This window comes from Cyprinus carpio, chromosome B8, assembly GCF_018340385.1.
Source record: "Cyprinus carpio isolate SPL01 chromosome B8, ASM1834038v1, whole genome shotgun sequence".
NCBI classification, from domain to species: domain Eukaryota; kingdom Metazoa; phylum Chordata; class Actinopteri; order Cypriniformes; family Cyprinidae; genus Cyprinus; species Cyprinus carpio.
The window spans coordinates 12,612,823-12,739,008 of NC_056604.1; the positions used below are offsets into that span (position 1 = coordinate 12,612,823).

General features: G+C 36.8%; 9 protein-coding genes and 2 pseudogenes across 25 annotated transcripts in view; 5 read left to right on the plus strand and 6 right to left on the minus strand.

The window, feature by feature from the left end:
- The window catches only part of LOC109086860 (sodium-coupled neutral amino acid transporter 3-like), a 14,830-nt gene extending 11,584 nt beyond the window's left edge, over positions 1 to 3,246 (plus strand). For all 6 annotated transcript variants that reach the window (XM_042729779.1, XM_042729780.1, XM_042729782.1 and 3 more), the window contains 6 exons: positions 295 to 374; positions 476 to 576; positions 734 to 849; positions 959 to 1,103; positions 1,190 to 1,293; positions 1,376 to 3,246. In XM_042729779.1, coding sequence (XP_042585713.1) covers positions 295 to 374; positions 476 to 576; positions 734 to 849; positions 959 to 1,103; positions 1,190 to 1,293; positions 1,376 to 1,477 — 648 coding nt within the window. In that variant the 3' untranslated portion in view covers positions 1,478 to 3,246. The remainder of the gene's footprint in view (positions 1 to 294; positions 375 to 475; positions 577 to 733; positions 850 to 958; positions 1,104 to 1,189; positions 1,294 to 1,375) is intronic.
- A 2,610-nt stretch (positions 3,247 to 5,856) lies between these two features.
- Positions 5,857 to 12,698, plus strand: LOC109086923 (wiskott-Aldrich syndrome protein-like). 2 transcript variants are annotated; one of them, XM_042729787.1, is made up of 11 exons: positions 5,857 to 6,123; positions 7,795 to 7,935; positions 8,057 to 8,143; positions 8,745 to 8,844; positions 8,974 to 9,006; positions 9,131 to 9,166; positions 9,444 to 9,612; positions 9,703 to 9,881; positions 10,438 to 11,363; positions 11,835 to 11,943; positions 12,140 to 12,698. In XM_042729787.1, the coding sequence occupies exons 1-11, from the start codon at positions 6,019 to 6,021 to the stop codon at positions 12,190 to 12,192; spliced, it is 1,938 nt and encodes a 645-aa protein (XP_042585721.1). In that variant the 5' UTR covers positions 5,857 to 6,018; the 3' UTR covers positions 12,193 to 12,698. The 2 variants fall into 2 exon arrangements, with proteins under 2 accessions (XP_042585721.1, XP_042585722.1); XM_042729788.1 differs by lacking the exon at positions 8,974 to 9,006.
- Positions 12,699 to 12,709: 11 nt separating this feature from the next.
- On the minus strand, positions 12,710 to 30,069 carry LOC109086915 (annotated as a pseudogene).
- Positions 30,070 to 38,386: 8,317 nt separating this feature from the next.
- Positions 38,387 to 43,093, minus strand: tspy (testis specific protein Y-linked). 2 transcript variants are annotated; one of them, XM_042729790.1, is made up of 7 exons: positions 41,881 to 43,093; positions 41,148 to 41,225; positions 40,952 to 41,063; positions 40,665 to 40,819; positions 40,479 to 40,555; positions 40,255 to 40,382; positions 38,387 to 40,125 (listed from the first exon to the last, which is right to left on the minus strand). In XM_042729790.1, exons 1-7 carry the CDS (start codon positions 42,733 to 42,735, stop codon positions 39,959 to 39,961), a joined length of 1,572 nt encoding a protein of 523 aa, XP_042585724.1. In that variant the 5' UTR covers positions 42,736 to 43,093; the 3' UTR covers positions 38,387 to 39,958. The 2 variants fall into 2 exon arrangements, with proteins under 2 accessions (XP_042585724.1, XP_042585723.1); XM_042729789.1 differs by having other exon boundaries at positions 40,255 to 40,385; positions 41,881 to 43,092.
- A 179-nt stretch (positions 43,094 to 43,272) lies between these two features.
- Positions 43,273 to 53,750, minus strand: foxp3a (forkhead box P3a). 4 transcript variants are annotated; one of them, XM_042729792.1, is made up of 14 exons: positions 52,881 to 53,750; positions 50,296 to 50,389; positions 47,015 to 47,175; positions 46,732 to 46,806; positions 46,553 to 46,634; positions 46,347 to 46,479; positions 46,140 to 46,247; positions 45,972 to 46,059; positions 45,709 to 45,777; positions 44,844 to 44,997; positions 44,608 to 44,684; positions 44,424 to 44,525; positions 44,061 to 44,182; positions 43,273 to 43,820 (listed from the first exon to the last, which is right to left on the minus strand). In XM_042729792.1, the coding sequence occupies exons 3-14, from the start codon at positions 47,171 to 47,173 to the stop codon at positions 43,724 to 43,726; spliced, it is 1,266 nt and encodes a 421-aa protein (XP_042585726.1). In that variant the 5' UTR covers positions 47,174 to 47,175; positions 50,296 to 50,389; positions 52,881 to 53,750; the 3' UTR covers positions 43,273 to 43,723. The 4 variants fall into 4 exon arrangements, with proteins under 4 accessions (XP_042585726.1, XP_018940620.1, XP_018940613.1 ...); XM_019085075.2 differs by lacking the exon at positions 52,881 to 53,750 and adding an exon at positions 51,016 to 51,640 and having other exon boundaries at positions 50,305 to 50,389; XM_019085068.2 differs by lacking the exon at positions 52,881 to 53,750 and adding an exon at positions 51,016 to 51,640.
- Positions 53,751 to 56,290: 2,540 nt separating this feature from the next.
- On the plus strand, positions 56,291 to 70,815 carry LOC109068186. 6 transcript variants are annotated; one of them, XM_042729796.1, is made up of 4 exons: positions 56,291 to 57,401; positions 65,659 to 65,699; positions 65,789 to 65,898; positions 68,392 to 70,815. In XM_042729796.1, the coding sequence occupies exons 1-4, from the start codon at positions 56,569 to 56,571 to the stop codon at positions 69,733 to 69,735; spliced, it is 2,328 nt and encodes a 775-aa protein (XP_042585730.1). In that variant the 5' UTR covers positions 56,291 to 56,568; the 3' UTR covers positions 69,736 to 70,815. The 6 variants fall into 6 exon arrangements, with proteins under 6 accessions (XP_042585730.1, XP_042585729.1, XP_018940595.1 ...); XM_042729795.1 differs by having other exon boundaries at positions 56,292 to 57,407; XM_019085050.2 differs by having other exon boundaries at positions 56,292 to 57,401; positions 65,810 to 65,898.
- LOC109068236 (histone-lysine N-methyltransferase SUV39H1-like) lies at positions 70,810 to 76,880 on the minus strand. Its single transcript, XM_042729798.1, has 6 exons — positions 76,766 to 76,880; positions 75,281 to 75,462; positions 73,413 to 74,066; positions 72,957 to 73,103; positions 72,707 to 72,836; positions 70,810 to 72,280 (listed from the first exon to the last, which is right to left on the minus strand). The coding sequence occupies exons 1-6, from the start codon at positions 76,782 to 76,784 to the stop codon at positions 72,147 to 72,149; spliced, it is 1,266 nt and encodes a 421-aa protein (XP_042585732.1). The 5' UTR covers positions 76,785 to 76,880; the 3' UTR covers positions 70,810 to 72,146.
- A 119-nt stretch (positions 76,881 to 76,999) lies between these two features.
- Positions 77,000 to 80,564, plus strand: LOC109068286 (annotated as a pseudogene).
- Positions 80,565 to 80,906: 342 nt separating this feature from the next.
- LOC109068276 (dihydropyridine-sensitive L-type skeletal muscle calcium channel subunit alpha-1) lies at positions 80,907 to 100,667 on the plus strand. Of its 2 annotated transcripts, none has more exons than XM_042729793.1 (45): positions 80,907 to 81,357; positions 82,731 to 82,836; positions 84,358 to 84,497; positions 84,704 to 84,837; positions 85,105 to 85,257; positions 85,386 to 85,591; positions 86,196 to 86,299; positions 86,574 to 86,713; positions 86,842 to 86,926; positions 87,006 to 87,166; positions 87,399 to 87,624; positions 87,950 to 88,157; positions 88,235 to 88,355; positions 88,590 to 88,704; positions 90,424 to 90,520; positions 90,736 to 90,805; positions 91,175 to 91,307; positions 91,419 to 91,548; positions 91,632 to 91,691; positions 91,775 to 91,881; positions 92,311 to 92,398; positions 92,586 to 92,693; positions 92,781 to 92,833; positions 92,930 to 93,076; positions 93,162 to 93,363; positions 93,610 to 93,768; positions 94,401 to 94,511; positions 94,603 to 94,686; positions 95,198 to 95,248; positions 95,671 to 95,694; positions 95,805 to 95,930; positions 96,117 to 96,182; positions 96,282 to 96,373; positions 96,522 to 96,681; positions 96,796 to 96,923; positions 97,033 to 97,129; positions 97,599 to 97,701; positions 97,775 to 97,876; positions 97,971 to 98,098; positions 98,189 to 98,311; positions 98,403 to 98,626; positions 98,995 to 99,071; positions 99,643 to 99,728; positions 99,823 to 99,906; positions 99,987 to 100,667. In XM_042729793.1, the coding sequence occupies exons 1-45, from the start codon at positions 81,149 to 81,151 to the stop codon at positions 100,215 to 100,217; spliced, it is 5,559 nt and encodes a 1,852-aa protein (XP_042585727.1). In that variant the 5' UTR covers positions 80,907 to 81,148; the 3' UTR covers positions 100,218 to 100,667. The 2 variants fall into 2 exon arrangements, with proteins under 2 accessions (XP_042585727.1, XP_042585728.1); XM_042729794.1 differs by having other exon boundaries at positions 99,007 to 99,071.
- A 1,561-nt stretch (positions 100,668 to 102,228) lies between these two features.
- Positions 102,229 to 104,693, minus strand: LOC109068264 (transcription initiation factor TFIID subunit 10-like). Its single transcript, XM_019085120.2, has 5 exons — positions 104,338 to 104,693; positions 104,046 to 104,203; positions 103,889 to 103,953; positions 102,675 to 102,789; positions 102,229 to 102,535 (listed from the first exon to the last, which is right to left on the minus strand). Exons 1-5 carry the CDS (start codon positions 104,477 to 104,479, stop codon positions 102,446 to 102,448), a joined length of 570 nt encoding a protein of 189 aa, XP_018940665.1. The 5' UTR covers positions 104,480 to 104,693; the 3' UTR covers positions 102,229 to 102,445.
- A 1,032-nt stretch (positions 104,694 to 105,725) lies between these two features.
- LOC109068245 (EF-hand domain-containing protein D2-like) lies at positions 105,726 to 120,321 on the minus strand. The gene is made up of 4 exons (XM_019085097.2): positions 119,748 to 120,321; positions 108,625 to 108,772; positions 108,346 to 108,480; positions 105,726 to 108,143 (listed from the first exon to the last, which is right to left on the minus strand). The coding sequence occupies exons 1-4, from the start codon at positions 120,029 to 120,031 to the stop codon at positions 108,012 to 108,014; spliced, it is 699 nt and encodes a 232-aa protein (XP_018940642.1). The 5' UTR covers positions 120,032 to 120,321; the 3' UTR covers positions 105,726 to 108,011.
- Positions 120,322 to 126,186: the final 5,865 nt, after the last annotated feature.

The window sequence follows — 126,186 nt, forward strand, 5'->3', positions numbered from 1 at the left end:
GGTGGCTAATTCGTAAGAATCCGTACAACCTCACTCGTACGATTTGTCTAGACCCCAGTGACGGGTAGGTTTAGGGGCAGGATTAAGTGTAGGTCATTCGTACAAATTCATACGAATTGTGCAACTCGTAAAATACGTACAATTTAGCACAAATCGTATGAATTTGTACTAATGAGGTCATACAAATTCATACGAATTAGCCACCTCGTAAAATATGTACGAATTGCCGTGAGATCGGGCTGCATTAAACGCAGTGAATTAATCAGTTAATTTCATGTTTTTTATTAATCACAGACTGCTTTTACCATTCCCATTATGGCATTTGCTTTTGTGTGTCACCCTGAAGTGTTGCCCATTTACACAGAACTCAAAAAGTAAGACTGGAATTGCACTTTTGTTCAATCACATTGGCTTTAAAAATCATTTTATCATGTACTGATATATTAGCTTTTTTTTTGTCTCCTTGCTATTTCAGTCCAAGCAAGAAACGCATGCAAAATGTTGCTAATATCTCCATTTTGGTTATGTCTGTCATGTACCTGCTGACTGCCATCTTTGGCTACCTCACCTTCTATGGTAAGAGAAAGTTTACAAACAAACAAAAAAAATAACTATATCTGGAACTATGGCATTTACAGTGTACCATGGTAAATAAAAATCAAAGTACCAGAATTTCAAGGTTTATGATATTTGAAAAAGTTTCAACAATCACTGTGTGTCTACATATGTACAGGAAACGTGGAGTCAGAGCTTCTGGAGATGTACAGTAAAAAAGACATCCTGATCCTGTGTGTTCGGCTGGCTGTGCTGATAGCAGTGACACTGACTGTTCCAGTGGTCCTCTTCCCGGTACTTAAATTTTTTCTAGTTTTCCTGGCTGATAAGTTATTGCTTGCATAAAATTCCTCATAATCGTGCGTGTGTTGAGGGTTGACAGTGCTTCATTGTTTTTCTCTAGATTCGTCGTGCCATCTTGCAGCTTCTTTTCCCTGATAAGCCTTTCCACTGGGTGCGTCACATCTCCATTGCTGTATGCCTCCTCTTCTTAGTCAACCTGCTTGTCATCTTTGTGGCCAAAATTCGCGACATCTTCGGCTTCATCGGTAAGTCAGATCTGCCATATAGAGGATTTAATGCTAACATGAACATAATACAAATACAGAACTGAGCTGAATGATTTTTATTTTAGGTGCCACATCTGCTCCCAGCCTCATTTTCATTCTTCCGGGAATATTTTACATTTGCATCGTCCCTAAAGATAAGGAGCCATTGAAATCTCGGCCAAAGATCCAGGTGAGAATCAGACAGAATGTAAGTAGTACATTCTCACAGATCTATGGCTTCTTTTTTTCTCACTTTGTTTTATGTTTTCTAGGCGATTTTATTTGTGACACTGGGTTTCATCTTAATGATTATGAGCATTACGTTCATCATAATAGAGTGGGTCACCGGAAAGAAGATATCGGGTGGCCACTGAGAGAGCACAACCGGATTCCGAACCTTAAAGACCAAATCTAATACAGAACACAAAACTCTTGAACCTGCAACCTCTGCACCACGTTCAGTTTCATTTAGTTTGATAGATATCAAACAAGTTGGCTAGTTAGCTAAATTCAAGAAGAATGCAAAGAAGAGTGGTAACATATGATCTTGAATAATTAAAGCTAAGGTGCTCTAAGAACATTTTGAAAATATTTATGGAATTTTTAATGAAAGCCAGTTTTACACACAAAGGTATTGCTGTTATGACTGGCAGATGGAACTTCCTAAACTACACAATACTGATGGAAAACAGTGAAAATGAGATGAGAATTCACTCATCTATATGACCAAAGTTGTAAACATGCAGTTTGAAGTCTACCTCCTGCTTCACAGAGCAATTTTACCGTTACAGAGTCCATTTTTACAGCTCATTGTGCAAATTATAGGGTCCAAAAATCTTTTATTAGTGAAAATTCTAGTTTAATACACAATTTTAATTCTAAAAACAGTATTATCAGCATAACAATAATATTCGAATCTGATTATCCTAAACAATTGATTTTGAATCCCACAAATTAAATTTGGTCCCAAACCTTTGTACCCCACTGTATGTGAATTTCAGTTAATTAAAAGTCATTTTAATGAATAATAGGCAGTTCTATTATTCAACATTCCTAAAAAACAGCTTGTAACATTATTTAATTAGGAAGAGTGTACAGGTTTGTGATGAATTCCAGCATTGTTTAAGCACAATGCTTCAATGCCAGAGGAAGAACTTGAAGTTAATTTATTGTATTTACAGTTTTTTTTAATTTGTTGTTGTTTTTTTGTCTTGTTACATTAACAAAGAAATGAAAACTACAGTACAAGATGTCTTACAGTACACAGTCCGTGTTTAGTACAGTTCTCTTCACTGTCATATGACAATATTTCTTTACTCTGTTTTAGAGAGGAGAAAGAATATAAATGTCTGAATACTAATTATCTAGTAGTATTCCAGAAATGCACGACACTGCTGGGGATTTTTCATCTTGTATGTAATTTTGTTAATTGTATAATTGGAAATACTTTTTGAACGTCTTGAAAATTAGCATACTTTTAACAAACTTGACAAATGTTGTTGGAATTATTTATTTGTGATTTACATGGTGACGCTACACAATAATGCTCAAACTATTGTTGTTGTTGTTAGTGTTGTTTTGTGAAAGGTCACTACAGCATAACACAGCATTTAAGGGCCTGCAGAATTTATTATCAACAATAAGCTCACTGAAATGTTTCTGTGGTCATACTATGCCCATCTGTGTTACTCCTCATCAGTATCTGTGAGTTTACATGGACCAGGACTAAAATTGTTTCCTGCTGGACATTACTACTTATCATGAATGTCAACATGTATGATTGTTTTGTATAGATTTTTATGTACATATTGTGTGTGAAATGGAAGAAACCTTCAATTAATTGTTGTACATGAGTGTACATATTCTGTGTACATATTCTACAGTCTTTTCCTGCACAGACTGGGCTTGAATGGTGATCGAAAATGAAACGTAATACTGAACGGATCAATAATTAGTGGGAAGCTTATTCAAAGATTTGCATTTAATTTAATTCACATTTCCTCATGATTGTTTTTATAAAGTGCCTTAAATAATATAAAAGGGAACCACGGTAGCATTCAGCAGTGGTTAATTCTTAGAAATACATGTATTTATTGTTTAACACATTGATCCTGAATAATAAAGTTGAAAGATTATGTAAAAACGACTGGTTTTATTATATAAAACTATTTTGTACAAAAAAAAAAAAAAAAAAAATCCGACCAAAATACATATATGTTATGTATTTGCAACATCACGAACACAGACTAGTGTAATTTCATTCCCAAATGAGTCTGAATCGTTTGACTAAATGATTCTGATTCATTAAATGATTCATTGACTCGCTCACAGACAGTTATTTGTCGCCACCTATTGTCGTATCGATATAATCGAATATTTACGGAAAAGCCAGACTGCCCTGGCAAGGTTTTTGTTGTTGTTGTTGTTGTTGTTGTTGTTTAAAAGCACCTTTTTTTTTTTTTACTAATTTGGCGACTTTTAGCAACTTTTGAAAAGTGAATCTAAATAAAAAAAAAAAAAAAAAAAAAAAAAAAATTACACTAAAAAAAAAAAAAAAAAAAAAGCAGCAGTGGGCAGCTATATATCCAGCACCCAGGGAGCAACTGGGGGTTCAGTGCCTTGCTCAAGGGCACTTCAGCCATGGGTATTGAGGGTGGAAGAGAGCGCTGTTCATTCACTCCCTCCCACCTACAACTCCTGCCAGCACCAAGACTCGAACCTGCAACCTTCGAGTAACAAGTCCCACTCTCTAACCATTAGGCCACAGCTGCCAACAGCTAGTTTGTTCCTATTATTGTTGATCAGTTAGGTACTCTGTAGAAACAGCAGGACATTATGTGTTAAGTTTACAGATATTTTCTTTAAACACAAAATACAATGCGTAATTTAAAACACAGGTAAAACACCTGTGAAAAATTAATAAGGAAAAATCCTTCATATTACTGTAACACACTGTGCCCTATTCTTGGACTTTTCTTCAACTGTAGCATACTACCTAACTACCAATACACCACTTAAAATTAGGCCTATAATTGTTCAGAATGTGCAAATTTATAGTTTATAAGAAAATAGCTACATAAAAAGTGATTGTTCAAAAATGTGCAACTATTTAATAATTCAGTGTAGTATTTCAATATGAAAATATCTGATCATAAACACTTGTTTATATTACTTTTACAAACAATATACATTAAATTTATATAATTTTTATGAACAAATCAAAATAAACACATTTTGAATCATATATTGTGTGTTCTATGCAATAATGCGGTTTATGATGTAACGTCACAACGTCATGTTGCAACTTTTAACAACAACTCCCTATACGCAAAGTACGCAAGCTGCGTAGGGCCCCGATAAACCAGGGGCCACCCTTGATCTCAAAGATTATTGAATTTAAGTTTCGTTTTTGAATTTGGCCAGCGGTTATGAAAACATTCATGCATTCATTTCTTTTAATGTGGTGCGCTGTCGCCCTTTCTAAGTAAAAATCAGTCAAATCATGTAACGTGAATGTCATACAGTCTCTTGCTCGAGAAAAATAAGTTGGCAACATTGATTCACAGTGACAGTCTGTAGGTCGCACAAACGCGGATTATTAGATGTCTACCGAAGACACATTGAAATTGTAGCTATCACTGAATTGTCTACATGAGCCAGTGGTTCATGGACCCCAATAAGGCTATGTTTATGAAATTTGTGCTGTTTATAATTTATAATTGTGCATGTGTTTTGGTTGTTATCACACAGATGTTACTCATATGGGGTTTAAGGATTCGATGATTAACACCTAAAAATGTACATTTTAACGCAATAAACGTATAATTAGATGCGCCGTATGCAAGGTAGGTTTGTAGACAGCAGGGGGCGCCCTAGATCATAACTACAGTTTATTATTATTATTATTATTATTATTATTATTATTATTATTATTATTATTATTGGCCTACCATGTTTCCAAAGATAGACTCTACTATATACATACAGTCTTTACACTTAATATTCAAATCTATATGTCGCATTCAAACAAAGTACCATGATGTTTTGGACATAAATATCAAGGTAGGCCTACATGAATTCCTGTATCATGCAGTCAATTTTTTAAAGGGGTATTAAACTAAATTTTGTCAACTAAAAAGTTGCATATATTATTGCATATATTAGTAGTAGTAGTATAGTAGTAATATTTTATGCTTATTAAAATCTTTCTGTTTGTAAAAAATCTAAACAAAGGATCTGTATTTGCTGTGACAAGAGTTGGAAAGACATTTAGCATTTACTGGACAAACAAATTTAATTGACTAAAGTGAATTATTACCTATTTTTAACAGTTTGGATGTGTGAGGTACTTTTTGGTGAAAAGTTGTGAAAAGCCAAAAATCCCTTACATGACACTGCCATGATATGTTTCATTTTCATTTCACCACCACTTTTTTCTTGTTTGTTTTTTTGGACTCTGTTAGTAATTCCTCAACCCATCTGTTTTTTGCTCTTCATCATAAGTACAGATAGCTATTAAAGTCACCAGACAGGAACCAACCAACAGAAGGTTATCTTGGTATAGTTGTACATTCAGTAATGGCTGTTCTGATGATCTGACTGCAGTGACAGGGCCGCTCTAAGAGGACTTCCGCTCTCATCTGAAAGCAACATGAACATACAGCAGTGAGTCACGCTGACAGCAAGACGAGAGAATGAAAATAGAAAAAAAAAAAAAAAAAGTGTGGTTGTCCATTTCCTGTCAAAACCTTTTGTCTGCTGATGCTGAGAGTAAGAACTAGGAAGAGAAACTCAGTGCTTGCTGTTCAGTCTAGTCACCGGTAGTGCAGAGGAGATCGCTCGTTTTCTTCCAGGGTCTCTTTCTTTCTCTTCAAGTTTCATTTTTTAACGGTTTGTTCCATGAGCATATGAGGCCATGAAGCGAGCATTGAAGGGGAAAGGTCAGGAGAATGTGGGCAGCTCTCTGCTCAGTCCACAGGAGAATGAGAGGCTGGAGGATCTGCTGGGCAGGAGGTGTGTGGTAAGTGAGTTCAAGGGCCTTCAGTACAAGCCTAAGGGAAATGTACACTTTGCAGAGGGAAGATGGGTAAAAGTGTTATCTTGATAAAATGAAGTGACATCTGTGCAATCGTGGGCAAAAATTTGACTGTATGCTTTAAAAGCATTTGAAAACACACACAGTGTCTAATGTGTCTACTTATTGGTCTTTATCATTGTTGAAAATTGTTTTATGGATTACAAGATAGTATTAAAAGTTTTACACAACAAAATAATAGTTTAATTTTAATTAGAAAATTACATTTTACCATATAAAAATATCAAAATATTTTGCAACATCTGAAGAAAAGAACTATTGACCATAAAGTTTTACTTCTCTTTTTGAAAAGCTGTCATTTATTGATCTCATTTTTTCAGTGTTTTTCCCCTCATTTATTTCATGTTACCACATTCACGCTTTTTCACAATTTTAAATGGAAAAAGGGGTTGCTACACAAAAGTGACCTTACTGTATATGGTGAAAATTTGTAGATTTAACAGCAGTAAAATGTTAAAAAGCACATTAAATGTAAAACAGTTTAACAGTTTATTAAAATCAGGATTATTAAGATGATTTGAAGTTATGCTTTTCAAAGTATAAAATATCAGTACAATGATCTACCTATCTGTTTATCTGTTTATCTGTCTGTCTGTCTGTATCTCTGTCTGTCTGTCTGTCTATCTATCTATCTATCTATCTATCTATCTATCTATCTATCTATCTATCTATCTATCTATCTATCTATCTATCTATCTATCTATCTATCTATCTATCTATCTGTCTGTCTGTCTGTCTGTCTGTCTGTCTGTCTGTCTGCCCACCCTGTCCGTTCCACATCCATCCATCCATCCATCCATCCATCCATCCATCCATCCATCCATCCATCCATCCTGTGTAACTACTTAAACTGTCTAATAATCTGTCATCTAATAAATCTGTTGGTAAACCAGCCAATCCAAAAATGCTTCTCACTTCTGTACTGGGTGTTTATTTCTGCTTCTGTACTTGCTTGTTTATTTCATCTTTCCATTATGACACATTCAGGACCAGATCCTGTTGTTGCCGACTATATTCTTTACTTTAACATTCGCATTGATGCAGCAGAAGTGTTTAACTAAACCGACAACTAAGGTCATACACCACACACGTACAAATATGCGCTGATTATGAAATTGTATGGCGTAATCCGCACACACCACAAAATGAAGTTGTACATGCTTATCAGAACTATTTTATTTGATGCAAAATAACACTGATTAAATTTTTCAACATGGTAGCCTTCCTCTAACACATCAAGACCTCTGCTGCAGACCCAACAGTGATGTAACTGCCATTCTGTGGGAAATTTTGGTGCTTCTTGAATGCGTTTGTGATTAAAGGAAAAGAGAAGGTGTGAAATTAGCCTTCACTGCAGATTGAACTGTGATCACTGACGGGGGTTTGGCAAGGGAAGTTGCTTAAAAACATTTCCTGCCACAGAATGAGGCTTGTAAACAGCTACTGTGTATCTGCCATCTTATGTTTTGGACACCGAGTGTGATTTGCTTGGTGTGTTCATTAGTGAACATAAATCACATGCAATCATGCATGTGAGAAAAACAGATCAATCAAGTGTGAAACTAACTATGACCTCTTTTCTGGTTTCATCTGCAGTCTCTGTCCTCAGCGGTCGTGCAGTTACTCATGGCTCTTCCGAGCGAGCCGAACCGCTGGACACCACAGCAGTCTGGAGTAGTTTGTTTCGTCAAAGACAGTCCTCAGCGCTCCTTTTTCATCCGTCTCTATGACATGAAGGTTCTTAACATGAATTAAAATTAAATTAAATACATACAATTGTCACCCTCGAGTAGTTCCTCAAACCTGTGTTTGTCTGGCAGAAAACTGAGATGATCTCAGACCTGTTTCTTCCCTTCAGGCAGGGAAGCTGGTGTGGGAACAGGAAATCTATAACCAACTGATGTACCAAAGGACCAGGCCTTTTTTTCACACTTTCCCAGGAGATGTGAGTATTTAGCTGTTGTATTTACAGCACTTCATAGCAACCTTGTGAGTCATATGCTCACTGTCTTATTTACAGTTGATTTTAAACATATACACACAGAATGACATAGCAATAATATTTTGTGTGTGTGCGTGTGTGTGTGTGTGTGTGTGTGTGTGTGTGTGTGTGTGCGTGTGTGTGTGTGTTGGGGAAGTTTGTTATTTCTCTTTCCTGTAAGGTTAATTTAGCGCATCACTGGTACTTCCTCATAACTCTGTCTACAACAGTATGGTCTGCTGTTGCATATATTCAGGCAAAAGAAGCTAAAGTTACCCGCAGTATTTGCATGTATGATAAAACATGTCAGACACACTGTAAAAATACTTCCATTTTGTCAGATAAACTCTATTTTAAAGACTGGTTGAACTGTCAAATGTAGAAAACAAAAATACAGGACATCAATAGATTTTAGGTTAAACTTAAAAGCTTAAATAGTGAATCTATCTATCTATCTATCTATCTATCTATCTATCTATAGTTGACTGTATGATTTCTTCAGTTATCTTACTTTAATTATATATCTTTATAGTTAAAAAAAATTCAACTTTGCATCTCTCCTCAGGACTGTCAGGTGGGGTTGAACTTTGCAGATGTAGGAGAGGCTGAAAATTTCTTTGCTGTAGTGGAGGACAAGATCAACCAGAGAAATAGTCGTTTTTTAGGTATTCAATTATTTTGTTTTAACCATTTCTGTCAATTCAAACTACTTCAGAAATCTGTTTATGAAGATGATCTAAAAAGGCATCTTACTTAAAATGACTGTTTTATGTTTTAATAATAATAACATAAAGAGAAACAGCAGAAAAAAGGACAAGAATATAGAGGTAACAACGTGATTTCTCAAAATCACTGCATTCATTATTTTTATTTTTCTATTTATATATTATTTTAAGTGTAGGTTATTTGAACAAGGTGCAAATCAAATATATATTTCTTTTCTATTCTTAGATCATGGAGCTTTGCCACCACTTCCTCGGCCAAATGGTAAGTAAATCACTTTTCCAACTAATATTGTGCTTGTCTTTTGAGAAACTAAAAGAATTTGACTGTATTTAAAATATTTATAATTTACTTTTCGATTTTTAATAGACATTTTCATTAAGCTTTACTTTGTATTAGAAAACAAGGCAGTCCAATCTATTTCTGCTGCTATTGCTGTTATTCTTTCTTAAAAAATGTATTTTTTATATATGATTATTGTAAAACATTACCTGGCCTGTCATTCATATATATATATATATTATTGTATCTTCAATCACAGGTTCTGGCGTTCCTCCTTCTTCTCCCATGCCTCCACTGGTACCAAGTAATATCCAGAACCAAATGACCCCTTCCAAATCAAAGAAAGACAAGAAAGACAAAGACAAGAAAAATAAAAAGAAAGGATCCAAACTGCTGAAGGGGGATATTGGAGCACCCAGTGGATTCACGTGAGTGAATAAGCAGGCTCACTTTAACCAAGATAAATGATTCTGAAGATGTTTTTGGTTAGCTTACGTCTCTTTGTGTCATGACTTTAGGCATGTCACTCACCTTGGCATGGGTTCCAACAATTTGGACCCAGACCTGATGAAACTTCTGTCCCGTGCTGGGATCAGTGAAGCAGATATGAATGACTCAGAGACCTCTCAGCTCATTTATGATGTCATTGAGCGTTCAGGTGGAATAGAGGCTGTTAAAAAGAAAGTGAACGAGCAGGGTAAGTTAAAATGTTAGATTTGCATCATGTTAAAGGGATAGTTCACCCAAAAGTGAAAATTCTGTCATTAATTACTCACCATAATGTTGTTTCAAATCCGTAAGACCTTTGTTCATCTTCAGAACACAAATTAAGATATTTTTGATGAAATCCAAGAGCTTTCTGAACCTGCATAGACAGTCGCCAAAATAGTACGTGTTGTGTTAATGTTGTGAACTTGCGAAGAAGAGTGAGACAGAAGAGAAGAAATTGAATAAATTCATTATTTTTGTTTTCTTTGTGTACAAAAAGTATTCTTGTAGCTTCCTAAAATTAAGGTTGAACCACTGATGTCACATGGACTATTTTTATCGATGTCACTACCTTTCTGGGCCTTGAACGTATCAGTTGCATTGCTGTCTATGCAGGGTCAGGACACTTTGAGATTTCATAAAAAATATCTCAATTTATGTTCCAAAGATGAACGTCTTTTGGCATGTCATGAGGGTACGTTATTAATAACAGAATTTAATTTTGAGTGAACTATCCCTCTTAACGTATCCCTCTTAATGTTTAGAGTCTGCACGCCCTCCTGTTCCCAGTGGACATCGGGGTTCTCTTCCCCAAGTGCCATCTGGGTTCTCCTCAGCACCTCCACCACTACCTCAAGGACGAATGGGGCCTCTACCGCCTGTCCCGGGTCAATCCTCTGGTCCACCTTCTCATCGAGGTTCCCTTCCACCTACACCACCAAGAGCAGTTGGATCACCACAAATCCCTGAGGGCCGTGGCAGTCCTCTGCCAGCCCGATCCACATCATTAGGCCCCCTGCCACCGGTTCCTGCCGGAGGCCGTACCGGACCCTTGCCTCAACCTCCAGGACACCGCAGCGCACCCTTACCTCCTCCACCTGGAGGTCGGAGTGGAGGTTTACCCCCACCACCACTTCCAGGAGAACGTAAGGAGTCTTTAGCCCCCGTTCCAGGAAAGAGACCTGGACCACAAATGACCGAAAGACGAGGTAGCTTTCAGCCGCCCCAACCTCCTGGGGCAGCTCCACCACCACTACGACCGGGTGTGAGGAGCACACCCTTACCCCCACCTCCGAGAGACAGTAGTGAATGTTTGCCACCTCTGCCTCAATCTAATATGCCATTACCTCCTCCCCCATCTGATTTCTTCCCTCCTCCACCTTGTGAATCATTTCCTCCACCTGAAGACTTTGCTAATTCTGTGCCTCGACCTCGTCCCTTTGAATCCAACTTTCCTCCCAGAAGCAATTCCTCGGGCTTCGCCCCTCCACTCCCTCCTATCTCATCCAAACCCAGTGCAGGCGGTCCGGCTCCACCACCTCCTCCTCCACCTCCCGCTGCTCCTCCTCCAATGAACTTTGGAAACAATCCCTCATCTCCAAGTGGTCCGCCACCTCCAGCATCCAGTGGTGGTGAAGGGGGTAGAGGAGCACTACTTTCCCAGATACAGTCAGGGATGAAACTCAAAAAGGTGAGTATCTACACTACCATTTTAATTTATAGTTAAGAATTAATGATTTAATTGATAAAAAAATGACTGTAATGACTAAAAATTTATATTTCAGTGAAAAAATGCTGCGCAAAAATATCAAGCAGCACAACTATTTTCCACATTTATAATAATTAAAAAAAATCTTGAGACTTGAGTAGTGCATGCTGAAAATTCAGCTTTTCCATTATATAAATAAATTACATTTTTTAAATATATTATAAAAGAAACATTGTATGAATTTGTAATAATATTTCACAATATTGCTGATTTTACTGTAGTTTTGATCTTGTGAACAGCAGTGTAAATATTATATTTCCTTTAAAAGATAAGGTCAAAGCAAGATCCAAGCACAAATAAGGTTCCCATAATGTTAGCTTCTCATTATTGATAATGTTATGCTTAAAGCATAACACTCTATACAAGCTATATACAGTAATGTCTTTTGCCCAGGTGGCCACCAACCCAGATCCACCTTCACCTGCCCTGGATACAGGAGAGGGAATAGTTGGAGCTCTAATGATGGTGATGCAGAAGAGGAGTAAAGTCATCCATTCATCTGGTAACCACTCAATCACTAGTTTTTTTTTTTTTTTTTTGTTATTTATTAAAGTAATTATGAAAGGAAAGAAGTAGTACCTTTATATTATTTTATACACAATATATTTTGTAGTTAATTCTCAGACAGTAAGTTGGTCTGCTGGACCCTTCATAACTATTAACCCTTTACCTTATGCCATATCTACCATATCTTGTAGAAGAGGACGATGAATTTGATGATGACGAGGACGATGATGAAGAGTGGGATTAATCCTGGTGTAACTGAAATACTTTCAGTACATGTACCTAGGCAGTTTTATATGTTTTGAAAGTTAAACAACACTGATCCAAAGCATTCTCTCTAGGGATGCACTGATATTCTGGCCAATTCTGAAAAATGCTGATAAATGGCTGGTATTAAAATTGTTATTCCTAAACAAATGAAATCAATTTCATTATACTTTATGAAAAATGGATGTTCATTTTGAGATTTGCTAAATATTAAATTTAAAAGAGATGTTTAAATTATAGGGGTTTTTTTGTGTTACTTACCTTAAGTGAGCATTGGATTATGGCAAAGGTAATTAAAAGGTAATCTAATTTTTAAAAAAGTAAAATATTGTACCAACATATCATGCATAGGTTCTCTTTCTAGTCCCAAGGGTTCTCGGTTTCTGTGTTTCAGTTGATGTAGATATCTATAATATCATATATGTGAATCAGTACTGAATGTTTTTACAATATGTAAATATACTAAAATGTGAATTGAAAAGTAAATCTATGACTCACAAATTATTCCTCATTTATTATTTTTTTCCCCGTACAAGACAACATCTAAGAGCAAGACAGAGTATTGTTATTTACAACCAGACTATTCTACCATTCAACTAAAAAAGGACACAAGTATTGTGAAATATTTCCAGTGTTAGATATTATCTGAGTGAACTGTGACATTGGTATTTACTTGAAAGATGATTGCTCAACCAGACGCAAAGCACAAAATGCACAGCATAAAAGTGCTATTTCCTAAACAGTGTCAGTCATTTTGAATGCATTTAAATAAATATGACAACATATCTAATTTCTCGATCATGCAAAAATGCCCTCCACCCTTATTAAGTATCCTCAAACACCATCCCATAAAAAATATACAACTTCAAATAAATATATATTACAAATGGTGAGAAACAGCCACAGTCACATAGACATAAAGGCAAGTGAGTTCTTGCAAATGTTTGGTGCCATTATTAACCCAGTTATTAGAATCCATATATATATTACTATTTAACATACATACAAAAATTATTTTGACAATTTCATGATCCAGGTGGAACATTAGAAATTGCACTGGCCCAATGACAAAGGGTTTAACAAAGGGGCTTTCTGACGACAGGATAGTGGAACGTTTTCAAAGCTTATGAGGTAATATCCTCTTTAAAGGTGCTTTATTGGTTGATTTTTTTATGTTAATTAAACAAAGTATGTAATTACTGAATCCTGAAGGTCATTTACAGCTTAATTTGTGAGCTGTTTATAATACTGAAATGCAATCAAATCACTGGGGCGAGTGGAAACGGTAAGTCCTAAATCAACACCGACTATGATCCCAGTACAATATACGAATGGTCATGTACTTAAAACTTTGGATCAGTGAATGAACGACGAATGTATGATTACATACAACGATCCCAAAAAGGACTTGGAGATTTTATTTTTGGGCCAAATTCCAAAACAACTGTGTTCAAACTGTGAAATTATTTTTGGGGGCAGTGTTTAAGAAAATCATTTTGAACTAAAATGTATTCATGTTCAAAATAAATTTCAATTGCACTGTTCATGAATGTATTAATTCAGTTAATTTGGTTCATTTTGAAAAATGCATCTATTTTTAAGTGTCCAAAAATGTTTCATTTTGAATAATGTAATAATTATTTTTTAATTGTCCAAAAGTATCCAAATAAGTTTTTGGGCCACTGTTTCATTTTAGGTCTCATTTTAAGTGCATCTTGAACAGTGTAAAAATATCCAAATACTTTTTGGTGCCGCTGCACAAGAACTAACCTATGCAAGTCCACGAACTGCACGGAGCAAGGTGACAGACAGGTAACTCTCTTATCTTGTGCTCCTCACTCCCCACTAGCCTTCAGTGCTTCTGTGTGTCTGCGATTTGCACGTTTGGGGAGGTCAGCCTGTGAGTTTCCCCCGGCTGTCAGCTGCTCCCAGTAGGACTGGCAGTACTGCTGAAACAGACGCATTTCTGGCTCCAGCAGGAGTGCTGGGGTAGGAGCTGCAGGGTCCTGGTGATGGTTTTTGTGATGGCTCCTCGATGCCTCTTCCTCCTCATCAGGGGTGGTGAGGGCTACAGCGATGTCCCGATCCAGGATACGCAAGGAAACACGAGCCAGCGTGTGTTTGAAGTTATTTTCTGTGGCCAGGCAATGGTAGAGACCTGCGTCTGCTTTGGTGAGTGTTTTCAGAAGAACCCCCTGAGGAGTCTTAAGAACCTCTCCCTCTCGATTCAGCTGTCAACAAAGAGATGTGTTAATGTTTTTGAAAGACCTCTCAAGCCCAACAAAGTTGCATATATCTTATTAAAATGAAACAAAAAAAAATGTTACAAAATAACTTAAAAAATAACTTTTCCTTCAGAAATCATTCTAATATGATGATCTGATGCTCAAGACATATTTATTATTTTTGGCTGGTTGGTAGGTTTGAATTAAAGTAAAAGAATGCAAGTATACCAGTTTTCGTCTTCCCTCTCTCTGGTAAAGCCATTTGATAGTGGCCTGAGGAGAGCGCGGCACACACTCCAGAAATGTGCTGCTACCCTCCACGCCGAACTGAACTTTCTCCTGCAGTCTCCTCTCCACTAGTAAATACAGAAGATATTACAGTCATATGCTGTGTCCTATTATACAGATACATCAGAATGAACTCATTATAATCCTACAGACTATTTTTGGATGACTGTTTTTGTTACCTTTAGCGATATAGCCCCGGCACTGACGCAAAGGGTCACCGTGTTTAACATCCTGCCTTCTGCTCCTCTTAATGAAGTAATACAAGACATAATTAAACTCCATGTAATTTTACTGTTCTATTTATTGGGACTTACAAAAGCCATTTAAGTTCAGTTTTAAAGAATTCAGGTTCTCTGACCTTTTGGTGGCTTGTGTAAAGGCAGAGCAGTTTTCTCCATCCCAGGCGCAGTAGGGGTCTCTGGCCAGACAGCAGTCTGAACAGGCCTTTCCATATACTCCACAACGGTGCAAGGACATTTGGGTAAGACCTTCTTCTGAAGATGCATACAGTTGTTGCTGCAAAAAAAAAAAAAAAAAAAAAAAAATGTAATGCCATATTGCTAAATGAAATCATAAATGTATGATTCCTGTAATACATCTTTAAAAATGACACTCTTAAAAGGTATTAAGATGTGTTTTATTATGTCTTACCCTTTTGGCTGATATGTACATAGTTTTGACAGGAGCAGGTGTCTATAAATAGGAAATAGAAAAGCATATAATATATTTTTAGATTTCTTTCACACACCCAGACCTACATATATACTTAAATGTCATGATTTTTTTTATTATTACATTAAAATGCTGAGGTCTGAAAAATATTTTTTAAAAATGTGTTTACCCTGAAAACTTCCACTTCCTCTAAAGTGAGCTCTTCCATTGTGGTGGGATCCTTGGGCAGAACTATAACTTTTTGGACTGTACCACGATCTGTGGGATGACAGAAAAGTGATACACTGTCAACACAATACGTTTAGTGACATTTTGATAAAAAATAATTTTAAAATGAAACATATTCATGGATGAGTTGTTCACAACAAGATCTATAACATGCATTTAGAGCAGAAAAGTACATTTTTATTTCATGCCGATTTTAACAACTGGGCTACATCACCACAAGTTTAACAGATTCACTAAGAAACTTAACTAATGTCAGCATTCAGAAGAAGCCAGACTCACCTGTTCCCAGGAAGAGGACCTCGTATCGGCCATCCACAGCATCCACCTGATCCACAGCAATTGTAGTAAAGCGATAGTCTACACCAGAGCGCACCACCAGAGGGCGCTTGTGAATGGGATACACGGGGTGGTACATGAGAGGATGAGAGCGAATGAAGTTAACCGCTTCATCTGAGAACTCTTTTGTGGATTTAAGACCTGGTGTGAATGTGCCTCCTGGACACTGATATGGAAAACAGAGGGGAAGTCAGTCAGACAAATGTACATGCTTCTGGGCTTGCTTGTCTTTTAAAGAAAACACCCTTACAGCCATAAAAGATATCATAGATCCTGTAAGATGATAAGAAACACACAAGCTTATGCAATAACAAATAGTGTGAGTGAAATTTCCAAATTTTAATAAAACTAAGAGAGAAACTGAATGAATCTCACTGTTCCCGGACGAGGATAGGGAATCTTCCCTGTGTATGTAGTCCACTGGTAGTTGTGTCCGTGTTTATGTGCGAAAGGGCCATTAAAGACATTTCGGATGTCAGCCATTGAGTAGACACACACGGCTGAGCCTTTAAACACAGACTTAGAGAAAAAAACAAGACAGATGAGTAAAATATGACATCCAGAAACAATCATTTCTGAAAAGAAGAATATGAAAAGTCAAAAATTACTATAATTTGACATTATGTGTCGATCTGAAGGAAATATGTACCCAGAAGTTGAGAAGACGGCATACACCACAGGGTTTCGTTCATCCTGGGTGGGTTGGATAAACACGTCCCCTGGAGAGGATGAGAAAAGCATTTCAAAAGTGTGTCAATACTGAGATATTAAGTATGCATTACTGGAAATTCAACAGTATTTGCTATATCTGAAATACTTGGCAGATTTGACACAAAAAGGCTAGGAAATAAACTCACTCAGTTCATCAAAGAAGGTTTCCACCCCATCATCGCCCATCACAGAGCACACCAGCCTGGCCTTCAGAAAAGTCGTCCATTTGTTCACAAGTGACTTCTGTCCGCCCTCATCATTCTGTGAATAAACAAAAACAGCTTTTTTATTGACTGACAGAACTGTGAACTGCTTTCTGTGCACCTGCACTTTCTGGTTGCGAGGCTCACCAGGCACACGCGGCCCACTCTGGCCAGCACACTTGGACTCGCTCCTGCCCCTGAGTCCAGACTCTTTTCACGGAAGAAGAAATAGAGTTTGTCGTCGTTCTTCTCGGCGCTGTCAGGAATCTGTTTCATGTGAACAAATACAGGTTCTAGGAAATAGACAAGAGTGTGCATGTAATTTCCATCCAAATATTTAAAGCAAACTAAAACAGCAGAGCAAATATTTATTGTCACACTAATTAAAATGACATCTTCCAATCCAAATATGAACAGTCAAGCTATTTACCATTCAGCCACTTAGAGTCATACTGCTCTGATCTCACAGCTGGCCGGCTGCCCATGGTCCTGAAGATGCCTGGATCAGTGCTCATGAAGTCCACCGGCACTCCAGCGTACAGGTTTCCATCTGGATGGAGGAGAGGTGAGGAAAAGAAAAATAAATTCATAAGTACAAGTGAAGCCTATGCTTCAGATGAATTGTGAAATTTGGTGAACTGTTGTGTGATGACACATTAGACAGGATATTGACCTTTCGATAAAATCTGCCCTATTGCTGTTGATACTTTGTGCTTTATAAATTGTACATTTCATAAACAGAATGGTTTCCAGTGAATTATGCCCATGTTAAAGTGGTAAAATTGATTTTAATTATTTTATTCTGCATATTATGTATTTATATATGGGCTAGAATGAGTTGGTGTTTGAAGTTATTATTAAATTATGTAAAAACATGATTAGAAACTGCAACTCAAAAGCTTATCACAGTCAGCTATATACCTAAATGAATATGCAAACAAATCAGCAATGATTTACTCTGCAGCAAATGTAGCTGTCCTTACCAATATTATCATTCTGTTATGATTTTGCTCTGTTATGATTCTGTTAAGTTATGATTACATGCTATGTTATTTTGTTATGGTTCTGTAATGTAATGATATGTTATGATACTGTTATGTTATGAATCGCTTACATAATGAAATGTTATGATTCTTTTGTTATATGTTAGGATTTTGATACTTAATGATATGTTATGATTTTATGACATATTATGAATCTATGGTATGTTATGATTCTGTTATTTTATTATATGTCATTTTTCTGTTATCTTAATATATGTTAGCTTGTGTTATGATTCTGTTATGGTCTGCTGTTTTGGAGATTGTTTGATAATATGGTGATCTGCAACCATTGCTACAGTAGGCTTAGTTAGTGATGTGTAAAGGATCAATTACATAAAAAACTTTATGAATCGTTTCTTACTAATCAGGGCTGCAACATTCTCCTGGTTTGGATCATAAGAGCATTTTCCCTTTCCAGAGTCCACATATCCAGAAACCAGTCTGAATAGATAGTCCTGTGGAAATCAGAGCAGGGAAAGCATTGGTTGGGTTAAAGCTGGTTGTGTCTACATATGAGTATAAACAGTATGTTTATGTGTGTGTGTGTGTGTGTACTGTACCTCAGCTCTCCATCCTCTGTTGATGAAGGTACAGATGGGTTTATAAGCTCCTGTGCCACAGGTGTACAGGTGAGTCCTGTTCCACGGCTCAATCAGACGCACAAAGTTAGCACACTCTCCCTGAAAACACACACACAAACCACTGTTAAAACTGATATAGGTCATATTGATACAGTATACATGAGATCAGGAGTCTCACATCTTACTTAGCGAGTCATTTAGTACTAATTAGAGTAGTTAGATGACAAGAACTGATGTAAACTTACATGCCTGCCTTTTCCAGTCATCTGACATTCTCCCTTTCTCTGAGCTGGAGCCGGCCAGTGGATCTACAGACATAAAACACCCACTGCATTATGAGAACAATCCACTGACACTACAATTCTTCTGGGGTCAGCGTTTGGGTGCCAATTGTTATTTTGTTGTGAATGGAATTGATTCATTTGAATCATCACTTACAATGAGAGGCTCTTTGTTGATGTTTTGCATGTCCAGAGAGACCAGATATTCACGACTGCCCAGGTACAACCGCCCCTGGTCTGGGTCAACGTGCAAGATCCGGTAGTCACTGGTGTTGAAGGACATATATATATTAAAATATTATTTAAAAATCAAATTGACACCAAACTTATATGCAGATTTAATTAACAAATTTTAATTTACTCCCAAATTGTCAGCAGCCTTAATTTCGGTTGTTAGTGTCACATGATCCTTCAGAAATCATTCTAATATGATGATTTAGTGAATAAGAAATATTTCTTATTATTGTTATCACAGTTAAAAATGTTTGTGCTGCTTAATATATTTGTGGAAACTGTCACACACTTTTTTTTTTTTTTTTTGAACATTCAGGAACAGGAAGGCATCTATCTGAAACATATTTTTTTTGCAATAATGTAAATATAAATGTATTTATGTTTGATCTATAGGGGGTGCTCTTAACTTCCTAAAAAAATACGTCAATTAAAGTACCTAATAGACAGAAAACACTGATCAATCTAATTGTAAAACAGTGTTTGATCTATAGGGGGTGCTCTTAACTTTCTCCACACGCATCTGCTTTTTAACTAAACCCACACACTCTCAGTGTTATGGGGTAAACATTCTGTGGGTATTTTCTTTACCAGATGAAATCATTAAAATAAAAATCTTGTAGTATATTGTTCTGGGCCACCCCTTCTCAGCAAACTCTTCTTCAAGGTGGAAAGAAGAGCCGAGAAGCGTAAGTTGGTGGCTCTTGGGAGCAAACTGCACTTAACACAGTTCCAGAAACATTTCCTGAGTGCTGGCAAATAGAAAAACACTTCCACATGTGGGCCAAGTATTCAGTCTCGAAGGCAAAGATTAAAATGAAGAAATTGAGGGGAGTTAAAATAAACCATTTCTTCAGACATTCTTGCAGGCTGTCAACGGACTTCAAAAGAGCACCAGGCCCTGATGCAAGAATTGCAGTTAATGTTGTGTGAATGTTTAACAGCGTAGACTTGTGTCGGTTATGAATTATGATCAGATGATTTCAGGCCTGAGAGAGAGACGTCAGAATCTAATAATAGAAATGATTTTAAAGGAATAGTTCACCGAAAATATAAATTCTGTCATTATATCCTTACTCAGGATTCTTTGATAATTTTAAAGTTCAAATGCACAGCATTTATTTGAAATCAAAATCTTTTGAAACATTAAAAATTACTGTTATTTGTGTTTTGATAAATGCAATACATTCTTGCTAAATTAAAGTGTTAATTTCTTTCAGAAAAGAAAGTAATAGGAAGTAGTGATAGTTGCCACACCCACATGAGAACTTTTTAAAGGAAGTCTTGTGTCTAAATATATATAGTTTTCTCTCCCTACACTCTACTCCTTTAATCTGATTCAAAAGCTGTTCTTTTATATTTCTTCCCCAGTTCCGGATCAGTCTGACACACTCAATCCCATGATCTGCTTTGAGGATGAAGTCCTGAAACTCTTTCATAAGCTACATTCATAGATGACTAATTACACACTAATCTTTCCTTCCGCATCTGATCCTCTGGACTAGATTCATCCACATCATGTCCAGTAACATCCTGAATTTCTTGTCATACTGAACTATTACACTATTACTGTTCAAAAGTTTGGGATCAGTAGGCTTTTTTGTTTGTTTGTTTTGAAATGTAAAGAAATTTAAATTGATAAAAAGTGACAATGAAGGCTTTTACATTGTTACATAAGATTAAAAAAACAACTGGATGACAGTTTCCCCAAAAAATATTCAGCAACACAACCTGTTCAAAATTGATAATAACAAGAAATGTTTTTGAGCGCAAATCAGCATATTAGAATGATTTCTGAAGGATCATTTGAAACAATTCAATTTAAAAAAATTCAGCTTTGCCATCACAGGAATAAATGATGTTTGTAAATATTGTAAAATAGTTTTGATAATATTTCACAATATTAATATTACTGTATTTTTGATCAAATAAACAAAGCCTTGGTGAATGTAAGAGAATATTACAGACTCCAAACTTTTGAGTGGTAGTGTATGTTATCATAGAAATTATATTTATTTATAAAATTCATTTATTATTATTTACTCACCTTTATGTTCAAACCTATATGACTTTTGTGTTCCACAGAAAGAAAACTCATATATCAAGAGGATATGCAAATAGTGAACTGTCCCTTTAAGAATTAGACAGATGTCTATTTTGAAATATCTCTGGAAAATATAAATCAGACTACAACTGGTATATGAAATGTGCTAATATTGTTGCAAGATTAGTTTTTATAATATATAAAAGCAGGCTTAGGCTCGAATCTTATTGTTAGGTCAGCCAATGCAACACTTTCTTTGTGTTTTATCAAGCTGAAATGAATGTAAGAGTGGGTTAAAGAGCTTGAGTCATTTTGAGTGTGTCTGATGAGCTTTTAAGAGCTGAATATTTTAAACGATGCCCTACTGTGTGACAGGGTGAGCATTCGAATGTAGCTTAAAACAAGCACACTGCAGCCTTTTACATTGCAAAGTATGTAGCAAAACCTGAAACTACAAGCGGAAGACCAATTTGTCAATGAGCTTCGTCATCCTTCCCCGGACGATCATCTGTATGGATGTTTACACACCCATGGAAAAGTTTAGGCACAGGAAATATGGGCATTTTAGTGACGTTGTTAATGTTCTAAAAGTATCTAATATGTTTAAATGTGTGTTTACAGGATGTTCTAGAGTGGGTGCTAAAATAACTGTTAATGATCGGATATCTGTTGGACACGGAACTGGGTGGGCAAAAGGGAAGGGGTTTGTGTACAATCCTGTTCCCCTCTCTTCCCTTTACCGTCAAGAAAGAGCACCGGACGCGGCACCTCTGCCACACTTGCAGTGGACCAAAGTGGACGCAGCACAGGGTTCATTACAATCACGGGTGAGAGACGCTGGTACAAAGGTGAGGCTAGTGATAAAACATCCTGCAGGAAGTCTTTGTTGTGAGAAGAATTCAACAGGGACTTAACAAAACACAGTCTCGTGCACTCAAATATATTCTCAAATATAACAAAACATTAAAATAAAATATCGTCAAAAATATATTTTATATTTATATTTTACCTAAGATGAAATACAAATTCAGAACCTTTAATTTACCAAAGTGAATAAATTATTACAATTTCTACCAATATTATGTAAAAATAAATATTTAAATGACATATTTTTTGGGGGAAAAATTACCAATTTACCACAATATCTCTGAATTGTAATAATAAATAAATAAAAAGGTAATTTCAGTAACTTGATAATTTCATCAGCATATCATAATCTGAATAAATGATTAAACTGATTAACAGCTATACTAAATTGTTTAATCATAATAGGGTAAGGTTACAGACTGGACACGTATAGGGCCATTGTAGAATATCAAGTTTCTCTTTCACTCTTTCTGCCAGTTTCTTGCAGTGTTCTCAGTCTCTAGTTGGGTACACTTTCTAGAGTTACACAAAGACCTTCCCTCATCTGCAGGCGCCTCCGAAACAAAGACCATCCTGGTGGCAAACAATGAACAATCCGTCTCAGATAACAGCAGAAAAAAGAGAGGCCAACAAGACAAGTGGATTTTTCCGCCCAGCTATTCTTGATGTGAAGGAGAGGGTGGTGGCGAGGATGACAGGGGGCTTAATACTGGAAGGGTGATCTTTCCTGATGGGGGTAAAATACATTGCAATTGAGGAAAATGGGAGGGCAGAAACAGACTGGATCAGAGCCAAAGAGTTTTGGTGGAATTACAGGGATGGGTGATGAAAGACAAGACAAAGCTAACAATAACTAGTTAGATCCAAATTACTGAGGGCGTATAATTCAGCCCAGTCATCTCTTCAATTAGGTTTTATCAGGGCACAAGCAGGAGGAATATGAGCCTGGGGCAATGGGAAATTTGAAACATGAGGTGATTGATATTTGGAACAGCTTTTCTTTCTTATGAATCCTGCTAACATCATTATGAATTTCCTTCAAGGCAATTTTAACCCATCTTGATTGGATTGTTTGTGAAAAACAGAGGGGTCAATTGAATTCTCTAAATCGCAAGCGTCACTGAGCATTGAGGCATCAAACACTGTTTACTGTAAAATAGAAGAACATCTACTTATTGGTCATGAAGCAGTGAATGCTTTTTTTTTTCATGTCTATTAAAATTCTGGCTTATAACCAGCATATAACAAACATAAAATGGTTTTACTATTTTCCCTAAATTAAAAAAAAAAAAAAAAAAAAAAAAACTGAAAAACAACTGTTTTACAAGTGCAAGTGATTTCAGACATTAAACAATATTATGTACAGTGCGAAAATGGATTTTCTCAAGATTCAATTATTGTTTGAAAACATGAACTTTGAGTGTTTGATAATTGCAAACGTAATCAAAACATAAAAATATGGAAAATAAGCATGCAATATTAACTGATGATGAGAAATTAAAACAATTATATTATTATCCTATAACCAATATGGTACCAATATATTGTACATCTCTGATGAGAAGTTTGAAATAATACGTTTGTAAATTCAAGAGATTAATCAACCAATTTCCAAATAGGGTATTATCTTCAAACAGGCCTTGACACATTGCTCTTGTTCTTTGTGTTTACACACAGCAAAAGAAAATTATTTCTCAAATATCCTTGTCATAGTTGCCAAATGACCTAAAACGACTTCTAAAAATAACAAAATAATAACCACACCAGAATATAAAAAAAGACCAACAAAGGTAGCTTCGAGTGCTAACTCAAGTCGAGTAAAGTCAGCTTTTTATGTAGGTCATAGTTATTGTTCCATAGCAAAGAATGAGGCCCCACAGAAATAGCAAACTTAAATGGAGTGACTTGGGTAAAATGCGGCTTTTGGAAAAAAGTTGTTTACACTCCCGGCTGGTACAACACAAACAAATCCAAAATTGTGTTTATATTCTTGTGGGATGCTGTATTTTGATGTTCACCGCTGTTTTTAATCTCAGAGTAGTTTCCAAGCAATAATGCGCAGGGTTATAATCCCACATACGTGAGAGATGGGCTGCTCTATAATCTTTGGAGTAATTATGTTGGACCTCTCTCCACCTTCAACTTATTCAGATGAAATGTTATATGAAAGGATTCCCCTTAAGTGATTCACACTTTTAATGCCTGTTTCCATCAGGTATGTGTTAAGCAGGCCATATTTCAACCGGCTTCAAAATTGTAATTAGAGGGTCTGTGTAACGTGTGGATACCTGTGTATGTATTAGTTGCACTAATGTGTGTATAAAGTCACTGCATGCATGTGTATGTGTTTGTCAAGAACAAGGGTGACAGCTGACAATGACTATGATTGTTCAAAATGACTTTGATTTAGATCTCATACAGTATATGCTTTGAAGACATACAATTATGAGAGGGGGATGCTGGGAAAGAATCTGTGGGAATATCCCTAAACTTCTCCACAACAAGAGTTTTGTGTCAAATTCCCTTTAAAAAGAAAGATACTAAAACCAACAGGAAGAGATCAGAAGAGACAAAAATGTAAACCTCATATAATGTGTTAGAGCACTGATCCTTGAGACAGCTATATAGGCCATTAGTTTACATAGCAGTACTATTTTTACTGTAAAAATAATCAGTGATTATCAATAGAAATAAATGTAATATGACTTTCTCTTTATCAAAATTATGGCTTATGACGCCCAAAACCACCTATCCTCAGACAGAAACTCAATGCTTTAAATTTAGTTAAAGCTAAATATGAATGGAATGTAAATGTCTGTTAATGTGTACTGAGGTAAGGAAAGTAAAAATAAATTATTGATTAAAAAAAATGCTTAAAAAAATGACTACTGCATTTAATGTATTCATGTGAAATGCAAAACATGGTTATTTTGCCATCAGTTGTTGACCCTGTAAGATTTTCTGTCGGACTGTGTAGACAAATTAACAGATTGAACTAAAAATCAGAAACCATCCTGTAGTCTTAATTGTTGATTGACAAATGCTAAGTTATAGCAAAGTAAACATTTCATAAGAAATAGAAAGAAGCAGATCGAACATGTTTTGATTAATCCACAATTACGCTTTGGTACTGTTATTTTTGCATTCCTATAGAATGTTTTGTTCGATTAATCACAAATTAAATTTTGTGGTGCACAAAACTGAGGAAAGTTTCCATTTAATGGGAATTCGCAGAGCCCCAGTGACACCACATTGCATTATCTCATCTTAAAATCCAGGAAATGACAAATATTACTGAGCTCTTGAATTTCTGAACAATCAACAATACACAAGATTCAAGGGTTCTCTGGAATATGCTCCATTGAGGACACCCACCCAGATCTAGCACGTTCCACACCTCAACTGTGCTGACAACATCCACCATTTGTTTTCAGCCAAGAACTACTTGGCACTGACAAGGAAACTATGCAAACACATGTTTATGTGTGTGTGTACATAATTAGCTATACAATTGCTCCCTACAAGCTAAATCTGACAAGGCCTTATTCCTACATCCAAATACATTCTCAATTAGAAACATGATTCATACATAAAATATTGTTCTAAAAATACAAAAGGTGCATTCCAATTTATATACTTATGCACTATTATATGCCGTTTTGTGGTATGAATAGTGTGAGAAAACCAGCAAGATGTACAATTTAAATAACTGGGTGATGTACTTATTTAACCAATGTTGGGTACCTATTGCACTTAAGCTTTAATTACATAGCAAATGGGAAGGGCTATCAGACTCTGATTCTGGAAGACAAACTAGCCGTCTAAATGTCATGTGCTAGAGAGTAAAATACATAGTTTACTGTATAGCATGTCATTTGGGACATAACTAAAATGTTTTCTTGAAGAGGAAGGGTGTGGGTTATGGTTAGTCTATAGCATTCTGTATATAACTAGCTTTATACAACAACAATAGAAGTCTGGGATGTCCTCATTTAGACTAAGTGTGTACATGTGTGTGTATGTAGGGGCATGTGGGTGTAAGCAAAAGAGAAAGAGAGAAGCTGAGTGTTTGAGTATGCATAGACAGGTAATGAATAATGTTTGCTCTCACCTTTAAAAGCCAGGTGTACTCTGGGAGCGGAGCGATGTGTGCAGGCCACTTCAAACACAAACAAAGCCAACAGCAACAGGAGGAGTCTCTTTTCCATTACTCTCATAGTTAGACCCATTCGCAGGCAATCTATACAAACCCACACAAAAGAAAGAAAATAAAACAAGGTGGACTTAGGGAGAAAAGCATGAGAGAGGCTAAATTTATCACTGATTTCGACAAAGGAAGAGGCTGAAATGACAAAGGAATAACAGGCGAAGGGCGAGAGGAGGAAAAAATAGCTTGGAAATGAATGAGAGATGAAGAGGAGGAAGAGAGATGGAGACAGTTCGATTTAGACAGACAACAGAAGGAACAGAAAGCAAACATTACTACTGTACTCTACTACTCGGTTGTATATTTAGCTTTGAGTTTTAACAGCCAGGCAAATCCCAGTCTGTCACACCTTCCTCTATTCAACTCCATGCAAAGATAGAGGTTTCAGGCCTGCATTAGAGAGCATTTATGCAACATGGTGTCAGTTTTATTTTAGGAAAAACAGGTGCCGTTAATCATCTTCATCCATCCAGTGCAACTGCACAGACTGATTTGAGAGTTTGCGGATTATGAGCATAAGAGCTGTGGTTTGTGACCAGCGTACGAGGGCTGGAATGCATGCAGGAGTGGCATAATAATCGCAGATAAAAGAGTAAAGAGTGTCCATGATAAAGGAAAGAAAAATTTTTTTTTTTTTTTTTGGGGGGGGGGGGGATGTAACCCTTTTTTCATATGGTTTTGAAATCAAATTATAAAATCAAATCAAAATAATAAAAAAAAATAATTAAAAAATACTTTTCAAAATAAAAAAACCAAAAAAAAAAAACAAAACAAAAAATGTATCACTGATAAACTATTACTACTAAAACAGTAGAACTACTACTGTTTTTATATATATACATATATACATATATATGTGTGTGTGTGTGTGTGTGTGGTCCTCAAATCGAATTGTTATATACTAGTGATAACAGAACTCTTAACCGTTTCACCGCTTGTAGGCTATTACTCCACGACGTTTGAAAAAATCGTGTTTTGTCCAAGCGGCAACCTTCGGGTCTCTCTCGTGAAGCCAACACGCAACTTACTTAAAATTTAACACAAATATATTTAACTCCATTAAAAAATCACACATTAAACAAAATTAAACCCTAAAAATAAAATAATATATTTTTCTTCATTATATCAGGACAGTTGTTTCAGACTGACATGCTCTCAATAAAATATCAAAATAAGTTTAATTCATTGGTGAATTTCCATTATTGTATGTATGAACTGCATATTTAATGTACTTTAAGAGTAAAAGAATATAATTTTTTTTTTTATTAAAATAGAAAACAAAATTGACCCAGAAATCACTGCTTGTGATTTAGAGCTTATGGGGTCATGTGCCTGGGAAAAGCTGGAAATGGCAAATCACTCCAAGCTGCTGCAAAGCCCCGTCACGCTGCTCATTGTTATAACTTGGAAGATCTCGCTGGAGTCTAGGGCTGTGACTGCTGCCTCTTTTAGAACAGTTTCCATCAGTTACTGATCCTGGGCTCCTGTATATGACATCATCAGCTGGCCGGTGATGTATGTGAGTGATGTCAGCACAGCAGGCACTCACATACTTGGGATTTGTGTGTCCATACATTCTCTTTATTGGAGATCCATGATTAAATCAGCTTAAATCCAGATTTTTTATTAGCACTTAGAAGTACTACACGTGTGTACACCACAGCTTTGCTCTCAGCTGTTTGTGTATTTTGCTTTAAGGCAACAGTTTTGACACTAGGCAACTCACTCAATCCTTTTCCACAAACTCACGCGCGTACACAAACACAAACACTGGTCCAGGCTCTGCCAGCTGTCACTGGTTCAAATTCACATTCAAAGTGCATCTAGAGGCTTGTCCAGGAATGTACTACATGTCCAAACTGCAAGATGACATAGAGAGAGTGAGAGAGAACTGTAGATTGCATAGAAAAGTTGGTTTAAGAGAGCAGAGTTTAAAAAAGGGGACTGGAGATGGTTATCTCTCTGTATGTTCATGTAGATGTGTATCATGACTCTGTAGACATCTGATTGGGAACATAGCCACTGTGTTAGTGTTAGACAAGAGCAAAGAGCAAATAATTATTGGTCGGAAAGCTGCAAATGCACATTTATGATCTTGGGTGCTCTTGTGAAGGACTACAAAAACCAACAAATAATTGATATCATATTTTCCAGCTCAAAGCGTCCTCACTTTTGAACCTGATTTCAAAAATCCTCTGATGTTTTACTGTGTTTCACTGGCTCTTGTTGAAACTCACACTCTGTGCAAGATCAGATCTGTCTTATGTCTCTACTCCTTCACATATCCAACAGCATCAGTCACTCAGGTGTTCTTACATGTTGGTTCTGGCACTGATTTGAGGGGAAAGAGTAGTAGGAAGCACAGACTTTAATTCACTTACATGCACATGCGCGCACACACACACACACACACACACACACACACACACACACACACACACACACACACACACACACAGAGCACTGCTATACATCTAACCTAACAGGATAGATGGACAGACGGATAGATAGAGAGAGAGAGAGAGAGCGAGAGAGATAGAGAGATATAGCATTTGCATGTCTACATCACTCAAGTTAACTGTTAAGTGGCATATTTGCTGTTGTAAATCTTGAGTGGAACTTCACAGGTGTAAACTGTTATACTTTCTTGTTAGCATGCATTATGTATCAGTCGTCCTCTGCTGGAATGGCCAGCATATGAATTATGGATGTTCAAGCGCAGTCCATGACGTCCATTAAATCCAACACCAACTTGTCTGTTTTTTCCCCTTTTTTTGTGACTGACAAAATGTCAGTCTTCTGTATCTCTCTTTTTAAAAGATCAAATATATTGTGGTAAATACAAAAAGGGTATAAAACAATCAAATATTTACAAAACACATTCAAACTGTAGGGTCATGTTGGAGTGCCACACTAGTACTTGACAATTATGAACAGATTTAGGTCTGATTAGGTCTGAGTTTGCTTAAGTGGGCAGGATACGAACATTTTTGAAAATTTTGCCTCTCCTGTTAATTGTAACCTTTTGCAAAACATTATGCAATGTCATTTAAAGGATGTTGGTCCCTTTCTTTAAAACTGTTCATACAGTATAATACTAAAAGAATCAAGTTTAAGCTTGGGTGTTACATTGTGAATGCAGTAGCCATACATATTACATAAAAAATATACTTACACAACCACCACACAAACTTATTCCAGTTACAATTTTTTACATTTCAATTCATACAGCTGCTCTAACACACAAATGTTCTAAAGTATAAACTGTTCAAGCACCCATGCACACATTTAAATTAGAAGATAACAGAATCCTTGCCGAAAACACAATTTACCATCTGGCAAACCATAATACAAACAATAAAATTACACAACTGGTAGACCCCTAAAATCACCAGTCAGTGTACCCAAAAAGGTATGCAGTGTATGCAAAAAGGTAAAAAAAAAAAAAAACAACAATCAAATATTTATATAATACAAATTGCAGGGTGATGCAAGGGTGATGTTGGAGTGCTTGTAAAATGTACCTGTAATATTCCTGCAAAATGTAAACACTGTTGCTATGATTCGCAGGTTCGCACAAATTTGCATCTGTCTACTGTCATCCAATAACAAAAAAATAATAATAATAAAATAAAAAAATAAATAAATAAAAAACCCGAAATACTCTAAAAAAAAAAATTCACCTTATCCGCTTCACTTGTTGACTTTATGAAGTTTCAGATCTCGAAACTGAGAGAAGTGCTGTATATTCACCTGATTCGCTGGTCTTGTGTATGTTGCTCCGTGTATTTGGTGTCTTGAGGCGCAGGTAAGATGTTATCGTTACATTCCTTACCGTCTCTGTGAGCACAGCTCGTGCCTTACTGAATTTCTGAAATCCGTCCAAACCCTTCTCATAAAAACATAAGAGCTTTTATAGCGCTAGCCCTCACAATTCTCACTCTTGTCACTCATCACAAAAACCAAAAATAAAAGCTACAAAATTTGCACGAAATGCACGAAATTCCACAGGATATTTCTAAGCTCTTATCTAGACAGTTGATGAGATAAAGGCAACAAAAGTCAAGATGTGTTTTGCAGTTTGCGTGACAATATCTCCAGCGTTTGCAACTTTGAATACAAAACAGAAGATGTGTTCGTCTTCTTGTCACGCAAGCTCCACGCTGCACGTCTCCGTGTCTTCAAAGTCTGCGCGGTGGCAGGAGTTTGGATTATTCCGCCGGTGAAGTGTCACGGTCCAGCCCCCTCAGTACTGCTCCCAACGAACCGCCTCTAACTGTGAAGCGGTCAGGAAAATGCAGATATGCAACAGATAATAGTGTATAATGCCACATTAAATGTTGCTTACATATAATGCATTTCTAACATATGTATATATATTCACACTAGTTCTATATGGGACAAGTTGTCACAGTCATGTCACATAATATGAAACACAACTAGAGGTCAGAAAAATGCAGATATACAACACATTGCATAATGCCACATTAAGTTTTGTTTACATTTAATACATTTGAACACACACACACACACACACACACACACACACACACACATTCCTCCTTAAAATTTTTTAAACCCCCAAAAAAAAAAAAAAAGACCCTAATTAAATGTACATCCATAACCCAATTTGTGAAGCAGACTTACAAATGACGTACAAAAAATAAGGGGGGGGGGGGGGGGGGGGGGGATAAAGGGGTTAATCTCACAAAAACTGGAAATTTGACTTTTCTTAATCCAGGGATAGGCAATGATGTTCCTGCAGAGTTTCGCTCTAACCTTAATCAAACACACCTGAACAAGCTAATCAATGTCTTCAGGACTTGCATTATACGCTGGAGAAAATCTGAAGCAGCTTTTGGAGGTGGTCACATCAGAAATTAATAAATTAAAAATATGGTTTGACTTAAATAAATTATCGTTAAATCTAGATAAAACCAAATTTATGCTGTTTGGTAATCGCAAAACTGACACTCAAGTAAAAGTTATGATTAATAATGAATTAAATAGAGAAGAGTCTATGAAAATAAATTTTTGGGTGTGATTCTTGAACAAAAAATTCATTTAAAAACAAAAAAAAAACACTTTATTTTGTACTGTTCACTTGTGATGCCTTATTTAAATTAAAGCAAGGCATGTATTGAGTAAAAAAGCACTTTTTATTTTGTACTGTTCACTTGTGATGCCTTATTTAAATTACTGTGTTGAAGTATGGGGCAACACCTACAAAACCACCTTACAAACATTAAGCACAATACAAAAAAGAGCAATTAGGATAGTAAATAAAGTAGGATATCATGAGCATACTAATTTACTATATTTAAAATTGCACACTCTAAAGTTTAAGGATCTCGTTAAATTTAAGACCGCTCAATTAATTTATAAAGCAATAAATAAAACAGTTGCCTGGAAACATACAACAGTTATTTACAAATAGGGCTGGGGGTTATAACTTGAGAGGGGATTTAAATTTGAGTCAACATAGGACTCGGACAAAAACTCAAAAGTATGTGTATTTCAATTTGTGGGGTGCTTTTGTGGAATGGTCTGAGCAGTTCAATCAAACAAAGTGTTAATATGTTGCAATTTAAAAAAAAAAGTACAAAAGTTTTATTTTTGATAAGTATAGAAGTGGAGAGGATGAATGATAATTCATTATGGTGGTAAATGCTGCTTGAAAATGGTTTTTGTATATGCTGTCTTTTCTTTTCTTTTTTATCTTCATCTTAATATTAAGATAAAGCATTATTTAATGTTTTTTTTTTGTTGTTTTTTTTGTATTATTTAAAAATGTCATGTTTGATTTATCTTGTTCGATTGTGAATTGGTTTGGGTAGATACTGGGGGTAGGTCTTGATAAGCCTAGGGCTTCTACCTACTCCTTTTCGAACTCGTTGATTATTATGCTATAATTTATTTATTTATTCTTATTTTTTGGTTTATTTTCTTTGGATATTTCATTGCTGCCATTGTTTTATTTTTATTATTATTTTTTTGTTCGAAATAAAGATTTCATATCATCATATCATGACTTGGACTAGGCCAATCAAGAGTGTGAACCTTCTTTCTTTTAAGCCATTCCTTGGTGGATTTGCTTGAATGCTTTGGGTCGTTGTCTTGTTGCATCACCCATTTTCAGCCCAGCTTCAGCTCTCTGACTGATGGCAGGAGATTCTCTTCAAGAATTTGTTGATCGGTCTGAGAATTCAAGTCGCCCTTGCCCGGAGGCAGAGTCGCCCTTGTTGGGAGGAGGTTCTTTTTTCTGGAATTCAGTGTTGGCTTTTCTCCAAACATGGTGGCTTTGATTATGACCAAATAAATCTATTTTTGACTCCAAATGCTCTCTGGCAAAGTTGAAACGAACAGTTTGGTTCTTTTTTGAGAGCAGAGGCTTCTTTCTAGCAACCCTCCCATAAATGTCATGTCTGATTGTAGATGCATGTTCATTTACCCCAGATGCTGCCAGAGAGGTCTGACGTGTGGGTTGGCCTTTACCTCATTCATTATTTTTCTGGTACTTCTTGATGATAGTTTTGATGGGCGTCCACTTCTAGGCAGAGTTGTGGTCATGTTGAATGCCCTCCATTTGTAGATGATTTGTCTTACAGTGGATGGATGGAGTTGGAATCTCTTGGAAATGGTCTTATAACCTTCCCCAGACTGATGGGCTGTCACCACCTTCTTCCTGATGTCCTCGGATATCTCCTTTCCTCTTAGCTACAGTGTTTTGGTTGGTTTCCTCACTATTTTAATCAGTGTTGCCCAACCACTTTCCTAAGGATGTCTAATTTGATTGGTCTGCACCACTGATTAATTAAGCACCCAAATGTGTTTCACCTGAATCTGTTACTCACTTGACTTTACCAATGCAGCTGGGGCTTCACTTACTTTTAAACATACAATAATTCAATTTTTCATGTAGTTTTTTGGCTACTCGCAAAATTCCCTCTAAAAAACATGCAATTGATCAACATAGATCTGACATTTAATTTATAAAAAGCGGGTGATGATACAATAAGAAAATCATGGTAAAACAACAGAAAACTCTGAACAGCTCAAGGGGTTCACAAACTTTTAAGCAGCACTGTGTATACATATATATGTATATATATATAATATATATATATATATATATATATATATATATATATATATATATATATATGTGTGTAGTGTGTATAATATGTGTGTGGGTGTGTGTGTGTGTGTGTTCAAAATTTCACAATAGTCCTGTATGGGGTAAGCTGTCACAGTGATATCATATATAATAAAGAAACAGACAACTATTCATGAACTAGCAAAACATCCAAATATATTGGTCCGGGTGTGTGTTCAAGGTGTGTGTGTGTTCACTGCTGTATGTGTGCACATTGGTTGGGTTAAGTGCAGAGCATGAATTCTGAGTATGGGTCACCATACTTGGCTATATGTCACGTCACTTTCACTTTTCACGTTCACTAACTTCTTGAATCTTCATTTTTAAATTGTTTTAATCCTGTATAAATAAAATGTACTTCATACCATTGTTCAAAATGTACAGAAGCGCATGCAGTTCAGCACTGTTGACATGGTATGAAATCGATGTGGTCTATCCTGCCTGTCTGTCTCGCCTCATTAGATGTGCACATCACTAATTGCTGCAAACAGAGTGACAGACAGTTGTCAAGCCATTGTGTAGGAGACCCACTGCAGTGCATTTGTGGCGGATCTGTTTGTCCCACCAGAAAGTGTCCTGAAATTCCCAAAGTTCTTTTGCGTCCGGCTGCGTGACTCAAGACGATGGTGGGGGTGGGCTGGGTGAAAGGACACTCTCTCTCACAAAACCTTGCGACTCTGCAAATTTTGAAAAAAAACTCCATATATAATTAAATGGACACCAGTGCTTGGACTAAATGTACAAATGTTGTACATTGCCTTTATATATAATTCAAGAGTCAGTGTAAGGGTGTGTAAAAAGTTTTACCATTTCCTTTTCAGCTGATTAAAAAGACGCTCTATTTTTCATGACATCACTCAATGTGCCCTTTTCTTAAAATTCTGCGGATGCGGAGGTGGTTTCTTGTCTTTCTCTCTCTTTGTGGGAGGCATCCTTTATTCTCCTCTGAGAGGAAGTGACTCAAGTCGGTTTTAAGTTCAGGTTTCCGTGTGATTTTCACCCACAATGCAATAAGCCCCACCAGCTTCACTATCTTCCATTCAGCCCCACATTCTCCCACGTCAGAGACACTTTTACACAGTCCGCAGTTTTACGACCACATCTACGCAAACCACTGAATCACTTAAGAAGCCTAATTGCCTAATATATGAGCTTATTTGGTTTAAGTGTAGTAAAACCTCAACTTGGTGAGAAAACACCACACTGGTGAAACTACATGATGTGGCATGTAACAGAAAAAGAACAAGTCAAATAGGTCATGTTTTGAATTGGTAAGCACCCTGTTTTAAGTGAAAACACTTTCTTATATTCTAGTTTGCATGTGACCTTTGTATCTTGCATGAACATGCTGCTATGGCAACTTAAAAGTTGATGACCTACAGCTATATATTTCCCTTTGTTTACTAACTTTGACAGACCTTTTGAGTGACCGTCTCATGTTTGTGAAAGCACAGAATTTGAACTCTATCCTTTGTGTGAAAGAGCACATGATTTATTCTACTTTAAACGTTCATTGATTTGATACAATGTGCATTGTACAGATTGAAAAAGGCTGTATTTGAAATTTAAAGAGCTCAAATGCATTTGGTCTACAAAGAGCATCACGTTTCATCATACATGGTCAGAAAGTCAGTGGGGTTTTGTTGGGAAATGATTGTCTTTCTTTCTCTGCAGTGTATAAACGGGGATTTGTAGGCTCAAAGCAAGAGATACAACAACAAATTTATCATCATGAATACGTGGCGCTCATCAATCCAGGCAGCGCTTCTGTGAAACGCTGTAGGCTATGTGTAAGCACAGGTTTTGAGTTGGGGAGGGTTTCATTTTTTAAAGTAGACTAGTGGGTCAATGACATATAAGAGTTTCCACAATAAAGAGAAGAAAAATCTTTTATGAATGTACTTTCAAATATTCTTAAAATGCACTGTTTGTATTCATTATTTAGTTTGTTTGTTTTATATGTATGCATGTATATTTATATATTCATATTTATTTATGTTTATTTATCAAATTCATGTATCATGAATTATTCATTCACAAATATATATCACCTGACACATTTTACTTTATGATTCAAGAACATTTTAAATTTAATTTTAATTCAGAAAACAGTATTGTGCTTATCCCATAAGAGGCATGTTAATATCATTAGTTAATATACTGTGCTGCATGATAACAAATTTTTGTAGGCCAGCCCATAAGTTAGCATCACACTGGTTCCCTTGACAAAACAGGTTCCCTTGACTTTTCCATTGGCTTTTGGATTATTACCGGAAGTGTTAAAATGCTAACTCGTTTCCAAGTTTCGGCCTACAAACATGCGTGGTCCATGCAGCACTCTATTGTATTTTAATGTCTTTTCACATCATTAATGTCATGTCATTGACCCTAGTACCCCCTAACTCCATTAAAAAAACATATGTAATTTCCTCACAAGCACGAGTCATCACCCACGATAAACCATCCTCTATAAACCTGTCCAAAACCCACAAAAACAAGACAAAAGGAAAGTAAATCCATGGAAAAGTTGAAAAGCTGGAGGGGTGTGGGAGTGTAAAGTACATCTGTCTTAGGAGATAAATCTGTCAGCACCTTAGCCGCAGCCCACGGGATGCCCAGGATGGATGAGCGTATAAGCGGCCTGCCTCATCAAAGATGGATGCAGTGCCACGAGATTTTGGGATGATAAAAGTCCCACTGAGGTGCCTTTCCTTTTTTTCCAGTACGCTCCAGTTTCATCTTGATTGCAAATGCAATCGCCTGAGGCGTGATGTTCTTCGAAGAATGGGTAATGGGCAATTTATACACAAAAGCTGAGAAACACACACTTAGACTTTGTTTACTATAGTCAAAAAATAAGTGTTTTTGATTAAATAACAGAATGCAGAAATAAACAGAATTCAGATATGCATGTATACTGATATGTTGCTACAGAGTGAGTCAAAACACATACTGGAGGGCAGACGGGTGGAAAGAGTGCAGGGGACTGGTGATCTTTCAGATAAAAACCATTTATCTGCTTGCCAGGGCTGTCAGAGGTCTGCTAATTAGCTTTATCATTCAACTCTCTCTTTCCTTCCTTCTGTCTATCTCACACTCTTTCCATTCCCTCGCTCCCACCCTCTTCATCACACTCTGTCTCTGTCTCCTTCACTCGCTGACCTTCTTTCTTCTGTTCCGCCAGTTGCTTTTAACTATTTTAGTATAATTTATTGACCTGCAGTGCATATTTAAATTACTTGACAGATTATCGTATATGACTTTAATATAATCTAATGTTATGGTTTGGTATTATGGATGCTTTACTGAAGTGTATTGGATTATTTTAAAAGGTAAAGATTGTTTGAATCAAGATCTCTGTTCTTAACCTATTCTGCCTGACAAAAACAGTGAGTTATAACTTGCATGAGCAAGTGTCTCAAAGCTCCCATGGTCAACAACATGGAAATAATGTGTATAATTAATTCATGAATTTAATGTAAAAGGTTTTGAGATTCACTGCGCCTACAGTAAACACACAAGAAGAGTACAAATGTGGCAGATATTCAGTTAAATATAAAAATACAGTCAAAAATGTGCTTATTTAACTTTTTAAAATTTTATATATTTCAAAATATATTTGAGATTTTAAAATTTAACAATAAAAGTCATTAAAATGTAAAAAATGTTTTATAACAAATAAAATAAAAACATAAGTGAATTTAGTGTAAAAGGATTTACTTCCCCTGCATTAGAGTAAAAATGTGGGCAATATTCAGCAAAATATAAGAACAGCTAAAATGTGCATAAAAACTAAAATAAAATATTTAACTTACAATATTGTTTTTTTTATGTTATATATGTTATAATAATTTTAAATGATTAAAATAATAGTAATTTAATTAAATGAAAAAAATAATCCTAAACCTTTTAAATGACAAACCAATCTATTTTTTGGAATACTGATTATACAATTTTCTTCCAATCCAAACCACTTTAGTGTGGGACAGTAGCTTGTGTTTGAATGAGATCACGTATTTCCTTCAATCTTGATAAAGCGTGTATCTACATCTCCTATAACAGCAGTACAGCTTTACCCCTGCTGCCTGCTTGGCTGTTTTGCATTTACAAACAGGGCAGGCCTTTGCTAGTGGAATATTTATAGCATTGCATTAAGCATGAAATCAAAGGTTTTAAGTGTACCATTGCAACATCGGCACTCCTCTGTTGAGGCCTGCCCAAAAATGCCTGCCCTTCGGCTGTTTGCAGAGCTGTGCTGTTTCCATACATATCCAACCTTCATTACACATTGACCTCTCTTATGTCAAAATCCAAGCTATTGGTTAACATGCAGCCAGAGGTGACGAGGGCAAAGTAAAGTTTACCTCGTGGATCACGTATTTCCATATTTTAAAGGAAATATGTCTTCGGTTTGATCCATGGATTTTCTAAGATATGTGTTTGACCTCTGAAGGTCATATCTCAGATAATGCTGCTGCCAACTTGTAAGGACTGTTGAATTGATCATGAAAACATGGAATGCATCAGTTCACGTGATCAAGCACAGCACAGCTGTCTAAGCAAAGGCATGTGAATGGAGATAAGAGCATTTGACAATGACATCACTCTACGCTGCACTAGGAGGCTTATCTCATCGCCTTTGCAGTCCCACAGACCCCCATATAACTAACCAAGAGCTTGTGTTGTCTGGAGGCGCTTCAAATACAAAAATCAAAACAAGCTCTCAATGGAAAAAAAGACTGGAATCCTAATATTCTGCACCGGAGCTGTCGTTCCATTTAAAAAAACAGACCATGAAAACCATAAAAAGATTTTGTTCTTTTATCAGAAAAGCAGCTTAGAATTTCTTTTTCAGTGATTTTCATTCTATGCTGCCCTCTTGTGGGTAGACATGAGAAACAAAGAAGTCTTGAAAGGAGAATTGTGAAAGCTGGAAAAAATTATAGACTTGTAAATACAGGTGCATATTTATCTGATGTAATTTCTTATCATAGTGTTGAGAGATGAACATTAAATAAGTGTGAATACAGGAAAAAATAAAGCTGTTAATTTGATTCATTTTCTGGAGAAACAGAAGAGACAAAAGCCACATAAAACATTCTGAATGAAAAGACAAAAACTTTATTTGACATGGAAAACAAAAAAACAAAACCACACATTTAAAAATTGTAGTTCTCTATAAAATTTAGCACACAAAATATAGCTTTTCTTTGATACTGTAGGTCAAATCTACCCTAATAATTCAATAACAAATTATAAACCCTTTTTAAGGGAAAGGATTATGTACAAACCACTGGCTTTGCAAGTAAAACAAGTACAATCCAGTATACTTACAATGAGTTAACAGCTTTTCATTTTTAAACCAAACTTTTACAGGTCCAAACTCAAAATCTTTTAACACAAATGCCTTATTACAGATACCAAGGAGAACATTTAGAATGGTTTCACTCTAATAACTGACTGACCAAAGTTAAAGAAATTATTCCTAAGGAGCAAAAGAAACACTATTAGAAATAAATGCAAAAGTGATATGAATATAAAAGACATCATGAAAAATGTGTACATATTCACTATTTTTACCATTTTATCTAAGCATTTAACTGGACACAAACGTTTTGAGTATCGAGTGCACACATCATGCTGTCAAAAGGGGGAAAAACACCACATAAGATGGCCTCACCACTATTTTGCTCATTTAAATAACATTACAATTGTTATTCATTGCAGTGAATAAATGGTAACGTGCATGTGTTGACGGTGTGTCAACCCTAGACATGACAAAAGTAGTTTTAAGGATTACATGATCACCACGGCAAGAGGTACCAAGTGTCAGGATTCAATCTGCTTATATAAACAAAGTGAAATAAACTACAATTATTTAAAGGTTCATCAATAAACAAAAGATGTTATGTACTAATGACACAAAACTGAATAAATGAAGCTCATGACAGGAAACACAACTACAATATAAGGAGGATGAAAGAGTAAACATCCCTGAGTTATCTAGTTTTGGTTCAGAATGAAGTGCATTTCAGAATGTTTGACCTTTCTCCTTATAATCAAAATGTGGGGGTAGAGTTTATGAACAATAACAAGGTGAGGAAACATTGCTTCATGATGTTAGAATTCTGTAGAGGAGGATAAAAAAGTAACACAAACAGCAATTAACCAAACATATTACAGCAATAACTGGAAAACATGATTAGGCCCGTAAAACATCCAAACAGGAGAGTATGGTTATAAACGATCATGATTGTGAGTGACAGACAAGGCTACTGCATACGGTCATACAAAAACAAAACTAAACTGAGTGCAGTCTGTAATCCCAAGCTTTAAACAGTTCGTTGTGAGATAAAAGAGGTGTCTTACGGGTATCAGTAGCCCTCTGAAATCTGTTAAAGTAAAGTTATAAATGTCAAATGTGATGACATCTTAAAGAAAACATGTTTTCGGAGGAGTGCGCACACTGAATTTGAATATTCATCATCTTTAATGTATAGAAAGTACCATCTACAATGAAGACATAGTTGAACCCTGATCATTAAGCATCATTAACCACTTGTTATTTGAAACAGACTCTTAATTTATGCAGGAAATGATATCAGGAAAACAGATCATAGAAAATTCTAATGATGCTATTCTGCATAAAAAGAAACCGAGACAACCCCGTGTCCTAACTCTTCTCTTCATCTACATCAATATCTTCCTCGTCCTGTCCTTGCTCTTTGACCTCACAGTCACCGGAGTCACGTGACTCTTCTACTTCCTCAACATCCACTTCTTCTTCATCTCTTTCCTCGTAGGAGGACTCCCCCTCATCTCTGTCATTCTCTTCTGAGCCTAAGAGAAAATGATCAGTCATGATGATTTGGAAAAAAAGACCAGTTTTATTTATTGATTTGAAAGACTATATAAATGCACTTTATATTGAACTACATGACCTGACTGTAAAAAAAAGGAAAACCTCACCTCCGACTTGGTCATCATCTTCATCCTCATCCTCTTGCTCCAAATTTTGGCTCTTCTCCTCATCTTCATCTGAATCTGAGATGATCACACACTCGTCTCCATTATTGTTGCCCTGAGGTTTGGGACCGCTGCTGGAAAACAGAAATTGGTTTAGAAAAAAAAAAGAAAAAGCAAAACCTAAAAATACCAATTGAAAAATCTGGATGTTTCAGGCTAGAGATTACCTGCCATTCTCTCGTGGCTCCCAGAGTGGAGTCAGATAGTACCTCAAAGGGTTTCTGTACAGGTCATCTTTCAGGATCTAGAGTCAAGGGAATGGAGTTCATCATTTTTTTTACTCTGTTTAAGGATTTTGTTATGGCCTGTTTATACAGCTCTTCTTCCTGCACCTAACCACATGAGAGATGTACCTGTGCGATGTCATCCCTTCCTGGGTTGCTGTGGTCACTGAACCAATGGAAGAAGCTCTGGTAGATTCCCCGTGATGTTCGACGTGGTTCTCCACTACCGACCAGATTCTGCCCCCTGTGCCACAAAATTGGGTTTGAGAATGACACCGGAGACCCTGAGCAAAAAGGAAAGCACATACAGATGAAGCACATTTACCTTTTTCAAAAAATTAACAGCCAGAATAAAAAAAAATGTGTCCCAGAGTAATCTGTTTCACATTCATGAAAAGAGATCATGGTCAGCTCACCTCCCATACCAAGATGAAGCTCCTTCACTATCATTTTGTTTTGAAAAAAGGGATTTCGCCGGAAATGGAAGCAGATGCGGTAACCGAGTTTGTTGTTCTTGAAAGACTCAATCTGTTGAATGACAAACATATAAAAAACAGAGATCATTTGCAAGTTTTAAAAATAGGAAAAAGAAAAACTGAAAAAATGTATTACCTCTAAATTAGTCATGTAGCTTAGAGCATCTTCATCAGTCTCATCGATTTGCGCTGACAGATGTGGGTGATTCAGAAGCTGATTGGCTTCAAGTTAAGTGCACATTACGTAAATGAAGACAAAGATCTGATCAGTAGGTTGAAACACATTTGACACAAATGGAAAAACAAAATGAACATAGGAGTTTCGGGTATGAGGAGTTAAGTTCTAGGGATTCTGAGCACACTGTACAGAATTAGCTATAGGGCCCCATCAAAATCCCAAAGGACAACATTGTGGACCCTACGTACTCTGTCACTCTTTTTCACCAGTTGTGACACCCCCTCAGTATGATCTTTGGTGACAGGTAAAGGGATAGTTCACCCAAAAATGAAAATTCTGTCATTACTCACTTTCATGTTGTTCCAAACCCACAAAAAAAGTAATCTCGTAGCTTTGTAACATTAAGGTTGAAACACTGATGTCACATGGACTATTTTAACAATGTCCTTAAAGACCCTTTCTGGGTCTTAAAAGTGGTAGTTACATTGCTGTTTATGAAGGGTCATCAATACATCAAATATCTATGAATGATGGTCTTATGGGTTTTGAACGACATGAGGGTGAGGATTTAATGACAGAATGTTCATTCCTGGGTGAACCATATATATATCTCAGCTCAAACCTCAACTTGAAAGGCCTTGACACTTATTAAGTTGTCCACCTGAACGCCACGCACACTGTTAAAGGATACAGCAGTGACCCAGAAGCCAGGGATGGCTTGAGTGATGGCGCTGCGCTGGTCTAGGTGAGGGCGTCGCTGGCGGCTCACTTTGATCTCCAGGCGTTGATGCAGACGCGCGCCTTTCTTCTCCAGCGCGTCCAGCCGCATCTGCACCTGTGCGAGCAGCGCCACGGACTGCCGCACCTCCGGGGCCATCTTCACCGACACTATGGCACACTCTCCGTCCTCGTTATCCTCATTATCAGAGGCGACAGACGAGCTAGCCGTGGAGGAAGAGCCAGGAAGAGAGTCGTCATCCTCCTCCTCCTCCTCATCATCATCCACGAACGAAGCCTGCTCTGGATCTTCTCTGTCCTCGCAGAGCAGCAGGGATGAGGAGCTGTCAGCCGCGGCTGCCTCCGTCCTTCTCTCGCTCTGAGAGCAACTGGGGCGATTAGACTTATCCCTTGATTTCTCTCGGCTCGCTTTTTTAGACGAACAGGGCATTTCTGTACGGTCTTCGTCCGCGTCTCCACCGGTCAGACTGGCGAGCGCTTCTGCTGCGGCGATGGCAGCGGAATCTGACGGCTTGCGCGCGCTCTCACCTCCACAAGCCTGTCCTGTGCTCACCTGCGCGTCTGCTTCATTCAGAACCACCGTATCCTTCTCTTTAGCTTCTTCGGGATGCTCGGATCCGTGTTTTGGCTTGTCATTGCCAACTTTCTCGGGTTCTGCATCTTCATGAGAGTCATTCCTTGGTTCCTCATCACTTACTTTCGCCTGCTTGGGCAGCGTGGAGTCAGACTCTAACGTTACACTTGGACTCGCACTTCTTTTCCTCTGCTTAGTTTCGGACGGCTGACCGCTGTCCGAGTTTGTACTCATGATACTGCCTAGTTGTAACTTCCTCAGACGTATATGATGATTTTAAAACAAATTTTAAATGCTAATTTAGAGCGCGCGTTCGCATTACAGCACTATCGAATTCCAAGTCTGCGCAAATGTCAGCAGGCCTAGGTAGCGTCCTAACGCTGAATGAGGCTAGTTTAAATTCTCGCTGACTGTCGCATATCGAATATTTCCGTTTGTATTTACACACAGCATTCGTAATATAGAGTCACTTTTCTCTTAAAAGTCACAATCCGTCTAAAAATGTCTAGTTCTGTTGTATTTGTTTACAGTTTGCCCTTCCGTTCGCCATTTATCTGAGGCTTTGCATACGAGCGCGAAAATAATGCTCTGATTGGCTGAAATGCACCGCGCAAAAATCTCTCGGCCAATCGTAGACGTTGTACTGCAGTTGGGGACGAGCAAGAGCATGGAGTGCATCACCATTGCGTTACATTTACGCACTGAAATGTTTATAAGAAGCAAAACTTGACGTTGTGTAGTGTACCAGAATAACAGGATAACAATGCTGGATTGCGTTTCAGTTTGGACCTTTATTTGAATATCATATTAAGACATTAATTCATAGAGAGAAAATGTACAGTTATTGTTTAACAGCATAATTAGCAATATTAAATTAAGTACCATATTAAATGTATTTACATACGATGCCATTAGTATCATTATGGATGTACAATTGTAAGCTTTATAAAAACGTACCTGTACTTTTTAATCAGTACATTTAAAAGCAAGAAGGATAGTGAAAAGTTTGCTGAACACCCGCTACTTAACTTTATTTTTGGATAATGCAAACTTCATAATTCCTTACACAAATCATGTATAAAAAAAAACAAAAACAAAAAAAACTGTCTGAAATAGACTGCCAGCTATACGTTTAAACCCACCATTTTAAACTATCATAATATTTATCATTCTTACAAAAGTTGTTGATATTGTTAGTGGTTGAAATGCGATTTTAATCTCTTCACGAGAGTCCATTTGGGCCTCGCATCTGAAAAGTTTCACCTTGTGGAGTCACAGGAAACATGTGAAAAGGTGCCATCCAGCCCATATCCTGATCCCTGGAGGAATAAGTGGTGCAACTGCAATAAATCAATCTCTTATGATTCTCCCACCTCCAACAATAGATCCGCTTAGATCCATCCAAAGAGGCCAAGTGTTTCTGTTTTTTTATCAACTTTTACTTCTTAAAATGTACTTCTTGTATTTATACATACAACCAACTATCCACCAGGAGTGTGACATGCATTAGGAAAGTACAATGCTACTGACACCCCTATGAAGAAGGAAAGACAGTTTACCTGTGAAACTTTTGTCCTTTTCTTCTCAGAAATTCCTCTTCATCCACAGTCCAAACAGAACCTTTTCTTCCTTCAACGCGCACAAAGCACTTATGAAGACTGAGGTTATGCCGAACAGCATTCTACACACAGACAGAGACACATAAATTACTTGTTAAATCATGTAAACCACGTAATAGGAGGAATAAGATAAAACCACTGTAATCACACAGCCTGGTCATCACTTTCTGTCATTAACATACAAGCTGTGAAAGTTTTCTGGTCTACAAATCAGAGGCTGTGGCTTTCAGGATTGGCTTGTGTGCAGTGAGTCATGGAATGACAAATATAATAGGTTTACAGTACAAACAGCACGTCTCATACCTTCCATGTGGCAGTGTTGTGACGAAAATAGAAAAACATGCGGGTAAACCAGTGATATATTTCGTTCAGAGTAAGCTGCTTCTCTGAGGACTCCAGTATAGCCTAGCAAAAAAGACAGCTTTTATGTGACTGGCAGGAAATGAAAAAAGGTAATATACAGGATGTTCAATTCAGCAGTACTTACCCATCGTATCATGGAGGCGTAGGTGAAAGGTGGCCTCATGTTTGTGAACTTATAATACTCAAAACTGGGGATAATCCCTATTGCCAAAAAAAAAAAAAAAAACAAATGCATGAAGAAAATAATAACATCATATACCGAAGTGTGTGTGGAGATGAAATATGAACGACTGGTAATCAGAACCAGTATTTTTGTGTAGTATAATTTTAATAGTAACAAGTGTGTGTGTGCTGGGTGACCTGGTATAACTTGTGAGGTAGAGATCTGCCAGTATCCTTGGGTTAGTGCTTCAGCTGCCGCTCTGTCACTGTCATAGACACCATTTGTGTTCTGACATGCTGCAGGTTGCAGGAGTTCTGACAGCTGTCCTGACTTCCCCACACTGTTACCATCCTAAGATCAGAAGGAGAAAATTACATCAATATATAATCTTCACATAAAATATCATCTGACTTTCATCAAGCCCTAGAAGCAGGTAAAATCTAACCTCAAATGACAACCAGAACATCAACAGATCCCACTGTCATTTTGGAATAATTTGATTAATTCACTTCTTAGCTTTTCTAATGCTCCCCCTTTTTTTTTTTTACTGTTGTAGACTAGCTAAAGATCACTGTTGTCTGGTGTGACCTAATTTCAGGTCTGCTTTAGCTGGCAGACTGATGGCCTTGCATTTGTCTCAAGAATAAACTGGTGTGAAGACAAAGCCATAATCCACTTATAAATCAAGATTATCAGTATGCTTGACTGTCGACCAGCAGATGTTTGTGGAGACAATATTTGGTGCATACTTTCCAAATCTACCATTTTTTCCTTTCAATAGCATTATACTTGTTTGTTTTTTAACTAAAGAGTGTAGCTCAATTGAAGTTGCTTGCTGCACAGATTTTTTCCACTTGTAAATGTGTAATCTTATTACCCATCTTAAAATAGCAATTGCCTTGTAACACTTCCCAGATTTATGGGCGGCTGCAATCATATTTATGAGCTCTGTGATTGCCAGCAGCTGACCGCCAATTACCCTCTCTTAAGCAGCATAGATTGGACCACTTATTTAGATGTATTATATATATTTAAAAACTAATTTAATACAAGAGAGCTTACCTCAGAGGTAGATTTGACGTCAAACAGGTGTAGCTGCATAGCCTGTAGTTTCTGTCTCTCTGCAATCAACTAACAGTAACATTCACATAGTAAAGATAATGCAAGACCATAAACAGGCATCCTTTTATAATCCAGTTCTTATTATAACCTCCTGCATTATATATCATTAGCTCCTGTGATGCATATTAAATTGGTTCTGTATTTTTCACATAAACTGGCTTAATATAGAACAAACCGTTGTTTTGAGCACTGGGGTTGCATACCTGATTCTCCATGTATTGTACTTTGTCTTTCTGCATCCTCAACTGGGCTATACTTCTGTCCCCAGGAGCATGGTCAGTAGAAAGGTGTCTAGATTATGGAATATACAGATATCAGGTATTGTTGGAATTTTTTAGTAAATGATATGCTGAAATGATAAACTGTCTCACTTTAAGAAATGTCCATATTCTTTGAACACTTCTCTGCTCTTTGAGCACCCAGGCCATCCACATTGTCCTTTAACACACAGAAAGCCACCTGGAACACTGTATGGATGCCTGGAGATAACCATAAATGCTTCATTTAGCACAAAAACTGAGACCATACAGGCATTATTTATTTGTTTGTGTGTTTATGTTCTCAAACCAGATACTCACTTCCCAGTATGCTCTGTGCTGCCAGGCTGAGGACTCTCAGATTGGTTGGTGTAAAGTGGCACGGGGTCTGACAGGTCACTGTCAGGTTCTGTCTTACACACAGTGTCCACAACCCAGTCATGAACACCACAAGCTGTGGAGCATTATCAAAAGTTGTCAGAGATAAATGATTTCATTTGTTTTAATAAAGTCTACAGTACCAGTACCTTGTGGGAACGGCTGGTTGCCTTTGCGTAGTACTGATGGTCTGTGCTGTCTGAAATGTTTGCTTGTGTTTTCACTGGCAGTCTGGATAACGACAACAAGTTAATTCTATTCTTTTTAACCCTTTATTTCTTAGGTAAGGTGTTGCTAGGGAAGTAGACTGTTTCTGACTGTACTGTACCTGCTGTGGTAGAGTGGAATTTTGAATGTGAGATGAGCCAGAACCTTTGAAATCACTGTCCGAGGGAACAGATACCTTGGAAAAAGATACATTTTAAGGATTGTTTGTTACAGCACTCATTCTGTCAGTACAATGTGTTACTTGAGCTGAAAAGTTTGCTTTTTGTGGGGCAGAATAACTCAAATCAACATTATTAACCTTCATATATATATCATTTAATTCATATATTTAATATTATTATTTGTGCAGTAATACAGAAATATGTCAGTTTTCCGTCTGTTACCTTGGTAGCCATGGGTTTGCATGAGATCAGAGATGAACTGCTTCTTCTGGCCTTCATCTGCATGCTGGAAAAGGTAGAACGGTCTTCCTCTTGGTACTGATTTTGTTGACTGCTCCAGTTATCTCCACCTTTGTGTGTTCCAGCACCATTTTGAAGCATTCCTATATAGAAATATGAAGATATAAAAGAGGTTACCGTTTATTAACTTTACCGTACTACTGCGTACTAAGAGTGAAAGGAATCAGCCCTAGCTCAAACTATTTCCTGTGTAAATACATTCACCTTTGCTTTGTTTCCAAATATAGAACAACTATACATATTTGATTAAAACTGGTAAAAGTATGGAAGTTGTTTTTCCTTCTCGTTTCACTGTGCAGATGTTTTCTGAACACAAACCACACTTCACCTTGAGTAGGCCCCTTGAATACAAACTGAAGAACCTTTTTAACATTATGAGAAGCAAATGATTTTGTTGGCTAAAACAAGCAGTCTTTATTTTTGCTCTTTATTAATCTATTTGATATTATATATTTTACAATATGTCTTGGCCACAAAATATTTCCATTAAAATGTGTGTTTGTGAGAGTGAGATAAGAATGTTATATAAACAATAAGATGCACAACTCAAGTTAATAAGAGTTTTAGTAATTTGATCATTGTAGATACAAAATTAGTACTAAATGAATAATTTTTCACTTTTTTGCATTCAATCCTATCAATTCATTTTTTTCGTAGCTCATGGAAATGTGAAAATGATATGCATGTTTATTCACCATTTACAATATAAATTTGACACATCTAGCCTTAAATTTGGATTTTTTTAATAAAAGGAACCATCAGAATATTACCATTTGAAATTAAAATAGTGTAAAACATTTTTGTCTTACAAATACATCAACCTGAAATGATCAATTGGCATATTAATGTTTTTATTAATCTTATTTTTCCTCTGTAAAAAGAATTGCTCAGTCCATCTTAGAAACTCAAAACAATCAAATCAATAGCTACAGGTCATGTTCATGCTAAGGTCTCAAATATTTATGGCAATTAAATAATTACACAATTGGCAATTAAATCTGAAAGGACTATGACGCTCCAGCCTTACGTAGACAATATATCTGACTCAACCCATATATGTAGTACTTCGATATGTGTTCAGATCTAATGCAGTAACTTCTGTTTAATATTTAAAAGTGTTAAAGTGTGGATTTATCATATCTTACATACAACCTTTAAGAAAGAAAAAAAACTTCATCTTTGGATTTTAGAGCACCATTGTCATTGCGGTTTTTTTCTGAACTTGTTCAGTTCTCATTGACATTTGACATTAACCACATCCAGGCTGATAAATGTCACATTTTTTTCACCTGGGGGGTTTTTCAAACAAGCAACTCAACGTGATGAGGAGAAGAGCCTTATTTTGCAGGTGCTGAAATGTTTTACAAATATGCTAACAAATGTTTTCAGATATGCTATAGAAATACGTTCATACATCTTATAAAAAATGAAGAACTACCCATGTTTGCTGCACATGTTATATTCATGACCCTTCATGATTAGTCATCAAGACTAATTATCAGAGGTTAAGAGCAATAATTCCAGTAATATGCAGGATTAGTTTTCAATGTTGTGATCTTGTGCCTAGTTAATGTGCATTGATTTGTTCCTCTGAGAGGTCGACCTGAAGATGATATTGATAAGACTGGGATTATTCAAGGCAATGAAACTCATTATTCATCTCTCAGTCTGAATACAGTCTTCTCTCAGTTCCAATCACTGAGATAAAATCCCTCAAAATATGAGAATAGTCTGGACTGACAGCAAGTTTCATTTTACAATGACGACACTTTAGAAACTTCAGTATTCAGTAAAATCAGTTTTAGTTTCCATGTTCTGTGGAATTCATAGTCACAGTGATAATCTTCAGATCTAAGCTGTGAGACAACTAAATGCAGCAAAGGTCCATCAAATATTTTCAATTTGCACACACTGGAATAAAACCTGAAACTTGTCATTAATAAAAAATAAAAAATACAGATATGGAACATAAAGACAATTCTGGCCTCAATTCTCTCCTACAAACATAGAAGATTTCATTCTGACTCACTTTTTTCCACTGTACCCACTCATTTGTGTTAACAACACACAATATTATATGAATCAAAGACCAGGATATGAACTGTACTGTACTTTAATTTGAAGAGTCAAATGATAGTGTTTAATAGCTGGACACCCTGCTCCAACATCGTGGCTTCTTATTGGTGGAGGTCAGAATTAATTGATTCATTGATTAAAGTGGCATCTACTTCATTATCTGTGGTAACTGCTGAAGATATGCAAGACGAAGCTAATTTTGCACTAAAGAGTGCTATTCTTGAGCATTCTCTGGTATTATACAGTAAGTACCAAGGTAAGTGCCTAAAAGATTTCCATGCTTGTGAAAATGGCTAACTAGCATCATGTGAATGCATATTTAGCGATTTATTTTTTTATTGTTATAATTATTTACTTGGACAAATAATGTATTGGTTATCGAACATAGCTTGAAAATATATATTGACCTATTGTATAATTCAGAATAGTAATATTGATGCATCTGTAGAATTTTATCAATTTTTACAACATATAACTTGGTTTTCCAATCACTATCATATACCAAATCATAACTAACTAGCTAATGCTTTCATTCTTAAAAATAACGGTTGAAACCATGAAAGGTTTTACAGCCTGATATCAAAGTAGTACTTTTTTAACTTCCTCTAAGAACTTTGTTCTCTAGTTGTGTTGAGACCATGATGAACTGATGTTTTAAAGAACACAAAACCAACATACAGACCTGAAGAGCTCATTTCTAATTTGAATCTTCAATGAACTGTATAACTCAACTCAAGAATCCACCACAGCCGAAAATAGTTCTTGTTAAAATGTGGATTGTTCGCTAAAAGATGCCACAAAGAACCTTTGAAGAACCGCTACTTTTAAATGTGTCTGCCACGAGAAATTAATATCTTGGTAAAAAACTAAATCTTAATAAAGAGGTGACATTTTGTGTCAACCAAGTTATTTTTGAACTTTTTGCACCTACTCATTTTCTCCCCATGTGCAGCTCTCAGGTACATAAGAAGTGTATTTTTAGAGTTGTATAACTTACCGTTTACATCTGTTGTCTGGGTGATCCTTCTTTAAGATGGAACATTGATTTCACACACATGAGTTTAACTAATACATGATGCAATTGCTATCATAACTGCAGGATCTCTGTAGAAGATAGGCTCTTTTACCTCCCACACCTTTTGTTCGCGCTTTTCCTTGAGACCGTCACTCTGTCTGCTTTAGCTTAATTCCTTCTCCTCAGCAAAGGCCTTTGTGGTGCCTCTGAACAGGAAAGAAAACCAAAGACTGAGATGTCTATGATACACAGACCTCATTTGCGTCTGCACTTTAGGAAAGCACACTGTTTGGTTGCTTGTCTCTTTTTCCTATGCTGAGCTGTGTTAGTTTGTCAGGTTAAAAGAAACTACAGTGTGATGAAATGTTATGTAAATCGTCACATCATCTGGAATTACAATGCCATTTTAATTGTAAAATGAATCAAAGTTAATTCAGTAGTTGGTTGGAGAAATATGTGATCATCTTAACAAATCTAGCTTTAAAACATCCAGTGATTAAAACGATTCAAACTCTTGTCTGTCAAAACAAAAGCATATTTTGAGTATTAAAATCTAATCAAAAATGTTATTCATTTGATGATGCAATACTGTTCATAATTTAAAAACACACAATAATTTAAACAACTTAATCTCACACACTGTTGTCACACTGGCAAAAAAAAAAAGTAAAAAAAATTTTTTATATTCATTTAAAGCATAAGCTTCAGTTTTGGGTTATAAAAGCGCTGATGAAAAGTTTCTCTTTTTTTTCTTTAATTTTTTCTTTCTTTCTGAAAACAAACAAATACCTAATTAATACAACCAGGTTGAAAGGAGGAAAAAAAACCTCACCTGTTGTGCGAGTGTCAGCTAGATGCAAGTGAGAGAGCAATTATTAGGTTGAATGCTCTGGAAAATGTTCGGGTCACCCCTTTTATAATGTTTAGCATGACATTTAGTGGAAATTCAGCAAGGCAGACTGTTTCCCCACTGGGTGTTGGCGTGCGTGTGTGTGTGTGTGTTCATATTGTATATTCATGTGTGCATTACAGAGTGTGTAATAACTGCCAGTCAGACCGTCTCCATATCTTCTTAAGAAATTCTGTGGCAATTTGTTGGTACAGTTTCCTATTTTAGAAAACCTTCACTGCAGCAAAAACCCATTTTTTCAGAGTGATTACTCAGATTTTCTTCATGTAAATGTTATATAGATAGTTGTCTTTTTATTACTTGGGGTCTCGTACTGTACGTGTATTGCTGACTGTTAATCATAAATAAACAAATAAATAAACAATTAAAATATTCCTTTGGTGTGGATGAGCCAAAGCCCAAATTGATCTTGAACATCTTGTGCTGTTTTACCATGAGACAACAATGAGATTCTGCACATTTGCTTTGACAGATATTTCTAATTCACCTCATCCGTTCCTTTTGATTGACATCTTCCTTGTCATATCAGATAAAATGTATTTTCATGGATCAGATAATTCATGTCAGATTTCATGACTGAAATAAAAAGAACAAAATAATAATTTTGCCATATACCCACATAACTAAGGACCAGCGTGCCACTTTCAAATGAAAAAATTTGTCCATTCCGGAAGACCGGAAAATGAGATTGCAAAGAAAATAACCTATTACGTGTTCGGAAAGTCCGTTTGCAGGGTTTGTGACGTTGTATTCGGGTTCTAGGGGGAGACTGAACATATGTACAGGGTACATAGCATGTGTGTCGATTAGTTTAACGCAGGAAAAAACATCCTCATCCTGTGGTTGAAAAGGTTATTTGAGTGTTTTTGAACAAATTGTTCTTCAATAATGACACTCCCAAGCACATGTACTGCATGTAGACTTCCGTCTTTTCTGATACATGTACGTACTGTAACTACATACAATTTAAAAACATTTTTGAAGATGAAAACGATTTGTCGATTTGAACGTATCTTAACAACAGGCAGATCAATGTTAAAAAACAAGTGATGCTTGGGGTCATATTTATGAAGTCTGAAAAGTTCACATAATATGAAATACATATAGAACATGTATACTGTTAATAAACATATGAATAAACATTTGAGAACTTGTCATACTTATGTACATGCATTATGTTCAACAATTCAATTGGACCCTTTTTGGGGGGGCTGTAAACCTAAAGGATCGTAGAACAATTATGAAAAGATTATAAAATCTTACATTGAAAAACATAAACTAACAGTTATTGTGTCCATAAACTTTGAAAGAAAATTTAAGATTTGCTTAACATAAATTAAAAATCAGAGATTTTTTATATATAAATTCACAGATTGCTATTCTTTCAGCTCTTCTACATTCATTTATAACATGTGCCTGCCGAATTCAATAACATGTGATGATATATAAGACATTTAGAGACAAACAATGAAAAAAAAAAAGTAAAAGAAAATGAAACATTTGGTAGGCAAAGAACCAACTGGATAACTCAAATAAGATCAAAATTAAAGAAAGGGTCATATGTTTCAGGTATCTTTGAGCAGATACTCATAACAAAGGGTTAGTTATAAAAGTAGGCTACCAGTCAATGGAATACATACAATTTTTGAGACACAAAGTTGTACGTAATTTTTTAACCATGTCTGCACAATAATTTTTCTATTTTAATCATAGACCTTATATTTGCTGGGAAATAGGGGGATGCATACAAATCGTGATTATCTCATATCCTCATTCAACAACAATACCTGACAGGGGTGTGGAGAGTTGTAACAAAGCCAATCCCCATTGAAGACTTTTTCTATTTTCTTGATTTTTCAGCATGCCTAGACAGACTGAAGAACAGACAGATGTTTCAGAGGTAAGAGTTGTCTTGACTATTTCATGCAGGCAGCTGAGCTGTACTATGGATTTATTTTAAATTCAGTAGATATATAGGTAACATGCAAGTAAAGGTAACTTCTTGTTAAATATTACAGCTGTTACGATGCAAATTAAATGTTTAATGATGGGTCATTTCTTGCTGTTATTCTTTTCTGTCATACAGTTTCAACCGACCCTAACTAGTTTAACAGCTTACTTTGAGTTGCAACAATGTAACTCTCTGTATTCAAAACCAGTACTTTAAATTGCCTTAATAATCATTATAATTGTGACTGACGTTTGAAGCAGATAGACAAAGATATATTGTGTTAAAATATGAGAGGTAAAAAAGAAAAAACCCTCAGGGGCAGTTTCCCAGACAGAGATTAAGCCTAGTCCTAGACTGAAACTGCCCGTTAAACCAGATTAACAGAAATCTGCTTTCTCTGCCATGGTTTTAGACTTAGCCTATAGTCCAGAACTGAATAGGCTGATTTCCTGGAGGAAGACTAAATGGTTCTTTTAGATCATTTTTCTGTTGGGGATCCAATCAAGGTCCATTAAAATTCTTTCTGACCCCATGACTTAACTATTGTCTGCAATTATCCAGCTGTGATCCTTGGAGAGTCTTTGGCCATTCAAACTATCCTCCTCACATTGCATTAAGACAATAGACACATTGACAATATACTGAAGGCAGATTTGTAACATTTCCTGTTGATTGGAACTCCTTAATTATTGTCCTAATGGTGGAAATGAAAATATTCAATGCTTTAGCACTTTTCTTTATATATATATATATATAGCACTATTTTATATATATATATATATATATATATATATATATATATATATATATATATATATATATATATATATATATATATATATATATAGCACTATTTTGTGCCTGGATAATTTCATGTTCCTATCACCCTGGTGTGCTAAAAAATCATATGAATGGGAATATAGATCTTCAGAGATTTTACTAATAATAATTTCTAGGACTACAAATAATTGTGGCCAATGTGTATTAAAGAAAAATATTTTTATAATGTGATTTTGTTGAAATGTGAGATTTTTGTGATTTATTTATTTATTTTATTTACGTTTTTAAATGAAAGATCAGAAGGATAAACAATACAGATTTATTTTCACAGTCCTCTTTGATCGTATTTTTTAAGGGTGCTAAAGAACTCTGACCATGACTCTCTCTCTCTGTTGCTCTCTCTCTCTCTAAAACAGCTGCTTTATGTATATTGTAATGAATAATAATAATAATAAAATGCTGCAAAACTAACAACAACAGCTGACTGCAATAATTAATGCAAGAATTCATTAAAGCGATTCCTAGGCATTTCTTTTTTTTATTTATTTGACACCATGATGTGTGCAGTTTGCTTTGCTTGCTTTAAAAAAAGTTTTCTCTTGTTTAGTAACATTTTTTGTTTGTTTGTTTGTTTTTGTTGTTGATCGCAGTCTTTATTTGCGCTGCTATTGTTTTCCTTGGATTTGCTTCTCAGTTCCATTCAGTTTTAAGGTTTTCTTGGTTCATTCCAGGTTTTACAGTCAACCTCTGTCATGCTAATTCAGATTAGCACAGTTGGTTTTAAATTAATCTAGTTTATTTTAGTCCAGGAGTTAGTAATCTGTATTTAATCTTTGTTTCAGAAAGTCATTTTTTAAACCAAGATGAACTATTCTAGATTAAGCCTACTCCTAGATTAATTTAAACTCTGTCTGGGAAACCGCCCGTCAGAGTTATTCATTGTTAAATAAAAAAGGATACAATCATGGTTACGCTCTATATGCAGCAAGCCAGTCCCCTGATGCACATATTGATTTTACTATATTAAGCAAGATTGACTGCTCTGTCTAGGAGTTAAAATAGCTTTTCAATCAATATCTCTAAACGGTAATGGTCCATAATCGAATATGCCAGCTTTTCTTTCTCACCACTGGAGCTCATTAGCTTCATGATCATTCTACTATAATGTTCATTTGAAGCAGCTGCACTGGATTATGCTATCAGAAATTAATTTAACAGACTTTTATGTTTTTTTCTGCATACACTCTGCAATCAGTCACAGGTAGGCAAGTTGTTTACACGGAGACTTTTGTGTTTTATCGGTTTATTATTTATGAGGGAAAGAATTAGGCATTAAAACTGTTTTTAACTACTTTTTTTGATCACTTTTGGTGTTTCATAATTCTTCACATATCATGACTCAAAACTGTTATTCTGCTGTTGGTAAATAGTGTGCATCTCAGAACTACAATTCAAACCAGCATTTTAAAACTTTGTTTTAGAGCATTGGTCTCAACCTCAGTTCCTGGAGAGCTACAGATCTGCTCCAACTCTAATCAAACACGCCTTTTCCAGCTAATCAAGCTCTTCAGGATTCCAAGCAGGCATGAGTTGGAGCTGAACTCTGCAGAGCTGTGGGTCTACAGAAACTGAGTTTGAGACCTCTGTTTTAGAGAGTTACAGGGTGTTGCCCCAGGTGGGCTTTAGCCCCATTTCACCCTGGAGGAGAGTATGCGTGAGAGGCTGAATCTTCCCAAACTATTTAAAGCTGCGTAACATGCTGAATGGCCATAACTGGTTGTTTAAATACTGTGACCAGTTTTTTTTTCTTTTCTTATTTTTTTTTTTAATAGAAATTCTATACAAAAAAGTTTACATCAGTGGTCTCAAACTTAATTCCCGGAGGGCCACTGCTCTGCAGAGTTTAGCTCCAAATCACACCTGCTTGCAAGTTTCTAGTGATCCTGAAGACCTTGATTAGCTGGATCAGGTGTCTTTGATTAGGGTTGGAGCTAAAATGTGCAGAGCTTTGTGGCCCTCCAGGAATTGAGTTTGAGACCAATGACTTGCATGTTCTTGACAGCAACACAAATTAATTACTGTATTCTTGGCCAAAAATGACTTTAAATGAATTGAAAACAAAAGAATGGTTGAGTTCAGATTATCATCGGTCATCTCATCATCGTTATTGTTTTGATTATTATCATTTGTATTTTTTATTATATTATTGCTAATAATTATAAATTACATGACAAATGTATTATATAATTATTATTATTATTATTATTATTATTATTATAAACAATTTATTTATAATTCTTGTTATAAGAGTAGCAACATGCTTTTAGCAATATTGTCTTATTTACTTATTTTGCGATTAGTATTATAAGATTTTTCTTAAACCAAACGGCAAGCACACAAACGAGCGTGTCTTTAAAATAGTAGAGGGGGGCGTGTGCCGGTTGGAGCGGCCAACAAGAGACCAGTGGGAGGGGTATAGCAACAGAGCCCATCTTCCTCCTGACCTCTGAAAAACGATGGACGTGCAACTTCCTTCTAAATTTAGACACTTATTCGTGTCTGTGCACTATGAGCTCCAAACTGCAGTTCTCGTTGATGTCAATAGCTTAGGCCTAGTTCGAGCGAAACGAGGTGACAGACCCTCGCGGGTCTCCGTTGGCACTATAGCGGCAGCTCGGTCTGACGGACGCGCACCATCGCAGTAAAGGCACCCTTCATGTTTACGCGGCTCAGAAACAGACGTAATGGCGCAGGGGCATAACGGTAATTTCCTAACTATCCCCTCACAAGAGGGTCTTTTCAAGACTGTGAGGGTCGAGCGTTCCGATGACAACAGTAATGATGAAGATGAGGAAGAAACGGAGGAAGACGTCAGGCTAATGCCGAGGTCTTCTCCCGTTCCCAGAAAGCGAGGCTCTTCGATTGCGGATGAAACCGCCGAGTACATGCGAATCCGCCTGGTGTTAACGAACAGAAGTGTGTCGTTTGCAGACAGTACGGGAGCCGAGCTGGTTGATGTCAGAATGTTTGTCCCGTTTGATTCAGACGAAGAGGACGATTCAAGATGGGAGGAAGAGGAGGCGCGGTACCGAAAAGCCTACCGTGAGCCCACTTACCGTGTTTGGCCGGAGTTCCAGCCGCTCACCGGAGCGGAGCTCGTGCTCGCTGTCCACAGCAGCAAGCTGGAAGTGGAGAGCGTGACATCTGTGCCAGACGAGCCTCTGTCATTCGAGGTGCTTATTCGTGTGCTCAACATTTCTTTTCACAAATCAGTCTATGTCCGGTCCACGATGGATGGTTGGATCAATCACTTTGATTACCCAGCCGAATACGTCCAGGGCTCCAACGACGGCGAAACGGACAAGTTCTCCGTGAAGCTGGCCTTTGCTTCACCGTACCTGTTCAACGGAGCGCGGATTGATTTTGTTGTGCGCTACGAGACGCCAGATGGAGAGTTTTGGGCGAACAACTCTGGCAGGAATTACTCGGTAACTCTGTTACAGTCGTATGAAGAAGACACAGTCCAGACCGTCACAGCGGACACAACTGAGCTGAGAGGAATCCTAAAACCTCCCAGGTACCGGTAAGTGGGTGTCAGTGAAATTATAACACAGGTCAAACCCTGTTGTTAAATCTGTTTAGCCATCAGTACTCTCTAACCAGCTAATTTAGCCATTTAGCACTGATGAAACAAGGAACTTATGCAATGTATCAAAAACGTTTAAAGGGGTGGTTGATTGCGATTTCACCTTTTAAACGTTAGTTAGTGTGCAATGTTGCTGTTTGAGCATAAACAATATCTGCAAAGTTGCAGCGCTGAAAGTTCAATGAAAACAGAGATATCGTCTATTGAACTTCTAGCAGTTTAATGCCTACAAAAACGGCTGGTAAGGGACTACAACGAGTTACTTCCCGGGTCCGATACGTCACAGACCCAGATAAACCCCGCCCCCGGGAACATGTAATGAAGGGGGCGAGGCCATGCTGTGCTGCTTAAGAGGAAGAGAAAACTAGGGGTGCATGTAAAAATCTTATATAAATCGTGATTCTATCTTCTAACGATTCTAATGGATTCACAAGTTTCAAAATCAATGTTCTAAAGCAGCGGCTCTTAATACTGTTCCTTGCGTCGCTCTGCATCTCCCTCTCTCTCTCTCTCTCTCTCTCTCTCTCTCATTCAGTTCTTCAGATCAGCTCCAACACCCTGTTCCAATTATACACTTATTTTCACATAGCAAAGAGAAGCGTTATACATGGACGCTCGTGCGGTTGCTGTGCTGTATTAAAGCTTTAATCAGAATAAAACCGTATATATTGGAAGCTAACAGAAGCAGTAGCTTTTACAAACAACAGCGTATTTATAAAGTATGAGACCACAACAAACAAACATACCATTAAGATCCGTGCTTGCACAGGTTCTGCGAGATCCTCTTCACTAATATCCTCTGCGTCTCAGTCGGGCTCACATTGATAAGCAATATAGTTGATGCCATTGTTTACAATACAACTGCAGCACATGCCGCTGAGGTGAGGGGCGGGAAGTTCAGATGCGCACTCGATGGTTTAGCGAATCGCGACACACAGAGCCAGCTAACCAATCTCAGCCCATTGTGTATTTCTGAGGGAGGTGCTTCATAAAAACAGGAAATAATCAAGGCATTTGTGAGAGAAGGAGCAGAGCGGTGTGGAATAAAGGTAAATTACGTGAAAAATAATGTGTTTTTTAAAAAACAAAGCATGAACACATGTTAGACTGCACCCCATAAACAATCAAACCTAGAAAAAAAGTTAACCACCCTTTTAAGATTAAATGTACAGACTAAAAACTGGTCTGGAATACCATATATAATTGGAAGCAGAGAGGCAGACAAACGGCATTCTATGAACACTCCGCTTGAGCTCCACTCTGGGTTTTGCATTTACCACTCTCCGCTTACCTGTAAGAGACAAAACCCTGCACTGAGAGATACTGGAGGAGAGGTTGCAAAAATGCCTATGTAAAAAAAAAAAAAAAAAAAAAAAAAATATGCCCCTCAAAGAGACTAAAATTTAATGCTTTGATCCACCGCAGGCCATGGTATCACTCTAATGCTGCATTGAGGCAGGATAATTGAAAGGCACCATCATTATAGCTTAAAAGGATAGTTCAGCCAAAAAAGAAAATTCTGTCATTAATTACTCACTCTCATGTCATAACAAATTAAACAAAGTATATATTTTTTTTTGTTTGTTTTTTTGACCTTATATAGACAGCAACACAACTGACCAAAAAGGTAGTAAGGACATTGTTAAAATAGTCCATGTTATGGTATGAAGCTACGAGAATACTTTTTGTACACTAAGACAAAAAAAATAATGACTTCATTCAATGATTTCTTCTCTTCTGGGTCAGTCTCTGCCGTCATTCATGAGTACGAAGAAGACGTGTGTACATTCCTCTGCTGATAAACAAGGTGCAGCACAGGCGTGTTCAATGTCAGAATGCCGAGTCCTGCATCAGCAGCACCACACACAGGTCGTGGTACTCCCATGAATGGTGGCAGAGACTGACCTGGAAGTAGGGATGTCACGATACCAAAAATCTAGTAGTTGGTGCCACTAAAAGTACACGTTACTCGATACCAAGTCGATAACACAGGGAAAAAAATAACAATAATACTTAAACAACATTAGTGGCACTTGGCCTTCAAACAACACACACACACACACCTATACTCTGTATGCAAGCATTAGTTTAAATTTACTGGCATACTGGCAGGCCGAAAATATTTCTTAAACTCAGCGCTCGTGCTTTCAGAACTGCGTGCCCTCATTTAAATCTCACACAATCATATTCATATATCATCGCCGTCTTTCACATTAAACTTCTTTTTCTTTACCCTTTGAGGACTGATTGAAACATTTCTAGGCGTATACTCTGCCGGTTTACCGACGAAACATGCTACCTATCAGATTGTGCTACCAAAAATATTTACATTACTTTAAGGGTAAGTTTAGGGTAAGGGTAGGTGTGGACAGGTAGGTTTAAGGCCCCTATATACTTTAAATGAAATCAAAGAAAGAACTTATATGACGTCATTTCGAACAAAATCAGGCCGAAACTAAGTTTGTTTTGGCAGTTCGAAACAACTGACCAAAGCGAACTTTCTGGAGGAGTTTGTTTTGGCTCCTAAACACCTTTTGAGCTTCCATTGGTCAGTGGTGGTTGCGCAGTCGGTGGGTGTGTTCGGAAACTGCACCTTCTTTGACATGCAATTTTTTTTTTTTTTTTTTTTTTTTTTTCTCATTCAACGGAGATCAGGCGAGAGAAAAACATCTCCACTAGCAACGAAAATACACTGTGTTGAATAGCTGATTGCCACAAACCTGTACAATGACTCGTGGAGAGACTTTAAAGATTCAGAGAATGCATTTAATTCTTAGAAAGAAATTGCAACGAAGCTTGGTGTTGACGACCCGGAGTTATGCAAGAAGCAATGCAGAGAAACATCCGAGACAAGTTTTCCAAAGCCATGAAAGGAAAGAGTAAAGATATAAAGTAGCAAGTACCAAATATGTGTTTCAAATAAATGTTACACCATACTGCTGCTGTTGCTGCTGTTGTTGTTGTTTTAATAAGCGAATTTAAAGGGTATACAATAAATGAAATGCCAAACGAACACAATATAAACCTTTGTTTTTATCAAAAGAAAATCATGGCACCACATCAAATATAAAAAAAAGTAACAATTTATCCAGGTTAATAATTAACACTAATCAAATAAAGTAACAAACTGTCTCCAATATTTTTCAGTATAAGTTTTCAGACTATGAGCCATTCACACTTCCCATAAAGGACTGATTATGGAAATGGAATGGTTCTTTTGTATTGCAAACATGATACTTGACTCTCAACGGCTGCTAATCATTAATCTTTTGTCTATAATCAGGGGTGCACATAAGTGCTCCGCATGCACGACCAAAATAAGAAATGCGCTGTGTATATAAATTCAAAGCGTGGATTTGCATGCCAACATGGTTGACAGCTGTTAATACATAATTACCAATTTAGATTGACAAATTGTACTGTATAAGATTTCTGTTCAAACTTAAGTCATAAATCTAGGCTACCCGCTACCGTTTTCAAGGGACAATGCAAAACTGTGACATTTCATTCACTGATGCTCTACAGTCGGCAACGCTAAACCCAGAAGCGCATACTCCCAGTAACCCGCCAAAATAAAAGCTTTCTGATTTTCAGTTTGAAAATGATGAAAGTTCAAATTAAAATAATAATAATAATAAAAATATTTTTTATTTTTGTTCACTATAAAATAATTGTATTTGTATTTAATATTCACTTTTTATTTTAAAATAAAATAGTATTATCACACCAGTGTTTCCCACAGCCTTACACTCCATTTGTGGCGGCACTCCCCCGCCCCCATATATACATATATATGCACATTCATTTTCTGCCAGCAGGAGGCGCTTTAAGAGCGGAAGAGATACAGGATTCTCCGGTGATGGCTGCAAAGCAGCGCTGAGCTCACAAACACTGCCTTATCAAGCTGCAAAAATGAAAACGAAAATTTTCTAACTACAGTCGGTTTCCTTCTGCAATACAGTGATATAAAAACACCCGCACCGGGTTTTGATTTTGAAACGTGCAGTGCTCATGTTTATTCAATTAAGTCAAAGCCTTTTGGAAAATCTATTTGTGGCGGTCAGTTTTGATATTGTGGCGGCCCGCCACAAACAAATCAATGTGTAGGAAACCCTGCACACTATTTAGTCTATTTTATATAAAAACTTGTTTAGGGGATACGCGTGAGCATTGCGACACATGTTTACATTAATCTACACCCCGCCTCCATCAGTGCGGGGGTGTCGGAATGTTCGAAAAACAGTATATCGTCGCTCAGACTTTTCAAAATTCTTTTTGCACCCAAACGAAAAACGAAAACTAACTTCTTTTGAAGTATATCGGGGCCTTTAGGTTAGGGGTAGGTATGGACATAAAAAAAGCCCCAGACCACATGAATAAGATGCTAGTTGCACAACCTAATAGATAGCATTTTTTGCTATCGATTTGTGCTATCTATCTTTTTAATGGGAGGTAGCACAATCTAAGCGGGTAGCACAAATCGTCAGAACACAGGCCTCCGTCAGTTCCGGAAGAATTGCAGTCTCGTCCAGTCGCTACCTTCAGTACCATCGGTACTTGCACTACATTTTTAAATGTTTATACCGATTTGGTACCATAGTATTGGTTCTCGTGACATCCCTACCTGGAAGAGTAGAAATCGTTGAATAAAGTTTTTGTTTTCTTTGCACATAAGTATTTTTTTCAAAGGTCTTGGGTTTGGAATGACATGAGGGAAAGCAATGACAATTTTCATTTTTGAGAAAACTATCCCTTTAAATGGGTGGTTGATTGCGATTTCACTTTTTTAACATTAGTTAGTGTTTAATGTTACTGTTTGAACATAAACAATATCTGCAAAGTTAGGAAGTTGAAAGCAAAATGAAAAAAAGAGTAAAATTCCAGCATAATAACTACAAAAAAAACAGCTAGTAAGCACTACAATAAGTTACTTCCCGGGTTTGTGATGTAACAAACCCAGATAAACCCCACCCTCGGGAAAAGGCAGCAAAGGGGGCGAGGCCATGCTGCCCTGCTTTAGAGAACGATTCTAATGGATTCAAAAGTTTCAAAATCAATGTTCTATAGCAGCGTTTTTTTTAAACTGTTCATCGCGTCCCCCTGCTCTCCACACGCTCTGCATCTCGCTCTCTCGCTCAGCTCAGCTTCAACAATGAACTCTGTTCCAATTACGCACTTATTTTCACATAGCTATGAGAAGCATTAAACATGGACGCACGTGCAGTTGCCGTACTGTATAAAAGCTTTATTCAGGATAAAACCATATATTAAAAGCTAACATAAGCAGTAGCATTTACAAATAACAACATGTCTAAAAATGAGATAACAAACATAGGCCTACCATTAAAACCCATGCTTGCACAGGTTCTGCACAATCCTCTTTAATAATATCCTCTGCTTCTCAATCGGGCTCAAACTGTTAAGCAATTTTAACGACGCCATTGTTTACAATACAACCAGAGCACATGTCCCTGAGGTGCTAACCAATCAGAGCCCATCGCCTATTTCTGAGGGAGGGGCTTCCTAAAAGCAGGAAATGATCAGCGCTTTTTACAGAGAAGGGATGTTTTTTTTTTAAACAAAGCATTAACACACGTTAGACTGCACCCCATAAACACAATCAAGCCTAGAAAATAAAACTGAATAGTGTATCAGAGTGTATAATTTATAACTATAGATTTCCTTCAACAATTAAATGTTTCTACATTCATTGTTTTAAATTTAAAACAAAAATTAGTAAAAAAATTTACTGAAATTGTAAGTTGATTTTATGCAGCTTCTGTGCAATGCACCTTTTCTTATATTTAGATGAAGCCTTTGCTGTGTATGAAATCATGAAATACCAATTGTCACGTTTAAATTTCCTGCTTCCAAAATAGAATAAAAAAGCTTGTGAATCTTAAATTATACAAGGTCTGTTATACAGAATCTGTATTGTGTGAGTTTTGGGGTTGCACAGTCTCCCCACCCCCTCACTCCCTTTTGAGAATGGCAGCCATTCAAGGGTGTGTGAAGAGGATGAAAATAGGACAAGGCAGGTGTCACTTTCAGCTCTGGTGTACCGAGACCTTAACTTTGACCTTTTATATAGGGTTTACGCAGTAGGAGACACAACAGACCAACAAAAGCAGACACAAACCTACGCTGGTTCCGTCTATACATCTGGAGACACATTCTTTTTACCCGTTATTTCCACTTTTCCACCAACGACAATGAAAGTTTGTGAAAAAAGCAAATGAGTAGCATTTTTATGTACATTGTCATGGAACTCCTGTTTTGTCTGGAGATAAAAATCAGAAGACGAGTTTCGACCTACAATTCCATACAGACTCGCAAGTCTTGCTCGCAACCTTTCCTCAAATGTCAAGTCTTCTTTCTACTACATTGCTCAAACATGCTACAAATAGAAGGTCATAGAACAGGATGCCAATCGAACTGCTCCGTGCACAAAATACTCGGAATACGTAGCGACTTCTGAATGAAAGGGAAAAGGTTGTGCAAAGACTATCATGCTCATCAAAACCTTTTGGTGACATATGCAAGAATGCATGTGTAATAAATGGACAGGTTCTTATCCCATCATAGGAACTCTCATGCAGTTTAAGGGTGAGTGTGGGTTACACCGTGTCTACACCAGACGCGAGCGCTGCGGTGCGACAAAATACTAATGAACTCATTATAATCAGTGATGCCGTCTACACTGGATCGAGTCCGATGTAGAAACGGTGTTGTAGGGATGAAACGATTAACCGCGAGCCGGTTGAAAATCGATTAAAATGTGACCATTCAAATCGGTTGAGATGCTAAACAAATTGCGATTTAATTAGGGGTAGGAGTTTATATGAATGTATGTCTGAGGGGAACCTACTGTCTTTAGAAAAGGTTAGATTTTTTTTCTTTTCATCTTGCCTCTGTATAATGCTTATTAAAGTTCATAAGTGCACCGCTGGAAACAAAACAGCGCAAACCAAGAAAATGCTTTAAGCGTCACCTGCTGGCAGAGAGTGAATCTGTGCCTCGTTCAGCTCGTCTGCGGTTTCATGTAGATATATTTTATATATAGTTTCACAAAACTTAAGTCAAACCATTCTGTTTTTTCTTCAAATTTCGAAATTATACAATCTAATTTAATTAAAAACTGCTCATGCTGCATGTATGCAGCATCTTTGTTTAGACTGTGATATGTAAAATGCAGTGTTGCCTCTAATTTTAAATGGAAAGAGCACAGACAAAGACTTATTTTGTTTATGAAGAGATTTTTTTTATTTGTGTTACTTATTAATTTGATTTGGGGCTGGTTTTAAAATTTCAATTTAGTTTTGTTATGTACTTTACATTATATTTATATTTTGTCATTTAGCAGACACTTTTATCCAAAGTGACTCACAAATGAGGACGATAAAGCAATCAAAACCAACAAAAGAGCAATAATTTACAAGTGCTATATTAGTATATTATTATAGTGTTATATTTCAATTTCACAAAGAAACGTGCAGCGTTTTGTCAAAGCAATAATAAAAGGACACATTTAATTTATAATTTGTCTTAATTTCATTTTATTAAAAATAAAAAAAATGATGAATCGAATCGTGAGTTGAGTGAATCGTTACATCCCTATATAGAAACTATCACCCACAGCTCTGAAAAAAGCATCTCAAGCTCTGGAGGCGGTCAGATATGACCATAGTAACAAATGTCACAGAGTTCAGTTATTTTCCATTTAATGAAACAATCATGTATGCCTCTGGCCGATGGATTATACCTGTACTTTATAATAGTTCACCCAAAAATTAAAATTGTCATTATTTACTCACCTTCATATTGTTCCAAACCTGTATAACTTTTTTTTTTTTTTTTTTTTTTTCAAAAATAAAAATTAAAAAGATATTCTGAATAATGTTGGTAACCAGTTTTGATTACTTCCATTGAATGGAAGTTGTATTTCTCAAAATCTTTTGTGTTCCACCGAAGAAAATCATTCAGGTTTGGAATGACACGAGGGTGAACAATCTTGTTAGAACTATCCCTTTTAATATGAATTATTCTGTCATGAGCAGCTAATAGTCTTATATTACTAATGATTAGTTATACAGATTCTATCTATATTTTTCAGTTATTAACGCTCTTTATTGATGTGTGCTGCTGAAGAATGATTGTTTTGGTGTGTATGTGTGTGTCTTCTTTTTAGAGATGACATTGGTTATGATGACTCTAATGACGGAGGAGATGGTATGTGTTCAGAATGTCGTCCAATAGCTTATTTATCTCAGGTTAAATATAAGAAATATATTTGCCAGGTTTGTCGTTTTATGTTTCAGGTTTCTCTGTTATATTTTCAGCAGATCTTAGCAACACTAAGTGTGAAGCAGCGGAAAATCAAGCGTCTTTTGCACAGCCGGTTATAGTTCAGCCAGAGATCGACATCGAGGTGAGTGAGGTTTGGTTTGTAATCACCATTTCTAAGTGTGGCTGGGATAGCAGGCGGAAAAACATACAGCGTTTTGTGAACATACTTTAAAAAAAAAAAAAAAAAATTTAAACGAAAGTTTGTTTTCCCCTCCTTGTTCTAACCTTTACCAGGTTTCCATGACGCTTTTTGTGTGCGGTGTAACAGCAACTTTTTTTTTAGGTTTTTTTTTGTCAGAAAACTCATTGACCTCTGTGTTGTCTAGACAGTCTTAGTGTATTTTTGTATGTTTTAACTGTCTGCGTCGTTATACAGTTAATTATCTATCAGTGATGTCTTCTGATCGTTATCTTTAATCAGCGATTCCATTTGTTTCCATTTATTCTTATACCCAGGATTCCTGTCTGTCACTATTGCAACAAATGCAGAGCTGTAGTGTTTTTCAGAGCAGCCCAGGCTAAAGATAACTCAAGAATCTAGATATAAAATTAAACTTTTAACTCATTGATTGCCTATTTTCTATTTAATACAAGCTAAAATTCTGATGATGTGGATTTTCATCATTCCTGCATACTCACATAATAAAATTTGCTTGTTAAAATTCCCACCGACATTTCTCTGTACAGATAACCACTTGCTTGTGTCTATTTGCAGTGTGTCAATTTGCAGCTGTTTCAAGTAACTGAACCCGGTATTTACAACAATAGTATCACTATCTCGGTTTCTGATCTGTGGTCAGCCCTTTACCATAAATTGATAAGACACATTGTTATTAATTTACCAGAGGCCTTTGACTAATAGACCACACAGAAATGGAAATTCTGTAATCGTTTTTGTTCCAAGCCTGTATGACTTTCTATATTCTGAAGAATGTTGGTAACCAAACAATTCGGTAAACGAGCAATACCAGTGAATTCCATTCAATAGGTAAAGAAAAAATCTTAAAATGTTCTACAGAAGAAAGAAAGTCATACAGGTTTGGACCAACATGACGGTGAGTAAATGAAGACAGAATTTTCATTTTTGGGTGAACTGTCCCTTAAACTGTTAAGCCTTTAAATATATAAAAAATATGATTTTAAAATATTTAACAATGTAGTTATTTTAAATTGGTTATCATGCTGACAGTATGTCACAGCTTTTTGTAAATTAGCTAAACAATGTCAAACAGTTGTTGGTTAATAACTAACAATGATTTAACCTATGCTCCAGTGTACATCATATTAAAAACAAGATGTGTATTTGTTGATATTATTCTTTTCATCTGTCTACCTGAACAGCTCATTGAAGCTTCAGCATCAACTTAGGTAATGTGCATGTGACTTGCTAACTTGTCAATTTCACCCATTCGTCGTGTTGCATGTAACATGCATCCTGTATTATGTCCCATAATATATGATATCAAGATCAACCCTGCAGAAGCCATTCGTGTTCATGCTTGCAGTTAAAAAAAAAAACACTTGGTGTATGCTATATATTATGTTTATATAAGCAAAAAAAATACAGTTAGAGTGATCTTATTTTATGTTGACAGTTCCTGATATTTACAACTTGAGACAAACTGCTGTGAATTTTAGCAAAAGGTTGGGCTGTTTTATTGGGCTCCTTGGACCTGAGTCATTGGGAGGGGGAAAAAAGTGTATAACTGAAGTAAACACACAAAACTGTCAAAATTATATACAAGTTAAAAATAGCAGTAGAAATTGTATTTCTGTTTAGTCTGTAAATATTGTCAGTATCCTTGCATGTTTTCCCTGAGACTTACCCTGCACAACTTTAAGCAGAAAAAATTCATAGTTAAACAGCATTTCCCAAACATTTTCAACATCACTTTTCTCATCGTTGCTTTTAATTCTTGTGTAATTTTGTCACAAGATCTTGTCACATCACATTCAGAACTTTTTAAAGGTTTTGTTTCCATTAGCCTAATCTCCCCTCATTGGCACAGGCTTCTGGGAAAAGAGCCAGAGAGAACTGGCACGAACTTTATGCTAACACAAATCACTTTTCTGTTTGCACTTGGTATTATGGGTAGTTCAACTATTTATTTATTTGCTTATATATTTACTTTTTTTATATTTAATTCTGTGAAATTTATGTCTTTATATTCGTATTCATTTGTTCTTTATTAAATGATCTTTTTTTTTTTAACCTACAGTTATTAGTTTTGATAAACTGACACTGTCTAAAAAACAGCATGTATTTAACATTAATAAAAAACTGTTTATACTAATGTCAGTAGATAATTTGTGCTCATAATCAGTGCTGGTGTCAATAATAATAATATGCATTAGCAAATCCAATTTCTCTTGATTCTCCAACTAGTTACAATCAAGAAATGATTACAGTGATGCATATTGAATTTCAAGTTTGTGCCATTCATCTTACACTTTTTGTTAGTTGGTAGTAATTCAGATTCATAAATGCAAAACAAAGTGTTTACAAGCCTTCAGTATACAATCTTTATTCTTTGGAATCCAAGCTTTTTGTCTGTTACTTTTCTCTCTGTTGCAGACTGCCAAGAATTTGTCCAGTTCTGCAGAGTCCACCAGGATTTCCTCCACAGCAGGATGTCCTCAGTCCACTTCAGATACTCCCCTCGGAGAACCACTTGCACTAGAGTCAATGTCGTCCAATAATTTACCACAAACAGAAGAGTCTGGACTTCAGCCGTTAACTCTATCTATCCCCCAGTCACGTTCAACACAGCAGTTCTCTGAGCCACAAGATCAAGTCTATATTGTTGGCCCTTCCTTGGCCCTTCCTCTTCCTGCACTCCTTAAACACCATTATGATCGCCCAGAGACAACCAAGGATGAATTTGAGGATTCCAGTAAACCTGACCAATCCCCTCATTCACAGAAGGATGATTTCCACACTGAGATGTTAGCACAAGTGCCTTTCGAGTTAAGCCAACCATCACTGGCTGGGTTTCCAGACATGCCACAAATCCTGGAAGAAGGTATGAATAATGTTAAGGTGGGGGAAGATGTTGTCGAAAAGGATGCCACATTGGCAGATGTGCTAGAAGAACCAAGTAGGAATGTAGAAGATAAAACAGGGACTTGCTTTCACATGTTGGAAGAAGCCAAGCAGCCTCCTTCATCAAAGGAGGTAAACAATGCAACTAAAGATGCGGAGAAGCTCGATTTATCAGAGGGATTACAGCACCCCCTGGAGGAAGGAATTCAAGAACAGAAAGAAGAACTTGTCTCTTCGGTTCAAGTCGATACAGTCAAGATGATTGAGATGGATAATACTAAGATGGATGATGAGGAAACAGATGGTTTGGAGGCTTCCCATTTGTTTCCATCTAATTTAGGTCCCACAAGACTGGACAAAGAATCCCAAAGTTTACTCATCCATCCAGACTCGGATAAGTCGGCAAACATGAAACATCAGCAAGAGGAAGAACTTCTCTTGGATCTGAGCATGTTGGCCTCAGTCCACCCTAAGGATCCAAAACTTGATCACCAAACTCAAGTGTGTATTCCAGAGCATCCAACAAGCAAACCAGAAAAGCCAGAGTTGACCAGCATTTCTGAAACATCACCAACAGCCTTTGATTTTCAGTCTTCAACTGTTAACACTTCAGCAGAAGATGATTTAACTTTTAAGGGTGATGAAATGTCTACTGCTCCATATCAGATGTGTAAAGACCCTGTAACCCAGCACACACTGCCAAGACCCGACACTAAACTGTCTCCGATATCAAAGGATCAGTCTGAGGTTTCTCTGGACACGTGTCTGATGGTATCCGCGACCTTCTTCAGTGCTGTTATTTGCCTGGCTGTTGGGATTCAAGAGCCCAGTGTTTTTCTGTGTGTGGGATTATTTCTGGTGTCCCTCTGGTTCTAAATTCTATGCCAGATTAATTTCCCCTCCATCTGTTTCTTCTATAAAGCCTTAAGACTTCACCTTCTTCCTCTTCCCCCAGTGCCTTGAGGAATTCCAAAAAATATTTACATGCACTCAGATCTGGTGTTTGTGTTTATGTGGTATTAAATAGTGAGAGTTAGTGTTTTCAAATGTAGGAGTTGAGATTTTGCTAGTAGTTTATCGTTCAGATTACCAGTATAAAAACTGCAGTGGTTTATTTGCAGTCAAAAATAATAGTTTGAATAAGCAATGTGTGTGTTTTAGCTGAATGACATCACTGTGTACCGCATACATGATTGGCCATTGGAATGTGGCTCAGCTCATTGATCCATACTTACCCAAATGTGTCTATTTTGTGAGTTTCTCTCTATATATGCATACAGTAGCTACTGAAGATTACATTCGGCTCTTTTATGGGAGTCACTTGTGAGTGGAATGACTTGATGGTGCACGTATGTGGATTTATGCGTGATAAGAAATGTGGTGAGACTGGACAAACGGTGCAGGTGATTGCAAAGCAGAAATTTTAGAAAAGTTTGATTTTCAAGTTTAGTTAAATGTGAGGTTTTGCTTGTTTTCAGTGAGGAGTTAGTCTGTGTAGATGTCTACAAACTCAGCAGAGCATTAATGTAGGTAAGAAATGTTCAAAGACACTTGCGTTTGTTTATTCACTTAATTTCACTGTGAAGGTGTGTTTGATGTTGTATGTGGTCGTTTTGTGACAAGTATATGGCGTTTTGCAGTGATCTTTAAAAGCGTGCCCCAAGCCTCTGATACCCCAAAAGGTCATGCATTGCACTGAAGTCACAGCATCAGGTTACCGGGTGACTGAACACCATTGTAGGCAGAGAGGATAGAACCGTTCCTTCAAGAAATCTTTGACCCTTGATACCCTTCTTCCAAAATTGACATAAAAGATATAGTCACGTATTTTATTTACTTTGTCGTCTCACTGAATAAATGTGCAAACAAGGTTGTGAACACATTCTGTGCTAAATAATGAAATATTCACATGTATTTTATGTCAAAGTAGAAATAAAAGTTTGTAAATGATAAAAACGGATCTGTTTATTTCACAGCTTTTTTGTGTACAGCCCTTCACATAAAGATGATCAAGCTTGCTGTTAATGTCAACAAAAATGTGAAATTATCCAAACTGAAATCAATTAAACTTTGGCATTAAACAGTTCTATTCACAGAGCAGTGAAACTCATGATACAATTGAATAAACAAGAACATGGTTTGTTGCACAATCATGAGTGAGAGATAAATGTGAGGTCTGACAAGGCGTCTTGATTTTTTTTTTTTTTAATGCAAAACCAATAAAAATAACAAGTGGTAGTCTTTAAATATTTACATATGCACAGATTTGGTTGAACGATAGTTATATAATTGTGTGAATTGATTTGATTTAAGCAAAATGGTCCTGGGCATTAGTTAATCCAGAATTGATGTACCATCTCACATTAATCTACAGCACACATTCCAGATTCACTGTCCAGTTCTGAAAACCACCTGAGCTGTGATTCCCAAAAGCATGGTAAGCATAAGTAGAATGATGTATGAACCGCTATCAACAATAGGTTTACTATGCTTTTGGGAAACACAGCCCTGAATAGTAGTCAGACCTGTGAAATAATAACCAAAGTTAAGCATTTATGCATCTTAAGTCCAGCGCTCAAATACAGTCACTGAAAAACAAGTTTGACAATATGAAAATATTTTGTTAGACTATATACACACATAAAACACAGAATGATAACATTTTGTATGCGTAAAAGGCAACATTTCATGTAGGTCCGCCTGCTTCAGTCTAATGAACTTCCCCTTTCTGTGCATTAATAATACAATTTTGCCCCCTGGTGGAAATTTGAGGTCAAGAAAATAAAATAGAAGCAAGGACATTACAGATTTTTGATATTTTGCACTGGCCTAAAAATATTTTCTGAAAATAAGTCTACAAAAGTTTGTTGGAAAAAGTAAAAAAAGAGAATCCCTTCTATTCAAACAGATAAAGCATATGAACATTTCAATGTTACAAAAAAAATAAAACTTTTTCTTTAAGAATTCCATGGAGTCAAAGCTTGATATGAATTAAAATATGGGCTTAAAACAATTACCGAATTTTTTTTTTTTTTACTTTACAAACTTTTCTAACGGACAAATTGTAAAAGTATTGCTACATTTTATACACTATTTAAAAACGGAAGACAAAACTATGGAAAAAGTTGAGGTTGATTTAAGGAAATAAAAAACATTCTTAAATATATATTTAAAATTCAATGAAGTATTTCAAAACGCCTCCCAAAACAGTTCCTAAACTGCAGATGCTTTCAACATTCACTGGAACACATGATCTTCCTTCAGTCCCTATTTAGCATGGACTTCCTCTAAAAGAGGTACTTTCGACATGTCGGTACCCCGCATTTGCACTCTACGCGCATGCGCTTTTTAGGAGAGCCTGGGAGTCCCGTCAGACTGAAATTAGAATCCATCTTCGTGCTCTCTGCATCTACTGGATCAACTAAGGAAAAATGAGACAGAAAAAAATTACAAATACTGTATTTATATTGAAAAATATATAAATGTACATGTACATTTAGTGAATGACACTCAATGGAACATTAAACAAAAAATACAGTTAAAAACGTAAATGTAATTTATTCCTGTGATGGCAAAGCTGAATTTCAGCAGTCATCACTCCAGTCTTTAGTGTCACATGATCCTTCAGGAATCATTCTAATTTGGTGCTCAAGCAACAGATTCTAATGTAGAAATCTTTTGTTAAATCGATTGTCAATCAGGTCGTGAATACAAGAAAAACAGATACTCGTCCCAAACTTTTGAACGGTAGTGTATGAATCAACTGATCTAAATAATTAAATGGTAAATGAGCCCAAATGACTTGTCATGTTGTACACCCTCTTTTTCTATAAAATCCCACACTTACTTTTCATGTTGTAGTCAAATGTGAGTTCCTCTCCTGCCTTTATCCCACGTGTGGCAAAGAATGCTATCCGCGGCAGCCGCTCATCCAGGTTATCAATGAACACATTATACACCTGGAGGTTGGGGTCACACTGAGAAGAAAAAAAATCAAACATTTGTGATATTCAATTTACTTCTCAGATAAAAAGCTACAGTTTGTGTTATCACATCAGTTGTTTACAAGATGAAGCAAGGATCTCAAGTCCACTCACACTGTGATTGACAAAGTGAGAGATGTTTCCATAGTGAGCAGCATCCACGGTGTACTCGTCGTCAACATAATCCAGATCAAAGAGATAGGTGGCGCCTTCTTTATCATATATGTGACCTCTGCGTTCGGCTTCTTCTGTTGTAATGATCTAAACAAAAGAGATAAAAAGAGGGTTTAACAATCATGAAGCCAGACTCACTTCTGGGAAAGAAAGATAAACAGCCAATCAGTTATCACAAAGAAACTGAAAAGTTGATTGACAATGCCATTATCTACCAGTGAAGCAAAACATATCTGAAACACAAAAACCTTAAACTGACACAACGGAACACTGAACGTGAAAAAATTAACAACTTCTCTAAGCCACAGTGACTATGTGCCACCAATACATAACATAACACATATACATATATATATCTCTGATGCGTACAGGAAGTAAACATATATCGCTTCTCACCTCCCCGACATACTCCATAACGAAAGTGTTCTTCCGAATGCGCTCCATGGTCTTTACCCCCCATCCCCTTCCATTGTCTGTCCTAAAAATGCAGAGGGAATACTGAATTCCCCTCTGCACCACTCTGTTGGAGCAGTCGATCCCGCAACGGCAGCGCTTGTTGCATTCGTAAATGGGCAACCCGGGCCGAATGCGGACCTGGCCTAACTCATTGTAAGCAAACTTGTGCTGCGATGCTCCGGCACAGCATCCCTCCACAGGGTTTTCCAGGCAGTCTGTGCATTCGCAGCCCACGGATACCTCATTCAGCAAGATCCCATCACCCACTTTATAGTCGTTTATGTAGGTGAAGTTCTTAGGCGGGCCCTCCAGGTCAACCTGGTTCCGGACGTAGATGTGGCCCTTGTGGGTGCCCAGGCTGTTGAGGTGTGTCTCCCACTGTTTAAGGGTCTGTCGGAGTTTGGCCCGCTGGATGAGCTGGGACACGGTGGCGGGGTCTAGACGACGAGGGGCAGCACGCTTCTTCTGTCTCCGCATCTCTGCATTCAGGTCCTCCCAGAACTGGTTGAGAAGGTCTACACACTTCAGGTTCTTCCGTGGTTCCCATGTGTTGCTGGATTCGGGGTAGCCCTTCCATTTCACCAAGTATAACTCCTATGAAGGGGGCAAAAGGGATGTGAGCTAAAAACACATTTAAACCTGGGGCCAGGAGCATAAACATAGCCACTATTAAGACTGAGCTCGTCTGACCAAGTAGCGGTTCGTCAAGTGGTCAATCAGTCTCATTTTTTGGGCTTAAATTAAACCAAACTGTTTAATGTAAATTACATTAAAAGTTAATATAAGGTGCTTTATTGTCATTGTACATGCTACAACAAAATTAAGAGTGAACAAGGTACACTTAAACATGTATACTATAGGAAAATGAAAATATGAAAGACATTTAAGTTAATTTAAGGAATGACATTATGACAACATCATACTGTACACAACACTATATACATTATTAAACATAAATATATTGCCTTGATTAAAGGAACTATATATTGAGATGTATATAGTTATGACCAGAAACAGTTAATCCAAAAATGTATTTCATCAGAACAGATTTGGAGAATTTTAGCATCACACCACTTGCTCACCAGCAGATCCTCTGCAGTGAATGGGTGCCGTCAGAATGAAGAGTTCAATCAGATGATAAAAGCATCGCAATAATCCACATGACTCCAGTCCATCTCTCAACATCTTGTGAGGTGAAAAGCTGAGTGTTTGCAAGAAACAACTTTAAACGGTCACTTCTGGCCAGAATATCAATCCATAATCCAGAATTTACTGACATATATTTTTTGACCTGTTTTGGCTTGTATATGGTGCTTGATCTGTACATATTTATTTCCTGATTCAGACAAGATAGCATTTTCACTAAGGTAAGCAACATTTTGGACAGAGGAATTTTAGTAGGACACAACAGTTATAGTAAAGTGTCTTAATAATAAACCTGTTTATTACAAACACACAACTTTTCCTTTCTAATGACGTCGACTGATGGCCTGGAGATCGGTTGGATTATTGTGATGTTTTTATAAGATGTCTGAACTCCCGGCACCCATCCACTGCAGAGGACCCACTGGCGAGCAAGTGTTGCTAAATTTCTCCACATCAGAGGGTGAGTAAATCGTCTGCAAATTTTCATTTTTGAATGCAAAAAAAAACAAAAACTAGATGAAGACTATCTTGTAAAACTAATCTAAGCAGTTTTATGTGACTGACCACCACTTAAGTTTAGCTTTAATAAAACACATTTTACCCATCATGTAGTAGAATTTACTTTGACATGAGTACATTTATGAGCCAGATTTTAAGCTCACCTGTACTATTTGTGTCTTCCCAATGTTGATGACTTTCTTTTTGTAGTCACAGAGATATTCCACCTCATAATCGCACAGGTTGTGCTTGTTGATGCCCAGCTCTTCGCACTTCACCCCCTGCTCTCGACAGATCACCTCCAGCTGGGCTACAGTAGCGATGCATGCTACCCTACAAAATTCAGCTACAAAATACAATTAGATGTTAATTTCAGGAAAAACAGGTAAAACGTGGGATGACAGACGTGTGCAAGCTTTAGATCAAGAACTGCACAGCTCTTAAGCAAATAGGCTACTTGATGTCCTCATGCCTGTAAACCAGAGGTTTGCAGAGAATTTGAGAGTTATTATTATTATATTATTGTTTTTTTTTAACTCAAGGAATAAAGCTTATAGTTATATTACTTTATGTTACATTATTAGTTACATATTAAACTATACTAAAACAGAAAACCATTATTTAAAATTGTACTAATATTTTGCAATATTACAGTTTTTACTGTATTTTTGATCAAATAAATGCAGCCTTGGTGAGCATAAGAAATTTCCAAAATGACAAAAATAACAGATGTCAAACTTTCTAGCATTCAAGATTATTTTGAATTTGCATTGCCTCTAAGAATTCACCACTGTCTGCTTTTTCTAACTAGCTTTACAGTTTTGGAATGATATTTACTATGGAAAGTATTAATCAAATAACCCTTAATTAAACTGACAATCCTATATTCTAAAATAGGCTTTAAAAAACATATGTTGCTATCTTGCAAATATTTTCCAGATAATATAAACATAAATTTTAAGACATAAAATTACAGTGGCAAACAAAAGCAAGCCGTTTAATTTAGGAAATTAACAGTTAGCTGATACCATTACATCAAACAAATGTATATACATAAACTGCTTTTATATGGGAAGGGGCTTCCTGACAAGGGGATCATCATAGTGACCCATTTAGTAAATTGTCTAAAGAGTAATCGACATAAGCACAATGGACAAGAGATTCAGTGAACCTAAACGAAGTAGGTAAACAACGACGTAGGCATTAGATTAAGATTTTGAGGGGGAATTTTAATTATGTGCTTTATGATAAAGTGTCCAGTTATCAAACACATGTTGAGTAATTCATATTCCTCGAGAGAACGTAAAAGTTACGCTAAAAGCTAAACACTGAAGATTACTCTAACTAACAGAGTGTGCACATCTTTACACCGTATGTTACGCTGTACAACTTTACAAAGAAGTTGATGCAAGAGAAACAGGAGTTCACAATGAGCTTGTTTGAATGTATTGCATGAGCGCGCGGCAGCCATAACATCGACCTAATGTGAATTTGTTTCAACAACTTGCAGCAAATATTCTTCCAAAACGGAGTGTTTGATTCTGGTGGATCTTTGATTAGACGTCACTTAACTAACAACTCGTGTAATACATCAGACATATAGCGTGTAAACCGTTGTTTCTTGAACGATTAACACGATATATTCTTACCTTTCAAATTTTCCGCCATCTTCCGACCGCCGCCAAAATTATAGGACTGAAAGGCCGCTAGATGATTGGACGTGGCACCGTCTGAGTGACGGTTTGGTCAACCAATAGAAGTAGAGTATTTAAATCGACAACTGTTTGTGGGAGGTTTGAACAAAGATTTTGGAGGAAAAATCAGAATCATTCTTTTTTTATTTTTATTTTTTATTTTTTAACTCTCTATACCTGGACTTAACATATGTTAAATGTATTCTAAGTTATTTTAGCTCCCCTTTTGCTCATTTATTTCCTTTGTGATAGTTTACAAAATCTGAAGAGACTTATTTGTATGTCGTCGGAAGAGAAAGTTGATGTGTTATTACTTTTATACCCGAGGCTTTATTTTTATAATATAAATCGGGGGGCATTACAGATTATAACTTGTGTTATTCTGTAAAAATAAATAAATAACGCTTTTAATTCGCCTTTCAGCGTTCAGCGTTGTCATCACGTGACACAGAAATACTCCAGAACTTCCGGAGAAACTCAACATATGTTTGATGGGCGTTTATAAATATTATAGGTGCGTATATGCATTTAATGTAACGTTTGCATGTAACATTTAGCTTAAACGTTTGATTCTTTCTCTCAAAATGCACAACAGAGGGGAGAAAAGGCCTAAACTGCGGAACTGAGAGACCGGTGTTTGTCAGCTACATATAACGTGAATAAGGTTACTGCATAACCCACTGAGTAACGTTACACAGAATTGATTCTGAACATTTTATTTATGTCCTACATGAATAAGCATGTTAACCGATGACTAGTCTTGTTTGCTTCAATTTTATTTTTAAATCAAAAATTGACCCCTTTTTTTTAATTATTACCTTCCCTTAAACAATTAATGTTGAATGAAATGATGTTTATGTGCAGGCATCATGTCGTCCAGCACTGCTCAAAATCTCCGGATAGCAGCTGTCCTTCTGGTGCTTCTTGTTCTTATAGATGTGATTTCACTCGCATATGCAGATAAGGTACAGTTTCTCCTTAACACATCCATTACATCTATGTTCTCCGTATTTTACAAAATGTGTCCCACTTATATACAAATATGTCCTATAAATGTAACTTTCTTAAAATGTTGCCTACACAGATTTATGAAGATGTGCGCTGCATGCATCTGTCCACCCTACAGAAACATCAGTGGACAGATCTACAAAAAGAATGTGTCCCAGAAAGACTGGTGAGACAGACTACTGTATTGACAAATAACTGTCCAAACAGGCCTGTGTTGTCTGTAGAGGTTATAATATATATAGAACAATATTTTTTTTACACTATTTTCAGCTGTCTGAGAATGTATTGTTAATGTACTGGTTTGTAGCAACTGTCTGCATGTGGTGGAGCCCATGCCCGTGCCTGGCCATGATGTGGAGGCCTACTGTCTGCTCTGTGAGTGCAAGTATGAAGAACGAAGCAGCAACACCATTAAGGTATTGTGTGACTTCCAGTCATCAATAAATCCTACTCTGAGTTAAAAATGTTTATTATAATGTGCTCTCATGCCTTCATAATCTAGGTGTCCACTTTAAGCTAAATTGAGGAGTATTAATATTTTGATATATTTCCCAGGTGACCATTATAATCTACTTGTCAGTTGTTGGAGCTCTTCTGCTGTACATGCTGTTTCTACTTCTAGTTGATCCTCTAATCCGCAAACATGATCCGTACACCATGCCACTGCAGAACGAGGAGGATTCTGAGGTTTGTGCACAATGGGGTTTGTTAGTTTTTTTTTTTTTTTTTGTCTCTAAGTATTTTACAAAGATGGAAACAAGAGGCTTTGACTCAGCGTAGACTTTGCATTGACTTGACTTGGACTTAAATGAGAGATTTTAGAGCAAAATAAGTCTTTGGGTCTAATAAGAGAAAATGTTTTCTCGTTCTCACACCCACAAAAATGAAGATGCATTTTCTGTTAAATGTGTATATACATGTTGGCACTGATAGCCTTGTGGACAGTGTGTCAACATATCCCACAGTTGCGCTTTGGGTGCCCCTAGTTCAAATCCTATCGTGTTGACCTTTCCCGATCCCATCCCCCTCTCTCTCTCCCACTTGCTTGCTCTCATATCTCCACTGTCCTATCATGAAAAAATTAAAAACATAACAAAAAAAAAGTGTTATTCATTATTTTATTTTTTTTAGTTAAATGGTCCCTCACTTGACAACTTGTAAAATTGCTATTTTATTAATTATTAAGTAAATGGTATTAAGTTTAAAATGTGTTCATTCAAGTAAAACATAACACACTTTTATTCTACTGTTTATGACTTAATGATAAAAAAATAGTACATTTATATATAGAGAAAGATTGGAATAATTAAAATTTTTAAGGTTTTTTGAAAAACGTATTTTCACCAAGGCTACATGTATTTGATAAAAAAACAGCAATATTATGAAGTATTATTACAATTTAAAATCAATGTTTTCTATTTCAATATATTTTAAAATGTAATTTATTCCTGTGATGGCAAAGCTGAATTTTCAGCAGTCATTATTTGCTGCTCAGTCTAATATCCTGATTTGCTGCTCAGGGACATTCTGATTTGCTGCTCAAGAAACATTTCTTATTATTGTCTTATATTACTGAAAGGGTAGAATGTTTTTCTTAGACTTGTGAACATGTCTGATAGCAGACCTGGGACAAATAATCATTTTTTTTTAAATCACTTTTGTAGTTAATTTGCTTAAGGAATATTTTTCTATTTTTGTTGGGTTTAGGTATTCATTTTGTCCTTTGTCTCCCCCTACAGGATGTCAGGCCCCGTGTGGATGGTACACAAGGTCGTGGAAACACTGTGCTGGAAAGGGTAGAGGGGGCTCAGCAGCGCTGGAAGATACAGGTCCAGGAGCAGCGCAAGACTGTGTTTGATCGACACAAGCTGCTCAGCTAAGCCCTCAGATGGACTCCAGCTGGAAAAAAGTCTAACAGGCACCACTGGCTGAGACAACACGCATGGTGGTCTTATAGTTTCAGCTTTTATGACAATATGTTTTATCAGTGGGCCTGCATTATCATTAGTATCACAATCTTACCAAGACTGACTTAGTTTATTCCAGCGTTCAAACTGAAACTGTGAAAATATATATATTATATATAGATATAAATTAAGAGAATCAGCCAGCTCCAGTTGGTCTCACACCCATGGTCACCTTTACTTTTCCTCACACAATAACTTGAATATATCGGTGCTGTCACTACTTTGCTTTGAACTGGCATTGCAAAGGATTAGATTACATGGAAGTGTGCCCTGTGATCTGGAAATACTGATGTGGACATGTATATAATATAGATGTGCTTATGAATGTGTAAAATGTCATTGCACTGTTGTAGTTTCACTTTGAATTACCAAGAAATGTATTGTATGATTCCTATTTATTTATTTATTTATTTGCAAGCTGATAATACCATTCAGGATGGCACATGTCACAAGCATATGTTTTAAATGTCAGATTATAATGAATAATAAGATGTATACTAAATGTATATATTCATAATAGTGAAGGAATAAGTGGCTTTAAGTGATCAGCACTGTTGAATAGTACGTCATAAGCTTCCTCTAATATGCTTGACACTTTTGTTGGATTTTCTGATTTACAGACATCCAGAAATATTGATTTTGCACCTCAAAATGTGAAGGAATTTGAAGGACTTTGCTTGACTATCGTATTTGCTGCTATAATAATTTTCCAGTATGTATCCAAACAACTTGAAATATTCTTGCTTATGTGAAAATGCACTAAAATATTAAATATATAAAGAATGTTGTAAACTTTCTTTGTGCAGCTTTTTTCCTGAGAAAATCCACTATGGGTAACACTCATCTGCTGTTTTGTACAGTAAATCAACTAGGAAAAAGCCTGGCATATTTCAATACTACTTTATGTATCGTATTCTTAATATTTTCTCATTTTTGTGTCTTATGTCATCTGTGGTATTGTATAAGCAGCTGAATTTCTCTTACAGAATCATAGTCATTCTCTTTCTTCATCTGCTGCACCCCAAGGCTTCCCATCCCCTCCTCCACCTGCTTCCGCGCCCCCAAGAATGGACACTGACTGCCCATCTATATATATCCCTCAGAAGGGGCCAGCTGCGCCTAAATGCTTCCTACCCCTCCAATGCCTCCTTGTCTGGTGTAGGTTTGCAGCAGGGGCCAGGGCCAAGAAGGTACACTGTGCCTTCTCAGAGAGGGCGAGATGGTGGATGCAGCTTAGGACCATAGTTAAGATCTGACCTGGACTTAAGAAGACCAAGGATTTGTTAAACTAGGAATCTCATTTCAGGTTTTGTTTTGGTTTTTTGTGGGGAGTTGAGAAGACTTTACTTTTGGGAGATTCAAAATGGAGTCGGGTAGTGGCGGTGGTGGTGGTGGTGGGGTGGCAGCTTTGGCCTCGTTCATCATGAATGAAGAAGAACTGAAGAGAAAGCAAAGGGAGAAACTCAAGAAACTACAGGCCACAGGAGGAAACCCTCGACCGCCACGTTCCTTGTTCTTCTTCACGCTCAAAAACCCTTTCCGGAAGACCTGCATCAACATTGTGGAATGGAAGTATCCTTCAGACTTACATCCATTTTAGTTTCCATTCTTTTGGAATGTTGTTTAATGTTTGTTTAGTTTTGAATCATAATTGAGATGGGCGTGTTTTAGAAAGGCATCCATCCCCCAGAGAGCTGGTTTAGCATGCATGCCAGAAAAAGCATGCAACCATAAGTCTGATCTGTCTTACTCAGCGTCTAATGTTCAACAAAACCAGACTGAGATATTTGCTCCATTATAGATATCTTCATCTGTGAGGTGGAGAAAATAAAAACAGACACAGTTGTTTTTCATAATCCCCAGGTTTAGTGTGTCTTAAGGTGCTGAAATCTGTATCTAAGTTGTGAACTGAAGGTGTTAAGGTTTTGTTATGTGTCAGCCTCCACACAGTCAATTGGAAGCAGTTGGATCAGGTCTTTAAATGGAAGATGATAAGGATGAACCCCAGCCTATTTACAGCCAGTCAGCAAATACACTATTAATAAGACTTTAAACTAGTGTTAATTGACCCTATTTACAGTTTTTATCTTTTTGGTTTCAAAGGGTTTAGATTGAAAATTTTGTATATGTAAATACATGTCAAGATATTTGTAAGACTCTTTCATAAACAGAAGTTCCTAAATTCACAACAAGAACAAAAATCGACTGTGTTGCCATTCAAAACAAGTTGGAAACATCTTCTTAACTGCCTCTTTAAGACCGCACTTGGAGACAAAACTGACATAAACAGTAAACATTTGCTTTACGAAGTGAAACTTTCAGTTCCTGATTAGTTCATTAAGCAAATTTAAATGTTTTAACTTTTGTACTGAGGTGAATAGAAGATGTCATTTTGGAGTTCTATATTTTGCATAGGTGTATTTATACAGTTTAATGATATTCTGGTTGTGTACAGCTGTTGTGTGGGATCACTAGTGGACATGATGCTGAGCTGGCAGGGAAATTCTGATTCCACCCCCTAGTGGCAGAAATTTACAAATAATTACAGTTGGTTGGAGACTGTGAAACTGCACTAATTGATGATTATAATATTTCTTACTGGACATGAAATCATATATTTATTATATATTCTCTCCTAGTAAATGTTTACTCTGAAGTAAAACCACATCTTATAAATGATCTTCTTTACTAGATGGTTTGTGTGTCAGTGATTGTAATTTAGCTACTGACCAAATAACTACCCAAAGTCTCTCTCTTTTATTTAATCGCCAGAGCCAGTTTTACATGTATTTGGCTCTAGGTGACTGTTAATTTTTGCTTAAATCAGATTGATGCAATCCATACTCATATCCACCCCCAACCTGAATGTGAAAATGATTACCTCCATTTTCCAGTGGTTGTTTTTGCCATGTCTACTCATTGTTTTCCTGAGCATTCTCCATCAGGCCCTTCGAAATCATTATCCTGCTAACTATCTTCGCTAACTGTGTAGCTCTGGCCGTGTTTCTGCCCATGCCTGAAGAGGACACCAACAACACCAACTTAACATTGGTGAGAAGTTCTTACACTACAATTACCATAAGAGAACATATATGTTAAATGAATAATCTCTGATTACAGGTTATTTGAAGTAGTACATCAACTAATTTTGAAAATATTTGCTACTGAAGGTTGCAAAGAATATTATGGCACAGGTGAACTGGAGTAAAGGGATAGTTATGTCTATTTGCCAGAGAATCTGAGATACTTGAACATGCCCAAGATAAAGTGCTGTTCAGATTTTTGCCTGCTCAGCTTTTTTTGCCTTTGGGTTATAAGGGGGACATAGATGTTTTGAAACTGATACATATGCGCTAATGTTCTCGCCCAGCTGGCAGTTGCACAGGACAAATTTGTGATTTGCATAAGCTCTTAAGAGTTCAAGTTAGATAGAATTATGAGTTCATATACCTAGAATGCAGTTTAGAACATGTTTTACAAACTAAAAATATACCATGCTAGCAGGTGCTGTTTTGTGTGATGAGTTTTATATTTAGTCTTTGATTTGAGATGTGCATGTCCAAAAGGTACAAGTGTGGCGTTTATAAATACACACAAATCTCAGAAGGGGATTTTCATGACGCATCTAATGAGAAATTAACATAGATTCTATTGACATGACTGTTCTGTCACATTGACAGTCCATTTACTGCACAATGATGAGTTCATTTACCCCATGTGGACACAGAACTTTGCAGTTCTGCTCTTTTCCTATGTTTAACATTATTTGTTTCATCTAATGTGTATAAACACTTAAAGTAATGATAAATCCTCTTTACACAAGCTTATTTCATGACTCAAGCTTTGATGGTATGTAGGTCACACACTATTTCTCATAGCGTGTACAGTCATATTCTCCTTTCTCAGAACACAGAGAGTTATTACATTTCAGATGGCACAAATCTGAGCCCCACTTACTTATTTACTCCCCTGGGGTTACAGTGACTTACACTGGTGGGCCATCCATTCCTCAGATACTAAGCCATGAAACGGGAGCTGAGAGTGGATCTCAGTAGACATGGTCAGAATTAGGTTGATATGGCCTGTCCGTGTAGAATGAGAGGCAGTATGCTGTGTAAACATACTGATTAGGTCCTCACTGCACATTGAGGTTTGGCAAAATGTTAAGGTTCAGGTTTCAGTGGCACTTTGCGGAAGGTTTTTATATATATATATATATATATATATATATATATATATTTATATATATATATATATATATATATATATATATAGAACAAATGATCCATGCAATGCAGTTGACACTGTTTTGAAGCTGCCAAAACTTGAAGAACAAGAAAGTTAAAGAAAATGTCTTGTAGGTCATAATTTCTTAATGTTAAAATACTTTCTCCCAACCCTGCTTAATATGCTGATATCGGTCAGAATTTAAATAAATGAATAAACGTTTTTTAACTCTTCAGTTTGTATCTTGCAGTTCTCACAATTGTGGGGGGAAAAACAAGTCATAATTGTGACTGTATCATGTTTTACACCCCATTAATCTCTCCTATATTGTTTGTTTCCTTGCAGGAGAGTCTGGAGTACATCTTCCTGGTCATTTTCACTCTGGAGTGCTTCCTAAAGATAGTTGCATACGGGCTTTTGTTCCATGAAGGAGCCTATTTACGAAATTGTTGGAACATATTAGACTTTGTCATTGTGTTCATGGGGTAAGATGACATTTAGAATGTCCAGAAGCCATAAATGAAACACAATTGACCCCTGAAATGTTTCCCAAAACTGTCCTGAACTCATTTTAACGATAGATTTTTTTTTCTGTAGAGTTTGAAGTATTAATAATATAATAATAGCTGACATTTTAAAATGTATTGTTTAAGATTTCTTAAATAATAGTCCTTTTAAATTGCCTCTGCAGGCTCTTCACACTTGTGGTGGACACCATCAACACAATAGCAGGAGTTCCCACAGAGAAAGGAGGAGGGTTTGATATGAAGGCTCTAAGAGCATTTCGAGTCTTGCGACCACTGCGGCTGGTATCAGGAGTTCCCAGTAAGACTTTTAAGCACCACAAGTAGGGCAACATAGACCTTTAAAGCTAGATCCTAAATATACTCTGAAGATAATATCATAATTACTTATTAAGTGTACTCCTACAATATGCTCAATATCACAGAACGAGCCAGTGCTGAGTGAAAACAGTTTAAATATGTACACAAATGTGTTTATGTACATGCTTTGTTAACTGTCTTGTAAGATTACATATAATAATGTCTTTGTCCAATGTTAAAAAAGCTGGTGTGATTTGTTGTCATCCAGGCCTCCAGGTGGTAATGAGCTCTATTCTGAAGTCCATGTTGCCCCTCTTCCACATTGCATTGCTGGTCTTCTTCATGGTCACCATTTATGCCATTATGGGTTTGGAGCTGTTCAAGTGTAAAATGCACAAGACATGTTACTACCAGGGCACTAGTAAGTGTTTTGAGATCTTCAAACATATAAAGGGAGTCTTATAATTGAAAACAAGTTTTGGATATGTAAAAGAAAATACCTTGATTTAATGATAGTAAGTTGACAAATCAATTCAACCTCTGCTTCAGATATCATTGCCGTCAGGGAGAATGAGAAGCCATCGCCCTGTGCTCAGGCTGGACACGGGCGCCGCTGCACCATCAATGGCACTGAATGTCGGGCAGGTTGGCCTGGTCCCAACTTTGGCATCACACATTTTGACAACTTTGGCTTTGCCATGCTCACAGTCTTTCAGTGTATCACAACGGAGAGCTGGACTGATGTTCTCTACTGGGTAATTACTTATGGGCATGATAATCCTCCAGTAGACAAACATTCATTTATATTAACAGGCAATAATTAAACTTCTCTATGCTAAAGTTAAAAAATTAATGACGGGACATTATACATTTAACAATCAGTATAGGCTATATATAATACAATTCAATTATGATGATATTCAGACCAACAGCAAGATAACAAGGCTAATATTAGTTTTACACAACAGTTCAATAGACAATAAATAAATAAAACAAATAGTGAGTAACTTACATTTTAGACGCAATATTTCCAGTTGTTTTGTCTCCGATCAACAAAATAATTCCAAATGATACTGGTTTTCCCGATCTTTGACAATGCGTCTTGTGTTGCACTGCTTTTTAATATATACACAGAAATACACAGAAATTGGGTTGTATTCCTGAACGAGTCAGTGTGTTTGAACTAATTTGGTTCGATCACTCATTCATAAAGAAAGACACTTTTGGCCACCTACTAGTGCAAAGATGTAAACTGCAGAAAGGGAAAAATCCCCAGAATGACCATTTGTCAGTGACAGGATTTTTGGAACAAATCCAAATTTAATGTTTGTCAAATCTAGTGATGATTTTATCTTTTAGATTAATGATGCCATGGGGAATGACTGGCCCTGGATCTACTTCCTGACTCTGATACTTGTGGGCTCCTTCTTCATCCTTAACCTCGTCCTTGGAGCACTGAGCGGGTATTAGCTCTAGCTATGTTTTTAATAAAAGGTTTTAATACTAACTGCTTAAAGTTTGGTTAACAAGTTTGGAAGTCTTTATTATTATTCCACGATGAATGAGTCTACTGAAATGGTTTATGGGAAACAGATCTGTTTAATCGAATTAAATGGCTCATCTTAACTACTTGAGAGACATAAAAATACAAGAATATCACATGACCAGAAAGCCATTTCAGCAAACTCAACTACATGGTTAAGTGGCCTAACTGAGACGAGTTTTTCCTCTATGCAGGGAGTTTACTAAGGAAAGGGAGAAGTCACGGTCACGAGGAGAGTACCAAAAGCTACGAGAGCGACAACAAATGGATGAGGATCTGGAAGGATACATGGAATGGATCACTCATGCTGAAGTGATGGATGGAGATTCTGAGGGTAATGGTGCTATTACAGTCCTTTTTACATAGGTGTTATGTTATTCTCTCGATCTATCTGATGTCATTAAAAAAAAAAAACAGGAACTGCATCTTTAAAGTTTCTCACTACTTTGATTTACTCTCCAGCACTTCTTCTTCTTAGAAAGGACACTGATTCAGAATCAGACAGTTTATACCAGATGGCGGGGATCAACAGGGTGATCTATTTCTAGTGAGTGTGCAATCAAGAGCAAAAATATGCATTATGATTTAACCAAAGACTGATTCTTCATTTACTGTGTAATCCGCAGCCGTCTCGCACGCCGCTGGAACGTTGTTTTACGGAGAAAGTGTCATGTTTGGGTGAAATCTAAATTCTTCAACTGGTGGGTTCTGCTTGTTGTGTTACTCAACACCCTGGTCATTGCAATGGAGCATCATAACCAGACTGAGGGGTTAACAAGTTTTCAAGGTATGTTCCATTAAGCAATACATTACATTAGATAATACATTACAATACATAAAGCAATACAATACATTAGTTAATACATTACAATACATTAAGCAATACAAGATTCCCAACTCCTATTTAGTATTTAAAAGTTGTTGTAAGGAATCTTTAAAATAGAATCACTCAGTAATTCTAGTGATTTTATTATATATTTATTTTGGTGAATGAAGTAAGATCTTGGTCCTGTTTGCAGACACTGCCAATGTAATTCTACTCGCCTGTTTCACGATTGAGATGGTTATGAAGATGTATGCATTTGGTCCGAGAGCCTACTTCATGTCCATCTTTAACCGATTTGACTGTTTTGTGGTCACGATTGGAATACTGGAGATCATCTTGGTTGTGTCAAACATCATGACACCACTGGGGATCTCTGTGATGAGATGCATACGTCTCCTGCGCTTATTCAAGCTCACAAGGTATGTTCATATATTTAAATCCTTAAGTTATTACAAATAATAATAATGATTTATAACATTATTTCCCAATCTTACAACCATCTGTTTTAACTTCCTTATTTTCCTGCAACAATTCACAAGAACTTTAACTCTGAGGTAATGAGAAGAGTACCTTATTAGTACAACTACTTTACTTACTATCTTCGGCTTTTGCCCAGGATTTAACGCTGTGAAATATATCATTTATTTATTACATTTTTATTTTATTTTATTTTATTTTGACCTCTCATACACAAAATACATGTTTCCTTCACCAAGACTGTTATTTCCTCTCATTGGTCATTAGGTACTGGACATCACTTAATAACTTAGTGGCATCCTTACTCAACTCAGTGAAATCCATCGCCTCCCTGCTCCTGCTCCTCTTCCTCTTCATTGTCATCTTCGCCCTCCTGGGTATGCAGGTGTTTGGTGGGAAATTCAACTTCCCTGACAGAGTGATTCAGCGCAGTAACTTTGACAACTTCCCACAGGCCCTCATCAGTGTTTTCCAGGTACCTCAACTGCAATTTTAGTAAAATTGTGCTGTGATTACAGAAGCTGTTTATGTGAGGTTGGGCTATGTTTTCAGGTGCTAACTGGAGAGGAGTGGGACTCCATTATGTACAATGGAATCATGGCTCACGGTGGACCTCAGTCCCCAGGAATTCTTGTCAGCATTTACTTCATAATTCTGTATGTCTGTGGAAACTGTATCCTTTTGAAGCATATGTCATTATTTTCGTGTCCATGTTATGAATTTGTCAGAACTGATTGGAGATGATAAATGAGAATTCAGTGTGTTTTAAAGAATATAGCAAAGCACTCAATATAAAATAAACATTTGCAATTGTTTCTGCTGCTAAGTGCAAAGTATTTCACAACTAGTAATGTTGTATTGTTGTGATAAGTTTGTTTGGACTTTTCCTTAGCAAGCTGTTAAATAGTCGTTCTCTTGAATGTGTTCTTGGCCATCGCTGTGGACAATCTAGCCGAGGCTGAGAGTCTAACAGCAGCACAGAAAGAGAAAGCAGAGGAGAAAGCCAGAAGGAAACTCATGAGGTAAAAGAACAATTCATTTATACTTTTATTTCATCAAGGATGCATTAAACTGATTAAAAGTCAGATTTATTATGTAGAAAATATTTTTCTTCATATAGTTCTGAAAAATGTTGCAGTTTCCACAAAAACAATAAAATAAAATAAAGGCAAGACAAGTGTATTTATATAGCACATTTAATAAACAATGGTAATTCAAAGTGCTTTACATAAAAGGAAGTAAAATAATCATAAACAATAATCACAACAATAAAACAAAGAATTTTAAAACTTTTAAAATTATTTAAAAATTAATTTAAAATGAATTTAAAACAGTTAAAATTGGAAATGATTATATATAAAATACAGTGCAATCAGTTTGGACGTAGCACAGTGCTCATTCAATAAATGCACAGCTAAACAGATGAGTTTTGAGTCTAGTTTTAAATGTGACTAATGTTTTAGCACATCTGATCTCTTCTGGAAGCTGATTCCAACTGCGGGTGGCATAGTAACTAAAGGCGGACTCCCCTTGTTTTGTGTGAACCCTTGGTATTTCTAACTGACTTGATCCTAATGATCTGAGTGGTCTGTTAGGTTTATATTCAGTGACCATATCTGCAATGTATTTAGGTCCTAGGCAATTGAGTGATTTATAAACGAGTAAAAGTACTTTAAAATCAATCCTAAATGTAACTGGAAGCCAGTGTAAGGACCTGAGGACTGGTGTGATATGCTCAGGTTTTCTGGTTCTAGTCAGAATCCTGGCAGCAGCTGTCTAATAGTCTTCTTGGGAAGACCGGTGAGGAGACCATTTCAATAGTCCACCCTGCTGGCGATAAAGGCATGAACAAGTTTCTCCAAGTCTTGACTGGAAACAAAACATTTAACTCTTGCAATGTTTTTGAAATGATAGAATGCTGATTTAGTTACTGCTTTGACATGACTACTGAAACTAAGGTCTGTCTCCAGAATCACACCAAGATTCTTGACTTGATTTTTAGTTATTTGACCCCTAGAGTCAAGGTATGCATTCACCTTGAGAACTTCATCCACTTTTGTTTCCAAATGCAATGACTTCAGTTTTCACCTTGTTTAACTGAAGTAAGTTTTGGCACATCCAACTGTTAATTTCATCAGTGCATTGGCAGAGGGAGTCAATGGGGCTGTAGTAATTTGGCGATAAGGCTAGGTAAATCTGGGTATCATCAGCATAGCTGTTATAGGTAATTTGGTTCTTTCTCATTATTTGACTTAGTGGAAGTATATACAGGCTAAACAAGAGCGGTGCATGAAGTGAGCCTTGTGGGACTCCACGTCTTGAATGTCCACTTAGACTTATGCTCTCCTATACTCACATAATAATCTTTCCCTTAAATAAAATAAAATATGCAGCACAATTATTTTTGACATTGATAATGAGAAAGAAATGTTTCTGGAGTATCAAATCAGCTTATTAGAATTATTTCTGAAGGATCATGTGACACTGAAGTCTAGAATAATGGCTGCTGACAAAAATTTAACTTTGCCATCAAAAGCACAATTACATTTTAAAAATATTAAAATAGAAACAGTTATTTTAAATTGTAATCATATTTCACAATATTACTGTTTTTACCTTATTTTTGATCAAATAAATTCAGCCTTGGTGAGACTTCTTTTAAAAACATAACCCCAAACTTTTGAATGTATTTGCATATCTATATATTACTAAACAACATTTTGTCTTATTTTTTTCAAATAAACATTGCCAGAGAAAAGTGAGGAGGAGAAGGCCCTGATGGCTAAGAGACTAATGGAGTCCAGGTCAAAAGCTGAGGGAATGCCCACCACAGCAAAGGTACATCTGACACAAAATAGCTCATCGTGCTTATTTTATATAAACCTACTGCAATACTTTACTAGTTGGTTTTCTGTCTAGTCTATTAGGATGATTCACTACATCAGGTCTTCAATCAGCGACATCAAATTTTAGGCTCTGATGCTAGGCTCTTATTGTCTGCTAAATAAACTAAAGCGTAAAAGCCTAAAAAAGTTTCATGTTTTTGTCTCTAGCTCAAGATAGATGAGTTTGAATCAAATGTTAATGAAGTGAAAGACCCCTTTCCTCCTGCAGACTTTCCAGGTAAGGCTGAAAGACTCTAACATAAGACTTTATATATCATTTGAGGGCTCTGCACTTCATAAAATGCTGGCTCAGACCTCACAGTACATCTCTAAACATGTAATGGATGAAGTTCAAAGATAGCTGATCTATTATAAGTAAAATGTATTATTAGCTCCAGCCTCCAAGCTCATTTATGGAGCACATTTCAAACCACATGCCTGGCTATTTTCATTTGATTTTCAAGCTATGCAAAATTAAATTAGTTTCACAGAATAAACGGCTTCATGATCAATGCTAATCCAAATAAATCTTATTTCACACAAGTAGATCACAAATGAGCACAATGTTTTTGAGTGGATCATGCTGTAATCTTTCTCTCTTACTCAGGTGATGACGAGGAAGTGGAACCAGAGATCCCGATAAGCCCCAGACCCAGACCCATGGCTGACCTACAGCTGAAGGAGACAGTGGTGCCCATGCCTGAGGCCAGCTCCTTTTTCATCTTTGGCCCACAGAACAAGTGAGGCTTTATGGCCTGATTTATAATACCATTAAATCTAAATTTAGAACTAGACTTTAATTGTGCCTGACAAATGGCCCCAAAATGATTTACTAATGCTGTTTGTCAAAAGTTCCGGAAGCTTTGCCACAGGATCGTCAACCACACGACCTTCACCAACATCATCCTCCTCTTCATCCTTCTCAGCAGTATCTCCCTGGCTGCTGAAGACCCCATTGACCCCCGTTCATTCCGAAACAAGGTACCGAAAACTTAGATTATTGCGTTAACTGAACTATTAGTTATCCATTCATAAAAATGAACATTCATTAATTCATTTCACAGGTCTTGGCTTATGCTGACATTGTCTTTACGACTGTCTTCACCATTGAAATTGTGCTAAAGGTAATGTGCTTGTCAACTTGATGTTACTTTCAGATTTGTGGTTTTGCTGACATTTAATTCAGCACTGACCTGTGTATTTTTAGATGACGGTTTATGGAGCGTTCCTGCATACTGGCTCTTTCTGCCGGAACTCCTTCAACATTTTGGATCTCATTGTTGTGGGTGTTTCTCTCTTGTCCATGGGCATGGAGTAAGTTCAATAATATTTAAGTTGCAGTTTTTAGTATACATTACCCATCATTTTATTGCTTTGACAAGGATATTTTTGTCTTAAACAAGGAATATTCTAACTTGAATATAAATTACAAAAACAACCCAATAAATAAAAAATATCAGTTAACTGTTCTCGCACATGCATTATTCCGCTGATGACCACCAGCAGCGTTTTTCAATATGTACAAACAACATGTGCGAGACATTTCTTTTAAATGAATCAAACACATGCAGATTACAACTGACGTCATTTGATAATGTGTAGTAAAAGAAACACATTGCAAGTTTTTTTTAAAGTAGTATTCTTTAAAAAATAAATGAATTAATCATACAAGTGAATGTTTTTTGTAAGTTTTAATTAAAATACAGTGAAGGCCAATAATCAAATTGCATTACTGTATTGCAGGTCGAGTACTATCTCAGTGGTGAAGATTCTCAGGGTGTTGAGGGTACTAAGACCTCTAAGGGCCATCAACAGAGCCAAAGGGTTAAAGGTGTATATTCATTCAGCATCTTAACTAAAAAACTGCTGTGATTTGTAATGTGGCGAGCGTTTGTCTGTGTATTTAAAAATGGATAGCCATTGGTTAGTTGGTTTAGGGCCAATCTTCAAAGTATGATACATATTAGGCACTAAATATACTCAAATCTTCTAAACATTAATACATTTTTCATCTCCAGCACGTGGTCCAGTGTATGTTTGTGGCCATAAAGACCATTGGTAATATCGTCCTGGTCACCATGCTCTTGGACTTCATGTTCGCCTGCATTGGAGTGCAGCTCTTCAAGGTGTGACAACCACCATATTGTGCTATAAAACCCTGTGTTTTTAAATTAAGGAAGAGACTGTACACTAAACGTCTTGCCTTTATTTAGGGCAAATTGTACTATTGTACGGACCCCCTTCAAAAGACAGCAGAGGAGTGTCAGTGAGTATTTTTTGCCACATTTCTTTGAATGCTTTTTCCTCTTCCTGTTTCTGCTGATATGTATCTAAAATATTGTTTTACATTTGGTTTTTCTAAGGGAACATTTTTAAAGCATGTGCCAAACTCTCTTCATGACATTGAGGTCCATCAGCGCATGTGGGTCAACAGTGATTTCAACTTTGACAATGTGCTGAATGGCATGCTGGCTCTCTTCACCATCTCCACATTTGAGGGCTGGCCAGAGTGAGTGTGTGAAAATCTACTCCTATTTTCATCTAACGTCAAGATCATGTTTCACACAAAACCTTCCTTCACTCATCTTCAACAGGATCCTATATAAGGCTATAGACTCAAATGCAGTCGACACAGGCCCTTTGTACAATAACCGAGTGGGCATCTCCATATTCTTTATCATCTACATCATCATCATTGCCTTCTTCATGATGAACATCTTTGTGGGTTTCGTCATCGTCACTTTTCAAAAACAAGGAGAGCAGGAATACAAGAACTGCGAGCTTGACAAGAACCAGGTAACCAGTGTGACCTTTGATGTTCTTCACATGGGATTTTATCCAGGAATTTGTGTGTATATTGAATGACAGATTTTAAGCAAAATATCCTATTTACAGTATACTGTACATCTGCATTTCATATGCCTGGTTTAACTCCACTTTTATTGTATATACAGTATTTATCAGGTTTATGATGTTAATGCAACTGGGCTTACTGTGTTGTAATTTTATAATCATCTTCTCTTTCATATCACCCCTCACCAGCGTCAATGTGTGCAGTATGCACTGAAAGCACGCCCCCTCAAATGCTACATCCCGAAGAACCCGCACCAGTACCGTGTGTGGTACTTCGTGACTTCTTGCTATTTTGAGTACCTCATGTTCTTTCTCATCATGCTCAACACACTGTGTCTTGGAATTCAGGTAAGCTTAAATAGAAGTTACATTTATTCACAGCTGATGATATACACTACTGTTCAAAAGTTTGGGGTCAGTGAGATTTATTTAAAGAAATTAATACTTTTATTCAGCAAGGATGCATTAAATTGATCAAAAGAGGCGGATGAGTCATTGATAATGACATAAAAAAAAACATTTTAAAATGTATTAAAATAGGAATTATATATACAATATTTCACAGTATTGCTGTTTTTATTGTATTTTTGATAAATAAATGCAGCCTTGATGATCATCAGAAACCTTCTAAACATTCAAAAAATGTAGTTATTTGGGGGATAGTCTAATTCAGTCGATATTTGGCATTTTTTTCATTACTGGCAATGGGTTATAGGGGTGTTTTTCAAATTGATTTTCTATTTTAGTAAATATTATGTAATTTTATTGATGCATGTAATATGTATTATCTTTACATTCAATTTATATTGCCTTTAATTCAACCATTACAAAACCTTAACATTTACCAGTGTTTTCAAGCCAATAAAGTAAAGCTTAATCCCTTTCAGTCAGAACAATATTCAGGCTGTATGATAGTTCATAAAAAATGTAAAAAATGGCTGCTTTGTTAATCTGCTGTCTCTCTTTTCTCTGTGGTACAGCACTGCAACCAGTCCGATCATATAACCAAACTCTCGGACACTCTCAACCTCATCTTCACTGTCCTGTTCACCGGCGAGATGATCGTCAAACTCATTGCATTCAAAGCAAAGGTACTCCTGCTTCCTCGGTATGAAATGAATGTAAGAGGATGTGCTTTATTTGATGATATTGTTGGTATTTTGTGTGTGTGTCATGACACAGGGTTACTTTGGAGACCCTTGGAATGTGTTTGATTTCATCATCGTGGTCGGTAGTATTGTTGACGTGGTCCTCAGTGAGGTTGATGTGAGTATGACAATAACTTGAGACTCCAAACTTACTTCAAAATATTGTCTGAGTGATTTATATGTTGTGTTAATGTCTCTACAAAAGCAAAAGCATTTCAAATGGCGACCAACAATGGCTTGTATTTTAAACCCGTATTTAGCGATACATGAAGCACAGACCACAACAAGCAGTCAATGTCAGCATTAGTGCACAGGAGGTACAGATTTCTTCAGCTCCAGCTTAGTATTCTTCTCATTCAACAAACTTCACTCATCAGTGGCCATTGATGGGCTCATTTTCATGATTCATTTCACCCTCTTTCCATCTATCACAGCTGCTTAATACACACCGCTCCACATCTCCAAGAGTGATTTGATGCACTTTTTTTTAAAAGTCTATATAAATAACCACTTGTTTTGGAACTGATTCATAATTTTGATGTTATATTGACGTTTGTCTCTTATTCGCAAGATGCATTTCCGTTTCTATCATGTCATCTCTCATCCATCATCCATCTTTCTGTTCTCAGGCTGCGCTGGAGGCCCGTGGGGGACTGTGGTGTCTACATGGTTGTGCGGTAAATATCATTCTGCGCTGCATGGGACGGCCACTGCTCACATTATCTCATACTATACGAAGAGCAAGGAGAACTGAATTTGTTAGACAGCCATGAATAATACTGACTTTATGGCTCAGTCAGCAGATCCCGACTGATGAAAAAAGAAAAAGCTTTTTAAAAATGTGCTTAATTTATCTCATTGTGCTTGCCTAAATGGTTTGAATACATTATTCCTTATTCTTTATGTAATTAATTTAGGTAACGTCTCTGTCTTGACTGTATTCATGTATTTAGACGCTTAAATATCCACAAATATGCATGATACCAGATTATGGTGTAGCTATGTATTTTTGCTTTATATGATATTATATGCTATTATATTATATTGTATTATATTGCATGACTGATGGAAACCAGTGAAAAGAGTCTATTCTTTTTTCAGGGTGAATCCAATGCAGGCAATAGCTGTAAGTACATTATCCTGGTTTGTTTTCTTTTTAAACACTTTAAAAAATTGTCAAGTTTAATATTTACAGCTGGAACTAAACATTTGTCTCATAATTTTACTCGTTTATAGGAGGCAGAAAACGTCAGAGTTTCCATCACGTTCTTCCGGCTGTTCCGTGTGCTGCGTCTCATTAAACTGCTCAATCGCTCAGAGGGGATCAGGAACCTTCTGTGGACCTTTATTAAGTCCTTCCAGGTCAGACAAGACAAAAGAAAACGAAATAATTAATAATAATAATTATATCTAGTTAATAATATAACGACCATAATAATGTATTTATTTATTTTATCATTTTATTTTATTGTATTATTTTTAATGAAAAGTGCTTTAGCTTTAACTGAATGTATCTTACAGTCTATGATGATGTGTTTCCTGCTTCAGGCGCTGCCTCATGTGGGTCTTCTCATTGTCATGCTCTTCTTCATCTATGCTGTCATAGGGATGCAGGTGAGCTTCACTTGTCTGGTTTCCTTCAGTTGTTTAAATTTCCTATAGTTTCTCTCATTCTTGTTATAAATGTTTCTTAAATTCTTCTTCTGTTTATAGATGTTTGGTAAAGTTGCTCTGGTCGATGGTACAGAGATTAACCGTAACAATAACTTCCAAACTTTCCCTCAAGCTGTATTGTTATTGTTCCGGTGAGTCAGCAATGTACTGAGAGAAATAATTTTTGCTTGTTTGTTCTTTAATAAAAGTCATTCTTTGCAAACTTGAGAGCCTATATAGTGCACTCAACTCTATTTTTAGTCTAATAACCAGGTAACTGATGAATGTGTGGGTTCACAGTGTTGCCACTGGAGAGCAGTGGCCTAAAGTCATGCTGGCCTCTATGTATGGGAAGCTCTGTGACGCCAAATCAGACTACGGCCCTGGAGAGGAATACACCTGCGGCTCCAGCATCGCTGTCTTCTACTTCCTCAGCTTTTACATGCTGTGTGCATTTTTGGTAAGCAGATATGAGGCTCCTGTAGTTTACACACGGTAAACTTGGAAATCAGCTCAGAATACAGTATCCAACATTGCTGTTTGTTTTAGAAACTAAATCTATCTCTTCCTGTAGATTATCAATTTGTTTGTGGCTATCATTATGGACAATTTTGATTACCTCACTCGCGACTGGTCAATCCTCGGCCCGCATCACCTGGATGAGTTCAAGAAGATCTGGGCAGAGTATGACCCTGAAGCAACGTGAGTTAAAGCACACACGGCTCCAAAGCCAGTGTCATCTTATCCTGATGTTCATTTTATGATTTTCCTTAAGACATAATAAAGTACACTGTCTTCTGTGCTTATAAAGGGGACGAATCAAACATCTGGATGTAGTAACTCTCCTACGGAGGATTCAACCACCGTTGGGTTTTGGTAAATTTTGTCCACACCGCTCAGCGTGTAAGGTAAGAGAATTGGCTTTTCTTTTTTTTTGGTTCTTTTCAGAAATTTGGGGTTTGGGTTTTTTTTATGCTCACCAAGGCTGTCTTTATTTGATCAAAAATACAGTAAAAACAGCAATATTGTAACTTATTATTACAATTTAAAATTGCTGTTATGTATTTCAATATATTTTCAAATGTAATTTATTCCTGATGGCAAAGCTGAATTTTCAGCAGCCATTACTCCAGACTTTAGTGTCACATGATCCTTCAGAAATCATTCTAATATGTTGATTAGGTGCTAAAGAAACATTTCATATTATTATCAATAACACTGTAAACAATACAATTAAAATTTATAATTGTAACATTTTAATTTAGATCAATTCAGTGCATCCAAGTATTAATAAAAAAAAGTGCTGACCCCAAACTTTTGATCAGTTGTGTATTTCAGTGAGTATTTCAAATCTGTATTTGTGGACTTCTACCTCAGCGCCTGATTTCCATGAACATGCCGCTGAACAGCGACGGCACAGTGACCTTCAACGCCACACTCTTCGCACTGGTCAGAACAGCTTTGAAAATCAAAACGGAAGGTGTGTAATTGAGATTAAATTTAACAAGCAGTTTACTTCATGGCATAGTATATAATTGACATTTTTCTGTTAGGAAACTTTGAGCAGGCCAATGAGGAACTGAGAGCCATCATTAAGTCAATCTGGAAGAGGACCAGTATGAAGCTATTGGACCAGGTCATTCCACCCATTGGAGGTGAGATAGCTGTGATAATAATAATTTCTATTTAATTTACATATTTTTAAATACAATCCATAATCTGACTGTGATGTAATTTTATTGGCTGTAGAGGATGAAGTCACCGTTGGAAAGTTCTACGCTACTTTCCTGATTCAGGAACACTTCCGCAAGTTTATGCAGCGGCAGGAGGAATACTACGGTTACAGGCCTACCAAGAAGAACGCTGATGAGATTAAGGTGCACTTTATGATAAATGCTTGTAGTAAACATCATAAAAAGGACACTTTTCAAGCAAAATACTAACAAGACTTGCATCTGACTTTGCAGGCAGGTCTGCGCAGCATTGAGGAGGAAGCAGCACCTGAGCTGCACAGGGCCATCTCAGGTGACCTGATCGCTGAGGATGACATGGAGCGTGCCTTAGAGGCCGGAGAGGAGGGCATCTACAGGGTCTGCACTGAAGCATCTTCTTAAGGAAATAGACACAAGTAGATAAAGATGTACATTTAGACTTATAGTCTCTGTGTCTCTATCCCTGCAGCGGACAGGAGGTCTGTTTGGACTCCACACTGACCCCTTCTCCTCTGAGCCCAGCAGCCCCCTTTCCACACAGATGACCAGCCAGAGGCCCCTGCAGTTTGTGGAGACTCGTCTGGAGGATATAGAGTCACCTCCAGACTCCGTCTTCCTCCCAAACACTGAGTTCTTCCCTGATAACATGCCAACAACAAGCAACACCAATAACAATGCCAACTTTGTTGAAGAGTGAGTGGATACCTATAATGAATAGTGCTCTTAAAGCAACACTATGTAACTTTTTCTGTGTTCAAAATTTGCAAAATGTATATAATGAGCGAGTACATCAAAAATTCATCTACCAAGCCACCGTTTTGTCTTATCCCAAATCACTGTGGTACATTTATAATAAGTGATTATTTTTGGACTATTGTATCCTGTTCGGGTCGTCACCGCTGCGGAGTAACACATACCTGCGTGAAGTAGCTCCGGTTAGAATGTTCTTCTGCGGGATGTGTACAGTTCTGTTTATCAACCGCTAGAGTGCCAAAATTTACATAGTGTTGCTTTAAGGTGTATCTGTAAAGGTCCCAATGCTCATGTGATGCTGTTTTTGGTATGTCATCCAGGTATACGTTTGAAAACGAGTCACTGTCAGCTGCTGCAACCAGAAACTATTCATATGAGGACATAAGTAAGTGAAAAGAGTAGGTGATTGAAGAACAAAAATTCAATAAATAATAAACATATATATATATATATATATATATATATATATACATATATATATATATATATATATATATATATATATATTATAAAATTATCTACTATTAGGACCCATACAATTTTTGTCATTGTGATATTGTTTTCATATCAATTTTATTTAATTTAGCATTTTATTCAATTTTATACTCAACTCATTACTGTCATGTTTGTTTTACAGTATTACATTGAAAATACTTTTTTATGAAATGTTATTCATTTTAAATTAATTTTTATTGAAAGCACTACAACAACAAAAAAGTTTGAGGTCAAATATTACAATAATACTTTTATTCAGCAAGGATGCAATAAACTGATCAAAATTGACAGTAAAGAAATTGTAATGTTACAAAATATTTTTATTTCCGATAAATGCTGTTCTTTTGAACTTTGCATTTATCAGAGAATCCTGAAAATCATGTTTTTTACTTTACCAAAAATATGACAGAAATCGACACACTTTATTGTATAAATGACATTATTTTCTTTGCAACCAATAGGAGGCTCCAGTTCATATGTGGGCGGGGCCTCAAGTGTTGATGACAGACGGTTGTCAGATTTCACTGTGAGGACCAATATCACACAGGTGTGGACGGGTGTCACATTTCCTGAGCTAAACACAGTACAGTGACTACTTGATATTCCTCTCTGACTCCTCCATGTTTGTCTGACTCTCTCAGTTCCCCTATAACCCCTCATATGGGCCATCCAAGAACCAGACAGCAACAGAAGCTTCACCAGCCACCGACAAACTCATTCAGCAGGTAAATGTACTTAACATTTAACATTTATTCCATACCTTCTCAGGAAAGGCTATTACACCATACTGTCCATGAATCCTCAGGCACTGAGAGACGGTGGTCTAGACTCCTTGGCTGAGGACCCAAAGTTTGTATCTGTGACTAGGAAGGAGCTGGCAGAAGCCATTAATATTGGCATGGAGGATATGGAGGGCATGGCTCAGGGTATTGTAAACGGGCAGAGCGGCAAGGTAACAAAACGTAAACGCCGTCCCATCCCTGTTCCACCCGGCACCCAGACAACCAAACCCAAGGAAAACACTAGTGCCGTGTAGAGACACATTGAGAGACATTCAGCAAATTCATGAGACGTCATCAGCCTGAATCTTCTGCCATTGTCCAAAATCACTTACTTCAGTTTATGAACAGGTAGTGCACTGGTTGTTTTGAAGGGTACTTTTTTCAAAGATGGTAAGAGAAATAACATAAAAAGGGACGCCTGCCTGAACATGTTACTGCTGTTTTAATGAGGTCTGGTGATTTTTCTTTCTGATGGCTGTTCTGATTTAGGACTTTGGTGACTGAATTTACCAAACATCCTCAATAAAATTGTTCACACTCTGTTCTGTGAACATTTACAGTTCAGTGAGTTACATAAAGCAGACAAATGCCTGAAAACCTTGTAATCTGTGGACATAGAGCCACAAAAGCAAGTCTTTTCTACCACATGTACCTGTGGTTTAAACTTTTTTTGTATTGAGTTATAAAATAATTGTTACACTAAACGGAGGGATTATCCTGACATTTTATTTACAGGAAAATCTTTAGCAGTTTTTAAAGGTGAATTTCAGGGGGGAAAAACATACTGTATACATAAAACATACTGGTCCTAAAAAGAAATTAGATTTTTGATCTTTTTCCTAATTTAAATGGAAAGTGTTTGCATGCTTGTGACTGACAGGACAAGTACAATATGCAAAGAACTTCATTTGTACTTTTTGCATTTTAAAAATGAAATGTCAGTCATTGGCTAGTATATGAAGAAAACTTTTTCTGGAATATGGTAAGGATTAAGGATTTTTTTCTTTAATTTTTATTTGTTAATTTAACGGCTTGTATATTTGTCATATAGTACAGTTGAGATGAATATAGGACAGTGGGAATGGGATCAGTATGTGATGCAGGCCGGATTTAAACTGGCTTCCGGGTTTTTTTTTTTTTTGCACTACCCACAGGCACTGCCACCTTTTTCTTAGAAAAGGGATTTGTAGTGGACAAGATAAGTTTTCTAGGGACACTGGATGTAGACATTTACATGTGAAGCATGCACACCAGAAATACAATGCAGATACTTGACTAAAATAACACTGAAACAAACTAATGTTGCTTTAGAAAAGTTTTTCACTGAACAACGTTCCAGTTTTTTGAATCTTCTCAATGTAGCAGCTGAAGTCCTCAAATGAAATCATTTTGCTCACTATTGCAACGTTGCACCTTTTTAAAGCATATCAAAATATATCTAAAAATGTCAAAAAATGACACAAAAAAACTTCATTAAATCTTTACATTCTCTCTCATGCGGTCTGATCTGTCATTTCCATTCAGCACGTTTTTATATTTCAGTGCAAAGTACAAAAGTTTGATTGATTTGCATTTAGATACACACATTTTCACTTTCCACCTCAGCCTGTGTGTCTCGCAAACGGACATTTGGTGAAAGTGCAATTTAATAAACATGAAAGAGACATTCCCATTTTTTCTTGGGATGTGGGAAAAGGTTGTCTAGCCATTTAGATTTATGTGTTGTAGAAATAATCTGGAAAATATGCATTCATTTGATGAAATCATTTAATATTAACACTTACAAAATAATCAGTTTTTCAAATAAGAGCACAGTAATAATTGCATTTTAATTCAAATGAACACTAACTTTAATAATAATAATAATATAACTGCCCCGTCACTCTAGCTATACATCTGCATTAACTGTGCCTCTGAGCACATACAGATGAAGCGCAACTACAAATAGCACAAAGCAAAGGCTAGTATTGAAATATTATTATTAATATCATGTTGCTGTAGACAGATGGTGTGATGAGCAGACTGTGGCCAGTGCAGCTGTACTACACTGCAGAGAGGGAAACTTGAGAGCAGCTCTAGGTACTATTAATACTGCAACACATTACAGCTCAAGCCTCTTATGGCGTGAAACTAAATCCATAAAGCAGAGATGAGAGGTTCAGACAGTGTATGAACTGACGTCAGAAGTGTAAAAGCTTTACAGTGGTTAAATCTAGACTGATTTTTACAATAATTGATCCCACTAGGCTTCAGTAACAGAAGACGTGTAATTACAATGAATTTATTTATACAGGATTTTTACTGACATCAACTAAAGTCACATGGTGTGGTGTAATCAAACTTAATTGAACACGCTTGAAGAAAATACATAAAGCTGAAGGCCAGTGGGCTGATGGTTCCCACGCTGAAGGATAATGTCTTCAAAGCTCCGATGGGACAAACAGCACATCTCCAGCAGTCCATTTCAATGAAGCACTTCCCCTCAAATGAAGTAATGGGGTTTCTTTACATTTATGCCATACTCTGCCATGGCTGGTGTCAGATCTTCCATCGTCAGTGTGTACTTCTTGTCCTGGGAGGTGCGATGAGAACAGTGTGAATGAGAGATTTTTACAACACTTCTACAAATGATGGCCTGCAGATTAAACAATCATTCTATCGATTTATTGTAGAATATGTTACTGTATTTACCACAATTTGCAAACACAAACCTTGGTCTTGTTTCGGGAGCTTCCAGACGCTGTGCCCTTCATCTTGCAGTGCTGTAGTGCATCGTTTGCAATATCTGAGATGAACTTCTGAGAAGCCAATGATATAAGACGGATTCTGATAACACAGAATAAAGATGTCAAGGAAGATTCATGATGAGCATTTTTTAAACTCTGATGAGTAAATTATAAAGTTTTACCACTACATATTTCTGTGTTTTAATATTAGCCTAATGTATTAACAACAATGCAATACACTTCATGACAAATTAATGTGTTATTTAAGCCCATTCACAGGATAATACATATCAAGATTTAAAAATCATTCTACTTCTGCATAATAAAGGACAGGGCAATAATATCACTGGTATAATTTCTAAAGCGATTTAATTTTCCAGCTGATGAATGGTGAAACATTTAAAACCAATCAGACTCTGGCAGTGTCTCCAATATGCTTCAAGAAACCTACCTGCAAAGCTCCCTGAAAAACTGCACAAGTGCAAAAGCTGCTTTAAATGCAAAGGATGGTCACACCAAATGTTGATTTAATTTAGTTAACAGAAATTAACTGATAAAGAAAACCTACTAATGACATTATTATTTTAGTTTCTGTTGTCAGACAAAAATTTCACTGAATTATTACAATTAATGGCAAAATGAATGTTTGGAAATGTAAACTGATATTTCCTGACACATTACATAAGAAGATAGAAATAACTGACTTAAAAACTGCTGAAAATATTAGTGTTCTAATAATTTTGGCCACCACTGTAATAACTGTTAAATATATATTATTGTAGTATTTATTTTTAATTTAGTTTTAGTAATTTTCTAATGTGTTTTTGCCTTTTTATTTGGCTTTATTTTTATTTCCATTTTAGATTTAGTAATTTCAGTACCTCAACTGTATTTATTTCCAAAGCACCCTTTCTCATTTTTCAAGATTCTTAAACTTTAATTTTTTTAATCTAATATTTATATCTTATTTCAGCCTCTTTTTTTCAATTATTTATTTTTAAGTTTTAGTTATAATTTTGTTAAAAACAACATAGTTCAAATAAATAGTTATCGTTACAGTTATTGTTCTTGGTGTAAACAGGCCTTTAAACTATATTTTAAAAGTTACTTTTGTTAAAAAAAAATGTTCGCTTAAAGACCCTAACATGTTTTTTTAGCAGCACTACATAGCTTTCTGAGAGAACATGATTCCAACTCACATTCTTGGATCTGATGCTTCAAAACCTGCTCGGTTGAGGTAATATCCGGTGACTGCGTCTGGGATCTGAAAAACAGAGAGTTTATTAACAGTGCTACTCTGAAAGACACCAAGAACCACAGAATACATTGTAGCACTGCAATCATATGTGCACTGACTGTAGGAGTGTAATCCTCCAGCTGCATCAGGAAATCAGCCAGCGGTGTGGTTGAGATAACGGGCTTCACGTCTCCATTAGCGATGCCTGTGGGCACATACACCCCGTTTGACACGCTGGAGTCGGATGATGGGGTTGCCATTGATGCCGAGGTCGGAACTGTGAGGGGAAAAGTACGACAGACCTTACAAATACACTACTCTCCATCTTTATACAGACCAACACTTAAGTAGCTAAAGGCTAAAAGACAACAGCAACTCTGTGCGTGTTTAAACTGTCAAAAAGACACCCACCATTACCGCTGCTGAGCGCAGGGATGCTGCTGGCGTTTGTGGAGGCGCTGTTCGGGACGCAGTTGCTGCTGCTGCTGGATGTGGATGTGCTGGAGGCGGCTGCTGCTCCAGTCTGTCCCGTTTGCGGAAGATCCACGTTCATTTTGTCCTGCTTAGTTTGAATATTCCAGTAAACTGTGGGTACGAGACAAAATCTACGCAGTATAAACTAGGGAAAAGTTAAGTCGATAATCATTTATGCAGGTAAAACAGCGAGGTCTGCAATCGTTCGCTGTGAGGAGAAAAATATTTACGCTTGAGATGTGTGTCACGTGACTAACACTTCCGCGCGCAAACCACGACGAAAGTCCGGAGGCGCTGCGCCTCACATCTGAACAATAGTTCCGGGATCGATTGCGTTTCCGTGAACATTTATCCAAGCGTGTTTTGTTTTACAACATAACTAGCGCAAATCTTGCAATACATTTGTTAATGTAAGTTACATTTTGCAATTTAGATGAGAAAAACATTTCATGCGGCGACAGAATCAGATGAGGGCTTGCAAACAGCGCCATCTAGTCATGATATTTTGAGTTGGTTGGTCACGACATATTTAAAAAAAAATAATAATAATAATAATTTCATAAACAGAGTGTTTTAGTCGTGTGCAAGGTCACATTTTCTCTTTTATAACGGCCCCAGATCCTCAAACATAAGATTAACAACATATATTTTTATTACTTTAAAACGACCAGTTTATTTATATTGTATTATTTATATAATACCACTATTTGTTATATTTATATATTCTATATATTTTATTTTCTAAATTTTTAGAAACTTTTTCATTTTAGATATGAGTATGATACATAACTGTATAAATCACCAACACAAATAAAATGTTTCCAAATTAAAAGTATTTTTATTGTCACAAGAATAATTGTACATTTTAGTAAGAAAATCAAAAATAAATGTGCATATTATAGGAGCCACATATTAATATGTATAAGCTTACAAGAGTATGATACCATAACCACCAGTTTCAACTGACATAGACAGTGACAGCAAGGTACAGATATGATCAGGATGATTCAAGGCCCGCTCAACCATTGTCAAATCGCTGGAATGATGAATTAACAACAAAAACATGCCGTAAGATGAAACTGTGAAATTTAACTACACTCTCATTTTTAGTCTTCCTAGCATTACACTTGACAGAAGAAAAAAAAAAAAAGATTTAAAAATGTGTTTTTTTTGGGTGTTATCTGCCTTGGAAGGCACATTTTTCCCCATAGAAGTTAATACTGCCAAAGCGCTAATGTGATTATTCAGATGTGCAAACATTAATTATAAAGCCAAAAAAAAAAAAAAAAAAAAAATTAAATAAAATACGAGTTATTACTTTTTTAAAGTTTTAACAGTGTAGATCAGTGATGTTCAATCTAAATTCCAATTAGCAGTGCTCATTAATTCAAATCTCTGCTAGGGCTGTTGATCAGAAATATCCTGATGGATTTCAGGGAATGTTGTACTAAAATTAACTTCAATGAAATCATTTGGCACGACAACAACTGAACCGCTAAAATCTCTCAAAAGCAATGACAGAATGGTTTATGGCTTCTAACAGAATGCAACAGCTGTGTGATCGGTGTCATCAGTCGACTCCTCATTCAATAACATATAGACCACATTCACCCTTTAACAGCCAATATTTTAAATACCTTTTAGTTGAACAGTAGATAACAAAAGAAAAAGAACATGTGGATGAGTGGCAAGATTGGGAGACAAATATTTATACACCTATTATTTGAATTTCCACAGAACTAGTGAGCAAACAGGAACATTTAGCAGTGACTCAGAACACAAAAACAAAGAACAACATGAAGCATAGCAATTGCCCACAGTATTGTCTCCATTATAGAAAAGACTAAAGGGTATTTTGCCTTTACTGATTAGATTGTAATGGAAAAACCAAAGGAATATCAGATACACGGAGAACCAAAGGGAGACAAGATTGTAGGCAACAAAATTCATATTGAGAAAATAAGAACGTTTCTTTTCACAAGACCCCATTCCATACAAAACTAAAATTATTTTTTGATTTTCATTACATGAAAATATAGATTTGACTTTATACATAGCATCTCAGTTAACTTTGCCACAGTGTACTGCATGTCAAATGAACATAAAAGGTTAAATTCATTATGCTTTTGGTTGATTTCAATAGAAATGTTCCCTCATTTTTCAGATGATGTCACAGTAAACTTTGAAACCTATTCTATTTTTTTTTTTTTTAACTAAATACTTTAAGATTACATCCTATTCAGACACATGGCATTCTTTCATTTAGAAGTTGAATTACATGCACTGGCTCTACAGAAAAGCCATGCGTATTTAATTTGCAAATGATGTCTATATTCTATGCATGAAACACTTTTTCATTTTACCGTATCTCACTGAGCATGGGCTGCTGTGCAAGGCTTGCAATTCTGGTCCTAATCTGAATAATATTAAGCAACCCAGACTTAGATTTAGGGAGTTGACTCTTACGGGAAAGTTCACCCAAAATAATTAATTCACCCACATCATACCAACCTGTATGAATTTCTCTCTTCACACACCAAAGAAAAATTTCTCAGTGATATTTGTGTTTTTTAAGAGGGTTGAATGTAGTTCTGGATCCCACTGACTTTCATTATATGGACAAAAACAGTATAAACTTTTTCCAAAGTAAACCCTTGTGTCCCACAGAAGAAAGCTATTCAGGTTTGGAAAAACAAGCTGAAGAAATTAAATTGTAATGACTTACTTTTGTAAGGCAAAAGTAAGCCGTTTCAAATTTACAGCCATTTCATGTCATCATTTTGATCTTAAAGACTAATTGTAAGCCTGTGTGTGCCACATTTAACTCTGGACACCTTATAGACTAAAGGGAACCATGTAGGAAAACCAACACCACAGTGACCATGCAAGAAAATAGTGATAGACAGTCAACAAACACCATTACAATCATCACCACACATGCACATACACCCAAATCCACTTCTCCATCTCTCTCTCTCTCCGCTCAATAAAAAATATAGTTTATTTTATACTCTTAATATTTAATGTATCTGTGAACGACAGCAGAGGTCTGGTGTTTGTCCTCTCATGTTCAAATTGTCAACGATCAAAGTCGAATTAGTCACGGTACAGTGAAAAGCATTTCCTGCTTAAATTGCCACTGATATGAATACAACAGACTGGATATGGCATACTGAGAGTACTGGTTGATTTAAAAAAAAACTTTAAAATTTTAGATTTGAATCTACTGGCACATTGACGAGAACAAGACAAAATGCCATTCAAACTAAAAGGAAACTGATTGGGTGAATGGACTACAGTACATATATACACACACGTGTGACTGAAACAGAACAAATCCAATCCAGTGTATTGAGATCAGTGTCTGGCTTCACATTTAAAATCAGCCTGAGAGAGAGCGAGAGAAACAGGCAACAATAAACAGACGATTTCAACAGCAACATCCGCTCATGAGCACAAACTACACAGGTGTCCCTTTCTCAGAAAGATGAATCTGCATGGATCTCTGAGCATTTCACAGCCTTGCATAGTATCTCTGATTACGGGGGACTCTGATGGTAGACAGACGGACAAAGGTGATGAGTAAATCGAGGCTGTCGAGCTGGATGAGGCTATTTGAAGGCTGACTTCAGCTCTTTGAAAGCGGCTTGTCTTTGTTTCCTCTCCTCCGCCTGACGCTTCTTATCTTCCTGCTCCTGACGGATTTCTGCCTCAAACCGGTTTGATTCGTTAATGGCCTGCACCTGTCAGAGACAAATAAACATTTCTAGGTAATCCTAAATTGAATTTCCTTATCAGAGGCATTCAATACAAACTATCGAAGCAGGAAATTACAGTTATAGAGCTGTCATTGACTAAGAGGGGTTTACAAATATGAATAAATGAATCTGCTGGATTTATTTCACTTAGGAGTGGAAAAAAGTATTAAATGTCATGATTCTTTACTTTTGCCTCAAAGAATGATTTGGCTCCCTTCACTCCCTCAGTCGACACGTCAATCTCTGACAAACGTGCCAAGACATGAAGCCCGCTGTCCTCCGCCAGCTCTCCTGCTGCAGCTTTTCTGAAGATAAGAAGAAACTAGAGAGAAAAAGAGGAAAGAACTGAGGTGATTAATGAGGGAATATAAGTAGTTGCAGCTCTTCATTATGTACTTCATTGCTGTGAAATACAGACAAATATGGAAACAAATTGTTTCATGTTTCGACATACTTAAGCATTTACCTCTCTAAAGCTGAGTTTGCCATCAAAGTCCTCATCTACTTCTTTGATCATGTTCTTCAGGCCCAGGTGAGTCTGAGGTGCTCCGAGTTTCTCCATCATCAGCTTCAGCTCCATCAGATCGATGAAGTTATCTTTCTCTATATCATACCTGCACACACACAAGCAAACAAGTTATTAAAACAAATGTCATGTAAAACAGGACTTCTTGTGAAATAAATGTTCCACACATCTCATCACTGGTGATATTGCTGCAATGTCTCCGGTGATCAACAGAGGGCAGTGCAGATAAACAGCAGGAATACCTTATCAGGACTACTGGAACATCTTTTACATATCTTACCCACTGTTCATATTTTCTCAGCTTATTTCAATTTAAAAGATAACTTAAATACATAAAAGGTTAAAAAAAGCAATTCTTGTAAAAGTGTTTTCACAGACCAGTGAGAACTCTCAACACATTGTTAGTCATCAAATCCTTAAAAAAGACATTAATCTGGGAAGACACTACATATAATTTTATTTGAATAAAAACTCCTGTGAAAGGCAGATGTACAGCCAGAAATGTGTCATTTTAATGTTGTACATCTTTATTATTATGAACATGGTTAATAAAACAACTTAAAAAATCATAAAAAAACTTTATAATAACCAATCAACAACAACAAAACAAACCATCTTTTCATCATTTTACAACAAAAAAAGTAATCCATCTCTTCTGATTTATGAACATTATGCTCTGAAACATACAGGAGTCCATTAAAGCATCAATATCATCAGAGCTGAAGTGTTCATTAAGAGCCACCCATTTATTTACCCGCTGCTGAGATCATCTTAATGTTCATCTCTCCTGCATTTTTAATAAACAGCTTATGAGCTGCTGGCAATTTATTGAGTTAATAGCAATCCAAGACACTTGTGTGTACATTCGAGAGCATTAAAATTTGCGAACTTTAAACATAAAATCTACAGACTAAACATAAGCCTGATGTTACATAAACGTTAAAGCATTTCCGTCATTTCTCTTATACACAGGAAAGAAAGGAGGACACTGATCTGACATCTCTCTCTCTCTCACACACACACACACACACTTCCTGTGGTTCAGCAGACGCAATCACTAATGGTTTGGAACACGTGACATTTACACAGGCCATACCGATTATATCTGCCTCCTCTTCTTTTGCATCAATAATGATGTGTTAAACTGATCCACAGGTGCATATTTTCTGGTGCAAAGGCCAGAGAACTGTGTGGGTGAGTTACTGTGCAGCAATGGGTCGAGGACAAGGAAATAGTCACATCCCTTTTCTCTCAATTATTATGTATTAGACCACTTCCTCTACACGTCCACATATACACACACAAGCAAACAACACACATATTGCCCAAAGATGGGGTTTTACGTTGCCATGGTAACAGGGTCTTTTAATTAAAAGCAGAGGCCAATGTAATTTGAATGAGACTCTTATCAACTAGTTGAAAAATCGTCTTTCTTCCTTGGACTAAAAGAAACAAGATATTAAAGTAAGAGTTTAAAATAAAATCTTAAATTAAACCATTGAAATAAGAGACATTTAAAGTAAAATAAAAGATTAAAATACTTAAATTTCAATTCATTTTAAGACTAAATATAAATATTCTGCCGATGAGTTTTTATCTCCCTCGTTAACTCCTTCTAAGCAATCCCATCATGCTCCCTGCTCATGAATATGGAGTGTGTCTCCATCTGCCTCAGAGACATGGCTACTGTATTCCTGTCTACCGACACAAGACACCCTGCTGATGCCAGGTCTCTCACACACACATAAAACTGCATCTCTTCTCATTAACCCTGTATCACTGACATCTTCTCATCACTAATTCAAAGACCAAAAGAGTGTGTTCATGTTCAGGGGCAAAAAATCTCTCAAATGAACTCTTCCTGCTGTGGCATCTGACATATCAGGCTAACCTTGATCACAGTGCTCTGAAAAATGCTGTTTGATGAAGGATTGCAGTTGTGGGGCATCTGAGGGTCATGTTTCTCAGTGGATGCTGCTATGGTTGAAGATTACAGTACAGCAGAAGTTAATCAAACTAATGTGATTTCACGGCAAGCGAGATTGAGCTGGTGGTTTATTTTTGAAAGGTAAAATCAGATCGCTTGAGAAACCGAGCAACCAGTGTCCATAGTGGGTTCAAATCAATAATTTACGTCTGCATACGGCTAGTCTGTTTAACAAAAGAAAAGGTCAAGCATGCTCAGTGCAATTAAAGGTCAGCTGTAATTTAAATCCACCATGTTTAATTATGCAGTCAACTCCTGAAAGAGTCCTCATGCTTCAGAATGACCAAGATTTGTGAAAGATTTCCGCCATGCTTTGACTTTAACAGTTCTTTGCATTTTATGGTCATGAGTCAAGCTGAATCACTTGGGGTCATTTCCTCTCAATCATGCTCAACAGAAGTTTTTAGCCTGAACATGGTGAATTATGACTTATGGTCTCCTGGGTTATCAACAAATTTTATTTTACATAGAAATGTAAATGGGATCTGCAGAAAAAAATTAAATGTTACATTAACAAAACCTCATCAACCAATAACAATTTTCCAGTGGCCTTGGTTTTCCGAAGATACACTATCATCATTCAAAAATGTTGCGGTCAGTAGGATTTTTTAGGAGAAATTAAGATTCGGCAAGGATGCATTTATTTAATCAAAGAGTAAAATCAAGACCAGGTGGTTAAAGTATTTTCAGTTTCTAACTGACTCCATTTACTCTTAATTGCCTGTGGTGTTTAAGATAATTCACAGATTATGAAAACCTCCCAAGTGCTAAAAACCCAACAAGACAGAATGTAGTAACACTTCAGCTGGTTGCAACAATTTGGAAAGCTTCAGCTGTATTCTTACCAAACACAGCTGACAAAATAATGTTTTACCATCTATATGGAAACGCAAAACAGTTGCTGCCCAAAAAGTTGAAATAAAGAAATTTTCCCATTTTCTGTCACCATGTGCACTTGAGGAAGATCACACTTTTGCCCAAATAAGTCTTTAAGCTGAACACTTCACACTACAGATGATTGAGGAAGCAAATGCAATCAGCACTTCCTTATAACAACTAAGAGAGGTTCAAAGCCATGAGCTGATACAGACTTCCTTCTGCCTTAGCAAAAAGGTTTTGACTCATCTGATTGGCTTTGCTGATAGCTGCATTTGAATTGAGTGCATTCACTTGCTGTTGTTGGAATGAAATCAAGTTTGATGACTAATTATAAAGAAAGTCAAAAGAAGGAACAAGAAAGCAAATGTGTAGCTTTATTTGTGCTTTGTGCATTTAAAAAGTCCTCTTGTTATCCAGTTATCTACTTTCAAGAACTCTTGGAAAACTTTACCATGCAAGTCTGAACTTGAATGAAAGTTCAGGAATGTTTCTTTTTCTTGCTCTTTAAAGGCGTTTAGACATGCAACATTTTTTTCTGTGCAGTCTCAGGGGACTTCAGCTAATGAGCTTTCAGCTGCAGTGCTGACTACTGATGATGGACACAGATGTGCTGAATCTATCCTGCTTACTTGTAGGACACGACACATTGTAGGAAAACACGACTCCTAAAGCGAGTGAGAGAGAATGGGGAACAGGAAATACTCAAATAGCCTTGTGAGAGCCTCAATCTGCTACTTCGGCACTGACCTCGAGAAAGAGCTATAGCTGCACTTCTAAATTCCTCTTGAAATTCATTTACAAATGATTTGTTTAAAACGAACACTTCAGCTGAGCCACAGCTGTTCACTCAAATTACTATGAATAGGAGAGAGTGCAATGCACAATATGGTAGAATAAGTCCCGCCTTCTAAATAAAAAAAAAATAATCATCAATTGGTCATGTCACTACAGCTGCCATTAGAAGCTCTGGTTCCCTCTGCTTAATACTATTTGAGCATAGGAAACAACACTTATGGGACAGTCCATGTAAGATTTTGTTGCCGTTTTGAAATATATTATTTAAATGCAATCTCTGGCAAGCAGTTTTTGAGATTTCAGTGTTGGAAAGTTCATGCTGTGGTCTTGCATGTCTGAAACAGCTGCCCAGAGGCATTGCAAATATGGCCGCTGAGTGAACAGACTTTCCTTGAAAGGGACTTTTTCAAAGGGACAGTGATTGTTCTCTAAGCCCCGCCCCCTTTGGTTAACTCAACTCAACACTTCATAGAACATTCCACAGGAGTCAACTTGAGACTTCCACACACAGAATGATTTTTTAGTATAGTGTTAAAAATTGGATTGATATTGTGGACATTGTGTGTCACAATGTAAGGCATGTAACAGGATTTGAGATTAAGCAATTGCCTGAATTTACTGAAATGCTGCCTTATGCCAGCCTAAATACACATGCCTGTCTGAACAGTCACCCTTTAATGCATGCCTATAGCTGCTGTTGATTTAATTATGAAAATGCATGATTAAATTTGAGTGGAATGATGCCTTGGAGCTAAAGAGAGACAGCAGTATTGCTCGATGTGGTCTGAAGGACAGTAGTTACATAGTAACAGTAGTCAGCATAGCATTTTCTCAAGGTTTTTTCTTTTGTCCAAGATGTGCTGATAAGCAAGAAAGTTCATACTTTACTCCGACGCATGAGGAGTGAACAACCAACTCTTTTTCCTCCTCCCTCCCTTTCCTATCTCTTCCTGCCAATCTACTTAATCCCAGGTTGCCAAGCAACAGCTGACAGAAGAAGTCATGGGAAAACCCTCATAAACACGTGATCAGTTCCAAGCACATTCTTCACAACGGCCCGGCGGAACAGGCGGGATCAATCAGGACCAAACGCACCAAAACTCTGCTCGAGCATTTCACATTCACTAGACATCTGTGCAGCGTGTGTGATGACATCATTTACGCTCGATTTGATTTCTTGAGATGGGATAGGATGAGAGAATGGTCCAGAGAGAGACACAAAAAAAGCAAGCGTAAACATAAGAATGAGAATGAAGGTCAATTACATTCACAGATCATTGGAGAATTTCCCCGTACTATCAGGAACAGATCTTGATAAGCAAATCTGAAAGTAACAGCCTACACAAAACAACAAATCATTTCTAAAAGACTGTAACCTATAAAAGGGAAGCAACAAACAGTTTTCTGTAAAGTGATCAGGTAGTTCATGTTCCTGTGTGAGGCAAAGGACAGAAACCATGCCAAGTATTTCCTGTTTTTCATTATTTATAAAAACTGAGTTAAATGTGTTACTAAAAAAAAAAAAAACCCACAAAGATCATTGTCAGAGAATGATGGCTTTCAAAGGCAGAACCTGACAGCTTCTGTTCATATTTCTTCAGAACATGACCTTCCCATCCACGTAAATCAGTTTTCCTCATGAATTACCTGAGATCAATAGAATTTAAGGCTCTTCCCACACTTGTAATTCTTGAACTAATGGTCAGTTTGAAACTCCTACAGTCAAGAATACTGACAGCAAACATTTTTCAGATCATTTTCAGCTTCTTCACTTGAACCCGAGCCTGTAAAATGCAGTTTTAAGATGATCCCTGCTCCTCAATCCAGATATTCAATCCAGCTCGCATGAATGCTAAATGCATGAAGGTTTACATAACTGTTAAGATGGATCCATCATTATCCACCCACTCTAGAGGTGACTATTAACAAAAAGATGAAGCAATCTCAAAGAGATGAGTCACTGCAATGCACTACTGGCTAACATTTCTTACTAAAAGTCAATCCACGGAATATGGTAAACCAGCCTAACAAGGTTTTGTATGCTTTTGTATGCTTTTCATATAAATTTACAGTTACAGTTCGTAGATACAGATTACTTGGCTGCTTTTACCAAAAACTGCACATTTAATGCATTTTGGTGATAAAGTGAGATGTTTTGTCTTAATTTTTGAGTCCAACACTACACTGAATTATAATACATTAGGCCCGATGTGGCAGGTCCAGCAATTTTATTACTATTAATATATTAAAATCTAATTCTAATATAAATTTAAATATTAAAATGACAGAAAATTTATTTAACAATTTCCCTCAATTCCAACAATTTCCTGAAACTAAAAGCACAACGTTTCTGTGACTGTACAGTTTATGCACGACTGTATGCAGTACATATAATGTGGCAATGAACTACATTCTCTGCCACTAGCTGATGATCGCAGGCAGCACTAACCTCGATCTGCTGGGATTATAGACCAGGTGACTAACCATTAGTCCTTAAGCAGAATCCTTCACGGATCAGCCAATGGCCACACAATCCCAGAGGTTATTTATAGTGAGCGGAGAGTGTGAAGCATGAACATAAAATGTCACAAACAGAAAAGAACAGGGAGTAATGGCCTGGTGAGAAGAAAACTAAAAGAGGAGAACTTCAGGAAGGAGTGCTGAGGTTACATATGGCCTTTTCTGGAATCACAACCATCTAATACACTTCCTACTGCATAAATGAGTCATTGAGCTTGTGATGACTGTGTGTGAATGCCAAATAAGGGTGTGCGTCTAAATAAACCTCACACCTACACAACCAATGGCAGCTTCTGAAGAAAAGACGCCCCTTGCGCTTTAGGCATCAGTCTTTTATACTCCATATCGCTATTAAATTTCTTTTTTAAAAGAAAACAAAGCTACATGAAATTGGTAAACAATTAGGGAACCTAATTAAAAGTTTCAGAAAACCCAATTCAAGACTTTCATGCATGATTTGAGTGATTACTTCCTATCCGTCTGAAATATACAAAGTGAGCAAGTGTAGTATCTCATTTGCTGAGACAGCGTGTATTGATTGGCTTTCTTTTTTCTCTTAACTTCATCTTATACTCTTAGGTCACTGTGTCAGTTAAATTTGGCAGAATGCAGAAGCTTTTGTGGATAAAATCCTTGGCTGTATTTACTTTCAATGCATCTACATCATATTAGAAGCACAACATCCTGTGAACCAAACTGAGCTGCGCTAAGGGGCTCTTTAAACACGCAGGATATTCAGAAATGAGGAAATGGGTGATTTAGAGAATAATCACATCATTCTGCTTTCTGCTTGGAGAAAGGCATAACCATTTAAGGACTTGGCAAATATATACGCTGGAGAGAGAAATAAATATATACGCTAGAGAGGGAAATGCTCATTACATTCAGCTATAATACATTATATATTACCACAATGAATTTATGATGGCCACCAATGAGAAACAAGCAATATTTTGCCTACTGACAACTCACAGTGGCCTGCAGGCTTACGTTCAAACATTCCTTAATGTGTCTGATGTTATCTTTTCTGAGAAATATGTCCCTGAGAAAAATGCACAAGGAAGGGAGCAGAGTTTCTTCTGCTTCCCTCATTACTAAAGGTGACTCTGCAGGAACGCTCCTCACAGGACTAAATCCGCTTGATCATATGTAGGCACAGCATGGGACCTGCACACATAATCACTCAGCCAATTAGGTCATGCTGCCATTCACATTACTAGAGATGAGCAGGGGGGATAAGAGGGGCTGAAGTTCATCTGCTGGAAGAATCTTAAGGGTAGGGACACACCAAACTGTCACCAAAGAATGCCTCGCATCATCTGCATCGGCGCAGAAACTGTTGTACTATCACACCGGACAGACTACAGCTGACTGCCAACTAGCGTGAGCGTTCTGCACTTGTGTGAGAGAACATAACTCTCCCAAAAGAGCTAGAACTGTGGATATTCAAAGCAAGCAGCGTTTACTCACACTACTACACCAGCTGCACTCATTATTGACAGATTCGTGTTGACGATTTTTTCTATCATGTCTACTAATCTGCTAAGTTGCAAATGGCACTGGCATTGTCAGCCCTTGATCGTCTTCTTGTGGATAAATGAAAAGAAATGAATGAAAACTAAGCTGAATAGCCAGTCAGAGTTCTGTTTCTCTCTGACGAGCTCCACCACTGATTCGACATGCAGCTGTCCACACAATGCCATACAGAAGGAGGAAGGATTGCGGTTTACCATTAAATTTTAGGTATGCACCAATATTAAAATTCTTGCTGATAAGATAATTATTTTCAATTTATGGATGCGAGTTTGATTTCTGTATCTGATGTAAACAAAAAAGTTTTCTTGGTGAGGTGCATATACACAGCATGTTTTAAATAGATAAAAGTTAATCAAAACAGAATTTTAAAAGTTTGACAGTTTTCAGTCTGAAATAGTTTGAAGTTTAAAGTAGTTTTAAAGCTTAAATCTTTTGAAGGCAATACTTCCTGTCAGCCAGACAGACAGACAGACAGACAGATAGACAGATAGACAGATAGACAGATTGATTGATAGATTTCAAATGATTTTCAATGGTCGCTTTGTTGCGTCCGGTGTAAATCTATGGAATTTGTATGATTTTTTATCTTTGTTTTTATGAAAACCGTAAGTCTGCTCAGTCTGAAAAGATATAGCAACTAACTTCAGATCAGTCTGAAGAGCTGGGCTGAGTTTGGAGTTTGTAGAGTTAAAGCTGTAAGAGGAGTTAGAGTCAACGTTTTTAGAAACAAGAATAATAATCAGTTTAAATAGCATTTCAGTAAGTTGGCTTTCTCAAGCTAACTTAAAGACTTGTTCTGACACGAATGAATTCCTCTTATGAATAATCCTCAATGATAAAACTCCATCTGCTCAAAATCAAACTACTTTACCTGATAAAAATAGAAAATATTCAAATCACTACTTATAACAACCATACCATGAAAGATAATTGACTCACACAAAGTTATAACCGTTTTGTGTTAATCTTCCCTACAAAATCACCCAAAAATGCTGAGTTTGAATGCTGGACCTGTATCTAAAGTTTTGAATCCCCCTGAACAGTGGCCTGAGGGTAAGGCAAAGCATGCATTCCTCTTATCAGCTGGACTCTAGCCAGACTGTGGCCGTTACGCAGTGTTCTTTCTCTCTCTCCCCGTGTTTTTCTGCCTCCCTCTGCACAAAAGCATTTAAGACTGCAACATTTGCTGCAACTGAAGCTTTTGAGTGTTTACTGAATTTGCCTACATGAAGCAAAACTATATCAGCTTTAGTTTGGAAGGTCATAGTTATGAGACGATCAATCAATGAGTTCATACAGGCACATAAAACGTTCCTAACCAGCCTCCTCACCGCCCTTGTCTCATCTTTGTTTCCTTATCTACATTCAGGGCTTCAGGCAAAGGCACAAACAGCCATTATAGAGCTGAAAAGTAATAAATCAATTGCAGTGCACAATTCTCTATTGCTGAAAACCTGTATGAAGGTAAACAACACGGAGGAGCAACTGAAAGGCATGTTGACTTACAAACCCCTTATCTCATAAATTCTTAATTGGGAATAGACCATGAAAAACTCTAGCTAATGTTTAACTTGTGAAGTAACCACAGAGTCTTTGTTTTCTCCATGACAAAGGGAGTTATGCACACTTCACTCACTCCTAAACCTGAAACCACCTCACGTGTCTCATTCAGCCCATATAATGCCATGCGCAACACCATCAAAGAGACTGAATGAAACGAGTGCTATATCTCACCCTGGGCGAGGTCTTGTGACTCCAGACACCTCGAATGAACTGCACAAGGAACTAATTTACGGGCATAATAGAAAAGGTCATACTCTGAAACAATAGTCTACACACAATCATTTAAAAGAAGAAAAAAATTCAAGCAAGCCATTATCTACTTCTGTAACACCCATATAATGAAAGTCAGCGGGGTCCAATGTTTGTTTTGGACAATGTTGACTGTCATTGTATGGACAGAGAAATATATTTCTTATAGCATTTTTATAGTATCTTCCTTTGTGTTCCACAGAAGAAATTAAATCATTAAAGCTACATAGAAATGAAAAAATAAAAATTACAAAAGTGTGTAATAAAATTACAGAAAAATACACTAAAATAAAAAAAACAAATAAATAAAAAAAGCTAATTTAAAATATTATTAGCTATAACAGCATAGGTATATGGTTAATTAAATATAATTGGGCCATTTTTCCCATTTATCGCAATGGGAAAAGATTTAACTGAATTCACCCTAAATAATACTAAAATAACAAGAATCTGTGAAAAATATAACATTCTGATAAATGAAATTTATTTGTGACGTTACAAAAAATGCACAGGCCAACTCATCTAGATGCAAAGGGCTTCTCAGACAGATCTGGGTGGCCTGTTTTGGCTAATTCACAACAATGGCTTTGTTTGATAGCAGAAATGGGGAGATGAAACCATCACTTCCTCAGAGCGCTAGTTTCTCAACCAGTCCCCTTTCCCACATGGTTCAGGCCTGTGTGAAACCAACCCTGCAGTCATTGCTGACCGCTCCACCACAGAGAGCACAAGGGGACACATTCCTGCAGCGACTCTCACGAAGATTCGGCTCCCCTTACCTCCCATTCCCAGAGAAGTTTTTTGTTTCTGTCAGTGAAATCAGCCTAAAATGAAGGCCCTGCCAACCCTGTACGCAGCACAGCATTTACAAAAGCTCTGAGTGCTGTTCTGGATGCCGAACGTGGGGAAAATGCGAAAACTGCCTTTCATTCATCAAATGTAAAGGAAGAGGGCAGTCTCACTAAGAATCTGGCAAAGGTGGCCACAGAATTGTGTCATACTGGGCAGTCTAGACTTCTCGGCATGCCTCTCGATTAGAGACACAATGAAACTTGAACATGACCAAAGGGACTTTCTCAACCCATGCTTCTACATACATCTGTGTGCGAATGCATGTGGAATAAACGATACAGTGTTGGGTGGGGCTGAGCATATGGCCCTTTCTTAGATGTGTGAAAGAGTTTCAGCCAAAACATGAAGCACAGTGAAGAAAATAGAGAGTGACTGATGTAGATTATAAACTAGACAATTTGTTCCTATTTAAACATTCAGTTCAGAGAATCAACTTGTACAGTAATATTGTTAAACTAAACAATAACTTTCATCAGCATGTTTCTTTCAGGGCATGTAGGGACAATAGATAGATAGATAGATAGATAGATAGATAGATAGATAGATAGATAAATCAGAAGATTATGTTAAGATTATGAAGATTATGTTAGGGGGCATGCTGGTTGTCTTTGGGGGTTAAGATGACATGCACATGTCTCACATCTGCTGCAGTAGAGGATGACAGCTGGTATTAAGCACTTACTGTTTGAACATCTTCTCCATGTCTTTGATCTGCTTCCTCGAGAACTCCTTGAACTCGGTGTAGGGGTTGAACACCTTCATGCTGGGCTGCTGGTGTTCACCGACGCCCTCGTTCAGCTCGCCGCGCCGCTGCAGCTTGGCTCCCAGCTCTGAGTCCGCGCTGGACGTGGCTGTTTTCTCGTGCGCTCCGTTCTCGTGAGCCTCGTCCAGGGCCACCGGGTCGTGCTCGCCCTCCTCGATCTGCAGCCTGCGGTTCAACTTCGATGACAGCTCGTCCGTTGCCATTTCGCCTTATTCTGAAATCTGACTACTATCTACGGGGAAAATACAGTGGAGAAATACGCAGAATGCTGCAAAGAGCGCGGTCCATATAAAGGGTCAGCGCGTTAAATCCAGATTCTGTTTAGTATTTGGTCAAATACGTTTTCAAATGCAAATCATCCGACTTCTAGCGGTGTGAAGGATACGTGGCTGTAAACCCAGTGATTCAAACGGACAGCGCTCGTGCGTGCGTGTGACGACGCCTCCGTGATCGGTGAAGGTGAAATAAGCTCGCTCGTGCGCGTGCAGTGAGATGGACACAAAACCGCTTCACTACGCCACGCCTTTTAAAGAGACGCGCCGGACACAAAAGATCAGTTATGATACAAAGCCTAGCTGTGATACCTTTTGCTATTACACAACAATAATCTCACCGCGGAAGTGTATTGTTTCAAATTTTTTTTAATATATAGCTATTTGGGAAATTAGGTTATTTATTGTGAACTTATTTGTCGACCAGTTCCAAAGATTAGGTTATCAAATAATCATTTTTCAAATAAAACATCATTTTTATAGGCAATTCGGCATGCTTGCGTATTTATGTAATAATAAGTAAACTGACCTCGGTTATGATATCTTGATATCTCTAATGAAATAGGCTATCTAGAAATTATCTTGAAATCTACCTCTTGTTCTTGGTAGACACACGGAAGCTATGCCTGCATAAACCTCAGGAGATTTCCACTGAATTTCCACAAAACACTTGCCATTCATTAAGTCGTAGTCATTCATTTCCTCTTGCATATTTCATTTATATATATATATATATATATAATATATATATATATATATATATATATATATATATATATATATATATATATATATATATATTAAATGATTCATATTTCTGCTAATCTGACTGTTTTCAATAGATGTACTAGCCTGAGCTGTATAGCACATTTTACTATAAAATTATTTCCACATAATTCCTCAGACCTTTCTTTAAAATAAGTGCTGAAAAACACCTAGCAGATTCTGTTTGTGTGATGTGAGAAACACATTCAGGTATTAAAGATAAACATAATATTTTTTTTTTTTTCACAAAAGCGTGAAATTGTGTTCATGTGGTTATACAGGCCTGTGTACTGCCAGTTAGTATGTGAAATATCAGCATAAGATCTGAAGCCATCAGCTGAGTGACTAAAGGCTGATTCATGAAACAGGAAGCCACACACACACACACACACACACACACACACACATGGACTTACACACTTTGTCTCTATCTGAGACATCCCCTCTAGTTAGAGGAGGGGCTGCACTCACTACCTGCGTTCTCTCCTTATATGGAGAAAGAAAGAAATGTAGGATTTTACCGCTGAGAGATCGGAGTGTTTAGTTCATCACACCTCTCTGAGGAGCTAATGTGATCTGGCATGCTGCAATACCAGCACACACTGAAAATATTTCCTTTGTGTTGTGTGCATGGTGAAAAAAACAGTCTGCATTAAAAGGGCCAGGCTACCCATGGTTCCAGATGGCTGGTTTATAAACACACTTTTTTTCCCAAAGAAGATTCAGATACAATTATGAGAGCCATAATTCACTAGGGACCCCTCTTACTACTCTCTGTGATGGCCTTTTGCCTGGAGGAAATGTGAACTTTAATCATTCTTGCTTTCTGTACTTTTGTGGGATATATCTGGGTCAGACAAAATAAGCAAGCTGAAGAGAGTAACACAAAAACACACAAAGGAATCTCCCCATGTCTCTTTTCATCATTCATCTCGTTTCGTCACCCTGTTGTGTTTTAAGCATCTAATTTTCTTTCCTTCTCAGACCAATGTGTATAAAAAAATAAACATTTTATGAAAGAAGATATACAAAAAAAAATAAGATTAATAGAAGCTTGAAGTCACTTGTCAGTGATGCAAATCCCAAATCCTTTTGTGCCTAAAAATCAAAAAAGGTCATGGTAATTTCTGAGACTCTCATTAGAAAGTCATGTCATTTTTTTACTATGACCTAGAAAAACAAGATTTCACAGTATATCTATAAGCTACTGAGGAGTGTGTGTTGATGTGTGTGTTAGACAGATTGTACAGCCCTCAGCTATGTAGAGCTAGCAGTAAATGAGCATCATGCTAGTCTATGCGAGCCGTTTGAATCTGGTCCTTGGATAGATGCCCAATCTCATAACAGACCATTTTCTTTGTGTGAGAATAGAAACAGGAAACCATGCAGAGAAAGAAAGGGTTACTTTGAATAAAAAGGGAAATATATGCAATTATCCAACACAAAAATGTATTGTTATAAAGTATATTATAATATTACATTTAAGCACAGATTATGTCAAATCTTTTAGTCAAAATATCTATATTTTAAATGTAACATATATGTTCTAAATTTTTAAATGTATTGCCTGAATCATACACAAACGAAACTTTTCAAGCATTACAAAATGTGTCAGACTCCAATTCATGGCAACATTAAAAATTTGCATTCTCAGCGTTTCCACAAGGGGTGCTATAGCTGTCTCATCAGTGTTTATTAGGTCAACATTAATCAGTTTCGACAGGAAATTAGGTTAATATTATGATGGTGCATGAATTTTTAAAAACAAAATAATAATGTGCATGGGTGATTTATAATAAACACTGCAATATAAAAAAAAGACAAGAATTGTCAGTTTTGATTTGACCGCTTTGATTGTGACATTTTGCTATATAAGGACATAAATTAACATTTTTATGAAATATAATAACATTAATACTGACTAAATCAGCAAATTAAGTGAAATGTTTTGTTGTCTTTTTGTTGTACCCAAATCTGATTCAGTGTGCGCTTATGGTGATGTGGTCAGAGTGAAGCCGTGTTTGTGTCTGTGAGCTTCATTGAGATGGGTGCTCTCCAGTGTTAGAGACAGACTGTCCAACTCAAGCCAATTTTACAGTTCTGTTGCTCTTTCTATTCAATCTCATTCTTCAACACTCTTAAAAATAAAAGTGCGATGCCATAGAAGAACCATTTTTGGTTCCACAAAGACCCATTCAGTCAATGGTTCTTTAAAGAACCATCTCTTTCTTACCTTTTTATAATCTGAAGAGCCTTCTTTCTCCACAAAAAGCCTTTAGTGAAATAGAAATGTTCTTTAGATGTTAAAGGTTCTTTATGGAACCATTTAGACAAAAAGGTTCTTCTATGGCATTGTGAAGGCCCCTTATTTTTAAGAGTAAATGCCTTCAGCTCATGCTCTTTCCTTCATTGTCTCCTGCCAGGTCTTTGTTTGCCCCACTGAGGCCATTATAAGCACACACAGACATACCCACTCAGAAGGCAATAGGAAATTCAGATTTAGAGTCTATAATAAACAACTTCAAGGGAACATGAATAGAGGTTTAGGCACCATTTACAGCAGTGGGTTAATGAGTTTTAAAATACATTAGGCTAAAAAACGAATAAGCTGGTGCAGCTGGGGTTGTAAAATCTATTAATGACACAGTGTGATGTTTGGCTATAAAACTTCTGGCAGTCAAGTCTGTGGTGGATGGCTTTAGTGCAGGCCTGGAGTCAAACGCATACATGCACATACACACAAAGAGGATAATGGCAGTACTAGTCCCAAAGGAGAATACACTGACAGATCTGTGAGTACAGTACAACGAGGATCAGCTGTTTTATGAATTATTAATGAACACAAGCCCAGTGAGACTACTGATTCAAGCTGCTGCCAGTAAAATGAGAAAATGAGCCGCTTTCTGATGAAACTCACTTTACTCTTTCAGAAACAGGACTGGACAGATCTGGTTTGACAGCTGTCTGTGTGAGTTTCAAAACACCAGTACAACACCAGAATGTAACTACAGTTATAGGAAAAGCAATAAAGTTTATTACTATATTGTCAAAAGTTTATTAAAAAATTCAATTTATTACATGGCTCTATTGAAAAAAATCGTTTCTGATTGGTCAGTCATGTCAACCATTAGACCACTGTATATTAGTATGCTTAAATATGTATCACACACACCGCGGATTCGCGTTCTGTTGTTGTCTGATACAAACACAACTGTGGTACCATCTTGCGCATTATTTATCGACTGTAATAATTAAAATGGTAGCACAGGTCTTAGCCTAAGTGTAGCAAATGTTGCTGGTCTTGTTGATGATTGTTTTGCACTGTTTGCACATGGACTTTTTTAGTGAAAGCTTTAAGGTAGACCTAATATACCGGTAAAAATAGAAATATTAATAATACTTATAATAACTTCAACATATTAATAAATCCTCCTGGACTATATATTATCTCTTACTCCAGGGTTTCCCAAATTGGGGTTTGTGATCATAGAAATTTTCAAATTTGAATTAATTATTTACAAATAAAAACATAAATCTAAATAAAACACACTTAGATATTTTATTTGATTTCCTGCATGTCATATGACCATTAACTGAAATCCGAAAAATGAGAACTGTGAACATGCAAATGTGTCATGAATTATTGAAACATTAACCCAAAATATTAGGAGGTACTGCTATGTCCAGAGGGTTAGCTGAGGTTTGAGAATGCCTTACTCTGCATGTGTGTTCCCTGCAGATCAAACCGGTGACCTTACCAGCTGAGCTACAGGAATGGCAAGTTCAGTTCATTTGTTTGTTAGAACAATACACTGAATTATAAGAACACTTGAATGACCTGAATTACAAGAAATAACAACCGTCTTTCACATCTGAAACCAAAACCTCATCAAAACTGAATGACATTGCACTGGCTTTGAGACACGTCAAAGACAGATGCTTGGTTGACCAAGACTGCATCTGTTCAGTGTGAGGTAAGGCAGTTAGAAAGAGAGGGCAGTCAAGAAACATCTGCTCAGCCAAATTCAAGGGAAGGTGAGATCACTGTATATCTGGATGTAGTTCTGAGTTTCTTTGGATCTGGCTCAAATAGCTTTATGTTGTCCCACCCAGGAGTCACGAAAGAAATGTCAACCATGAATTCACTGTAAGGTAAAGGCTATGAGAGAATCTTAACCTTGGACAGAAATGCACTGACACATAATTAGGCAGAACTGATTAGGTCTCATGATGTGCCTTGATAAACATTTAGTTTATCCAAGTTAATTTATTGGCATGCTATTAGACTCTGTCATGTTGTAAATCATTTTGAAATGGATTATGTATTGATCCTTCCGAGTCAGTTCTTACTAAGCTAATTTACAGAAAGACATAAACTCAGATGAATGAACACACAGAAAGACAGCAACAACTGCAATGTAAACAAGTTAAACAGGGCAACGCCTAAGCATAATTTTATTCATGCACCCAGTATTTTTCTCCATTAAACTGATTACACCTAAATAACTGATTAGTATTTTTTGTTATATATATTCACATGAGACTTATTAGTGGTGTATTAAAGCTGGACTCACTTTCATTCTCCCCACTGAACCCTACAGATAAAATGTAGTTGAATTTTGAACAGTTTCCAGAACTCGTCAACACAAAAGAAATGCCCTGAAAACCCTCTCTATTGGTTTTAAAAGCCTTTATTTTAGATATCGACTTTTGAATTGCATCTCTCTCAGTCAAGGCCTGAGGAGGGAGCTAATTGAACAATAGAGTTAACAGATGCCAGTGAAGGGAATAGTTTAGCCTGGGTAAATGAATAGTTTTTTTCTTCATAACATATCTCCTAGTCAAACATCTAACTGTAGTTTAGGTCAGAATTTGGATTGTTTTTCTGTCAGTTTTCACGAACAGATCTGTTAGAGGTTTGATTTAAAAGTAAAACCTGTCCTGTCTTTTTCTGTATGCTTTGTTTGAATACGGGGTGCCTCAATGCTATTTCACTGAATTTCCTGATCTCTTGTTCTGCCTCTCTCTGTTTTTGAGAGTGTAGTGACCCATATAGGTAGACCTTGCTCATTACACCATACTTGCAAGCTACAGGGTGCATCCAATCAACCTCACCAACCACTGCCATTTTAGTGCCAATTACATTCAGATTAAAGGGTTACTCCACCCAAAACTGAAAATTTTGTCATTAATCACTTATTCCCATGTCGTTCCAAACCCGTAAAAGCTTCGTTAATCTTCGGAACACAATGTAAGATATTTTGGATGAAAACCGGGAGGCTTGTGACTGTCCCATAGACTGCCAAATAAGTAACAGTGTC

Coding starts and splice junctions, on each gene's coding strand:
- LOC109068236 (XM_042729798.1), bottom strand. Junction 73,104..73,412: donor TTATGGAGTATGTCGGGGAG/GTGAGAAGCGAT, acceptor TCTTTTGTTTAG/ATCATTACAACAGAAGAAGC. Junction 72,281..72,706: donor ATTTGACTACAACATGAAAA/GTAAGTGTGGGA, acceptor ATTTTTCCTTAG/TTGATCCAGTAGATGCAGAG.
- tspy (XM_042729789.1), bottom strand. CDS start 42,735: ATGAGTACAAACTCGGACAGCGGTCAGCCGTCCGAAACTAAGCAGAGG. Junction 40,820..40,951: donor GCTTCATCTTGGTATGGGAG/GTGAGCTGACCA, acceptor CTTTTTGCTCAG/GGTCTCCGGTGTCATTCTCA. Junction 40,126..40,254: donor AGATGATGACCAAGTCGGAG/GTGAGGTTTTCC, acceptor ATTTTCTCTTAG/GCTCAGAAGAGAATGACAGA.
- foxp3a (XM_042729792.1), bottom strand. CDS start 47,173: ATGCTTCAAAATGGTGCTGGAACACACAAAGGTGGAGATAACTGGAGC. Junction 46,248..46,346: donor AGCACAGAGCATACTGGGAA/GTGAGTATCTGG, acceptor GGTTATCTCCAG/GCATCCATACAGTGTTCCAG. Junction 45,778..45,971: donor TACAATACATGGAGAATCAG/GTATGCAACCCC, acceptor TGTTACTGTTAG/TTGATTGCAGAGAGACAGAA.
- LOC109068186 (XM_042729795.1), top strand. CDS start 56,569: ATGGCGCAGGGGCATAACGGTAATTTCCTAACTATCCCCTCACAAGAG. Junction 57,408..65,658: donor CTAAAACCTCCCAGGTACCG/GTAAGTGGGTGT, acceptor TCTTCTTTTTAG/AGATGACATTGGTTATGATG. Junction 65,700..65,788: donor CTCTAATGACGGAGGAGATG/GTATGTGTTCAG, acceptor TTTATGTTTCAG/GTTTCTCTGTTATATTTTCA.
- LOC109068276 (XM_042729793.1), top strand. CDS start 81,149: ATGGAGTCGGGTAGTGGCGGTGGTGGTGGTGGTGGGGTGGCAGCTTTG. Junction 84,498..84,703: donor TTTGTCATTGTGTTCATGGG/GTAAGATGACAT, acceptor TTGCCTCTGCAG/GCTCTTCACACTTGTGGTGG. Junction 92,694..92,780: donor TTGGAGTGCAGCTCTTCAAG/GTGTGACAACCA, acceptor GCCTTTATTTAG/GGCAAATTGTACTATTGTAC.
- LOC109086923 (XM_042729787.1), top strand. CDS start 6,019: ATGAAGCGAGCATTGAAGGGGAAAGGTCAGGAGAATGTGGGCAGCTCT. Junction 8,845..8,973: donor GAGAAATAGTCGTTTTTTAG/GTATTCAATTAT, acceptor AATAACATAAAG/AGAAACAGCAGAAAAAAGGA. Junction 11,944..12,139: donor TAAAGTCATCCATTCATCTG/GTAACCACTCAA, acceptor CATATCTTGTAG/AAGAGGACGATGAATTTGAT.
- LOC109068264 (XM_019085120.2), bottom strand. CDS start 104,479: ATGAACGTGGATCTTCCGCAAACGGGACAGACTGGAGCAGCAGCCGCC. Junction 103,954..104,045: donor TGGAGGATTACACTCCTACA/GTCAGTGCACAT, acceptor TCTGTTTTTCAG/ATCCCAGACGCAGTCACCGG. Junction 102,790..103,888: donor GAAGCATCAGATCCAAGAAT/GTGAGTTGGAAT, acceptor CTGTGTTATCAG/AATCCGTCTTATATCATTGG.
- LOC109068245 (XM_019085097.2), bottom strand. CDS start 120,031: ATGGCAACGGACGAGCTGTCATCGAAGTTGAACCGCAGGCTGCAGATC. Junction 108,773..119,747: donor ATGGAGAAGATGTTCAAACA/GTAAGTGCTTAA, acceptor GTGTGTGTGCAG/GTATGATATAGAGAAAGATA. Junction 108,144..108,345: donor AATCATTCTTTGAGGCAAAA/GTAAAGAATCAT, acceptor TGTCTCTGACAG/GTGCAGGCCATTAACGAATC.